The sequence below is a fragment of the Melanerpes formicivorus genome, unplaced genomic scaffold (genome assembly GCF_026170545.1).
Source record: "Melanerpes formicivorus ecotype bairdi unplaced genomic scaffold, bMelFor1.0.p_v2 SCAF_17, whole genome shotgun sequence".
In the NCBI taxonomy this organism is placed as follows: Eukaryota; Metazoa; Chordata; class Aves; order Piciformes; family Picidae; genus Melanerpes; species Melanerpes formicivorus.
The window spans coordinates 11,373,992-11,518,170 of NW_027142369.1; the positions used below are offsets into that span (position 1 = coordinate 11,373,992).

The 144,179-nt window shown below is 43.6% G+C and overlaps 1 protein-coding gene across 1 annotated transcript; it reads right to left on the minus strand.

Moving 5' to 3' along the window:
• Positions 1 to 499: 499 nt before the first annotated feature.
• Positions 500 to 112,836, minus strand: PRKCH (protein kinase C eta). The gene is made up of 14 exons (XM_068148941.1): positions 112,236 to 112,836; positions 84,945 to 85,008; positions 63,449 to 63,599; positions 62,568 to 62,602; positions 61,042 to 61,130; positions 59,241 to 59,370; positions 58,192 to 58,319; positions 56,081 to 56,224; positions 55,199 to 55,372; positions 42,211 to 42,365; positions 21,088 to 21,226; positions 19,944 to 20,132; positions 2,981 to 3,124; positions 500 to 1,639 (listed from the first exon to the last, which is right to left on the minus strand). Exons 1-14 carry the CDS (start codon positions 112,593 to 112,595, stop codon positions 1,493 to 1,495), a joined length of 2,049 nt encoding a protein of 682 aa, XP_068005042.1. The 5' UTR covers positions 112,596 to 112,836; the 3' UTR covers positions 500 to 1,492.
• Positions 112,837 to 144,179: the final 31,343 nt, after the last annotated feature.

A 144,179-nucleotide genomic window follows, 5' to 3' on the forward strand; every position in this document is an offset into this window, starting at 1 on the left:
TTTTTTCTCTTGGTCTCACAGAAGGTGGTCACATACATACTGGTGGATCTGTGCTGCAATGAAAGTTGTACCTGTGTAATTTCCTTGACAAAGGCTCATGTTCCCCAATGTCACCTCCACAGCTGCAGCAGTACAAGGTCTGTGCACAAGCGCCTCTCTCTGCTGCACTTCGCCCTTCTCTCAATCTAAAGGAAGCGACTAGCACTTTATGAGCATGATCAGTTTTGCAGGAGGTTAGAAATCCTTCTCCAGTAATTCTTATCTGCAAAGGAAGAGGCTGACATACAGCATCAAGGCTGCCAAGGAGTGCAAAGGTCTGCCAACTTCCAGAAGATCAGGGACAGCCCAGAATCATTTCTTAGAGCATCTGGTTGCTACAAATCACCCTGAAAAATTGCCTCAGTCTGTCTGGTGCAGAGACTTGAGGCTGCAACTGATAAGTGCTCTGTGAGTAACAAATTCTTAAATCCAAGCCAAAGTAAGCCACCCTCTTTCTTAGATAAGGTTTATTGTTCTCACGGGAGAAAGTTGTCCTTTCGAATTACCTGTGGGCCAACGACTCCGCTTGCAAGCAGCTGGCCAGCTCTGCAGCTCCCATCACAATAGTGCTACAAATAATTCAAGTGCTACCATTTTGGATCAAAATTTTAATGAGGCACTAAACCCACAAAAGGGGCTCTGTGTAGCATAATTAAATAGAATGGGCCTAAATAAACAGTAAGGTTTTACAAGTTACATTATAGTAGAAGCCAGCCGGGAGGCAAAGAAAGGAGCATTGAAGATGCATGATGTAAAAAGGCATTTCACAGAATGCAAACACTAAAACTTTTCATATCGCACAAACAGGAACACACTACGAGCACGTGACTTCCCCTGGGTTTGGAAGGATCTGTGTGGGGCACAGGGCATTTGGGGTTTTCCTTCTGCTAGTCAGCACGATGAAATATTTCACAGGAAAACCCAAACAGTGGCAAAGAGACATTTGTCCTTCAGAAAGAAATAAATACTGAAGAAACAGGGAAAGTCAGTAGGAACATTTGGTTCAGTCAGGCCATGGGTGCTGGATCGTGGCTCCAAAATGCCGGACAGTGCTGAGACTCCTCAAAATAGTCTTGCAAACAATCAGAATTGTGACAAGTCTGTTTGGCTCAGAGCTGCAAGACACTTGTTTCAAGCTCACGCTGACTCCTTGAATCCACTGCAAGCAGCAACATTCAGGCTGAGCCAACTAGCTCAGCATTCAACTCTCTGTCTGCATCAGCTATCTACAATATCAGCTTTGTTCCACCCCGTCAATATTTGATCCAAGAGCTGCACGAATCCTACAAACACAGGAAGGTTTCAATTTCACATTAAGGTAACGTTGACAGTGGTGCTGCTGTATTGCATAAAGTCAGTGCACTGTTACTCCTTGAGAATGAAATTTCTGGTAAACTTAGTTTTCATTTCCTTTCCCCCCAGTCCTTTCAGCAGCCCTTCCCCAGAGCTGTAGCTACTGCTGCAGTTCTGAGCTTGTGAATGAAAAGTTTCTGAATTCATCTTGGTTTATCATGGGAAGAATTCCTTCTTCAATGGGAGTCAGGATGGGCTCCTCTTTTATAAAATCAGGATCAAAGTTGCTCACGTCATCTTTGGACTTCTGTCAAATAGAAAAAAAAAACAAAGAAAAGAGATGATGTGAGTATGTATCACCTGCTCGATCTTGATTCTGCATCCTTAGGATAGTCATAAGTGCAATAACCTAGGCTGAGCTTACTGAAAGCTTTTTCTGGCATTGGACTGAGATCAGATGAGTGCCCTCACAGAACCAGTGTAAACCCTTTCAGCGCCTCTGCAGGCTTCTGACAGGCAAACCACTCTCTGATTTAACTGGCACCACCTCTGAAGAGTTGTCTGCCCAGATATGGCAGGGTATATAAGTCAGTTCCTTTCCTCAAGTGACAGCATAGACCCAGTCATTTGAAGCAGTTACTTCTTGTGTCCCCAGACAGCTGATTGTACAAAGTCCCTCCTTATCTGCCGAGTGTCCCAGATGTGTTTGGGGGTAGTGTGGGGGTGTGAGCCATTGAACTCTCACAATAACAAATTAGTGGGCTGTGGGAAGACAAATGGCTTGCCTCCAGGTACTGGATGCCTTGCTATGCACCAGAAAGTGTGTCTGTTCGCAATGCGCACACACAGAGTGCATGGCACATTCTGACAAGGCATGTGCTTGTCCCGTATCCAGAACTACGTATTTTATTGACACTGAAGTCTAGTGCCCATCTCATGAGGTACTGAGGATGTTCCCTTAGTCTTTGTTTTGGGTTAAGAAACAGCTCAAGGGTCTGATCTTGAGCTGTCACAGCTTGCCTGAGCACCTGATCCTGCACCTAGTGAGCTTCTCAGAGCAGGACTGTGTCACTGCCACTCTGAGTTTGCAGTGACCACAACATGAGACAAAGTCACCCCAAGTCACAATTTCCAAGGCAAGGAAGCCACAGAGATAGCCTTGGAAAGTCTCTACAAAGGATGTGGAAAGGCACATCCTTTGGGCTATGTGGCACCCATCAGAAAAGCAGCAACACTGTCCCTTCTGCAGCCTGTTTGCCATTTGAACCACTGAGCTAACAGTGGCATGAGCAGGAAGCACTCTGCTGGTGCTGTACAAAGAAAAAAGACAGACAGTTCAGTCGGGAAGTGGGTGGTCAAATTGAGAATTACTTACCTGCATTATGTTTGGGGTAAGGTGAAGGGTAGTTTGATGCCTAACCTGCTGCAGCTGCTTTTACAAACATGCACCTTTCAGCTGAGCAACCTTTGATTATCAAGCACAGAGGGGAAAAGTGACAAGTACAGTATAATGTGGCCAACCAGAAGAAAAGCCAAGACCAGAGCCTTCACCTCCTTTCCTATCTCACAGGAATAAACTTGCTTACAGAGCCCCAAAGAGGGAAAATCACCCCCAGGATCCCTCCCTGCCCGCCTCCTTCCCACGTACAATTCGTGGCCTGAACGGTGGCTCCATCTGACGCTGGTTCAGCAGGTCCCAGTCCAGATCTTTGAAGTAGGGGTGCCGCAGAATTGCACTCTCACCACCCAGCCCCGGGCTGCCCAGCCTCATGTTGGGGTTTTTTGTCATGAACTGCAAAAGAAAAAGGGCTGTTTGTTTCCTCCCATCCAGCAGGGACACAGGAGAAGGACTATTAGTAGTCACACAAAAGCTTGTCCTCAGCTTTCCTGTTGAACCCAGTTGCTGGCCAGACTTCTCAACTTCATTGTACAGGAACCATGCGCAAGGCACTTGACTCATTCCCTGGAGGAAGGAGTCGAGGTGTATTTTTCCTGGTCCTTCTTTTTTTTTTTTTTTGGTCAAATACTTGGTTACCACAGTATGAAAAGAAAGTTCAATTGCACCATTTGTAACAAAGATTTTGGTGTCTATTTATTTCTGCATTACTTTCTCTAGAATACAAGCTTGCTCTCAAATGCTGCTCGCCAGCCAGCCAGGCTTTGGACAGGAGTCAATCCTGAGCTGTCTCTTTTTCCTAAGCTTCAGATGGCTGAAGCACAGCCAGAAGCCTTCACTTTAATTCCTGTCATCTCAGGAAACAGGAAAATGAGTGAGGTACTGGCTTTTAGAGTCCCCTCAAACTCTGAGCAGCTGAGAGCAGACAGGCTACTGTCTTCTTGCTAAATGGAAAAAACTCTAAAAAAATGATGTGTTTAAAAATATTTTTACTCCACTACCAGTGAACAAAAATCTGAAACCTCAGCCAAAGTACCCTGATTTGCCAGGGAGCAATGAGAGAAGCCTCACGTCACACACACAGTACAAGAAGCCCGGGCAGGTGCCCTTTAAGTCCAAACAAGAATGAAGAAGTGTGAGTGTTGCAGGTATTTCTTAAGGACAAGGGAAATATTGGGGGAGAAGAAGAATCCTTTCCTCTGGCAGGAAAAGAGCTAGTTGGCTTGTTAATTTAGCATTACAGTTCTTAAAAATTCAGTGAGAACCAACCTTTCCTCTCCTCCAAAATATTTCTAATTCATTAGAGAAATCAGGTTATGTGTAAACTGAAAAAGCAGCTGCTTTTATTTGCCTTTTGAAACAGCAGCATAAAGCAAGCTCCACTCTGGTGGAGGTGTCCAGACGATTTCCTCGAAGATGAAAGAGCATTATGTTTAGCAAACAGCTGAACCAGCCAAACCAGACAATCGGTCACTGTTTCTGCAGTGACCAAGTCTGCTGCATCTCAGCAACAGGGAAACAAAAAGAAGTGGAGGTGCAAGTGAGAGACCAGCTTCACTCTGGCTGTAGGAGTTTTTCAGAAAGCACAAATTCTCCTAGGATAAGCAGATAAAAACTTTGGTCATTCCTTACCTACAGAGAAGATGGGAAAGAAAGATAACTACCAGATTTATCTTAGAAGTCACCCCAATACCCCATCCTGAGGGAGCTTCAGAGGCAAAATAGATGAGGCATCTGCAGCTGGAACTTTGTAGGACTCCAGATTCTGCTGACATTATCACATAAACCTCAGCTCCATTCTGTCTTCCTGAGACCTTCAAGAATGTGTGCTGCCACAGGATCCCCTAAAGCAGAACCACCATTCCACCCAAAATATCAGAAAAAAGAGCTGCTGAGTCCATCCAGATTTGTAAGAGCAATCACCAGGAGAGGAGCAAAGCTAGCATGGCTATATGCAGCTGGGGCCTTCCCATATTTCTCTGGGCTCTTCAGACCTCACTTATGTAGCATTTTCAGAGTTGAACCCAAGGACAAACAGACCTCTGTCTCCCCAACCCTTTCAACCTGTTCTTCTCCCTTTCTACAAGCAGAATCCAAACACAATTTGTTTCCCAAGAGACACTGCTCCAAAATTTTTGTGGGATACTGATTCCCAGACAACATCTTTGTTTCCAAATAAGAAATGGGTCAAGCCAAAATCTCTGAGACCTAGTTCAGACAAGCCTTTGCAGGTCTTGAACTAAACTTCTTTGGTTTGCAAAACAGGCCAGAATTATCCTGGCAGCCCCATCTTTCTCCAGAAATTCCCTGCCTAGCTTCTTTGTCCCCATACATGGATATCTGCACCTCAGTAGCTCTTATTTGCATTACTGGAACACCTAGAAGGCTCAAACAAGATCAGAGCTTGCTGTTGCTGGGAATGACCCACCACTGCATCATTTGCATCCGGAAGCTTCTGCTAAATGCAGAGAATAGGGGGGGGGGGAAAAAAAAAAAACACATCATGAAAACAAGTAATCTCTGCAAAGGGCTGGTAAGATGATTTGTTTGCGTTCCTAATTATGCTCAACCATATAAGACCAAAACCTAAACTGGACTGCCTGACCAGTTCCAAGTCCTGGGATATAAAAGTTTGTTTACATTCCTGTTTGCTTTCTTTATTCCACATGATGCCAAAATTGTACCAGGCAAAAGCATCCAATGCAGCTAGCTGAAAGCCAACATAAATGCATTCCTGGCTGATGAAAACATGCTTCTTATTAAGACAATGAGGATCAAGCATGGGCCATCCCTTCAGGTGGGCTGCTTGGACACTCAAAATGACTGTTCATGTTCAACTGGCCAGCTCTGATTTGAAGATTGGACCCACAAATTGAGAAACACCAGCTGGATAACCAGGCACCATCTACTCCACACTGAATGCCCAAAGGAGACTGGAAGAGAGTGAAGGCTTCAAATTTACCCACTACTGGAACACATCCTCCTGGTTGAGCTGACCTCTGGAACACCTGCTTAAACAGCACCTTCCCCAGCTGTCAGGCATGAGCTCAGTTCTGCTGCCCCTCTTGCTCTGTAAGAAGAGGGCTTTGAAGCACAAGGGTAACAAGGGCTGGAGTGACCCACACCACCATAAACCACTCTGGACAGGTTTATCTATGAATATTTCCCAGATACTGCAAGCACCTAATTGCAGGCTAGCAGGACTTTGAAAGTCAGTATAAATCATACACTCTACAACGTGAAGAGGCTTCCCCTTCATGGACAGTCAGACTCAAACTAGCCTGCTTCAGCAAAAGGGTGAGACATCAAAGGACGTTTGGTCTCTTATCAGTAACTCCCATCCCTGATAAATGTATTGTATGCAGCACTGAGGCCTCAATTGCATTGGCACAAGGGAACTGGCAGGGAAAGTGTTGCCTTTGAACAGCGCCACAAGGTAGGGTGAGATACGATTCCATATTCCAGGCAGCCGCAGCAGCCAGGTGGTTTACCCAGCCTGTGGAGGTACACACACACCTCTGCACCCAGGGGCTGTGGCACAAGACAGGAGATTTGCCGTTGCTGCTCCTCATCTATATAAAATCTCCTGGTCAGTTTTGGAGACAGCAGGTCAGTCATAGCCAGGTGAGGGTGCGGTGTTCTCTCTGGGAAGTGGCTCCAGTCTTTACCTGACGTTTGGGCTGAAAAGTAGGGAGTGCAGACAGTGACTCCAACAGATACCGGACTGACGTTTTGCACTGAAACACAGTTCCCTGCCTTACTGTAAAGAGCTATACATAAGTAAAGGACTAAATGTTTGAAGGCAGTTTCTACTAAAAAGAGTAACTAACCCTCTCAAACACTACTTGAATTCACCAGAAATTATTGCACTGACAAAAACCTGGATAAAGTTTTAGTTTGTGTTGTCCAGTACATCAGAAAAAAACAAACAGCTATAGTGACCTCCAGAAGGCTCAGAGGCCCATGAATCTCTCTCTCTCTCTTCCTTCAGCAGTACTAACATTTCTCTGCTGCAACAGGGAAGCATCTGACAACTTGTCTCATGCCACTTCTGTTGATGGCACTTCTAGAAAAGAAAACAATGAACTTAGGATTTCTGAGGAACTTAACTACAATCTCAGCCCCCATCTCTGAAATAAGTAGCTGGAGCCCATACCTATGTCTTGAACTATACAAGAGGAGGAATAAAGCCAAGTACCCACAGCACACAGACACTGCCCTCTGCACATGTGAAGGTTCCACAGGGGAAAGGTTTCTGCAGACCTTTTACCTGATCACTTCAGCTGCGTTCAGAAACAGCTGGAAATGTCTTACAAAGTGCTGGCCCTTCCTGGCATCCACAGGAAGGCCAGAGTTTGACTCTTGCTTCATAGGTTGAATAGCCCTAAATGTCCTTCCAAGTCCAACCCTCCAATGTTTTTGTGGGTGGTGAGAGATGACGTTCAGCAGAAAGTTTTGGGTTTTTGTGGGAAAATGTGACCTCCTAATGTTTACAGAGTATTTCTAATGTTGTGTGATAATCCAGAATCCAGCACAAATCTCAACCTCTGGCACACAAAGCTCAGTGAAGAAACACAGGAAATAAATTCGACAGTAACAACAACAAGGCAAACCAAAGATATTCGTGAGCAAAAAGAAACATGTAATCACCCAAATCCAAGATGCTCCCCAGCAAAACCAGCAGCAAGATTACCCAATCTTAAACCTGAACCAGGCCATCAAGCTCTTGCTCTGTGATCACAACCAACCACGGAGAATTATCCTATTCCTGGTATAGAGTCCCTTGGGAGAATCCTCAGATTGTGCCTCTCTGGGCTACAACATTTTGCCAAGCAGCAAACTTGAGCGTGGCTCTCGCTGACCTCAGCTAACCCTCTCAGCAGCTTCGCAGCCAAAAGCAGCAGCTGGAATGAGCCAAAACCATGACTTCACAAGATTCATTTGAAAACATGTGCTGAAAGAAAATGCAACAAGCCACGACAAGAAATTAAAAGCTTGAGATTAGTCCACAGAGAGCCCATGAAGTTACAAGGAAAAAATGCCGAGGTAGTAGTGCCAACTGTTGGGGAGGGGGGGAAATAAATAAAATAAAAACACTGTGTCAACCTTGGAAGCTCAGCCCACAAGCAGGTGAGGGAGAGCAGGGGACCTGCACTGGTCCTGTCTTCACCCACTACATGGCTTGGACTATGATGGGAGGGGTTCCATGTCCCCTAGCATGGTGGGCAAGGCTGTACTGGACTTCTCCAGGGCTGCTCACATGCACCATTGCCACTTCTGGTTCAGGAGGCTGAGTATGCAAACCAGTCTAATGGTCTGGAAGTTGGCCAAGTGATGTTTACACAAAATAGATGTTTCTAAGCACTAATTTCCTTGAACTTACAAGTTCCCTTAATACTGGAATCTCTAATAGGTTTTACATATGCAAACCAGAAAAACTGATTTCCAAACTAATATGACAGTGACTAGATTGCATGAAATTGGATCACATTCTAGGAGAACATAGACAAGCCCAGAGCCCTTCATAAAATTAATGCTCTGCAGGAAGAGGAATACAACTTTCTGCTCAGACATTCCCTTCATATTGTCAACCATCTGGATGAGAAGTATTATTTCTTGTATTAAAGAGTATCTTAGATGCACCAGCTCCCATGAGGATTCTGTTGCCCTGGGCTGGGCAATTCACCCTGTAAGAGAAAGGCCATGTTCCTGAGTAGCTCATCTTTCAAATGCAAGCACATAGCAGAGATGTAGGCTCTCCTCCTTCCTATAGGCAGGGACTCAGAGAAATTCATTGCTTCATTTTGCCAGGACCCCAAGGACAGCTTGTCACAGATTCAATGGCAGACCCTCAGTCTCACCTCTTCTCCCTCACATCACAAGCCTCAGAGGACCCCTATCCAGAACTGTGCCAATGCAACAGTCTAACCCAAACCACTAAAGGAAAGCAAGATTTCCCTGTTCATGCTCTTAACATTTCCTGCCTGTTGGTGTTTCTCCCAAAGCAGCAGCAGTACAGATTAGTGCCCCAAAGTCTCCCCTCTAGTAATGAGGGAGAGCAGGGAGATCAGGAGATACCAAACACACTCATCTTCATTAAGATTCATGAGCTAAACTAACAGGGCAGAAATTAACTCAAAAGGAAATAATATTTCTCAAAGATCTATTTGATCTCAGACAAAAGGGAATCGTTATATAAATAGAGCAATTACTCTAATTAAGGCTTCCCTCCGTGAATCTCTCCACTGAATGCTGAAGTTGCCGAAAACAGTTTGGCCACCTATTATGTAAGGCAGTCTGGGGTTTCATTAGCCTTCACCCTCCCCAAAGAGGGGAGAAGAAAGATGGCTCTATGGCTCCGACTGCTAATGTCTGTATTATTTTTAATGACAGGAAGCCAGGAGACATTAGCATAGCAGAGAGACTTTCTTTTTCTCCCTACTACCACCCCCCCCACCCCCCAACCCCGCCTTCTTTTTTAATACAAAGCTGCTTGTTTTGAGACAGTTTTGTCTTTTGCTCTCTTGGGCAGGGCTCCCATCACCCCCCATCACAGTCCTGCCTGGGCAGTGCTCACAGTCATGCCTCACTTCTTTGTACATTTGTGCATTCCAGGGCTCAGACACACAAATATGTTATGGGAAGCAAGGGAGTCGGGAGTCAGCCCAGCCTGCTTTCACTAAATGGTGTCACCTAAGGCTCCACTGCTCTGGGAGCAAAGTGGTCAAGAGAGATGTCCCATGGAAGCTCTATCTACAGCAGCTCAGCTAATACTTGGTAACATAAACTGCAGTGATTTGGCTGTGGGTGTGAGCCAGGCATTTGGAAGCCCAAGTCCTACTGACCTTCAGTGATGATTGTGCTGCTCAGAATAGGACTTGGAGTCATTGCAGTGCTCTCAAACTCTCCTTCTGTTTTACACTGGGGATCTTCTCTGATTGCAGCCATTAGAGGGCACGTGGCCTTCTGGCTTTATACCCTTCTCACAACAAAACTGATTGCTAAAAGCCCTGATTTGTACTAATGCAATTCATTGTGGTGCTGAGCCAGATTGTGACCCACCCATGCACAGGGTGCTACAGAAAACTGTGAGCAGGTGAAATCCTTCATTGCAGAGAAGATCCACAGAGTGCAGTGCCAGGTCTTAAAAGTTCAAGACTGTCCTGAAAAGAATTTAAGGAGGGGAGGAGGAAGAAAGAGTATACAATCTCTGTTATTTCCTTTTCCAGATAAAAAGAGAAATGGAAAGGGAGGTAAAACCCAATCTTCAGCCATGCTCCTGAAAGGCAGAAGACTGTAACAATGAGCATGAGAGCAGTCACATGTTTAAAGTGCCAGCCACAGGCAAGAGACAAAATGTCAGCACAGTGGATATTAAGCAGACAAATTTGATCTTGCTTTCCCCTAATGCAGAGATGGCTGCTCACTGCTGCCCAGTCAAAGCTTGAGGGAAGGAGAAGGATTAACTGTATTGCAAACAGTGCTAAGCAAGACAGACAAGCAAAATAAACCAAGGTAGATAGAGCAACTCACATGTCAGGGAGAGACATCTGGCTCCAAATCTCCTGCTGGTGTAAACCAAAGTAACTTTGCTGACTATCACCAGCCGAGACCTTGGTCCAAAATATGGGAATTAAATGTTGTCTAAGTGCGTCTGTTCCACACTGTGCTGAAATCTCTACCTGTTTCCCTGTCTCTCCCCACTCATCAACAAACACTAATGCAGAATGAAAAGGCCACAGGTATCAAACGCAATTATCCTCTTTGCTACTCCTGTAATAAATAATAATAAGCTGACATTAACTATAGTCATTAGATATGAAAAACATTTAACAGAAGTTTTGGTCCCAGCATCACTCCGGAAACCTGTGTTTTCAGAACTGATGAGCCTACTTCAATTCCCACCTGGTGCATGGGCTGCTCCGACAGTCTCAAACTCTGTCTGCTGTTTTTAAATGACCCCAACTGGACTAAGAGGTACAACATGGGGATATGCAGGTCAATTACTAAATCAATGCATCAATCTGAGTAACAGAAACATGGAGGAAGAATGAGCATCATGCTTATTAACAGGCTAGGGGCATGATCCCACTCTCATTCTAGGCTGTGGTAATATCTCCCTAGGGTTGCATGGGAAAACAATTAATCCTTTTCTGATAGTCATGTCAAGAGCAACCAGGGATCTATTACACAGTCGTGGGTGGTCTATTTACATAGGGTCAAGTACAAAGGGGACTAAAGAGCCCCAGACAAACATGTAAAGGCCAATTAAGGGAAAAAGGAAAAAAAAAAAAAAACCCAAGAAAATACTTCAAAGATTTTTCTTTTTTGTGGTCTTGGTTATATTTCAATTCTTTTACTTTTCAAGTTCCTGAAAAGGCACATCATGTCAGAAAGTTCGAAGCTGGAAGGACAAGTAAGACCTATAGACCTGAAGAGCTGGGATAGTTGGAGATTCATTACCCTTACCAAGGTGCTGAGACCTCCCAGTCAGGTGGACTGACCCGCATCTGCTGTGGCTTCACAGCAAGAGCTGGTCCCATCAGTCAGCAATCATTCCCTACTCCAGGTAGAACGAACCCAGGTTCTTAAGGGAACCCTTGAGCCTTCCCCCAAAACCGAAACTTCACCAAAATGCCTTTGAGGGTCTGTAATCACAGAGTTGAGCAGCGAGCCCAGGCCACAAGTCTTGGCTGAACCATGGTAATTGCTTCTGCCCAAGTACCTAGGAGCAAGCAGAAAAAGAGGGGGAATACCAAGTCGACGCAATGAATGCTCCTTGACTTTGTTCCTCAGTCCTTGGCAGAAAAGAGGGAGATGAGTCACACCTGACATTACAATAGGCTGGGTTAGGAACTTTTGTTAAAAAACTAAGTTGAACCAGCATGCTGAGGGGCTTAAACAAGAAGCTAATTTCACCCTGTTGGAAAGAGAAAGGTAAAAGACCTAATGACTACTTCAAGATTCATTTGGCCTTGGCAAGCTCTGTGGAGATGGCTTTAGTTTTCTTTCATAGTGAATTATTTAGCAGCATGAGACTATTACTGTGTGGAAGAGAAGCACTCCCGAAAGGAGTGTGATCAATCCATAGAAGAGATTAAAATCACTGGGAAAGCTGTTTGTTGTTTGAGAGTTAGGAGGCAAAGAGTATGAGACAGCATGTTACAGAGATGGATGTGCAAGCTCAGGCAAATGAGGTAAGAAGGTAATCTGGTGGAGCAGAGCACTGACACTTCACGACAGTGTGTTAATGGCAAATATGGTCTAGACAAAAGATAATTTAAAACTGCAGAACTCCTTCCCAGTTGGGAAGCGACAGGCTCCAGAATCCTGCTTCTGCTGCCGAAGCTTTCGAGCCAACCAGGAAATGAAAGATGAAAGCCTTTCTAAAACACAAAATAAAGAGAAAAAAAAATATTTACACAGATCTGGCATAGAGTTTCACAGAGAGATTCAAATACTGGCCTGACTCTGACAGCCAAAGCTTAATCAAACTGTGCAAGAGGATTTATGGAGCCTGCCAACTCTGAAGAGATGCCAAAGAGAATAATTTATTGGCATATTTGAAAGCATTTTTAATATCTGCTTTTGTTAGCAGGCTCCTCAGCTCTAAGGCTAAAGCAGTGAGCTCATCTTGTTCTCTCTTTGATTTCAGTGGGTCCAGCATTGTGTTGTTCATTTTCCTTTTAATCTTTGTCTAAAAAAATCTTCCCAGCATCTGGTTCATTCAGAAACAAGTTCATTCTGGCTATTCCAGCACTGCATGTGAAACAGATTATCTGCCTTTTCCTGTCTGTTGCAAAGAAAGAACCTGGCAGAGATCTGTAAAATGCAAGTGCAAAGGAGAGACATGAGCCTTGTGCAGAGTCATGTAAAGGAAACATAGGCAACCTTGCACCATTCACATCTGACTGCCTTGTTTCACACCTTGCAAGTGTTGAGGGGAGGCTCAGGGAATACAAACATGGGGATTTGGGCTGACTCATGCAGTGGCCAAACTGACTGCCCAGGACTTCAGGAAAAGGTGTGCTTCAGCAGGGAGCACATATTCACTGAGCTTGGATGTGCCAAGCAAAGCACAGCCCAAGTGTTTTGAGTCACGTGCTGCTTGCTTTAGCACGCAGGGAGGACACAGACACTACTGTGGTACCTGAGCAGATGACAAGGAGTTCTGACCAGTATCTAGGGGTGTTGGACCTGAGCAAGTGTAGTGCAAGAGAAAAATAAATTTCTCCAAGGAGCAGGTCAGAAGATCTCATCCTCCACACTGACGTTGGGGCTAAGAGCTGCAGCAAGTAGGCAGCTTGGACCATCTGCTTCTCTCCTGAACTTAGACATCCCTGCCAGCAGTCTGAAAAGAGCTCCTGCCCCTCCACTCCATCACTGCAGACTGTTCACTTAGATTATGTTAAAAAAAAAAGTGCCTCTAAGTCTTTCTGCATGAAAACCTTGGCCTCTGCCTTCTCTCCTCATTAATGGCCTTTTCAAGTTGCTGACAGCAGTGGAACCAGTCTGGTTCAGTATGGAGCACTCATCCATCCATTTTCAGCCTTTCTGAAAATAAGCTGCAGTGCATAGAAATGGGGTCTTCATCATGGATTCGGGCAATCATGACAGCATGCCCTTACGATGGGTAGTTCGCTCCTCCTGCAGTACAGCTAAATGTTCACTGTGCTTTCTTCCCTTCGGTTGGGCTTGGGTGGAGTGCCCGGAGGAAATTTCTGTCTTTCTCCAATCTTGTTTCTTCTCAGACTGTTAAGATAAATACATGCAGCACAGCACAAGTCTCCAAGAGCTCTGTTGGAGCTGCTACCCTGCATGCTGCCAGATTGGATTGCCTTGTGCTGTTGACCACAGGGGACATTAGAAGTTCTTGATTTTTTTTGAATGGCAAGAAATGAACAACTAAACCCTGTACTCCCCAGGGAGTCCTGGACAGATCTCACATGCACACCCACAAACATTAGGCTCTCATTAGGAGCCATCACTTAGAATTCCTACGAAATGAAGGGAAACACTGCTCAGTTTCACAAGGTGGGGTGAAGGAGGGCACCCTTCAAATTCTGTTTTTTCTTACCTGGTATCACCTGCAAATTTAGGAAAGGAGAAAACCCTAACACACACACACACACACTCTCCTGCTCCCTAGCTGCTAATTTATTTCTGTGTATGCATATGGACACACAAATCACTTCTACAATTCACCATCAGTGCTCTGTAATTTAACCTCTTGTATGAAGATAGAGTTGGGCCACATTTTTAAATAATCCCCACAGACTTCCCCCATCAACTCAAGAGAAATTGCTGGTGGAGCAATACACTATTCATTATAGTACCTTGTGGGGTGACCTCTTGTGTCTGATGGTTACCTGAGTTACTGAGGGACCTAAGGCCTCCTCATATTCACTCTTCTGGGCAGCAACGAAACGACAGACTTCTATAGAAGTTTTGGGTGGCTTTTTTAACTAACAAGATGAAAATTATCTGAGCTGTTGTGGAAGGGCCCCCATACCTCTCTCCCACTGAAGATGAAGTGGCTGGTTGCCATCTGTGCTGCAGCATTCTTGAGCTCTTTTCTGGCTCCCCTGAAAACCCATGTGTGATGCCTCCTCGCAAAGAGGGACAAGTTACGCTGCCTGATGAACCCTCGGTACTGACCACTGCTGTGTGCGCTAGCTGCACAGACGAGCCAAAAAAACCCTTATGAAGTAATTGAAAGACCTCTGTTTCTGGGTTAGTCTGTGACATGGGCTCATAGGAATGGGAGAAGAGGCTTATCCTTTCTAGATAGTGGCTTTTTTGGTCAGGCTTCAAGGCCCTTTATAAACAATGAGGTTGCATTTAAATTGTGGCCCAGTCTCCCTTATGGTGCTCCCAAGTGCTGTGCGAGCTTGCACATCTGCCTACTGGCACAAGCCAGGAAGAAAATCCCAGCTCCTTCACCTTGACCTCTGACAGCCAAAATTGAGTGCATAAAGTCATTAGAGGGGGACCTGGTTCCTGGTGACCCACAGAGCTTCATTATTGCTGAGTTTGAAGCATTAATTTCCCAAACACAACAGCCCCTGGGTGTTAACATGACAAAGCAAAGAGGACTTCAAGTCTGCAAGAGCAAAGTCTAAAGGAGAATGGGGAATTGGCGGTGGTGAGGTGTGTGCTAGACTTTAGTGGTGTTGTCAGGGTGCAGAGAGTACCAGGGTATCTGGAGAGGGGAAATAAATTCAGTGACATGAAGCAGCACAGTTCACTAAACTGGAGCCTTTTTAGTCAGCCTTTTGAGTCAACATCACTTCCAGGCTATTGTTCTCTAGAAAAACAGATCATCTTCAAGTTTTTCTTTTGCATTCTTGGCACTACATTACTGACATCATTTTCCTCTAAGACACAGGTCATGTTTGCTATGAGTTGAGCTCCCTCATCTTTCAACCCCTCTCTTTGCACTAATCCACTGCAATTTAATTTCCTCCCCCCTCCATGCCCCATGCTATTCCACCTGCACTGGACAAGAGTGCAGGCTGCTAAAACCACAGACAGTTTCCTTCGCACCTTCCTCTTTTCTTGCCTGGTATATTTTTCACAAGAAAATCACTTGGAGTGGGACATAACCATATTTGCCCAGTCACTAAACTCAAAATCATGTTTTTAACCTGCTGGAGGTAGAAGAGGCTTCATTCTCCTTTGTGTCTCCAAATCATACAGCTACAGGCAAGGCTGTCCAAGCCCTACTTTTGGAAGGATCATTTCAGCTAGGCCAGAAGGGTTTCAGAACTCACATTAAGATTAGAGGTTGGCCCACAAACACCAAGAGACACCCTGAGCTTCAGCAGACTCAGTTCAGAAATCCAGGGTGCAGAAGGCAGAGTAGAGCTAACAATTCCCTGGGGAAATGCTGCTTTCTAGCCCTTGCTATTAACTGGCTCTGAGAGTGAAAATATCTAAGCTGCAATAACTTGTACTTGAGCCTTTGGCTCAGCCATTGCTACTTCAGATCAACAGTTCATGGAGCAACTCAATAGGATTAGCCCTTCTATCCTCTTCTAAAGCTAGACCTGGAAAAGAAAATTCCTGCAGCTTTCCCTGTAAATTTGCTTTTCACCACACACCATCAACTTTTGAGACCAAATTTTCATGTGTCCCTTCATTCTTCCCTCCCTCCAAGCTTGACTGTGAGCAAGACAGTCTGAATTGCATTTGAGTCATACATGAAGGGAGTGAAACACACTGCCAAATACCACCTCACTTATGGGAAACGAGAGGGATTGCATTTCAGTTTGCAGTTCACTCAGCTGAATTTCAAAGCCTCTGGCTGTCTGGAGAGACACATCCTTTGCTCCAGCACTTTTTGCAAGTGACAATTCACAAGTACAGAGCACACACACTCTGTCACAAAGCGAACTCCAGCTGCACTCTCACCCTAAGAGATGCAGTGTGGCAGCCTCTGATCTCTACATGCTCACAAAGTTTCACAATTTCTTCAGACTCTGGTGAGTATTTTGTCGGCTGATGGTAAAGCATGAGAGAAATTCTTCCAAATACTGACACAAACCCAAGAGCTCCTCTAGCATAAACACCTTTTGACTGCATTCAGGTAGGGTAATGGAGAAAAGTTTTTTTTAACAGAATCAAAATCAAAGCAAAACTTTAGAATGAGCTGAAAGGTCTGAATCCATTCAGCAGCAATTTTCCTTTTCTGCACTTTCCATGCCCACTTCAACATGCTCACACAAGCAGGGGAGGCTTCAATTTGAGTCTTCATTGCCTGACTTGAACCAGCAATACCTAAATTCCCCACTGACATGCTCAGATGGGGCAGGGTACCTGAATGAGATTTTCCATTTCTCTCCTCTGGGAGGACTGACTGTATCAAGAACCTGCTGATTTACACCAATTTCACTGTGCCCTACTCTTTCCCCAGCTATTGAGGGAAAAATATCAAGGACAAATAAACATTAAAAAGAAATAGATAAAACTTTTTTGTAGAGCACAAATATTTACGCTTTCAATTAATTCTAAACAAGGTGTCCCAGGGCGCTGAGGCTGATTTTGTTTTCCTTGGTTCCAATGCTTAACAACAGATCAGGAACACCCAGAAACATAAATGAGGTCCTAGGACTTTTAGTTATTTTCAGGAAACTTGTAAAGATGAATAGGTGGTTGCTGATAGGAGGAAATTGGTAAAACACTATTATGGTAAAAAAAGCAAAATTAAATAACACCATCTGTGAAATGGGTCCTAAAATCTATTATCCTTTTTTACAGTGAAGCTCTTTGTGAAGGCAAATGGATAAAGTGCTTTCTAAACCTAGACATATCCATTTGTAAAGCATCTCTAAGCACAAACACCTAATTGCATCTTCCTGGTAGAAGAATTTGATTTTTGTTTCAGATCTTTGTACTATTCAAGACTAAGCAAATTCTCGTTAATTGTACCACTCAAGACTAAGTGAATTCTCACTACTCCAAGGTTAGGGCCACAACTTTTAGTGAGGGGATAATCCAGTTATTAAGGCTATTAAGGCATTAGTGTGCAATACAAGAGATGCTGGGTTTAATTCCCTGGTCTTCCATAGGTTTCCCCTGCCATGTAATTACTTATTTTCATTTATGTCACTGTAGCAGTTGAGCGCTCCAGTTTTCCAGAGTTCTTAATATCGTGGGTTACAATGCACTGACACAGCTGTAAATCAGGGAGCTCAAATTCACTTTTTCTTGGAGGTAAACACAGTAGTGATTAGAAGATGCTTGCATAATAACAATGCTGTACCTAAGAGAAATAACATTAACAGAAGTTTGTCAGAAAAAAAGGGTCTGTATTTAGTAAGTAGAAAGTACACTGTCTTCCCTCATAAAACAGCCACAAGGCAACAAAAAAAAAGCCAAACAGGTTCACCACCCTGTGTCATACTGACACCTAAAAATAGTGACCAAACATTATCACCACACTGCAAATATAGTATCTCAACAGTGATCGTATTTGTTATCATTCAAAAGAAATCAAAGTGTGTGGGTTTCTTCCATTTTCATCGAGAGCCCCAGACAATCTCATGACAGGATGTTTCCTTCCTGTTAAAGCAAACATGGTCTGATGCCTCTAAAAACTCAGCATAAAAAAAAAAGGGAGGAAGAAATGAGAAGCTCTTCTAGTGAACAGGTCTTGATCCCAAAAGCAGCCACTCTTAAGCTGCAGAAATTCAGACTGTAGCCAACAATCACCAGTGTTGTAAAATAAGATACTAAATTCACCTCCAGGTAGCAGCCACCCAGGCAACAGAAATACTGAAGAATTAAAGCTCCAGTAAAAATTTCAGTTTCGTGCAAATTCCCACTGGTTAATCACGAGGCTCCTGGTTAACCTCCTAAACTACAGCCTTTTCCCCAAAGCAGTCAGTGCAGTGCATCTCTTGAGCAATGCACGTGCATTCAGAGAGGCAGTTTTGTTTTCAGTTGGGTTTCACTAGCAACACATGACAGAGCAGACAAGTAGAGCAGCTGGAGGGGAGACCTTTTTCAAACAAGTAACCAGCAATTGCTAGGTTGTGCAGTTTTGGAGACTCCTGGATGGTCACTACTTAAATTCTTAGCTCACTCCTCCAATTCTTGGCCCTCTTTCTCCAGTGCTTCTCAACATGCTGCTTGCCAGGGACCCGCTGTTAGAAGTTGGCCTCAGAACACAGGCTAGAGGAGCCTGGGGTGACTGCAGCTTGCACTGGTTATAGGCATTCCATCAGAAGCCTAAATCATATCTGATTATACCCTGAAGTTCCTGCTAGGATGAGCATCTATCTGAGCAGATTTTATCTCCACCTCACACTTATGCAAGATACCTGCAACAAATCCACACTGCTATTACTTGTCACAGCAGAAGAGGAATTGGCTCAGGCACTCTAGTCCCAATCCAACAACATGAACGCTGCTCCAGAAGCTGCAATGAGTCTGAACATCATTTGAAAAAATAAAAGATTGAAGTATGTTGCAGGTTATTTCCAAAACCCAAGAGGGCCTTCAAACAACCACTCCCGAGCACAACTTGTGATTTCAAAGCATAGCCCTTTGCCTCCTCAAGGAGTAGATTTTATTCTCAGTTGATTTCTGTATAATTTATTAGATGCATTTTCAGCTACAGAAAGTAGTTTCTCAGTTCACATACAACAGAAACCTTTCAGCAGAAAGCTTTCAGATTCTTGCTACTAAAGACCTGAGGAAAACAAATTCTCCTCTTTCCTTCAAATGGCCCCATCTTTCATTACCTCATTTCTTTGAATCAGTGCTATCCAACTAGTTCTTAGATCCTCTATTACCACAATATTTAGCAGCATCCGGTCCCAGTCTTAAACGTATCTTTGTTCACAGTGTTTTTACAAGGAAAGGTAATACTCTTATCCTTCTCTCTCCAAGGAGTGCTTAGAGATATTGATTTGATCAGGAGCAGGAATAAGCCAGTGGCAGAACAGCCAGGTTAGGTCTCTTGGCTTGTTTAGTAACACCCTCATCACTTAATCACCTTTTGATTCATTACAGAAAAGCCAGACAGTTCCAGTGCACTAGACACTGTTTGTCCATACACAGCCTGAAACCTTAAACAGCTTTGCTCCCACAGGACAGACAAGGATTTGAGGCACATGAAAAAGAGCTCGTGGGAAAATTCAGGAATATATGGTAAAACAAGAACTAAGTGTAGTCAGCAACAGCTCTCAAACTGTTTGCTGCACAGCCCCACTTTTTCCGTCCCAAGCACACAAAAAATCAAACCTGTCTTTGTATGCAGGTAGATAGCAATCCCTGAGGCACAGCTGGCATCACCAACAGTCAAAATGAAGGATTATTGTGAACACTTCACTTACTTGCCACTCCAGCCACACAGAAATCACACAGTCACTACTGATCAAATACTGTGTATACCTGCTGCTTCTGTTCAGAAAGATGACCATATGTTGTAAACCATTAAGTCAGCAGGGAAATGTCCAGACACACAGACATGCACACTTTGCTTGCCAAGTTGGCTGCTGAACTGTATAAAGGACATGACTATGCAAACACACCTAAGTGTAGCGGGATTATATATTTTTTGTTTACCCTTCAATCCAAGATAAGGAAAGGGTCATGGTCAGGGTAACTGCAACTTCTGAGTGCCCATACCCCAGCCCTGTCTTCTCTTGATAGATTTAGGCTGAAGAAAGCCAGGACAGTGGGCACACAAATATCTGGAAGAACTCACTGCTTTGAGGATTGCCACTGCATCCTGCTGGAGCCACGTTGGGTAGACAACTTCATCATTCAGAATAGCCTCGAAGAGGTCATCCTCGTTCTCTGCCTCAAAGGGTGCATGGCCACACAGCATCTCATACAGCAGCACACCCATAGCCCACCAGTCTACATCAGGGCCATACAGCATCTCCTGCAGGATCTGAAGGAGGAGTGGGAAAGAAATATTAACACTGAAACTTCTTAATTTCAGCAGGGAGGAAGAAAGGATTTGGAAAAATTAATGCAGAAGTTTTTGCCACATCCTAGCATTGCTCTCTGCTAGGTTGGCTGTACATCCAGGAACACACAGGTAATCTCAAGCTGGGCAATCCCAGAGCAGCACAGAGGTACATCAGATGCATTAAACAAGGACTGAACTAGCTTGGCTGCTCACAGGGTCACCTGGGAAACAAGCCATTGGAAATGATGCTAGGGCTTAGCAGGAGAAGGGGCATTTCAGCAAAACTAGCTGAGCCTCAGAAGCAGCAGAGCAGTCATGTGTGCTGGTTCACATTGCCTTTTCCTTGCCCCAGGGAAGGAATTTCTTACCCAGCTCCAAAGGTAAGGCTTTCAGCTGGAGAGGAGCGTAAGCAAGGCACAAATATCTACCACAGACAAAAATGCAACTGTGTTGAAGAAGAACCTGAAACACTGTCAGAACATTTGGCAGTATCTGCAAGGCAGCTGGTCCTTAAAGAGGTGTGTGTTAATTTTGTAGTGCAATTGGGAACTGACAGAGAATGGGAGGAGGTAGCAAAAGGAATTTGTAAATGAGGGAACATTCAACCTTTCCTCAGATTGAGCCAATCTATTATCTGTATTCACCTCTATCAAGATTTTTGCAGCTGTCCCTCCATTTTTCACCTCACATTTCCTTGCGAAAATTATAGGAATTATAGGTGTATCTTAACACCTACAGTAGCCTGAAGGTTTATTCATGCTTTGCTTGTACAAGGAACTCATAATGCAAGCATACACCTAGGAGATGGCTTGTATCTGACAGTCAGATAAAGTGCAGCTAAAGACACCAGAGAGTTTGCTTGACTATTCCAATGTTAACCCGTGCTTTTGACACTCCAAACCACTTTTTCTGGTCAAAGAAATGTTTCCTATACCTCTGGAGCGATGTAGTCTGGTGTACCACAGAAGGTGGCTGTGGTAATGCCATCATGAATGCCCTCTTTGCACATTCCAAAGTCTGCCAGCTTGCAGTGACCCTCGTAGTCCAGCAGCACATTGTCCAGCTTCAAGTCCCTGCAATGAGAATTGTTCACTGAGTCACCATGTGCTCGGAGCAGCCGCAGCACAAATGGAGGCAGCGTCCCAGTCTTCAGAAGCTTAACCTGTAAACTGGACAAACCTCATCATCATCAAAAAAATATAAATAAAGAGAGGTCATGTAGGAGGGGTTTTCTTTTGCTTCATCTCTTACAAAAGAGAGGGAGGAACCAAAACCATTCTGCCGAAGTGCATTTAATACAGGCAGGTGCTGTACAAGTTCACCCACATGGCTTTCCAAACTCACCACAAGCCTGACTGGCAGAGCTCCTGCTCATTTAGCTCTGGGGCTCACTGGAGCAGAGGTTGCCAGAGCTGTCATATTGCATAAAGCTGTTATGATGCAGCAAAATGCACCACACGGGACATGCTCTGATTCAGCAAAGTGCCGTGCCGGGAGCACACAGCCAAAGGCAGCAAGGCATATGAAGCCTCTTAAGAGGAGGAGCAGACTCCCTTCTCCTCCCCGAGGCATCAGGGGTTAAGGACTTCCCTGTATTGGGGCAAGCCCAGCTGACAAACCCCACCTGAGTTTTCTTCTCCCAGCTGAAAAGAAAAGAAACTCCCTATGGACACCAAGTAGAGAGGGTCAATCTTCAGCCAGCGCAGGATGCCTCCACCACAAGGCAAAGTCTTCAAGTCCTCCCAGGTGTATCATTTCCAGCAGGACTGCACTAATGTAAGAAATGAATGTTTCCTATAATGCTCACTGGGGCAGCAGACCTCCTTGTCACTGCCACAAGAGACCTGCAGCCAAAGGCCACGCTGTACAAGCTACAGAAAGGCACATTTTCCAATATGTCACCTCTAACAGCCTGAGAGTTCCTCGTCAAAAGCAGAGCTGCCAAAATGACAAGAGCCCTAACCAAGCTTATCAGCTTGGCCGACCTTGACATTGCCTGAGGGAATAGCCTGCAGTCAGCAGCGCTATCCAGAACATGGCCAGAAAGCAGTGGGTCATCTACAGACTTTGGCAATGCTTTCCTAAAAATACACATCAGTTTGTAGCACCTCTGCATTTCAGCTGCCAGACAAGCTCTAGGCACCATCGCAGATGGGGGAAAGAAGCGTGATGCGAGTTCTGTGCAGTACAAATAGGTCACAGTTGATTTTAACTGTCTCAGATATTGGCCCAAGAGTTGCACTTAAGCCCTCACAGCAGCTCTGAGGCAGGGAAGTGCTACCATTACCATTTTACAGAGATGGAAGCCACCTTACAAGCTCAGGAAAAAAAGTTGCTTTCAAAGTTATTCCGATGTCTAGATAAGGATCAAACAAACCAAGTTACGTTTGAGGGTCGCAGGGCCCCTTCATGAAATCTGCATTGGAACTTGATTCATCTTGCCCTCTGGTTGGACATCTATTTTGCTGAGTAAGGGGAGCAACAGGGAGGGTGCTAAGATAGGTAATGGCTTATCTACATCAAAATGAAAACCTGTGGGCAAGCCAAATTCTGAATCCATCTTGGTCCTGTTCATCCTCTGTTTATGGTCTTAACTTGAGAATCAGAAGGTTGATTGCTCTGCCACACATTGTACTGCCCACATCACCACCAGAAGCCTCACGGGAGCTTGAGATAGCTCCCCCTCTGCTTCACTGTTACAGTGGAAAGATCAAAGATGCATTGTGCTAGAGAATCAGAGCCACATCCTGTCCTAAAGAGATATGAAAAAGTATTATTTGCCTCTTCTGAGCAGACAGGAAAGTGAGAGATAGAGGTAAGAAATTTGCCCATATCCCCCCAAAACCAGGACTGAACACCAGCTTCCTGAATTCCAGCTACTGATCTTAATCACAAGATAATACATCCTCTCTTTAATATGGCAATGAAACACAAGCCAGCAAAAAGCCTCTAGCAGTGATGCTGCCCTTCCCAGCAGATGACCGGCCGTTTGCTGGCCAGTGAAATGTGGATGCCAAGGACAATACCAATGCTTGTCTTACATTGCACTGTTTGCTCTGGGTGGGATGCTTAGCAAAAGACACTTATTTTCCCTCTTCTGAGAATCAGAAATGGCTGCTAAGGCATGTAGGTAAAGGCTCATCCTGGCAAGGCTTTAGGTGAGTACAGTGAGAGGTATTGTACGTGCTCGTCCACGACAGTATGCCTTCAGCAGGAGTTTACAGCCAAAGCTCCCATTGCTCTTCCCTGTGGTTCCTGGCAATGAAAGAAATCCCTCCAAGCATGAAGGCAGGCCTTGTTTCCAGGAATCTGCAATGATGTGGTTGAAACATACAGTTTATTCTTGGCTCGGTTTTAAATGCAGCAAACACCTTTTTGGTCCTAGGCAGGCCCAGCTGTTGGGGAATCCAACTGGAAGGGGTGTTCTGGTGAACTTCCTTAGAGATGCCCCTTGCAAACCATTCCCTGCTCCCCAAAACATCTGCCACATCCTACCATGTTTTGAGAATCGTGAAAACACACCTTCCTTATATCTGAACCAGCAGAAACACAGTTATGTACATTGAGTGAGCAGGTTACAGACCCTCATGGAGAATCTGATGAACAGAGGCAAGACAGCCACAGGGCAAAGCCAGCTGTGCAGACCAGATCAGCAGGCACTCTGCCTCTTCCCCACACGACATGCTGCAGAAGGCCTGAAGTCTCTGCTAGCTGTATAATACACCACCCTCATTATAGCACCAAGATGCCAGGAGCTTCTTCAGGTGCTCTGCTTGCCGCATCCTCCCAGACAGCCTTCATCTTTTATGTGCCATTAAATTTAAACTGTCTGCTTCTTGCTGAGCAACGACAGTTTTACCACACAAGGCAAACCTCCAGCCCTTTGGCTTCTCTATATTGCACGTTAAACCCATTAAGACTGCCTGTTGTCTCCTCCTGTAGTTGGGATACTGGCTTCTCTTGACTTCTTTCCAGCAGCATGAATTTCAAAACTTGCATTTTCTATTTTCACACATCCTGTAATGTGACATTACACCAAGCACTCTGGCTACGTGCAGATCATTTTAGAAGAGGAACTCCCATATCCAAAGACGACTTTTCAAAGCTCTTTCCTGGGCAAGGCCACAGAAGATGGCCCCACACATCCCTCAGAGCAGGTCTTGTGGGCCAGCACAGTAGCAGGCTGAGCCATGTGGCTTCTCTGAAGCCTGCTCGCTCCAGCTGCCATGGATGACAGTTTTCTGGGAAGGCCATGGTTTGGTCTTATGTTTAAGCATTCGTCTCAAGCAATCCCAGCAGTCGTAAGCTCTGTACTTGCTGCTCAACATTGACAGCTCTCCCCATGAGTTGTACTCCGTGAACCAGCACAGCCACATGAGAGGAAAAACACTGACAGGTTTCTGAGATTTACAAGGAGTTCTTCATTTTCACAGCAAGGATTCTGGGAAGCTGATGAAACTGGAAGTCAGCCAGCTCAGAAAGCCCAAATCTACCTCATTTCCTTAATACTTCCATTTTTCCATTCAATATTTTTAGCAGTTTGATGAAGCAATTACAGTGGAGAGGTTTTTTGAGGGCTCCATTTCTATGGTCCAGCTGAGGTTCTGCCTTTCCTTGGCAAACCTCCACTGGAAAACAGGCTTCATCCTGACTCAGAAAGGCAGCCTTTGTCCTCACAGGCAGCTATGGTGCCTTGGCTTAACGGCATTGGTTTAGTCTAGACCTAGAAGAAATGACAAAATGAGCTGCTTCTGCGTCACTCCCTGGAAGAGGTGCTCTTTACACGTCTGCTGCTTGAGTTTAACAGTCATAAACCCTCCAAAATTACAATTGCAGATGATCCAGACCTTTTCTGAAGCATCTGTCATATACAATTTCCCTGCACCAGGGAGTTTTGCCATTGAATCAGTGTTATACAAATACCTGTCACTCGCTCTACTCTGATCATCTCACTCATGATGCAGTAACTATATTTGAAAAGATGAAGTTTGAGGCTTTTTTTTTTTTCCCTCTTTAGGTTTTATCACCCTGTACTGTGAGGGCTGTACGTGCAGTAAAGGTCTTCTTCATAGGAGTAAAGGTGGCAGGAACTGGCTTCATGCCTCAGTTTTGCACCTTGGTTGAAGGTTCTCCCAGGTTTGGTAATTCCTACCGTTGAGTTTAAACCTCATAAAAGCCTAGTGTTCCCATCATGATAGAAATGATGTAGTTATGAAAGATGTGTGTACAGAGCAGCAGGAGCTAGCCACAAACATACATACAACTAATGCAAAACTCCAGACAAATGTTTGTTGGTGGTGTGTTTTTTGTTTTGTTTAAACACACAAGTAAAAGTCCCAAACCCTGAATTATTAAATGAGTGATTTTGGCATTTCTGAATGGGGAAAAAAATATGGCTTTTTTTTAAAAGCCTTTAGCATAGAAGGCCATTTAGACACTCCTTGGAAACACCTTTGGGTGAGAAAATATGCATTCAAACCTCTTTTGCAAGAGAGGAACAGATTTTTATTCTTCTCCACTTCTTCTGCTGAAGTCATTTTGCTTCATAGAAATACCAAAATCATGATGGAGAAATTTGTGTTTCTACTGCCTGCTCTGGTAGCTAAGGCAACACACATTTCCAAATCCTGCTCCAGCAAAACTGCAAATATTTTTTGCTAAGTGAAGCAACTTCAACAGAGAATGAGAGATGCAGAACTTGCTGAATAGCACAGTTGGTAAGATACTTATTGAAGGGGTAGGATTTTTCAAGTTAGAGGTCTTGTTCCAATTACATTTGACAGCAGATTTAAAACAACATTTTGATTAAATAAGGAGGAGAACAGCTGGAGGTCTCAGTTTTATGTAATGCCCTAAATACCCATGTGAAACTAATATAATTCCCCATTTTCTCTTGAATTCACTAATAACATCCAAACTAAACTATCTTATTTTACTGGAAACTAACACTGTCCTGAGTTGCTTTAAGAAAGCCCTAACAATCACTTCAGGCCAACAAAATCTGAAATGATTTTCTGTCTGTCTTTCCACCTGAAATTTTGGAAACTCAGTTAGAAAACTCCAAGCAAATTTTCACAATTCCACTCTCACCAGATTTGGACTAGGGTTATCCATGTTCTGTTCCCTAGACTTCATACCGCTTTGGGAATGAAAGCTATTTTCAATTCCATGTGCCTTGGGTTGTAGAGAACTCACTTAAAAATTCCTCCAGAGAAAATGGTTCACATCTTCCACATTTTTTCTAATAGCAACCAAACATAATTTATTTTTATGGTCAAGTAAGTTTTTATACCCTGAAACTCATATTCCCTCAGATCCCAGGGAGAGTTAAGCAAATTTCCTAGGCAGTGATAAAGCTGAATGTCAGCACGTAGCAATAAATACAGCCTAAAGAAGACTCCTGCAGTGTATTCTAGAGCTATTTTCTTAGTTACTACCACATCTTTAGGGTAGGGGGAAATGGAAAGCCAAGTTACTGGCCTCTGAAATAGAAACCCACAAAAAGCAGATGGGGGGGGGGGGGGGGGGGGGGGCGCGGAGAGAGCAAAAAAAAAAAAGAGAACCTCACAAAACCAGTGTGAACTCCTGAATTTTGCTGCCAAATGAAAGTGTGAGCTGTTGCTCCCTTCCAGTGCCAGCGGCTTCCTCTCATTCAACTCCTGTCATATTTTAAAGGGAAGAATTAGGAGCTTGCAGAGGACACACTGCTGAATGCAGAACCAAGTGAAGAACCAGAGGTAAGACTCAGCACTGCTACACAACATAAAACCAGCTTGTAGCCACTTACACCACTTGGGGCTGACATGCTGAGATGGAAAGCATTGCTTTATGTGCCTACAGATTCACAAAACAGTCCCTAAACCCTGCAGGATTTAGTCCATGTGCTCTGTCCTTCAGGGTACTGCACAACAGAATCACAGAATCGTTTAGTTTGGAAAAGACCCTTAAGATCATAGAGTCCAATGATGTCATGTCAAAACACAGCATGGGGACTGCAAAACATAACTTCAACTCCATGTTTTCTTGAAAAACATTCTGTCAGGTAAAGAAAACATTCCTTCTAGTTTCCAATCAACTTCTAAGGTGTAAACCCATTCAGATGTACTGCAACTTGCAATGAAACGTTAACAGGGGAGAAGTGAAAGAAAGCTCTCCCTAAAGTATTTGTAACTCAGCATTACCAGAAAGCAGGAATGAAACAGCAAGGTGCCCTCCTGCACTGTCCTAACAACCAGAATTTGTTTTCAAAAGCTGACCACACTTAAGTGCTCAGGGACCAACTAAACTGCTCCAGACAACTTTGGCATTTTTCAGAAACAAGGCAAAGGCAGAAATATGACATAATGATTCGAGAATCCAACTCAGACCCAAGGTAAGTGGTATGAGTGAGTGAAACTCCACTGCAAACTAACACTCATTGCTAGGCCATATAACAGGAGACAACCATCTGTCCTTGTCAGTTGTTTGTGCAGTTGTAGGGGGCAGAGGAGGCTCCCAGGGAAGGTTGATCCCACAGGCATTTCACTACTTGAACAGTTTTCCAGTCAGAAGCTCAGCACCACTCCTGGGGATTTTAAAACTTCGTTCCACCACAGCACATCCTACAGACTCCACAAAGAACTGCAGAGGGGGAACAAGGCAGAATGTAACAGAGCTTCATGGCTTTTCTCTGCATCATCTAACCCACCCACACCGGCACAGAACACAAACATTTTGAAACATTCTTTGCCTGTGTGTTAGGATAGGGCACAAAAATTATGGCCTTCAAAGCAGACTCCACCTCTCTTGCAGACACCAAGATAGTAGAGACTGATGCAACATGCCCTTGTGTTCAGGGTCAGTTATAAAGCCAGACTATGTGGCCGAACTCTGAACACTCACACCAGAGCACATGGCTAAAGACCACTCTGGAAGACAAGGTGGGTGTCTGGATTTGTGCAAGGCAGAGGGACATACTCATACCCACCTGTGTCTGTGGTGTTCAGGACATCCAAAGGCACACTATAGTAGTCTATGCACTCACAGGGGTAAGTCAGAATAAATTTAAAATACATTCTTGCTCTGTCGCTTGGGTTTTAGACTGAACTCTGATCAGCAAGCACTTGCACCAAGAAGCACTCTGCTACTATGTTTTAAAGCCAAGCAGCCTTCAAACTAAGGCAAGTTTCTGCAAGTCATCTGCCGGGGTTAAGGTAGCACCATGGTGGTTTTTTTTTTTGGAGGAGATGGGCTGGAACCCAGTGCTGCCAGCTCCTTTTCTACCTGACCCCTTCTTGCTGGAAAAGCAATTCCCCAGACCACATTAGTGCACTACTCCCTCTCCCAGTGGTTCCTGGGCTTCTGCTCCAGAGATGAAGTGGTGCCCAAGGCAAAGGAGCTGGCATTACCTTGGATCCAAGACCTCTCTAATGGTTTGAAGTGCCAGCAGCCCCACCTCCCCTCCCTCTGGGCACTTCAGAAGAGCGTTTGTGGAAGCTAGCACAATTATTGACATGATTTCATTGCTATTGAGATGAATGAGCATGATTCATCCACCAGTTAAATTTCAGTGGTAGGCTAAAGTATACAGGCATTGACTGAAAAAACCCTTGGCATACCACAATAGATAATCACAAAGCTTCCACGATGTTAGTGGGTCTGAACTTCAGTGGTACAGATGCAGTAGGACCCCATGAGTGCCCTGAATGCCTTCAAGGTCAGGCACACCTATAAGCTTCCCCCTTATTATATGAACAGCAGCTGTAGGAGAGGCTAATGATAGTCTTCAAAGGCAGCTTTACAAGGGCAGAAAGATACTGTTGTGAAATGGGGAAGCTGAGAGCTGGAGCCATTACTGCTGAAACACAGACGCGCTGGAGATTGCACCATTTTGGGGATTACTCCAATGTAGCAATCTGTATAGAGTGATACATCCACATTAGTCTGTGTACATTTTTTTATATCATGTATATATAGTATATACATTATTTGTTGCACTTTGATGTGAGCTATTCAGGAAAGAGGAGCTACACTTGAGGTATTTCTCTGAATCTCAGAGCAAATGTCCTCCCATTACTGAGGGAAGGGAAGAGGTGGACAGAAAAAGGCTTCATGTCCAGCTCTTGGTATGCATGCCATGTGCTGCCTCTCTGGATGAGCTGCCAGCCCAGTCCTGTGACATACTCCTCAGTCCCACTGGACAGCAACACCGGAATTTGCTGGCTCTGAAACTTCACTTGCCGAGTTGCTCCCAACAGAGCTCTTATTTTACCCTTGCCAGAAAGAGGGAAAGAGAAAATAGAACCCAAACCACAACGCTTCTTTCTGTTAGCCCCTTTGCCCGAAAGTGTTCAGATGAGGTGTACAACACTCAGGACCCAAATGCACGAACATGAATCGGGTGTGGACTTATGACTGACAGTACCAAGAGAGGTTAAAAAGCATAAGCCTGTTATGTCATCTTGACAAAAACAGACCAACATTGATTCAAAGCCTGATACAGAAATTCAAATGAAATTAGGCTTGTGCCCACAGTACAACATGATCTCAATGCTTCAAGATGAAGCATAAGAATTACCCAAGATTAACCATCATCAACTGTCCACAGCCCACTGTACAGCTGCTTGAAGGCCATGTCCCAGCTCCAAACTGTCCTGGCAGGATCAGAGTTGGACTACAGCACTGAAAAGGCTCCTCTTTCCACCAGCACAAAGTTACAGGTCCCCATTTCATCGAGGCACTGCTAAGCTCACCCTGGGGGAATTGCACAGTAGTTCATACCAAAGCAACTTCCCTGTAGTCTCACTACTAATCTCACAGCTGCCATGAAATCCACACTTCCCACACTTGGAGAAAAGTTTCCCTCCAGGAAATATCAAATTAAAAAAAAAATAAAATAACAAAGGTGGTCTTATCCGTTATGATCATGTGTGCAAACTGCCTCTGGCATCGACTTGGGCAGCAAACCAACCTGTGCTAGCACTGGTCATGCTAGCAGAGCCCTGTGGGGAAGATGCTCATGCGCTGAACTTGTATGTCTAGTCAGGCACACTTCTCTATATGCTTCTGGTAAGGATGAGATTACTTTGCCCAGCCTGATCTTGAATGCAGGCAAATCAGTGGAAAAAAAGACTTCTCCATCACACACTTGGCTTTGGCCTGTAGATTTCCACTGCCAAGTTTACCATTAGCTTTTAAAAGAGCAACACTAGTGCAGCATGGATGCTGTTGAATATCTCACCATCTGCACTGAATTTTTATGTGTAGAGCAAAGGATCAGTTCCCATGCTAGTGACATATTGTGGGCACAAAGCACACAGGCAGCCCAGTCCTGCACAGGAGGGGGTACTGCTTCTTCCCCCTGCTTGGAGCAAAGATTTAATATATTTCCTAGGAGATGCCATCTTGAGAGTTTCTTTTAAAAACAGTGACCATCACTGATTATCTTTTATTCTCTTTCCGCCCCCCCCCCCCCCCCCCCAAGACTCCAGAGAACCTGTGGGCAAAGGGCTTTCTTTGCTTTCTTGACTACTCTGTTCGGGACCTGCTTTTCCACAGCAATCACTTAAATAACAGCAGTGAAATCAGATGGAAGAGGAATTTGTAGGAGCTTAGCAAGTGGGCCATTAACCCAAGATTTAGATTCTCATTTCATGTGGATTACTGTTGCTATTCACTCGTTACAGGTGATTCACCCAGGGCTCTGTGAAGCCCAAGTATCCTGGATTAGCATGACAGAGTGAGGTGAAATTCTTAGTTGGGCACACCGAACTCTCAGCAATCCTGCTCCCACTTCTGGAGACTGCTCCCCAAGCTGCCTGCCTGAAGGGACCAGCAACACTGAGTTTTGTGCCAGGTCAACAGGGACAGACTGGCTCTCATGTGTCAGCCCAAATGGTGCATGGGCTACAAACAGACCCCAAACTGTCCACAAACAATGCTGGGTGATATTGTCCCCCTGTCACATCAGGTACACATCACATCACTCACAGGCCTCCCTCTAGAAAGCACAGGGAGACACCAAGGCAGTTCAGCCCTTCTGAAATTTGACTCACCAGCTGGCAAGACTACCTAAATTCCCAAATGAGGTGCCTTAGCTGGTTGCCCGATTGCAAGCAAAGCTGAGGTAACTTAGAGCAGGAGTCAATCAATGCTCAGCTAACACAGCTATCATGCACAAAAAGCTGCCACCTCCCTTTTCCTGTAATATATGAAATGAGTCAGAAAATTCAAATAAACTCTGTCTCAAATGACCCCCACCTAGTAAAAGGACAGAAATGGGACCTGAATGAGGCACTTCGCACTGCCCAGCTCTTGAGTTTTGAGCATATAGAGCTGCCAAGTACCTGCACAAGAGTCACTTCAACCCAACCAGCATCTCCCCAGTGCAGGAGGACACTTTGGCCCCTGCGGAGGACAGCCAGTGGTACTGTGTGTCTGTGTCTCTCCTGGCATGACCTGGCTTTCTGCAGCAGCACTCTAGAAGATTGCTTTTCAGACTGTTACAGTCCTTTCCCTGATAACCAAACCAGTCCCTCCATGGACATCTACAGTCACATCCTTGCAACATGAAGAAACAACACACTGCTTCTTTCATTACCCAGGAGACAGAGTATCAACTCCAGAGCAGGAAACTGGGAAGTTTCTGTAAGGAAGCACAAGGGGTATTTTCAGGACAGGACCGGGAATAATGACTAACACTGGCATGCAGCTCCAGCTAAGATGGAAATTTGGGGGTGTTACCCACAAGCAGCATGTGTCTCTCAGTTGGCTGATTCAGAGTCAATTCATGCTGTGAATCTGTGTTCACTCTTTGCCTCACTTCACCTCGCTTACACTAAGGTGCTTGTGACTATTGTTCTAACCTCAGCCTTTTCCAGGCCAACACTGCAGACTACAGGACTAGGGAGACAAGAAACAACAGGTAAACCAGACAGAAATCTTTTCTGAGGCGTGATGGCACCACACCAGATCAAAACTCAGGATTAAAGATTTTGTATAACCCCCCCGCTCCATGTTTATATAGACCAGGATTGCACAATACACATTTTCTGTCACAATACAAAAGTCAGTCAACTTGAAGGTAAGATGTTTTTTAAAAACCTCCTTGTCTGTGCTTGCTAAAGGCACACCCAGATGTCATCTAAAATGCATTGGTCTTCATGTCCTCATCAAAGTTCAGCACACTCCACCTAGAAGGCTATATTTTTATTTTGTGGCAGGAAAGCAATTTTAATAGTCTATGTGATTGGCTATTCCCTTGGGTTCAGCTATCAAGTACTTCAAACTCATCTACACAGTCAAGTGCCATTACTATCAGACTGGACTGTTTTCAGATATTCTCCCCATGAATAAATAATTGGATTGAGGACTAATGGAAGACCACAGAGGCTCGGGGAAAGCAGAATGACTCTTTACTGCCCTGACAAAAAGGAATAAAAAGTGAATTATGTTAACATGCTGAAAGGGATCACCAACAAAAGATACATTAAAGCTAATGAATTTCTGAAGCTGTTCTAGACACACTATGCAAACAAGGAGCAATAGATGACCTGTATCCTCTCTGCATTTTGAGGATGCCATACATATGTGATTAACCTGTTCCCATTTCTGTTCTCAAGCAGACTTCACAGTGCTTTAGTTTACAAATGGTCAGCAAACCTCTTCAAGACTTTGCAGGAGAAATTATTTCATGTTAAGTTTGTGAGAGCAGAGAACACTACATGGGGGTGGTGGTGCAGGTGCTGCACTGTATTTCATGGTAGACTGTAACAGGAAAGTAACCACACCATGACACAGCAGCTACTTTCACATCAAGATTACGTCCATGTGCATTAGGAATCAACTTTTAAACACAAGGTTAGTTTCACTTCCTATGTCACATTGTCCCTGTGGTGCCTTGCAAAGCACTATGGTGATACAAATGCCCAAGCCTTTTACTTTCTCTCTGACCACTTCCCGAGTTCTGTACCATTGGTTTTAGATCTTTGTATTTCTATCGTGCATGCCTGTATAGAATCACAGAATCATTTTGGTTGGAAAAAGACCTCTAAGATGATTGAGTCCAACCACCAATCCAACACCACAATGGCCACTAAACCACGTCCCAAAGTGCCACATCCATGTTTCCTGAACACCTCTAGGCACAGTGACTGCATCACCTCCCTGGGCAGCCCTGACCACTCTTTTAGGAAATAAATTTTTCCTAATAGTCTAACCTAAATCTTTCCAGCACAATTGCAGGCCATTTCCTCTCCTTCCTATCATCTGATACTAGGGAGAAGAGACTAGTCCCCCACCTTGAGCTCTCCCTCAGGGCCCACAACCCAGAGCACCACCTGCCTGCTCAATGCTGAATTGAGAGGCAAATCCAGAGGGAGGCTGCACTTCACTGCTCCTCCTCAGGTCAATCACTCTGCTACCTGGATCTCAGCCCCCAGCCCAAGTGCTTGCTGCCACTCCTGGCATCACTGGCACCCTTCACCATGGCTAGAATGACTCAAATCAGAAAAACACCTAACAAGATGACAACTCTTATCAACAGCCTTTCATTCCTTCACAGCAACAAAGCATGCTCCCAGAGCAGTTCTGCCCAGAGATGGAGCAGGTGCAGCAGACATCCACAAGGATGTTTGCATGCAGCAGGCTCTGCCCAGTGCTAATGTGAGCTTCATGTATCAGACAGAAAAACTTCATCCCCTGATGAGCCCGGATAGCAGATTTTTTTTCTGCCAACTGGCTCTCCACCCCAGCTTTCTATCTCAAGGCAAAGTGCTCCGTGGTTAATGGCTCTGGTGCCCACACGGCACCTTCATACCACAGAACATCAGAGCTCCAGCACTAGTGACACATTACTCAGACACGCAGTGACTTGCTGCTAAACCCAGCAGCTGAGCAAGCAGAGTTCCCTTTTGTCCTAGGCTGCCCTGGGCAGCTGGAGCTTTTTCTGAAACCTCACTAGCAACCTTGCGGCTTTTACCACGTGCAGAAATGAGATAGAACATGGATTCAGGCTTAGTTTCTTTCTACATCTTTCATTTAAAGTGTTTGGGTTCGACATTGGCCAGCTGCTAAGCTGCCACCAAGGGTTGCTTTTTTAGAAGCTAAAGACAGCAAGATCCCATTTTCTGGTGATTTAAGCCTTCTCCTCCATCAGCTTGGCCACATTGCTTTCCTACCTGAGTTTGCCCTTCTATGCTCTGTCCCAGCTGTGCTTTTCTGGGGAGGAAGGATGCTGTGTGCCAGGTAGACATGGTGCACTGCAGACAGATGCAGTGACAGAGGGGGAACCCAGCACTTTGCCTCATTTTATAACCAAAAACAGCAAGAGGAAGGCCCCTGTGTGTGGCACCACTGCAGCCTTTGCCCTCAGCAGAGGACAGAACTTCACATTATTTGTATTTCAAGCAGTTAGAGCAATTGAGAGATTTCCAAGGTTGCTTTGGCAGAGATGTGTCATGGCTCTCTGTGCTGCTACCACAGGACCTCAGCTGGCTCCTGTCCTCCCTGTCATAGTCCCTGATTTTTGCCAAACTCCAATGCATTTGCTCAAATCACACAGTCCCTGCTCAGGAGCACTGTCCCCTTACACAGGCTGAGCCATTCCTAGATCAGGTACCACTTAGATGAGCAAGACTGGGAAAACCTTTTCCCCCTTCTCTGTGGCAGTCCTATATTGGCTTGCTGTTGGTATAAACCACAGAGTACTTCATGACTTTCTGGCACCCACAATCTACATCATCAGCTAGTGAGTGGGAGGGGTCATAGACGCAGGAGAGCGCCTGAGCAAAACCGCAGAAGGTTAACCCTGCAGCGGGCTGAGAGAAAAATGTAACCCCACAGAGGGCTCTCAGAGGAGCCAGAGGCTGTGAGTCACCGGGAGGGGCTGCACAGAAAACAGGCTTTCAGAGAGGCCCACAGGAATTTCTTTAGAGAAATTCTTCCCCCAGAGACAGGCAAGGGAAAAAGCTTCACCTTTCCCATCATAGAATGGATCTGGTGACTGCCCTGCTAGCAGGGGAATTGCCATTGTCCAGCCAATTGTTTCCAGTCTGGCTAAAAATGGGATGGCAGCGGACTAATTGCTTCACTGAAGGGAAAAAACCCAACAAAACAGTCTGGAGTGACCGAATTATTTTGTAGATTGTTGTTGTTTGGGTTTGTTTCCATCCTGGCTTAAAGAGCATTAATGACTTCAGCTGCAGGAGGATTAGGGAGGGAAGCCATTAGAGTCAGAACATGATCCACAGAGACATCTCTCACCCAGCACACACCTCTGTCCCTGACAACCTCTGCAGTAGTGTTTGCAACAGTGTGTCGTGTCCATATATCCATCTCTCCCTCTGCTGGCCCTTTAGTATGTGGAAGGTAGCCAAGAGCAAAGGAAAACTTTAAGTTTTCCTTTCTAATCTGTTTTTGTGGAGGTGCCAGCCTTCCTGCAGCTCAGATACTTAGGCATGATAGCTATGCTTGGCAGAATCACCAGAAAAACGGTTGTCCCTTCTCAGTGGCAGAGAAACAAAGGGAAAATGTCCCAAAAGAGCAGACGCTCCAAGAAAGAGCAGCAATGCTCAAAGCCTGTAAAATTAAGTTTGTTTGTTTTATTTGCAGAAGCACACTGAAACATCTGAGACTACTTTTGGTGTCCAGAGAGACAGAACTAAACATAAAGCCAAGACATGTCATTAATGTTGAAATTCTTCCTTACATAACCGTCTCTGGCACGCAGCCACTCACTTGGCCAATGCTATGAACGGCCCTGCCAGCACCGTCCACAGAAAAGCCTGCAAGCAAGCGGTGCCTGTGTCAGACCCAGTGGCTACAGGCATCCACATATACTCAGCATGGACTTCTGGGGATTCGGGATCAGGAGTGTATGGGAATTATGTGCTCACATCCACAAGCCAACTCTGTTGAGGGACAGCCATTTCTAACTGGATGTATCCACCAAGGAACAAGAAAACAGCTTGAACCACACAGTAAGGTCTCTCAGAAGATACAAGCAGAGCAAAGACTTGGGAATATTAGAAGCTACCCTGGAGAAGAGGGGGAGAATTTCAGCTTAAGTCTGGTTGTAAGAAAGTGAAGAGAAAGTAGAGAAGGCTCTCAGTCAAACAGTGACCTCAATGAACCAATTCCAGATGTGACAGAACATGGAGGTACCCAATAGTCCATGCTACATTTAACTCATGCAGAGGTAACAGCTAGGCCACCAGACACTGCCATTTGACATCCCCTTCCCTTTCACAGGTCCCTAGTCCTACTGCTTCAAGACAATAGTTGGAATTTGCTGCCTCGCTTCCTGTCCACCAGGAAACCGGAGATGCCACCAGCTTATGCTGGGAAACAGCACTTAAACACCTCTGGCAGGACTGCTCTGGGGCTTGGGGAAAGGATCAATCCTGAAAGACCCCAAAGGCAGCTGTGACTGGAGGTGATGAGCTCCAGGAAAAGGACAAGCTGCAAAAACGGCTTTCCACTGATTTTATCACATAATACATGTCTTTCCCCCTTTCCAAAACCTCATGATTTCCAACACAAAGCACAGGTTAGTACTACCTTTCTAAAAGCAAACAGTAAACTATGATTCAAGTGGCTCAGTCACAGAAAAAATAAAATAAAAAATTATATCTATTGAATAGACATGGTACAATAAAGTCTTATTTGGGCACTTTCTCTTTGTGTAGGGGCAGGTGAAAAAATCCTGAGTTCAGGCCTGAGCTAGACTAGTCTAGTCTCACTGCAAACCTACCATCAGCAGACTGGCTGCCATTGATCTGCCATCACAACTTTGCAAATAGCTCTGCAGTTCAGAGCATGAATTGAACAAGCTGAAACTTCACTGGCTTGTTGTATCTCAAGTAGCACAAAGGAGATGGAGAGCTTTAACCCTCCCATAGTCTCTGGCCCCAGAGAGACCCCAGTGAGAGTAGCACTCTTTCTCCATGCTCTGAGCAGCGCTATGCTCTGACTTCATGGTGGGTGGGCTGTCTCTTTGGGAGCTTGGCCAGCTGGCATGAGTCAGAGCAGCTTCTTGGCTTTCTGTTTTCAGCATGTATTTTTTAATTGATTTTTGCTGAAAGAAACTTTAGTGTTATTTCAGTTAGTAAGGGTCTTTCCAGCAAAACCGGTCTCCATAAAAGGCTTATGCAAACCTTCCTTCAAGTGTCACAGGCTTGTTGTTTGAATTGGCAGATTAACCTGTTGCAAAAATCTCACTCTCTGTAAAACCAACAGTCATGAGACACAGCTACAGACCTGATGGGTCTCCTGCACTAAGGAAAGGCAATGATTTCAGAAACCTAGCTACTATCCTTCCAGATCCAAGAGGAGACAGAGCTTTTCCCCGTCATAAGAAGCACCACACACAAGAAGGTGATGCTTTCAGATAACATACAGAAGAGTAAACACTTCCTCCTAACAAGCCTATCTTATTTTCCTCAAAGCTACTGTTTAGCCCTAAGGCAAGACTTCATTCTCATCTGGATAATTGTATAACTATATTTTGCCTTCCTATTAAACATAATGAAGTCACGGGACCTACTTAATGGTGGCTAGTGTCATATCAGAGCATGGGGATTCTGTGCAAACTATTCCACATTCAGAGGCATGACAGAGCACAAGCAGAACCCAATCAGTCTCTAGAAGGACCACTTTCATTAGAAGTATCAATACAGACACAAAGGCAGTAAAATAAGGTAATTAGCATGAGCCCTCAGGATAAAATCAAGGTTCTCCAGCCAGCCAACAACTAGTCTTTTTCCCAAGCCCTCCAGCCCAGCCTTTCAGCTTCTCTGTCTTTTGGTTGGCTGTTACCTATGAGACATCTGCCACTGTGCCATGCCAAGCAATGAGCTCAGGTATACAGGTGTCTCTGCTATCCAACTCCATACCTAGGGCTGGCAAAACCAGCGCCAAAGTGGCAGCTGCAAAGGTGACACTGGCTCTGTTCCAGATATACATACAGGTATGTCACCAAGTACTGCATGCTGCATCACCTCTGCATATAGAGACATTCTGAAAAGTGACAGTCTCAGCCCATGCATCCTACCAGACAGACATTTGCAGAGAAGAGAAAGAAGGATTATCACAAAAATCAAGACCATGCCACTAGGTTGGATTGATTGCTCTGTGTTGTGTGTAAAAGGCCACTATCTTTCTGATATCAAAAGTAGTCTGCAGGACAAACCCCTAAGCCTTCCCCCCAAAAAAAGGCAAGCCAAAAGACAAAAACAAAAGCACAATCCCCCAAGCAAACAAAAACACCCCAACAAACCCCAATAAACCCAAGCCAAAAAAAAAACCCCAAACAAACCCAAACCAACAATGCACAACCACCACCAAGTTTAAGAAAATATTTGCATTTGCACCCTCAATAGGCAGGTATGTCTTGCCAAGTGGACCCATCCCTTAGCAAAGCTGCACATCACCAAGGCAGAGGTTTGAATGAGGGCAGAGAAGCTATTCTTGAAGCAATGCTACATGGAAGGCAAACTCCTGATTTTAAAAGAACCCCATATAATCATTAGGTATCTCTGCTTTTTTTGAAGACTATGAGTGGACTAGTTTACTTGCATTGAGCAAGCCACCGTGACATCTCTCGTGCTTCCCCTGCCCTGGGAACTACTGAACTGGAAAGCCAAAGCTGGGACAAGCTGCCTCAAGAGAAACAGCACAAACAATTAAATAATAAAATCACAAATCAGCCTACCTACCTACAGCAGGAACCAGCACACTGCTCTCCTTTAGAGGTAAGCTTAAAGAAAGCATCAGTGCAAGAACACTGACTTGTGAGCAAATATTTTATCTACAACAGCCTTCGTTAGCACCTAACCTTTTACCTGGCAATATCTAGCATGAGCTGATCCCAAATATGTCCTTGTCCTACTCCTCCACAGTTAGGGGATCATAATATGCTGTGATTCAACATGTATAAAAGCTTTCATGGCTGGATGCATTCTAGTCCTACCCTCTGCATGAGGGCATAAGGAATCACGTATACGTTGCTGTTTTTTTCAGGAAGCAGCTATAAATAGATGGCTATAAATACACACACATACATTTATAGGACTTCCATCTGTAGCCAGGGCTTAGTAATAAAAAGCAGAACTTCCTTGAAGTGATGAGCAAACTCACTGAAAGTTTCAGGTGCATCATAAAAACCATCCTGTGAGAGCAATGATCCATCAGTAAGCCTTCTTTGAATGTTTGAAAGTCATATATAACAAAAGTACACCATTCTCACAGGCTCACAGTAGCAACTGTAAAAATACCCCACTGGGACTATTGCAAATTGCATGTGTGTGGCCAGAAAAGCAATCAACAAACACCCAATTTGAGCTGTTACTAGCACTGTCATCCCAGGCCAAAGTGACACATTTCAGCTGCTGCTTGAATTTTCAGTACTACCTCTCTCTAGCATTCCAAGTAAGAGAAGATGCAGCTTTTGGCAGCACTTGTGGCAAAAGTAAGCCGACTTACCAAGAGAATGTTCATTGTGTTAGTAAATGCAGACTCTCTCCCAGACTGCTTAATCTTGAAAGGGACATGGAAAAATGCAATATTATTATGCTTAAATTTAGGCCAGAAGGAAAATAAATGACCAGGGTATTCTAGGCCAGCAACTATCTTAATTCCATTGACCGTGGGAATCCAGAAAGAAGAGGCACATTCAACAGCTTGTGGCAAAATGCATTCTGGTCAGGCTTTTCCTGTGATCTCCCAGCTTCCTAAGCATGCATTCACATTCTGATCATAAAATCCTTTCTGAGTATCTCCTTCCATCCTGAAGACTCCTTCCTGGAACCTGATGTTTGTGACCAGCAAAAACAACTTCAGTCCAGTACAGCCACAGCCAGCAGTTCTCTCCTCTTACATCTTCCAGAACAGAGTTACCCCAACTAATTCATAAAAAAGAAAACCATCAAACAAACAAGCCATCCCCTTGCAAATCTGCCCCATGCAGCTGAAGCTACCTGACTCCACAGCTAAATCAGATTCTCAGCAAGATCAAAGCCTGTGCAGTTGTTCAAGAGGCTTTTAAATTACTCCTCCAGTTTCTATCGTGAATTATAGCAGTACTTTAAGTGTGCCAAGCCCCAGAGGGATCGATTTCTCCTGTCCTGTCACAGGCAGCAGGCTTGCAGGGGAGACAGGACAATCTGTAAGCACAGTGACATTACATTATGCAGAGGCACAGTTTTGCTGCTGAATGATTGACAATAACTACTGGATGTCACTATTTTAAGGATAATGTCATTTGCGTAATTATCTGGCCAGGTCTTCAGCGTCTGGCATTATTCACAAGGGAAGAATTAGACAGAACTCCAGCTGTGGTGTAAGTAGATTTGCTATTCTATGCACACAGTCACTGTGCTTTGGAAGCTCCACACATATGGTGTATATCACTAATAAATTTCATAATCTTAGGACCCAGAGAATATTAAAATGACACTCCTCCTCTATTTCACTGTGCCACATATATCCCATGATTTCATACTTAAAAATAATTTAATATTCTCTGTCCTCACCTGACCAGTCTCTTACTAGAGCTCAAGTTAGTAAGAGAGACTGCAGTTGCTTTCACTCAACTTACCCTACTATCTTATCATCAGACAGGAAAATGTCCCCCACACAGCTTCTTTCCCTTTTGCCACCTTAGCCCTCAGCTATTCCAGTTTCAGTGTGTTCAAAACTGCATTTATCTGATAGACCACTACACACAGGACTGCATTTCTGAGTTCAACTATGCAGAACCACAAACCAAATGGCATTTGGGCCAACATCTGTACAGTTGTAACCAAGCAGCAAAGATGTTAACCTTTGAAGTACTGGCATGCCTTAAGTGGGACTGAGCAGGACTACAGCAGACATACCCAAGTATGCATATTTTGCTGCTGGAACCCAGATATTCCAAAGAGAACAACAGTCTGTTCCTCCTTTCCTCTGCTCTGGGTGTGAGAATGCCAGAAGCATCCTGCAAAGCATGTCAGAAAGAAACCTTTGTATATAACCAGACTTTCTCAGTGCTGACATCTCCCTGATATAGCTGTCCTGTTCCACTCAGAAGTCCTCTTGCTGTGCCCTTAAGTGTATATGGGAGGATGCTGGTCAAATGGTCATCTTAGAAAGCGAGGCAAAGAACTGCTTGTCTGATCCATACTGGCTAGTCTATGCCTTGATGCCTGAGCCAACATGTGAGCATTTTGGTAATACAGAAGGGAAAAAAATATAAGAAAATTCCTCCCCTGAGTACAGCATAATAACAAATAAAAAAGAATTGCGTATAGGAAATGGCTTCCTGAGAACAGCCTTGAGACCTGGAGGCTGATGCAGGGAAGCAATGATCCTGTTGGAAACACAAAGATGCCAGACATGGACAGGAAGGAAAACCTCCTGCTGTAGAATCACAGCAGGAATGAAAAAGTCTTTTAGTGGCTGAGCTGAGTGGCACTGGATAATCAAACAGTTAGGGTTTAAACACAGGCCTGAAGCTAACACAGTGAAACAAAAGGGTTTGGGTGTAACCAGCATGTTAGCCTTTAAATAACAAGGCATACAGTGGCAAGAGCAACAGCTCCTTACATTTACCTCACAAAATAAATCTAAGAAAGTTTCACTTAATGTCTCTCCCTTTGTCATCAGTTTGACATGTGTTCTCCAGCAGCAGGTCAGGCTCAGAGCAGCACAGTGGAAGCTTGCACCACTCAGCAGCTAATGCGCAGCAGCCACCTGTAGTGCAGACAAGAGGCAGTTCTGGGGCTGATGTAAACCAGCTTCATGAATTGATACCAGCACAGAATCTAGTCCCTGCATCTTGGAAGGAAAACCTGGCTTTCTATGTGCTTACACACGCTATAGGAAGACCCTCCCTGTAGTCAATACTGCAGCCAGAAATTTCACTTCCTGGAAGCTGGTGCACCTTGGACAATGTGCAGGAGCAAACTGAAGGTTATCCCAGCTGACAGCTTGTTCCTGGTGGGAAGCAAATGACAGTTACTTATATAGGCAGAAAACTGAAGCCATCATCTCAGCTGTAGGGTTCAGACAAAGAGAATGAATGAATGTATGCAGAGCTCACCGATAAATGATGCCTCTTTCATGGAGAAACATAAGGGCAGAAATAATTTCTGCAGCGTAGAACCGGGCCCGATCTTCATCAAAGCGACGTGACTTCTGAATGTGGAACATCAAGTCCCCACCATTTACGAACTCCATCACAAAGAACAGGCGATCCTTCACACACACAAACACAACAGACACAAACAGCATTAGTCATATCTTCTGTCACTCCTAAAAATCACCAAGCAAAACTGTTATCTCCCAAACAAGAACAGATTAAGCATCCATGAAATGCTGTGGTGGAATAAAAATGTCCCAACTTTTTCAAGAAAGATCTGTTAGTATCTCCTTATACTACACTCCCCTGCCAAATTTTGCCCCCAGTAATGAAATTAATTCCTGTTAACATGTGGAATAGGTATATCAGTAGTTGTATACTTATCACAGTCAATGATAACTGTCCTTATCCTGAATCAGCAGAAGATGATGATACCCCTGAATGAACACAAGAGACATCTTCAAGAAGTCGCTTGCTCCATACTAAACACCTCAGGTCTCTAGGGAAAGGTGCTCCAAAAACCAGACTGCTTGCAGACTGCAGCCTCACCACAACAGCACAAGGGCACAGGAACAGCAAAGACAATGTTGTCTCAAGGGTATCCCAACACTATTTCTAGGGAATGTGTGTTGTTTTCCAGAATGGGATTTCCTGCCATACAGGAAAAGGCAGCTGCCATTTGGGCCCTCAGATTTCATCTTTCTTCTGATTAACCTGCAGAAATCCCCCAGTGATGAAGGAACTGATAAGCCAAAGTTTCTGCTAGGCAGAAAAGCAACCTGTTCAATAAAGTCCAGACCATTAACCACAGTTCTCTGTCTTTGAGTTGTTTTTTTTTTTTTCAGCTTTGTTCTGGTTTTTGCAAAAGTCTACAGGTAAGGAAGCACTCAACCTGCATGCTCAGCTGTCTGGGTAGGGGTTTAATGTGTACAACAGAGGTGCTTGCTTAATTGTGAGAGGAGGGCCGCACAGTGACTTGTCACAAAAGTACACACTAGAATTGTCGCAGTCAGGTTCAAAAACTTCCCCTAGTAACTGTTTCAGGACATTCAGTATTGATTCTTTCAGTCTGAGTATCAGGAACCACCAGACTGGAAAAGAGACATACACAATTCACTTGAGACCAGTCAGCCTTTTAAGGGTACTATTTGTACTTTCCTCACAAGCCCCTTCCCAGGTCTGATGTTAATCATCTACTAGCTAGTTTTAAACCCTCTCTAAGTTTAAGAGGATAAGCACTGTTATGCTCTTCTTTCTGGCAGCCAGCCAGTTTGAAATGACCACTGATATTAACATCCTGAGATGCACACAGCAGAAGACAAAGCAGCCAGGAATCCTTTCATTCCTCTCTGGACATGAGCAGGAAAGCAAATGACTCGTGACAGATGAGTACAGCTTGCTTTTTGTCATCCTCCTGGACTCTGCTCAATGGCTCACTCTGGGCTCCTTCCAGAAGCTAAGATAGATGCGTTCCCAGCCATCTCACACTACCACATGTAGCACCAAGGCCAAGTGTTAAGTGCTATCTCCAGTCCATATAAACAAAAATATGTCATCGTTTCACTATGCTTTTATTACGGGGTAGCTGAAAGACACCCAAGCTGGCTTGTCTAGGGCAGCAGTCTAAGCCAGAGCGGTAGACGCTCTGCAAACCCACCAGTGGCCTTGGCTCTTCAGCCCACAGTAGATCTCTAATGCCACATCATTACTGCCATTGGTTAAACTGCACCTGGCTGTGCTGTGTCTACCTGTTCAACAACTCTTCCTCCAGCTGCAGCACCAGTATTGCCTCTGTCTTGCCAGTTGGGCCAGCTTTTGTATCTCCTCCTTTCCCACTCCCTTCCTTGCTGAGCTCTCCACATGCCACAAGTTTATCTAGCTCAGCTTGTCCAGGCACCTCCTCAAGCCCATACTGAAAAAAAGAAATCCCTCTTGCCAGATCTCCAACAGGAAGTAATGTAATTTACCATCAACCTGATGAGGGACGTGTCTGTATGTATTTATGTAAGCAATATAGATGCCTGTATAAACATGCATACAATTAGGTGAATGTGAATGTATTTTCTACTCTTTCTTGAAAGGTGAATTTCAGGGAAGCAAAGTCAACTCTTCCTGTTTTAAAACATACATGTTCTGCTTCTTCACTGCTGACCTACTTCAGACTTCTGGATGCATTGGTCTTAAAGGAAGATATCGTTTCTTCTTCCTCAAATGTTCGGATAAGCACAGAAACAACTGGTTTTAAAAGACACATCACTGGTGACATGAAATGAGCATCTTTTTATTACAAACAGCTCTTGCTTCAGACTAACTGCAAACCTCAGCAAGTATCATTCATGTGTTACATGGTGCTTACAAGTAAAACAGCTAAGGCCTCACCTCCAACCCAATTTCCTAATGCTTAGAAATCCCACAGGGTTGCTGAAGAAATGATCAGGACTTCTCATAAGGGTGCCTAGTGATAGCACAATAAGGAATGGTTTTAAGCTGAGGGAGAGAGTAGGTTTAAACTGCATTTTAGGATGAAGTTCTTCAGTGTGAGCATGGTGGGACTCTAGAATAGGCTGGCTAGGGAGGTTCTGGATGCCTCCACCCTAGGGGTGTTCAAGGCCAGGTTGGATGAGGCCTTGAGTAGCTGAGTCTAGTTGAGAGATGTCCCTGCCCATGGCAGGGAGGTTGGAGTAAAGAGCTCTAAGGTCCCTTCCAATCTAAGCCATTCTATGATTCTATGACTACAACTTGCCTATAATACAGCATTTCTGCATTGGCCTCCTACACACCTGGCAACAGATCATCTTTCAGAAACCAGGACCTAAAAGTCAAGCAAGGTCTTCCATTTTGACTCTTAATCAAGGACATCTCCTTGCCAAATTGCAAAGGCCAAGCACTCTCCCAGGAGAAGTGAAATGAACAGTGCTACTTTATGGAGGGGAAAAGAAAAGGGGGGGGGTGGGAGGGGGCAAACTGCAGCAGGCAGAGTAAGAGTGAACTTAAAAAGGGGCCAGAAAAAAGAAATATTCAACCAGCAGATAGTTCAGATATTTGCAGATTTGACCTGACTTAAGAGTTATATGCCTCCTTTCTTGGCAACTACCAATGGGAATCAGGAGGAGTTGAAAGCTAGAGTGTTTGGGGTTTTTCTGACAAGGCTTAACACCAAAATCCTCACTTTTCTATTTTTCTATTTTGCATTGCTCAGAAGTCTTCCTTGATCTGTTATCTCTGACTTCAGCAGAAGAAAAAGAAAGAGCATTTGAGTCAACAGGAAACTGACGCAAAAGCCTTCGCAGTAGTGGCAGCCGCATGAAGAAACCGTATTGCACCATTTCTAAACAGGGGGTGAGATGAGTAGAGCCCCAGAGCAACTGCTACTGTAAATTAAAGAAATACTTGGAGGAAACAAATTAAGTCCATGTGATCAGGTGGACTCATTTCAAGGTCAGCCTACAACTAGAGATTAGCCCTGCCAATTTCAGAGCAAGAGAACTGCTTGGGTTCTTTTTGGTTTAAATCTGAGTTTGCTATTTGAATTTGTTTTCCTACACTTATCAAGGCAGGGTCTGCTAAAAGTACATGCTGTGTCCTGAGGATGGTGTTTGACAGCAATCACACGTACCTGTTTTGTTTGTTGTCTTAGCCAGGTGATGGTGGGGCTTGAAGAGGGTCCCTGACTGCAAAAGTCACTGGATGGGACAGTCCACATACTGGTTACTGCCCCTTGCAAACAGAAGTACCCATTGGAATCCAACTCAAATACCATGTTAGCCTTCTGTCCTCACCAGGCTCTAGAAGCAAGCTGGTTTGAACTCTCACACCTTAGCCAACTTCCATCCACTTCTAGCTGAGTCACAGCTGATGTCCACGTATTAGCCACACAAGACTAAAGACTTAAGATGACAGGAGTGAGAGCCTTAATTCCAATCACAGGCTTTCATGCCAGTTAGTGCAGCACTCTCACCTCAGTTCAGGCAGCATAGAGGGAGATGAGGAAAGAAGCATTTCCTATGTTCAGGCATGGAAGATGATAATATCTGCTGCCTTGCAAGAGCTGTTGTGTCAAGGGCAGCATGGAGGCCAGAGAGGATTTGTCTCAAGAGTCATCAGTGGAGGTTCAAGAGACCTACTAGAAAACACCAAAGTGTCTTCAGCTTCAAGAGGCATCAGGAATAGGTTTGAACAAGGACTGCATATCCCTGTTGCATCAGACCCCTTCCAAATACTGCTTCTGCCCACACCAATTGCTTTGCAGGACAAAGGGGTGAGCTGCCCCACCAAGGACAGATCCCAACAGTAATTTCACAGCAGCTTGCTCTTCAGATGACAGATGCTATATAAGGCAGCATCTGGAGGATATGGATGCATGGATAAATGCAGTTTGGAGCAATGGCCAAATTCTTCTTAATGCCCCTCCCCTTCACAAAAGAAGAAAAACCTAACTGGCATGGGCTCAGGGTCTTTGTTAAACTTGCACTTCATCTTTTTGGAAATAATTCATACACATAACTCCTTAGAAAAATCAGCATTGGGCTCAATCTGAGTTCACTGAAGCCAAAGGGTTTCCCCAAGAAAACAGTCATTTTTCATTCTTTTGGCAGTTTATGCTTTGCAGAGCAGAAAGTAGGCTTTCAAAATCATCTCCATACAGAGACAGCTGTGTTACTGCTTCCCAGTGCAAGTTTATTGTTTCCAAAAAGAGTAGCAGGGCTTAGGGAGTTTGCATGCAAATTATTACAAGATAGAGCTGGCAGTCTCCCTCTGTGCTCCCAATGTTCCAGCTCACCCTTCGTGGTCCACAACCCCCACACAAAGCAATCTGCCTCAGGTCTTGCTGGGAGTACACAAATAAACCATGCTCTCTCAGTATCAGGCCTCAGAAAGTCACACATCCAACTCCCCCAGCAGTGTGAGTGGTCGTCTGTATCTGGGTCAAGTCATGCCAAAGCACAGGACCCAGAGGAGGAATAATAAACGGGTTTGTTTCTCAATATTTATCTTCACAGGAGCAATAGAACCATGAACCATGCTCAGATGCTGCTCCGTGCTTAAATGCCACTCCTCCACACCCAACCCTTTGACAAGGCAGCACTGCATCTTGGCAAGCTGCCTGCTGCTTCCAGCTAAGAGGTTCACAGGAGGACAGGCTGTCCAGGGGGGTTAACCACGGCAGCCTTTCAAAGCCAGAAAGGATTGCAGGTGTCATAAGAAAAGGCTCACCAAGAGGGAATGACCAAAACAACCTTTGCAAGCACAGAGCTGAAGCAGATGTAATAAGCTCAGCCCCAAATTTCAAGGTACTGTCAAAGCCTCACTCACCTGACTGTGATGGGGCAAGGCCTTGAATTTATGCTAGCTGAAGATGAGGACCTTGGATTTCAAATCAGAATAACCACATTGAACAGAGAAGAAGAAATGCCTCTGTGCTCAGCTGGAATTATATGCATGCGTTAGTGATGCTTCTTAAACACGGCCACAGTGATGACTGTCACAGCACCTGTCACTGCCCTGTTCGTCCCCACGGCCCAAGACTCCCAGACAGACACAGCGGTAGCACAAAGAGGGCAGGTTATTCAACCATCTGCTCACTGATTTTTGGTGCTTTGTTAGCTGTTCTACCCCCTCTGCTCCAGTCACTGCAGGAAGTACATGCCAGCCTCAGGAACCACTTCTGCTTTGGAGAAATCAAGTCACAGCAAGGGAGCATGCCACAGATGGCACACACAGCCCTGAGGCTATTGAGACGGGGAAGATCACTGTACAGAGTGCCATATCTGAAAGGCTAAGAAAGGAAAGGTCTCTTTTGTTGGTTTTGGGGTGCTTTTTAGACAGTGGGAGGTGCAGTGAAAATTTAGCAAAGTGGGGAAGGGGATAAGGCACATGCAGGTTCTCTTCTGGGCTGGGCAGCTGGTGAGCATGCTTCTGAGATTCATTCTTAGCTCCTTTAACAGGGCTCCAGTGTCATTGTCACCACTACGGGAATAGGGCAGCTATCACCCGTTATCACTGACAACTGCCCTCTGCTATCCGACACTCATGATAGCGGGTACCGTGCAGACCTCCCTGCGCCACTGTGGAGAGGCACATAAACATCACCTAGAGAATAACAAATTGGCTCTTGCCATTTGCATAAATAAACTCTGTGGGGACCCTCAGGGGACAGGCCATCTCTGGCACGCATGTGTGCACAGCATAGTATCAATGGTAAGGTCATTCCAGAGGAGCTGAACAACAACCATGGCAGCCCAGGGTGAGTTGATGGGAGTTGTGGGTTCCCACCTGCTCTGGAAATAAAATAAAACAAAATCACAAATGTAACTACAGGCTCCAAATCTCTGCTCCTATTTACCTCAAGCTTGCAAGCTGGACAATTTTTGTAACACAGGAATACAATTGTTTCTCTTAAATGATGCATCCTTTGGGATAAGTGAATGAACCATATGTGCATCCTTCCTCTTCATTCCCTCCCCTCAAGACAGTCTAATTCACAGCAGAATTACATGATTGGCTCATTTTATGACCAGAAATTTTTACTGAACACACACACAGAAGGATGACTTATACCACTTTCATTTCTATCTGGTTCCAGACCTTTTAAAATGGCACAGAAAACTACATAAACATCCCAGCCCACCTGAAAGATCAAAAACCTAGCTGAAGTTAGAGGGGAATAAATTGAGGAATAAGGAACTAGAATGTATCAAGCTATAGACATCATCTGTTAATAAACAAATTATAGGACATCTGTATCCCACAGCTGGCTGCTGGTCTCAGAAGAGAGTAGCTCCATGAAGATCATGCTCTTTCTATAGCCCTCAGTTCAGAAAAAAAAAAAAAAAAGTCTACTGGAATTACATTTTCAGTTTGGAGCAACCAACCTCTGCAATATCTCCTGGTCCCAGACTGTGCTGGGGAAGGCCAGAGACCTCTACTAAAGGTCTTCCTGAAAATTCAGAGTGCTGAAACACCCAAAGGTCTCTTGGAAATGGCTTGCTACAAGAGTTTTGTGAATCCATCCTCTCACTTTAAATATCATCTGGAAAGCAATACAGATTCAAACTGACTGCAACCTAATGCACTGCTGGGTCACATCTCAGCTAGTTACCTCTTCTCTGAGCTTCAATTGCCTGGTTTTCCTCCCCTCCTCTTCAATACTGATTGACATCTGCTTCCTCAGGCTGTGATTTGGTTCCATTTCAACCCATTTTTATGCCACAGCTTCTTTGACTTGAAGTCCAGAGAAAAATATTATTTTATTGTATTTGTGGCTAACCATAAGCAACAGCATCTCCTTCAGCCACTTCTGTACTAAGCTTGGTAATTTTGTCTAATAGTCACAATCTCCCTCACAAGCCACAGCAGATGGAGACAGGCATTTTCTCAGCTTCATATAAATGCAAGTATCCAAAGTCCCTCAACAACCAGGGGTGGGAAACAAACTCAGGGGCTGCAACACGATGATGGCAGCTAACCCTTCAGTTCACATTTTCACTTCAGCTCCTATCACCTCAATGCACAGCTGAAGTGTGGACTCCCAGTAAAGTTCACAAATAGAATCAGAAATGTCAGTCTGATCTTGCTTCAACTTCTGCAAGAGAAACCACTCTGCCTCAAAAAAAACTCTGTTCCTGCAATGATGAGACCACTGCAAGGCATTACTGTATGTGTCAGAGAAAGTTGAGCCTTTCAGACCAGGCTTTAGAGGCTTCAACACTTCTGGTTTACTGGTAACTAACCATGCAGTTTTAGTGGATATGAACGTCATAGAAACCACAGACAGACACAATTTTGTCCAGTCTACCTTTATTCAGTGCTAGACAGGACAGCAGCCAGAGAAGGGCAGAAACCAACAGCCCCTCCCATGCTAGTAAAGTCAGTGTGAAGGCATTGTGGCACACATCTGCAGAAGCCACACCAGAGAGTGAAGGTGGAGAGAGGAAATTCCCCTGTACCTCCCTGTCCAACAGCCACTCCCCTCACCTTTGCAAAACAAAAACCCAAACAAACCAACCAACCAACAACACCCTAAACTCACCATCCCAGGGCTCCAGGTAAAGCACAAGCCAAGCTCCTTCAAGCTTGACTTTAGAAGGACTCTGCATAAAAGCACAAGTAGGGTGTCTGTGTTTACAGCCAGAAGACATGTTAGTCTGTACCCAAGTTTTTTGGAAAATGCCAGGCCTAGAAACATTTGTACTTGATTTCGACTGGCAGCAACAAAACTGAAGCCTGCACTGGTCTTCCAGCGCAGTGCCTTGGGACTAGCAACAGTCTCAGTGTTCAAGAACAGAAAAAAAAGTCTCAGTGCTTGCAGAAAAGCATCCAAGAAGTGCACTTGGCTGTAGGGTGTATGGAGTCATGACTCCTCGATATGCCAGATGGGGAAGGCTGGGGGTTTAGAGCCTGGGAGATGAGCAAAGCTGTCCTCTCTGGTCCCAAAGGGCTCCCTCTCAGTGCTTTTCAAAGAGGACATCAAAGAGGTCTCATACCAGCACGCTTCAAGACCTGTGTCACGATGCCTGTTTGTCTAACCAGAGCCCCAGGAAGGCTGCTGCTGACTTTCATGACACTGGGGTGGACAATCAGATTGATGGAGATCTTCTGGAGGAACCATGACTAGGGGACTTCCCGAGGTATACAAGAGCACCTGGAGACCCACTAGTGGGTGAGCAGCCACCCAGCTGCCACTGCTAAGCCTCACCACTTCGACTGGTGGGCCATCACTTGAAAACTATGCCCCTGCCAAAGGCTCCAGGTTAACTTTAACATTTCTAGGAGATGAAACAGACTCATCTCTCTAAACACCTGGGCAATCCATGACATGATACCCAAGCTCACCCTGGGAAAACCGCCTGAGTGTCTCAAGAGCCTGCAAAACAGTGGAGAAATCCTTCTCCTTCCATGGCAAAAACATGATGTCAGCCCACAGCTCATAATGGGAACACAGACCTGCATGCTGGACAGTAGGCTGCCCTCATAAAATAGGACCAGTTCAACAATTATGCTGCCCTGGAGTGCCTGGGCCAATTCCTATTGGCTTCAATAGCATCCCTGCTAGCTATTATCTTGGAGGGACACTCATTATAGAAAATCATGTCCCTCTGCCAAATTCTCATGTCTCACTATTTTTGGAACAACACAGACAGCAACCGCCAGCAGAGCCATGCCGAAAGCAAATCCATATAATGATCAGGTTAGCAGGGACACTGCTGGAAACGGCATCTCCTGGGGGACAGTCCCCTGGAAGCACCCTGCAGTCATGAGAAGAGATAAGGGCAATAAACATAAAACCCAGGAGCTATTTGACACTATTTGCATGGGAATTTGATCTCCCCAGCCTGTTCCATTCTCATGCATGTCAGTGGGGACAAAAGGATTTAAAAGCAAGCCACCTGTGCAGGAAGGATGGCTCCTAAACCTGAAAGAAGACAGGACTGCAAACTCATTTTAATTAAAACATTCCAGGATCCACATTCCTAAGGATTAAATTATTTACTTAGCTATTTATACATACTGCCTCTTTCACTCATTCTAGGACAGTATTGCTGAGGTGTTGGATGTCACCAGTGTTAGGTAAAGAGAAACAAGCATTTTTTGATGCTTGTGACCTTCAATACGAGATTCATGATTTTCTGCAGGTCTGCCCCAGCACCTGTCAGCAACTCATAGATTACTGGAGCATGAGCATAATTCTCTCTGACACTAGAGGATGATCTTAAAGTCATTAAAAAAAAACAGCAGAGGTAAATGGCTTCAGCAAGGCAACAAGTTCCAATGCAAAGCTTTCAATTAAAAAAAAATTAAAACATTAAAATATCAGAGATGTGATGAGCAAGGAAGACCTCACATAGATGCAGCTGCAGCAGACCTTAAACTGCACCCCCTACAAAGGAGTAGCAGAACTCCTTCATTCCCTTTCACAGGAAAGGAATCTGGAGGTGCAAGTCCAAGACTGCCCAGCCCAGCACTGGGCACGCAGAGGGCCACATCCAGCCTCTGCCAGCTTGCTGTGCAGCTAGTATTTCCTCTTTAGGCTCAAAAATCTGTGCCCCATACCAGGCAGAGACAGCCCTTGGAGCTTCTACCACCTAGTGGCAGCAAGATTTCTCTGAGACAGAGCAAGGAGGTTGTTTGGAGGTCAGGCAGCCTCAGTCCACCCTGGGCAACCAAAGCAGCCTTTGCTAGAGAGCATCACTTATGCTGCATTTGAGACCAAATTATGACCATACTAAGGCAGCCCAAGAGACCAGGAAGCTTTTCTGAAAACCATCAGAGGCTAATGCAAGCACAGAAAAACCTCAGCTAGCTTTAAAAATAGGCACATAATAGTAACAGCAATATAGATTAACTCAGGTAATGCACTGCTGTTTCCTGCACTTGTGCCAGCTCAGCTAACACTAGATTACTGGCACTTCGTGACATTCCACTGTGCACTACAGGCATGCCTCAGGCTGTTTAAATTACCCCTAGGCCACTGAAGTTTGAGGAAGACTTTGCCGATTTGGGTGGGATATTATACAAGACTCCCAATTCAAATGGCTCGAGATCCAGCCAAAACCTAACACCCTTTGAGTGCTCTTACTTCAAACTGCTGCAGCATTTCAGGTGCTTCCAAGGTCCTTCCTTTCTAGTTTCCACAACTTCCTCTTGAAATGTGAGGTGGAGCCATAACTGGATGCCCCTATTCTAGGTGCAGCCTTGCCAATGCCAAGCAGAATGACCTCCCCTGATCTCCTGAAGCAGCCCAGTACATAATTTAGCTTGTATGCAGCAAGACTGCATGGCTGGCTCATACTGAACTTGGCACCTACCCTAAGCCTTCTAACTGAGATACTACCCTGTCAGTTAGTCTCAGCCTGTCTTGATGCATATTATGACAACTTTGCTTTGACAAACAGCAAGAAGCTTTAAAATGGCTAGTTCTTGAAAAATTGCTACAGACAGGCCCAAAACCAAATAGGCCATTATTTATCCAGGATCTTCATAGCAGACTGGAATCATGCTTTGTTTTTTCAAACATAAATAGTTAATATATTTTCAGTTTGAGCTGTGTGATACATGAAGCGGTTTCCATGTAACTGCGAGTGTTAACTTTTCCGGTTTTGGGCATTATTGGAAGGAAGTGATTTTCTGTTATGACAATCTCTATAATGATGCAAAGTGGGATTTACGTAAAAGAGGAACCTGGGAAAGACTGGAAATAGTAGGGTCCTGCTATGGCAATGACATCCTTCCAGACACTGACCAACTCTGTGTGCAGGGCAGCAAGGGTGGAGGGATTCTTCCCTCAGTTCCTCTGATGACAAGCTGCTCCAGAAATTCCTGTTCCAGGCTGCTCTACTGTTTATTAACCCTTTTTTACTTCCAGTCTAACTGTACCCATGGCCAGTCTAGAATTATTTACTCTTAGCCAGCATCTTGACAGGTTTTTTTCCCTTCTCAGCATTTGACATCTGTAGCTATCAATCAGATCCACTTTTTGCTTTCAATTTTTTGGTCTAAACAGGCTTTCTTCCATTTCTTTGCCCTTTGCAAGAGAGTCTGCAATTGCTTCAAAAGCCTAGAAGACCTTGCCTGCACCTAAACCAGACTGCATTTATTTTTTGAACATGTTGGACAGCACTAATCCAGTGACTTTATATCTTCCCTAAGTTCATAGGAAATATTCTGCAGATCCCAGAAACATGCTTGGTTTTACATCCACACTGCAATTCAGTAAGCAAAGCCAGAGGAAAAAGCATAGCAACAAGTGGCAAAACCCACTGCTATTGTGTATCTGACCTCAAAAAAATCAGACCTCAAGACTGGATACTGCTGGTATTTTACATGAGAACCTCAGGAAAGTCATTAAAATTTGAGTCTTGTGTCTTCATATTATGAAATAAATGAAAAGATTCCTTGGTTACTAGTAATGACAGTGAGCTTTGAGTTTCATTTCTGCTGTACAGCACAGCTGCTCTGAACCACACAAGCTGAATATATGTAAGAAAAACCCAACCAAACTACTTCATTTCTACTGCATGAGTCTACCCAAAGGCTCCACCCTAAACAAGCACAACTCAAACTCCATTAGCTGGCTGTTGCATCACCCTAGTAAGAAGAGGAACGGGTGGGTGGCAGGATGCATTTGTCTGCCTTTTTTTTCCCTTCAGTATTTTGAGTTTACGTAGGAGGAGTGAAGCAAGTTTCTCCTGCCTCTTCCAAGAGCAAAACAAGCTGTATTACCATTTAGCAGGCAGTGTGGAAGAGCTGCACTGCAAAAAGTGCTTTGGTCTTAGTAACAGCTTAGCTCAGGGACTTCCAAACTTACCTTGCTGGGACACAGCTGTGGCCACTGCCTCCATCACAGACACTGCTCCCTCCACCACTCACATCAACAACAAGCTCCCACCCACATGCACACACTAGACATGGCTCTAAGCTGGACAGGCAGCATGTACAGTCCTCCATATACACATCCAAGTGTATATGGATCTCATTCAGCATCCACCCATGTCAATAAGATCCCTTCCAGTAATCCCAGAAGGATCTTTCATTCAATTCTGAGCAGGAGGTTACTCCCACTTCCAAGCATAAATCATTACAGGTTATTCAATGCAAATAAGGTCCTGTTCAGGCAGCAAGAAAACAGAGCCTGAGTTGCCATCAACCAGAGGACACTATGGATGTGTAGACATTTGCACACATGCATTTGGAACCACATTTCCAGGGAAGACACAAAAGAAAGACTTCCCTGTTTTTACCATTTTATTAGGGAGCTTAGAACAAGCCAGGATTTTGTTTGCCAAATTCCTAGCAGATTATTAGAGGTAGATGTTAGAGGTTCACCCTTGAGCAGAGAGGTTTGTCCTGGGCCTAACGTGGACATTTATAACAGGTCAGGGGCAGAATATCTAGGAGAGTATGTCTGTTCTGAACATGCCAACCAGAGCTTATATTCCTGGGCTATACTTACAGGAGTCTGGAAGCAACAGTAGAGCTTGGTGAGGAATGGGTGGTTTCTTGCTAATGAAAGGATGCGTTTCTCAGTCATGGTGCATTCAACATCATCATCTTGGAGAATGACATCCTTCTTCAACACCTTCACTGCATAGAGCTGCCCACTCTCTTTCATCTTGGCAAGCATCACCTAAAGCACAGGGAAGGGTGAATCGCAAGGGCTGAGCTATCAGTCTCGCACCTTCTCACACTAGAAAGGTCAGTTATCTCATGACCAGGCTTGTGGAAGCAAGTGAGTCAGCCTCCTAGTATGGGCATCAATGTAGAATAAATGATGCATACACTACTGTCTGCAGCAGACTTCTCTAGATAGAAACACCCACACACGTTGTTCTAGTATCTGGCATAGGGCTGGTTGGTCAAAGCTCATCCACTGTACCAGGACAAACCCCTTGAACAGTGCTACCCATCCCACTTCCCTTCGTAGTTATCAAATTCAATTGCACCATTTCATATTGGCTTTGTGGCAATGCAGAGAAATGAAACACTCATCTCACTGCACTTTTAACCGCTGCCTTGTTTCCTTTAAAGGAGAAGTCGTTACATGCTCCAAGAAATGCTGCCCAAACGAGTGCCAGTGCACACACTTGCAATTTCTGGCATGGGCCCTAGCATGAAGCTGTTTCTTTGGTTGCTAACCTTTTTCTTTTTTACAATATCCAATCTTCACTTCACTGTAAGCTTGCCTTCTCTTCCCTTGTCTCCATGCTCTCTGTAACCAACCAAGCATACTCCACTGGACGGCCTGTGTGCTACATTATGAAATAACTTCAACTGTCTTGGAGTTTCTTAAATAAGGAGTTTGGTTTTCCCCAAAAGAGCCATGAATAACACTCACCTTTCCAAAACTGCCTTTTCCCAATACACGAAGGAAAGTTAAGTCTTTGATCCCAAGTTTGCTCGCTGAACTTTCACTAACGTTGTTGCCATCTTTCAGGCTGCCTTTTCCCTGATGTCTCAAAGTAGATCTTGAAACCAGTTTCTGTGGAGGAAACTAAGTATCAGTATACATAGAAACAGTACATTTGCCTCAGAGGTGTACACAAGTAGTCAACCTACCAAAGCTGAGCATTTAGGACCTGTTCAGATGCATTGTACGACTACTGGAGCAGGAAACACAGTGGTATCACCACCCGACATAGCTGCTATGTGCGATCAACCAACCTCAGCATTGCACAGAGCTCTGTTGAGATGTCAATACCAGCTCCTGACCCAAGTGTTTTAAGTTGTAAACTCACTGCCCCGCAGATCCAAGCCTGCCTCCCTCCATCTCCACTCTCCAGAAAAATAAGGCAATGACTGTAGAAATCCAAGTCTCCTATCTAATAGCTGAACAAGGACAGCTGCATGATTTCTGCAATATGCAAATCCTGCTGAGTTCTAGAATCCAAGCAGATTTCATCTGAATTTCTTAGGTTTCTATCTGATTTTATGACTCAAAGCCCAGTTCAGTGGGACCTAAACTTCACAGTATTTTTATTTCCCACTGCAAATTTGATGGGAGGCTGTTCATTCCCATGCCAGCAGTGAAGTGTCTGCATTTTCAGGAATTGTACCAGCATTAGCATGTTTTTAGAGTTTCTATTCTTCCAACATACAAAGATGAAGTCAACTTCCAGTGCCCCCCATTCACAGCTCTCACATGAGTACACATACAAACCATGAGAACTTTTATTAGCCTGAACAAGCTCACACAGGCTTCATGAGCTCCACCTTGTGTCTACTTTGGTGTAAAGCAAACTTTTTCCTGCACAGAAGGCTTGTCTGACCGCCACAGGAATGGCAACCCCAGCGATGGGGAAAGAATGAAGAGCCTTCAGGACAGCACCCAGCAAAACTCACAATAGATTTAAGCTTACAGCACAGTCTGAACGCTTACCTAGCACCTTTAGCTCGCAAATAATGAGAAGCATTTGTTAAGCACCAAACACAGATTTTTTTATTTCCCTGGTTCCATCTTTTTTTGATGTGCAAATTATGCAAACAAACAAACAGTAACACATGTTGGTTTTTACAGAACTGAAAAGGGAGGGTGGGACTTGTGTTTCCCTGTAACTCCCAGGATTATTGGGTTATAATATTTACTTTTTGGTCAAATAAAAATAAATATACTGATATTTTATTATGGGCTATAGTGGTATCAGGCACATTCACATTTCAAAAATACTCAAAGGAAAAACAATGAAAACTTGTTATCAAATGACAACACTGATTTCCATTATTCTTCATGGATATTTTTACTCAAATTCTTACAAGGTGTTCTATACTCTCTGCACAGGCTCAGATATAAAACAGCTAGAATTTCAGGATGCCCTAAGTACTGACAATCAGGCATTGTATGCGTATGTCCCAACTCTGGCAACAAGCTCATTGGGACCCTGTTTCAGACAGCAAGGTCCAGAGATTTTGTACTGACAGGGAGTACAGATTTTACCTGGGGAAACTGTAGTGAAAGGTTAATACCTGGGGAAACTGTAGTGAAAAGTTAAATGGTTTCCTCAGAATCACTCAGGAAAACAGCAAGGAAGAGAACCTAGGCTTCTTGCTGAATTCTTCTTATGCCCTACTCTGAGCTACATACACAGACAGTGCATTTGTGTTCACAGGAAAGGTAAAAGAAGGTATGGCATGAACTGACTATTAATTAGTTTGAGGTTTTATTCTTCTCTTTTTAATGTCAGACAGATAAGAGTCAATGCTGTCATACCCCTGTGAAGCATAAATGTAAAAGAAAGCAACACCTGTAGACTAAAGCCTCTATTAGGGTAAACTTAGATGTAAGATCCATTTTCCAGGTGAAGTCTCTGCCACAAGCCTCAGAGTAACAACCTGCCATCCAACACCCAACGCCACCTGCCGCAACCAATGCCTCCAACTTCTTCTGTACCCATATAAATAGTCAGTTGTAAAGGTTTCAAATAGAGGAGGATGGAGTGGGGGAAGACTCACCGAATTTGGGGAAATGCTCCCTGGTTGCAGCCCCATGCAGGCCAAGGTTTTAGCAAGCTCTGCGGAGTTCACCCCACAGTTTGGTGCAACGTTTGCTTGGCATCGGATGTGGACATTCATTTTGCAGACTGACAGGGGTGATGGTAGGGATGGAAAGCAAAAGCAAAGGAACAATTAAAGTAACTTAGAGGGATTTATTGCAAAAAAATAATTTAGCAATTCACCTTTAGGAAATGTACCCATCTGGACATACTCTGTCTTTAAACTAAAGAGATTTTTGCCACTGATCTCAGCAGAAATAAAATTAGGACTCTCATAAGAGTATAAACTCCTGAAAAATCAGGAATATACCCCAAACTCTCCATGTAGGATGCCACATTGCCTGAAGCTATTCATAAATATGTGCTTGTCAGGTTTATTAATGCCATTGCTGCTATACCTACAGATAAAATGAGCATTTCCAATGCTACAGAACTCCCAACTGATTTCCCCTCTGTTGGCTGGTATTGAATTTTAAAGACATGCTGCTCAATGGGAAACAAGTCTTTTGTCCTCTCACTCATGGATACACACTCCCTCTTGTGGGAGATGAAGGCAAAGGGAGAATGTTACAAAATTTTACAGTCTGGATCACTGAAACAAAAACATAACACCAGGACATGCATTGTCATCAGTTAACAGTGTGAACCAACAGGGTAGTCGGCCTAGAACAATGACCTTCCTTTCCCCTCAGATGTCTTTTCACTGCATTATCTCCTTAGGTGAGGGAAAAACTTGAGGTAAAGGGAAAACTGAATGCAGGAAGCAGTGATACCCAAGAATATTTTCAATAATGTGGATTAAAGCTGTGATGAGAGTGCAGAGTAGAATCCTTCTGGAAGTCAGGGATTAAAAATGAGAGAAGCTTTTTTTTTTTTTAACTCTTGCAAAGATGAATATTCATCACTCAGCCTTCTCTTGAAGCCTGCACAAATCAACCTTCACACAGTGCATCAGGAGTCTAAAAATACACCTGTTTTGTGAAAAGGCTAGAGTTCTCAGCTGCTCACTTTTGCACTGTAGACCCTGTCGCATGATTCCCCAGAGCAAGGAACCGCAGTGATCACAGAAAGTCGGGACTTTGTAGTTGTGGACGCTGAACTTATGAGGAATGTTGATTCCAAACCTCTGTTCAGTCACCTGAAGGCACCAAAAGAAAAGCGTATATTTAAATTCAAATACACAAGCTGATGTTCATTTCCATACAGGCATTTAAGTGCAGAACTATGAAAATAATTTAACTCAGAAAATGTCCCAACAGATCACCTCTCTGAAGTTTACTGCAAGGGAGCCCCAAGTGACCCACCACACCTGCTGCAGGCCTGCTCTGGTTTCCTTGCTGGGCAGGCTGGACTACCTGACAAAGCAGATTTTAAGAAGGGCTGCCCAGCCAATTTTAAATTCTTAAAACCCAGTTAGAATTAGAAGTGTGGATTACCTCATCACAAACCTATCACACTGAAGTGCCACATATGAGTTACATTAGCTATAGCATTTTATAACTAACCAGCTTTCAAAGTATTAACTTGCATACTATGTACAAACATCTAACTTTAAGTCAAGCTGTTTGGTTTTATTAAATTTAATATAGAACAGTTTTCCCAGCTCCTCCCAAAATTCTCATTACTCTTCTCACCCTTGCTGTTATTAACAGCTTCCATTTCAGGCCCAGATTTCACTTTGCTTTCATACCCTTTTAAACTTCATTCTTTTTGAACTGTGAATCATTCAGATCTCAAAGACACCCTAGAAATGTTAGATTAGCTGAAGAAACCCATCCCCACTGAACCTCTTCATTACTTTCTAATTTGCTTCTCAACATGCAGGTCCTGGAAGACTGAGGAGGATTTGACCACTTCACAAAGTCAGACATGCAACAAACATCAGGTTTAAAGTGAGTGGTTCCTCCTCACCTTTGTCTTCTTTTCATTTAGTTTAGAGGTGCTATAAACCCTTCACAACCCTAAATGAGGGGCAAGGAAACTCACCATTTAACTTGTACTTTAGCCTTGAGCATTTTAATTTAATTTTCACTGGGCAAGACGTCATTTTAAGAAGTCTAGCGCAGCAGTTCAGATACAAGAAGTAACGAGCACAGACAATTGCTTATCTGCCCAGGAAAGGTTTGTGCATGGCATGCCATACAGACTACCTCCCAGTTAAAAACATTTTAATCTAATTTTCCTTGAACAGTCATTAAATAATTTCCAGTTACAGAAGCAAGACATGCAAGGCACGAAGCAGTTGTAGTTGGGGATGCTACTACTGTTAGGTACAGCCAAAACTAGCAAGAAAGAAAACCTTCAGAAACAAAAGTTATGCAAGGGATTTTATTGCAACATAAATAATTTCAGAGTAAAAGTGTGGAGTAATGACTAAATGGGCACTTTAAACTACCAAGAGTGGGGAAAAAAAAAAGGGGGGGGGGGGGGAGGGGGACAGCAGAAAAGAGGCATGAAAGATCAGTGGTTGGATTTTGAAGCCAGAGAAATCCACATAAAGAACCGGGCACCAAAATTTGATGACAACACAGTTAATCATGCAAGAAAATTAACAAGCAAGACAGTGGGTTTGCTCTTGCTTGATGTCTTCCACTGAAGACCCTGCCTTCCTAAACTAAGCTAACCCAAACAATTACTGGCATTAACTGAAGAACGAGACAATATTTCAGGGCTTTTACACATCCCTATTGCTCTCACTTTTAAATCCACAAATAAAGATAACACAGAACAAATTCTGTTATAGGAATCCCCCCAGCAACCCAGAAGATTCACAAATTATGCTGAATCAAGACAATTGACATGACTTTACCTTGAGATCGGTCTTGTTAGCATTGTTTTGGCATGTGCAAGCTGTAACAATTAGATGATGGCAGCGCTTGTGTACAACACAGGTGCATACTAGGAAATAAAACAAGCATGCTGAAAAGAGCTTGTGAATGACTCTGAACACATTAGCCCACCATCTGGGCTCTTTAAGGCTCAGAAGACACAGTAAAGATATGAAAAATAATTAGCAGCTTGGAATTTTCAAAATCTTGTACCAGATCTGGAGACGTACCTCCAACCCACTGCAAGAGAAATTCTCATACAACTCAGAAAACAGCAGCCTGTATCAAATACAGGCGATGGACACAAAACCAACAGTGCAACTTATCAGATTAATTAATTGAAATAATTATCCAGAGGAGAGTATTTCACATGATATCTACAAACAATTTTAGAGAATGCAGGTCTAAGATACCCAAAGTCATCAGTACATCTCAGTGCTTCTTAATCTGGTTATCCAAGTACATCCTGCCCAGGTTAGTTTATCACTGAGGCTCAGTGCAATACTTGGGCCTGAGAAACTGGTTAACTGCAGTAGAATGGTTCTGTGTCTAGGTTAGTTAGCTAGTCCTCATCAAAATGGCTAATCAGCCCTAAAGCAGAGTTGGGCACTCTCCCCCCAGGTCTGAATGGCTGGAATGAACTTGGATTCCTCCACCCCATAACCCCATGTACACTGTAGACACCACTAAGGGCTGTAGCTACTGTCTACATAAAGAGACTTTTGTAGCGGAAAATGCAAGTTGCAGGTGTGCTGTAGGGTCCCACACTATTATGTTTGTTGCTGACCTGAGCTTGCACTCATAACAGAACATAAATAACTTCCACACAGAAATTTTATGCAGGATATTAGTTTTGTTTACATGCAGCTTCCTTTCATATGAGGACACCAGTGCCGTACTATGTTGCACAAGAAACAGGCTGCATTAGAAGGCTATGCTGAATGTCCATGCATCTGAGAAATAATTCTGTCATCTTACCACAGAGAGTGGGAAAGGCAGCAAAATAATTAAATGCAAATGAGCGCCACGTACATCTATACAGCCACTGAGCCAAAACAAGCATTCAGACAACAGCGCTGCACCCACCCACAAGGCTGCCCTTTGAAGTTACATCCCTAATTTCACTTTGTTGGACATCATATGGTGAGAAAGGAAGAGGATGGGTATTCCAGTACGGCACTTTGTGTCCCAGTACCAGCTGAACATTCTCCTGAGGGGACCCTGGATATCTCAAGCCTAGCTGGATGTTGCATGTACTCAATGGGTCCGCACAGGATGAAACAGCAATCAGACCTCTAGGTTTCTGCATGAATGTAGGTGGTTGCTCCAGTGTGCATGCGAGCTGTCAGTCTGACAGATGCTCAACTGCAGAGATTTCACTGTCTGGGGAGGAAGAGGAGCTGTGACTTCAGAAAAGTTTCAACTGCAGGATGTTCCAGCAGCACGGGAAAATGCTCCTGGAACAGCACATCCCACACACATCCCATGCAGCAGCAGAGCACCTTACCTTGGCACTGGTATCCCTGCTTCCCGAACACACCCCTGTTGAAAACAAAATAGGAACATAATTTAAACATCAGAAAGACGGTCTTACAGATCTCTTACAGAATAGAGTCAAAACGCAAGTGGATCCCAAATGGTTAGATGCCTGGGGCAAAATTTCCCTCCTGGGCAAATAATGGTGCAATTCAGCAGAGGATGTGGGAGTGTAACAAAGCACTGCAAGGGCCTTAGCATAACGGGCAGGCTGTCAACATGCACCTTATTCCCCATATTCCCCCTCACTCTGGTTTCTGAAATATATCACTTTATTACAACACACACCACACTTATTAGCCTGATCCCAGCAGCCCACACCCTGTTATTATCTCTCCCACTCCCTGCTCTTTTGAGACATTTCTAAGTTTTTCTCCCTGCTCCGCGTATTCTCCCACCTTCATCACCCCACACCTCTGATGGCTTTTCTGTTCTCAGGCATTTTCCATAGTCTTTCAAGCACCTGCTTTTTTCTGAGTGTAATCTCAAAGCTCCACTCAAGTTAATACCAGAGGTGTTTCTTCAAATTGCTTGGGATAGTTTCCCCATCCCCCCACCCCCCACCCCCGCCAAGAAATAACACCTATGCTTACAAATGAGGGACACTGCCCCATCTCCACACCATTCTAGTTTGTTTTCCACATCCAAGATACATGACTTCTCTGGTCTCCCTGCTGTCAACTCCAGCTTGCAGCACAAATACGCACAGCTAAACCTGACAGCTGAGAGGAATCACATTGGTGGCCCTTGGTAAAGTGCGGGGTGACTGATTCACGATCAAGGGTAGCGTGTTGGTCCCCAAAACATGAAGGGACGGGAAGCTCCACACCAGCACGCTTGAGCTGTCCTTACCATATGAACTCCCTGCAGTGTGAGCAGTAGGTTGGCTGCCGCAGGTAGGTGGCCATGAACTTGTGCCCGTTCACCTGGTGCACTCGCCTGCGCATCGCCCGCTGCCGCTTCCGAGTCAGGTTTTTGAAAATCCGATCCCTTGGCAGGGTCCCTGGGCAGGAGGGGAGGGGCAAAAGGTAACAAAACATCACCATGCACAGCTATTACTCCTGCTTCTGCTACTGCAAAATGTTTTCAAAAGCCACACTTACACACTTGGTTTAGAAGTTGGGGCACCATGGTCTAGAAGGAGAGTAGTATCTGGGACAGGCAAAATTATGCTTTTCATCTAGAAATAGCTGCCTCTTCCCGTCTTCTCACTCTTCTCCTATATTGAGATGTGTTCCTAACCCATTCAGTCACAAGCTGTAAACAGACCAGCAGCTCAAGGCTAACAAGTTGTAATTCACAGTTTTTGGAGCAGTGATTCCTGAAAATGACTGTGTGCAACCAACTGACCAGTGCCCTGCTTGTGGAACCCAAGCAGAGCCCTGCTTGGTGAGCAGTGTGCATTCACCTTTGGTGTTGTTAGGCTACATTTTGTTATCACCATTTGTAGCAGTTCAGTTTCCTGTACTGGATAAGTAGACATAGCCTAATCTAGTGTGGGGTGTCCCTGCCCATGGCAGGGGGGTTGGAACTAGATGATCCTTGTGGTCCCTTCCAACCCTGAATGATACTATGATACTATGATAATTTTTCAAGGAATGTTAGTTGGTTGCTATGTGCTACTCTCAGCTTCCTTTGAAGTGCTCATTTTCCAAAGAGTAAATAATACTTTAAAGTTCTGGGAAGCAAGGACTCAGGAGCTTTTTGCACTCAAATTGGAATTGTCTCAAAAGTTAATTCCCCCCCCCCCCCCACTGAGTTTAGGTAAGCCATATAACAGTTTCCTAGCAAAGCTCAATTTACACAAAGCAAGTCCGTCTTAAAAGGCAGAACTGAGCCCTACAAAGCCATTCCCATACAGCAGCAGCCATATGACCTGGAAATCACAGCCAGCTGGTCTCTGGTATCCCTGCACAGACCAGGTCAGACACAGCTGAGCTTCCTAGATCAAAGCCCCATCTGGGGCACACTTGCCTCAGAACAACAAACTGAAATTTGCAGTTTCCAAGTTGGTTGCTTTGTAAAGTAAAGGCCCTGCAACAAGTGTGCTTTAGGGACACATACTGGAGTCTGCTAGAAGTGACTGTGCCCCAATGTGTATACCCACAGGTTTGAGCATAGACTGGAACTAAGACATACACCAGCCATTGCCAAGCACTCAGCACAGATATGATGACACAGGAAGGGGCCAGTGGTCTGTAAACCTCCCACCCATCTGATGATCTTGGAGCAATGGATGAGTAGCAGTACCCAAATACAGCCGTTACCATCCCACTTCATTTACCCACAAAAAAGAGGCAGAGCATTTGCCTGCTTTCAACTAACCACTGGGGGGAAAAACAAGCAAACAAAACTAAAACAAAACCAAAATGAATAGCAACAAAAACACAAAAAAGCCCTAACACAAACAAACAAAAAAACCCCAAACAACCAAAACCAAAAATATGAAAAAGCTGTCAAGCTGATCAAGGCTGGAAATGTCAGTCCCACATCACAGACGTATTTCCTGGGTTCTCTTTGTAGGATTGGAGATAAGGGAAGCCATCCTGTCAGTACTAAACCCAGCCACTTCAAAGGGCTGAAAGCCACACAATGTATATTCCTCTCAGTACTCTTGCCACACAGGTTTAGAATAAACCCAGCCATAAAGCTAAAGCACTTTTTTTCTGCTGCGTTCTCCCAAACGTTTGTGGATGTATCCCCTCCACAGTCACTAATGGAAACCTTCTACCTCATGACATAACTGCAACACAGAGCACAGCTTGTATTTATTTTTAAAATGGAAGTGCATGCTATAAATTAGGATTTTCCTATTAAGACACAAAAGAGGATGTGGTCAGGCTGATTCCAGCACTTAACAGAAACCTGCCTTCTTCAGTGCAGAGCTTCAAGCAGCTGGGCAGAGAGATAGGCCTGCCTTTCTAGGGAAGGGCTTAAACACATGCTTCATTCTCACTGAAGTCAACAGGACTCAGAAGACAACAGGAATTACCAGACTAAATCAGAACATTGGTCCACCTAGTTCAGCATCCTGCTTCTGCCAGTGGGCAACCAGAAACACATCAGCAAGGTTCAGGAAATCTGCAGCTGGAATATAATTCACCTCTTTCCCACACATGAGATGTCATTCTGATTTGCAGAAGTGAGAGCTGGTGTACTGAGGTTTAATATCACTTCCAAACACTCAATCATTATTGCACAATTTCAACAGCTTTGTTATCCACCATGGACAAGAACAACCTCAAGAGGTCAATCAGTTCATGCCTCTTTCACATAAGAAAGATGAAGAGTCATTTGCTTTGCTAAGCCCCAGCTTCTTGCAACTTCACATGGGGATTAAAAAAAGTAAATAAATAAAATTAAAAATTCACCATAGTATCACAGAATTTGCCCACTTTTAGATTCAAGAGAACAACTCCCTGATTTAGGTATAAGCATATGTTTAAATGTTTTCTTGGGTCAGGGCCAAACACCTCAACTGGCAAACTATCCTGTTTTGGTATTCAGCACATACAGGAGAACTTCCAAAGCATGGAAAGGAAAGAGCAGAGTTTGCAAGTGGGTGGTGAGCACATAAGTAAATCACCTAAAAGAGTAATCAAGTTACCAGCTTGCTTCATACCAGCTGCTCCATTAGAAGCTCAGCAGCTGATGCCCTTTAGGCTCATGCACTCACATTTACCAGAGTTTAAGGGAACATATTCCAAATTTAGCTCATGTAGTTTCTGGTATTGCTACAGTTCCCCTCAAGGATCAGCACAGGACAATTGCCTCCCTGGTGCTCCCCTATGCAGTGAAAAGCCTGCACGTACCCGAGAGCAAATCAGCCCCTTTGCACCAGGAACAGGGGGCACTTGAAGGTGGCCTCCAAAGCCACTGAAGGTGCATTGTTGTGTCCCACTTTGATTTGCCTGGCTTCAGAGAGACTGCACTTTCAAAATGCTTCAGGAAGACCAAAGCAAATTACAAGCACTTTTTCATGGGTGAAATGTCCAAGCTGCCTGCTTTGGTGGGTCATAACCATGACTGGGCCTGAGCCCTCTCCTCTGAGCTGTGCTTGGCCTCCATCTTCAGCCACCAACATCTCACACAGCACATCTTAGAGACTACATGCTGCAATTTTTTGTCTTCCCCCCCAAAGCATAATCAATATTTAAAACATTCATCAAATTTCACATTTTCCCATATTACTTGGCTGCCAACTTTCTCCAGATGCTGCACATCTTCCAAATGACGCTCACCCATCCTTGCATTCTCCTCATGCTACATTATAACAAATCTGTTACTTTGCAGGAGTCTGACTATCAAGGCCTGGATTACTTTTCATATGCAATTAGCTCTTCTGGGCACTGCTCTTCCCATTTCCTGACACTGAGTGAAAAGGAGTGAAAGAGCAAAGCACAACTTCAGACACACCCCAGGCATAGGCAGATGATCATCCACCATGTGATCTAGTCAATCTACACATCCAAAACCACCTCACAGAATAAATCTCTTTTTCAGAAGGCTTGGGTTCTCGCCCATCCTACACAGCACGCTATGAAGCAGACAAGTTCAATCCTCCAACAAGGCACATGTGATTTTGAAATGGTGGAACATATCATTACCAAAACCACCAACCTCAAGCCTCTTCAACCACCAAAGGTGGCAGTTCCTCAGCTCACATCTGCCAAACAGTTCCCAGCACCTCTGAGCAAGAGGTTGCATACAGATACACAGAGCTGAACTGTGCTAGTAGATAGAGTGGCCAACACAGCAGCCCTTGGGTCTCTCAGTGTCAGAAGATGCAAAGCCATCACAGGCATTTTCTTTGCTCATCTTCTGCCTTCGGGCCAGCTTCCTATAGAATATACATTTCCCTCCTGCACATGGAGAGCATTTTACAGAACAAAGCAGTTCTACACTGCTTTAGGAGATCCAGACTTTTTAAAGCCTCTAATAGCTGGTAAAGCAACAACCACCATGAATGGTTCAAATGTCCAAATACTGCTATAAAAACAGGCAAGTAATTACCCAGGGAAGGGAGTTGTCCAAATCTATGGTTAAATTTGGATGTCTGTAGCTATGCGGTATTTACTGTGGCTGGCTATGTGCAAAAGTAACTACAAAGTTAAATACTAAAAAGCCCCTTTGCCTTTCCTCCTCTCCACTGATGCCTAGCACGTGTTTAAGGCAGTGGAAATTATGCACGTGGAGGGATAGGAGAATAAATAACTCACCAAGTCATCTGAGGACATCTGCCTGCATTAGCACACTGATCACCCACTCAGCAACCTCACTACACTGCCCTATCTTCCCTTTGAGCTTACCCAATCCTGCCCTTCCTAGACAGAGATCTCTCCTTTCTGCCCCCCACTCCCTGCTCCTTTTTTTCATTATAGTGGGTAATTTCAATTAAGTCCTTCCAGCAGTGGCATAACTACAGCAGTAAGAGAAGAGGAAGAGCTGCAGGACAAAATGTTGTGCATATAATGGTTTGCCTCAATGTTAAAGCCTGTGAGGTTTCATCTATTGGAAATCAATCTTGCTGCCATGCTATCAGCCACTGCTGTAACAGCACCACAGCAAAGGTCATTTGGAAATGTCCTGATATGTGACGTTTTCTGGTGTTATACTCCTGTACACACCAATAGGATTTTCCTTTGAAAGACATAAAGATAGTCAATGTAAAAAGCCTTAACACAATAACACTAACAGATTAAAACGTAATTAAACCTTCTTTTTTTTCTCTCTCTCTTTTTAATTAGTAGCAGTATACACATTATCCTATACTCCCTGGGAGCACTTCAAGCAAGATGTTGTTGCACTGAGTGATAGACAAGCATGGAACAGAGACCACCTATTGAACTTACTAGACTGTAAGAAGCAAGATAACGGACTGACTTTATCAGCCTTTCCTCAGAGGAGAGGTGTTCCAGACCTTTGATCATTTTTGTGGCCCTCCACTGGACGAATTAGACTAGAATTAGAATTAGACTAGACCAGACCAGATCAGGTGGGAAAAGACCTTTGAGATCATTGAGTCCAACTTATCACCCAACGCCATCTAATCAACTAAACCATGGCACCAAACACCCCATCCAGTCTTCCTAAATACCGCCAGTGATGGTGACTCCACCACCTCCCTGGGCAGCCCATTCCAATGGCCAATCACTCTCTCTATGAAGAACTTCTTAACATCCAGCCTAAACCTCCCCTGGTGCAGTTTGAGACTGTGTCCTCTTGTTCTGGTGCTGGTTGCCCGGGAGAAGAGATCAACCCCCACCTGGCTACAACCTCCCAGGTCCATGTCCTTGTGATGAGAACTCCAGAGCATAGACACAGTACTTCAGGTGAGGTCTCAAAGCACAACAAGCAAACCAAGTGGAGGTGGGGGGGAGGGGGTGTGCCCTGGTTTGTGTTAGAACAGAACTACTTCTGTTCAGCAGTTTTACTTTTCAGCTTAGTGTGTAAGTGACTGCATTTTCCACAGTAAACAGCATCATTTTGCAGTGCCTGCCTCTACCATCAGTAGCACTGCATGTTTCTAGTTAGTACCAAAGATTGTGTTGCAATCTTTGGTACTAAAAAGTTCCTGTTAAATTCCCTGCTAAATCCTGTGTACCACATTAGGTGTGCAAAAACTAAAAGGCTGCACCTGCAGTGGGAAGCAGACAGGGCAGGTGACCCTAAACTGACAAATGAGGAATTCTGTTCCATACACATCATACTCAGCATTTTTAAGTATTTTTAATTTTCTTTTCTAAACCACTCAGTTTCTCTTCCCCTATTACCTTTTGCTTCCCTTTGGGAAGGGAGAGGCATTAATAGAGAGCATCTGTCACTCATTCAGTGGACAGCCCAGCGTTGACCCTTCACAGAGGGGAATGAATACACACATGCACCCGGTCCAGCCCTCAGTATGGAGGTGTTCTCTCAATATCAACAGTGAGCTTCCTCATATGTACTGGGTATAAACAGAGGCTAAACCAAGACATTTATTTTCCAAGCTGAAAAACATGTATGTTATGACAAAAAAAGCCCTTACAAAGGCTTAGTACCTTTTAATCAGGAGTTTTAGCACCATAATCCCATGGATGGTCAAAACCACAGGAAGTTTTGCTAATTAAAACATTATAAACACAACACAGCATTGAAAAAGAGAGTGAAAGCCTGACTGAAAAGAAGGGAGAAGGATTTAAAGGCTACGACCCAAAGGGGTATTTCCATTGCTGATTCTTCTGCTTCCCTAGTATTAGTGCTGCAGAGTGAAAGCCTTGCCTTTCCTAATTAATGCCAAGCTTTTCTTCGGTTCCCTCTCAAATGTCACCTGGTTACACCAAATGGCCAGCTGGAAAACAGCCACATCTGCAGGGATTGTGTTAACTACATAGGGTTTATGTCCCATTTCACATCCGAAGTTTCTGTTCTTCTGCTGCTTTAGCTAGTCCATGCATGAAACCAGATTGGTTCAAATCCCAAAAGAGGCTCACTGCAAAGCAAACATGTGGCACATCAAACATGAGCTGGGACTTATGTTTGATTCACTTGCCGTTTTCCCCTCTGAAACTCAATACAGGTTTGTACGAAGACCAGAGAAAAAGCCAGCTAGTGCTGGCAGCACTCGGTTGTCTTCTAGGGCTTCACAGAAAACCCATGTTAAGAGCAACTCATCTTTTAAGATGCCAAACTGTCAATAGCCTGAAAGAATAAGGAATAACAATGCTCTTAATAAAAAAAAAACCAACAAAACAAAACAAAACAAAAAAAAAACACCCAACAGTTTTCCCCACTCATGAGCATGAAACAGCATTATCAGCAGTATTGGAGGTTTCAGTGTGACAGCAGTGAGGACAGGATCAGTGACATTTGCACACCAATACCAGTTCATGTAATGGTGCCCAGCTATTTCTGCCAAAGCCCATCAATAAGCTTATTTTTAGAAATACACAATGATACCAAAGCTCCAGTGGCTCCAGTAGGTGAGACAGCAAAGCTAAGAGGGCATGTCCATGTTCCCCAGGCTTAACAGCTACAGCTCTGCTCCATCCATTGCTACTAAACTCACCATTCACCTCCCCAGTGTGGAACTAGGGTCAAGACCTTATGCTGGGTTTTAGTTTTCCTCAGTCACAGTTTCTTACACTTGGATGTAACAGCACCAGGCCAGCTCTACAGAGCTGGAGTCACCAGTATGTGGCTGCTGGGAGCCATTCACATGAGCAGAAGTTTGCAAGGCAGCGGGCAGAGCCTAGTGCTGGGGCTGAAGGAGGACTATCTGCTTTACAGCTGTTTACATAAAGTCTGTGAGAACAGTCAGCAGCAGAACAGGAATGCAACAGCTTGAGAAACTCTTATAACAAGTACTCTGCCACTGCTTTGAGTCTAGCAACCAGTTATGAACACTATGAAGGTGATTTTGCATAGAGTTTTAATCATAATTGCCAAAAGGTTTCAGATGTGCACAAGGCAGCTCAAAAATGTTGCTCTCCACATGCATTTTTACAAGTTATTTCTGGGGATTGTTTTTTTTAGATTGCGGATGTTGACAGCTATGAAACAAAGCATTGCAGCACATTGTGCAAGGCTGAAAACTATGAATGGAAAAGGTTTTCCATTCATTTCTGTAGTGAGTAACACTGGAGTGAGCAAATGTGATGCTGAGGATTTCAGTGAACATGAGCAATCCCATTTGTGCTTCCCAGGCCACAGGCAGCAGAAACGCTGTGGGCTGCCAAGGAGGATGCATTTGACGGCAACAGCCACTTTCCCATACTTCCCTCTCCTTTCTCTTTACAGCCACACCGCTGTGAAAGAAGGAAGGCACAGCCCCATTTTTCATCCTGTGCTGTTTTCTGCCAAGAGCAAGAAAGGTTTTTACCTGTGTGGCATTTTATCATTTCATCTCTGCAAGTTTTTGCTTTCATTTGGAGATTGTAACCTCATGATACTTCTGTCTGCACAAGAGACAATGCAGAGTTGTCTCAGCCTGCACAGTGAGGAGGTGCCAGGAAAGAAGGAATTTTTTTTTTTTTTTTTTTAATTAGAAGAGGGACTTGAGAGAAACAGTAGAAACTCAAGCACCTCACTGAGCCCTTCAGAGGAGCCCCAGATTAGTGCTGTTAACTCGAAGGCCACCTCCTATCTGTCTCATATCCAGCAGGAGACAGATGATACCCATGCAGTTCGGAAAAAGTAGGATAAATTAGGCTGTATTCAAAGAGTCATTAGATACCTGCTTCCCTTTGGCTGTAGTGGAACATGCCCTTCCAGCAGCAGTGGAAGCCCAAAAAGACAACCCAGCCCCTTTGCTCCCTCCTCCTCATGGAATCCTCTCCATACTTCCATCACAGGCCTGTCAGCATGACTCCATCTGCAACTGTTTCATTACCCACTCATATCACATTGATCTGAGGTAAGAATAGGCAATAACAAAAAAAGAAACCCAATGAGAAACAGGCAGCAATAATTGCCTCTCCTCCTCAGCTACAGGCATAACAGCACATCTGCTCACAATATCAATTTTGCCATAAGATGGGGACAATTGTCCTTAAAGATGGGCAAACAACATTAGTACCTTGTACTTCTTACTGCATTGCTCATTAAGACCTTAACAGACCAATTCTTCTCCCTCTTCCCCTCACCAATTGTAATTATTATTATTTCCTTGTGCTTAAGCAAGTGAATTTCCATTGTAAAAATCTCTTGTTAGTCCTTCCCACCTATTAAACACAGGAGAAAAATGTTGAGATGTGATTTATTAGAGATGGAAACAATTTAAATACGTTATTCATTAAAAACAGGAAAATAAAACTAACAAAGCAACTTTGATCTTTTCCATGATTAATTCATGCACCAGAAGCCCTCTGCACCCTAGGTTTTAGAAGATACCAAACTACACTGCTACAGAGCAGAAGCAGCACTAACAGTGACGGTATTGATAACTCAAAGCTATCAGCACCAGTGCAAAATCCTTGAGGAAAGCAGGACTGGCAGGCTGGGCAAACAGTAGGGAGATCCTGAACTCTCCCCTGCTCCTGGTGCCTCAGGGCTTGTGTGTTGTAACCCCCAGCAGCTCACATGAGCGTAAGAGGCTCTGTAGCAGGTATCACAACATGCTATCAGCTGGCCCAACCCACGCAGGGAAGCACGAGCTCTTAGTGAAACCTATTTTTAAACAGAGGCAGTTTAAAGGTATTTTTAAGGAGATGTTCTGGGGACATCCCCCTTTTGGGCTATGTGGCCAGCTTCAAAATTAAAATTGGCCACCTCAGTATTAAAACAGGAATGTCCAACTCTCACACAACTAAATCTGCTTGAAATCCACACCTTTATGTTTAGACAGCACAATTTTCCAGAGGCACAGGTTTAACATGCCTCAAGAGAAGGAGGACCAGGAAAATACTCTGTGTGTAACATGAGACAACACACACAAAGAAACCAGGATCAACAGAAAGCCACTTGAAATGGAATTATCAAGCAGCTTGTGTCCAGAGGGACCTGAAATTTTACAGTAATTCCACAAACAGCAACCACAGAATCTTAGAATTGTTTCTATTTGTAAAGACCATGAAGACCACTGAGTCCAACCATTATCTAGATACCAAGTCTGGTGCTAAACCTTGTCCCTCAGCACCACAGCCATGTGTGCTTTAAATGCCTTCAGGGATGGTGATTCAACCACCTCCCAGGAGAGCCTATTTCAGTGTTTCAGTGAAGACATTTCTTTTAATATCCAATCTAAACCTCCCCTGGTGCAACCTGAGGCCACTTCCTCATGTCCTATCACAGATGACCAACACCCACCTCACTACAACCGCCTTCCAGGGACTTGTAGGGTCTCCCCTCAGCCTCTTCAACATGGCAGCTGTCCCTAGAACAAAAACTCAAGCCTTCACACCCAGGGCACTGCATCTCTCAGTGGGAAAGCAAACAGTCATCCAAAGCACAACTGGAATCTAGTCAGGAATAAATCAATGGGGAAAGATAATTAAGAAAGACAAGTTAAACACTTCCCTTATTCTCTGTTGAAGTCCCAGCCTTTCCCCAGTTGCTGGATGTAGACTGGCCTTGTGCTCACCTGGGAGGATGACCAAAACCTGAATCACCAGCCTGCATCACCTGGATTCTCCTGGTTGACTGGTCACTCAAGAGTTGTACAGACCCAGCCCAAGTGGTCTGGCTGCATACTCAGCTCTGATTATACAGCTGATCCCCAGTATTCTGGAGATTCCCATGTGGCAGTTTGCTAATAAGTTCTCTAATTGCAACAGCCTTAAAAAGCAGGTTGTTTACCAAGTCGCTCTCCCACACAGATTCCCACACACCATGGGATGAGCAAGACACTGCTGCAGCAAAGCATCTGTCAAAAAAAAAATTTAATACAGCCTCCTGTATTCCAAGCTTATTGCTACCATCAAAGTATCTGCCAAAAAGCAGCACCTCTTCTCATCAAGAGTCTCCATCTTGGTCATGAAGCAAGGAAATACTAAAGTCCTCAAGTGTTCAGGCTAGCAATCACACTTGGCTTCACTGCACAGCCCATCTTAGACCACTTCTGCAGATGGCACAGATTATTGCTGCTCTGCCACACACCACATCCCTCCTCATGCCAGAAGATTATTAGGATTTCCCAGAGGGATTTCCTAAGGGCTGCAGGCCAGGAGGAGCAGCATGTTCAGAAAACACAGCAGTCCCCAGCAGCTTCCCATACAGACAACACTGCTAGAACTAACCTATCTGCCTTCCCCATCTCCTCCCCCAACAGAGCTTTGCCCTCAAGATATATATTTCCCTCCATTCCTGGGATGTCAACAGCAGATGTATTTGTATGGATTTGGGACAGCTTTCAAAACATTGGGTGCCAGGTGGAGAAGGTGTTTGCCTTAGCTCAGGATTTGTTTACATATGGAGGGAAGGACTGTGTTGATTTCACTTGCTCCAGAACAGCCACCAGTGCCACCGACATATAGGTGGCCCTTTCCACCAGGTGTAAGAGCAGTTGTAATAAGTACTTATTTTGCCTCCCCATGGGCTGTCCCATCTCACTTCTCAATTAATGAACAAGCAGATGGGGGTGAGTGGAAGGAAAGTCACTTTCTCCAGAAGCTTGTGAGAAACACCTAAAACCTACACCTCTTTTCATTCCACACCCCACCACCACCACCCCACCACCCCCCAGTTTCTTAATGGAGAAGTAACACACAAGGAGGGAATTTGATAAGGCTCAAATGACAGGAGATGAAGCCAGCCTCTAGTCTGATGCTCACAATAATCCTTGCACAGATTTAAACAATTCTCCCCCAACATAGCACCCTGCCTTCCTTCTTCCACTCCCTGCCACATTGCCATGTTCCAGCCAGATCAGCTCCCAAATCTGGTTTGCCATGCACTCCACAAACTGCTGCATTGGCACAGTGAGGGGTGTGAAAGCAATCTTGGGGAGGAAAAAATAAAAAATAAATCAGCTATACTTTACTGTGCCTTCTCTGGGGTCCACATGCCTAGCATCCAGGTTCTGCACCCATCCTTACAGCTGTGTGCACTAGCAGACTCAGCTCTGCGTGCCCACCACCCGGGACACAAGGTGCCTCTCTAACTAAGGTGTGTGATGGCCCTCACAGGCAAGTTATCATCTGCCCTTTTGATGCAACACTGGAGCTTTTCTCTGAAGGACTTGTTTTTCTTGCTTTACCTTGCATTTAGAGTGAACAAGGACCAGACTGAGGCCCCAGATTCCTCACCCACCACTTAAGTACTCTGAGGTGGGCAGGCTGGAGAAGTAGTAACTTTCTGCCTTGCTGATTTGCAAGTCTGTATCATGAATATATAGTGAGGACACATTTTAGACACAAAATTCAGCAGTTCCTAGTTTTTCAGAGTTCAATTTTCTAACAGTGATGTCCTTCAAATGAAAAGGTTTCTAAGACAATGACGTAAGTTTTCTAAACAAAGAGAACTACTTATCAGAAAGAAATTCAGCCCCTGGCAGTGGAGCAGCCTTCAGTCCTGGTTCACCAGCATAGCTGTGGTCTCAGGCACACAGGTCAGGATGAGAAGGTAGCACTAAGAGGGAATACTATACAGAAAGACTCTGCTCTGCTGTGCAGAACCAGCATGAGTGACAGACACTTGCTCAGTGAGTCTGACAGCTAGACGGCAGAAAAGAGCTGAGATTCTGGGATTAAAACTTGGTTCCACATTACTGCAAGAAATGGACTTTGCTGATCACAACTCTCACTGCAGCCTTTACTCATCCTACGCAGCTCATCTACCATTCAACAGTCCACATTCTCCCATTCCCACCTTCTTTAACCCTTTCAGCTTTTTTAAGCTTCTCCCTTACAGCTTCTGCCCACACTCACCCATCATCACCCTCCAGCCCAATCTCCTACTTTGAGTGACTTTTCCCAGTGTTTCCGCTGTTCACTGTCCTTGCCCCGTGTCCTACAAGACAGCACAAGACCTTCTCCTGCTTGCCTTTCTCATGCCCTGCAGCAACAGAGCATCCAGATTTGCTCAGCTCCCTAGTACAGCCAGCCCGTGCAGAACTGGCCCCATGCAAGGTCAGTTCAAGGGAAACCCAACAGCATCTTTTCACACAGGCAGATTTACACAATTATGAAACCATCTCAGTCCCTGCAGTATCAGCATTGCCAGGAGGTACAGTCACTGGGGTGGGAACCTGCTCAGTGCAGGTGGTATCCATAGTCCTCAAAGTCACACTGATCTCATGCAGTTTCTCCCAGAAGATCACAAATGGGCAGATTTCCTCTAAGTCAGCAGAAGGTGACAGAGTTGGCAAAGGCCCTCATCCCTCCCACCCTCTCCACTGACAAGCTTGAGGTTGCCCTGGCAAAACAACATCAGGATCTCTTTGCTCAAAGCTGTATTTTGATCCAGTGTCTCATTCTGGAAAATTACTGGATCATTTCCATAAAAGAAAGGAGGTGGGGGTAAGGAAAAAAACCACCACAAGTTTTTCAGCTGACACTGAAGAGTAGAAAACTTCATCTTTCATGCTGGACACACCCAAAACAGGGATGTATAAACTGTGAGCATGAGGACTTGACAGTGAAAGCATCACTAGAAGACAAGCACAGCTTCCTACAGCTTTGCACCAGCTCATATAAGGCTGAAGACCCCTTACTGTTGGCTACCAATGAGATCTTGTCTCGCTCCAGTGAGATGCAGGAACCAACTGCTGCAGTATCCACATGTTGCAGACCAATGCTGCTAGTGCTCTGTATGCCTATAGGGCCAGAGGGAACTTTGCTCCTCGCAAGCACTGGTGACAAGTTATTACCTTCCAGGTAAACTGAGGTAATTAAGCACTGTGGCACAACATCATCTTGTTACCTCACACACTCTCATGCCCAGCAGACCCACTCATGCACTGAGTCCAGCACTGCCCTGTACAGCAGCCAAGTGACAGGGAGTTCTGGACGCCTGACAGACTAGACTGCCAGCCAGCCAGCCACAAGGAAAACCCTTGCCTTTGGTTGTACCACCTAAATTAGGAATCTCCTCTAGCATCCATTGTTGACAGATCTGGATATTAAATGGGACACAGTGTAATTTAGGTGAAGGTGATGCTATGAAAAAGACAGACAAAGACAGACAGACAAGAAAAGAAAGGTATGGGTTTTGTTTTGGGGAGCATTTTTTGTGTGTTTTTTTGGGGGGTTGTTTTGCTGTTTGTGGGTTGTTTGGGTCTTTTTCGTTGTTTGTTTGGGGGTGGTTTTTCTGGTTTTGCTGTTGTTTTTTTTTTTCCTCTCCAATTTCTGCTCCAGATTTAGAGAGCAACCTTAAGTAAACTACTGGGGCTTTAGGACAGCCATTCACTTACTTCTTCAGTCTAGTACCTTGCAAATTGTAGCTAGGGAAATTATGGTGCAGCATGAGGTGTACTGATGCACACTTCATTCCAGTGGTGTGCCCTCATCCCAGTCCATGGCATGATTCAGGAGCTCTTGACCACAATAGCTGCAAAGAGAGATGGCCAGGAAATGGCATCCCCCAACACAGGGGAGAATGCTGTTGTCCTCATCCCCACTATCAAATCACAATCTCCACCTCTAATGGATTCATGCTCTGCTCCTTCCAGCCCTCATTTGCCATCCTGCTTCACTGCAACATAAACACCCAATCCGGCACAGTGCTGTCCTCCAAGGCCAAGAAAATGTATTTTATCTCCTCTGAGAACCATCGTCACTTCTTCCAGGAATCACATTAAAGGAAAAAAAAATAAAAAAAATCTCCCTGTTCCTCATTACAGCCAGGAACACTGAAATCCCAGAGCACATTGCAAGCTTGCATATTTATATCCAGGTTTCAGAGCCCAGACAAAACACAGCCCACTAAGGAAGTAAAGTTAACCCTGATATTGCCGTTTGTTACATTCTTACAGCCTCTGGATACCTAGGTAGTTGGGAGATCTTGGCATGTTATGAATGACTGCCAGAACTCTCTCAGCATTAGACACGTTGCAATAGCTGTAGAGCTCAGATAGATCATTTTCTAAGAAATAAAGGTGGTCTTGTGAACGTGCAGGGAGCTGGGGGGGGCTGCTCACCTCCTTCCTTAACACTGAGCAAGCCACTTTATTTCCCAGAGTCTAAGTGTTCCAGCAATCAAACAGTTTTGTTTGTTTTCACTTGTTGAAATCCCTTTTTCCTGTGAATATTCAGAATTTACTTCACTTGCCTTTTCTTTGCAGTTTTGTTTTTGTGTTTTGTTTCTTTGGATTTTTTTGTGGTTTGGGTTTTGTTTGAGGGGTTTTGTTGTTGGTGGTTTGATTTTTTGTTTCCTTTTTTTGTTGTCTTTTAATGGAGGAGAGGCATATGTGAGATAGAGGAGTGTCAGGGTGCAAAAAAACACTTGGGTTCTCTCTGCAATATTTAAATATGTCTCCTGTTGCTCTTTGCCATGTAAGACTTTGGGCTAGACATTAAAGATTTCCATGTTGTCAGACTGTGAACGAAGGATAGCAAAACTAACTTTATCCTATTCTGCACCAATATTGCCTATTCGGATCAGAACGTTCTCTGGACGGTGTCTATTACATGTCCTAAAACCCTCCTGCTTGGGCTAGGAACCCAAAACAGGCAGGAAGTGTTAACGTGCCATTTTTCCTTCCTGACTTCCTAAAAACAGGCTGAAAGCAGTCATATGGAAGCTTAGAGAAGGATGGTAAATGTCACTTTCTCCCCTCTGTGTAGGAACTTAATAATGTACCTGCAGATAGAAGCTTTGTGTCTCAGGAGTTACATTACAGTACAGAACAGCCTTCTGAGCACAAAGCCTGTCTATCACTTGAGACTTCAAAGCTACAGATCTTTACTGGTGCCTGAGGAAATACTACTTTTTAAGATAAAACCCACTTCAGGTTATAAAAAAAATAAATTCTAAGAAAAATTACAACAAAAGACTAAATGTCTTCATGCATGAGAACAAACCATTCCAAACACCTAATGTGACAACAGTGGGCAACACCCACAGCAACACAGAGAAGCATTTCCTGCTCTAGAGGCAGGTTCAGGCTTCCTTGCTGCTGCAAAGCCCACCAACATTAAATATTTAGCAATGGGTGCTATATCTGCTCTACCAAGTCACTTGGCTTCTCAGTATTGTCATTATTCTATTTCTTGCCCAGAACTCAAATCTGTCTTTGTCTTTCCTAACACTGAAAGAAAAGCAGCAACTGCTATGATGAAATTAAAACTGTACTTCTAATGGGAATTGTCATTTTGAGTGACAATGTTTAAAAAAGAAGAAAAAAAAAAAAAAAGGCCACATTTCAAATTTTGAAGCACTGAAAAAGAGCACTTTTACTTTCTACAGGGCTTTCTTCATTCATTAATTCAGTCAAACAATCTGCTTTGCTCAGAATTAAAAAGAGCAAATAGCAAGAGAGATGGCAAACTGAGGGCACACACCTTGCCAGCAAAGCTGTGAGGGGGCTTGGTTTGATCAGGGACTCCAATATTGCAAGAGAGAGGATAAAGCTGTCCTTCAGGCACATATCTGAAGACTCTTGGTGTCCAGTCCGATCTTGCTGCAGCAAAACACTCTGACCTATGCATGATCACCTGCTCTTGAGAATCTCCACTAACGTCTCACAGGAGTCCAGAAGCACCAACAAAAGAAGCAGATCACTCAAACTCATTGCAAGGCTTCAAATCAATCACCCCTGCCTGAAAAGAAAGCAATCCATGCCTTGCCCTTTCACATCTGAAACTGGTATCCAGTAGCAAAGAGAGATATGTATTGGAGAACAGGTCTGAATCCAGGCCACCAACTAGGCAACACCTGATGAGGCACCCCAATAGTATCACAGTCATTTGTTATGAACAACACAAGCTCCAAAGATGGAGTTATCCTAGAGGCATCAGATTGCCTTCAGTCAGAACCAAGGAGTTACAGATGACACCCTGGGAGAGTGCAGGGAAATGATACTCAAAAACACCACACTGGAGGACTGCAACAGCCCCCAGCCAATAGTGTCCCCCTTCCAGGGTGCTCCCAGAAGTTTTCAAGAAGTGCTGGGGAAGATAACACTACTCAGAAACTCTCCACCTGGAAATGGTTATGGCCAAGGTTAGGAGCAGAGGAACAGCATTAGGGAACTTTAGCAGCACTACCTGCTTTAAAGATTAGCAAAGCAGAAATTTTCCTTGAAAGGAGGCTTAAAAGATAGCTGAGATCTTGGATTATCTCAGAGATCCTGCAACACACACAGGTCACCACAGGGAGAAAGGGAAGCAAGACAAATGATTCAACTAAACCACTGCTCCTGCTGTCCCCAGGGCTAGACAGAGCTGAGCTGTCTTCCAATAGCTAGAGCTTTGCTTGGTCGTACATGCAGCGCACTGCACAAGCTCCCATCCCCAGCTCCTCAGCTGATAGTGTGCCTCACATCCATGGATGAGGAATATCCACAGCAAAGGCAGACTTCTCAGAGAAGCCACTTCTCTTATTTTAAAAGGAGAAAGGGGCAAGGAGACAAAAAAGACAGACTAAAGGCATCATTACTGGGGGCAGGGGGGAGCAAAACACAAAAACCCCCACAAACCACCAAAACAAGAAAACTCATATCCAACATTCCTGTCCAGAGTAAAAAGAATAAGGGGAATTTAAAATAAATCATCATTTTGATGACTTGAAAAAAAAAATCCCACTGTGAGGTAAGTTAAATAAAGAAACTCAGGAAAGAAGGAATTGGGGGGGAAGGAAGAAAAAATAATACTAAAAAAAAAAAAAATCAATTCCTAAGTAATGCTCTGTGTTTGGCAGGCAGCTTGGAGTGAAGCAGGTCTTGGGTCACTGAGGGAAATGGCTGGAGAAGAGGGTACTTCCTTCCACCCCCGATGGGTGCCAGGGCCGTCAGGACCCAGCACTGCCAGCAGAGACAGGGCTGTAGGGGTAATCTCCTCCACAGGTAAGGGGATTTTCATTTTAATTTTGCACTGGTTGTTTTACACAGGAAATGGCAGCTGAATGAGAGGAGATAATATAATCATATCCAGCTTAGCACAGCAACAAATAGATCCAGCAGAGAGAACAGACAGGCAGGAATAATTTTGCTAGACTTCCCTTGCTTCCTATTGCTCCATCCTTTTCTCTTCCTGAAAAATTACACACATTTTTAACACATGAAAGAAGAGTATTTCCCTGCCTCAAACCAGCAGGTTAACACTGATGGCCAGAAGAGCCATTTGGAAACCTACAAAGGACTAACCTCTTTCAAGCTGTATGTTTCCCATCCTGTCCTGTACACAAATGCTTCTGTCAGGCACATCAGACCCTCACAAGAGTGCCACGTATGTCCCCCATCCCTGCCACAGGTGAGCAAAGCCACATGAAAGACTTTTGGTCAAAAGGACATTTGATCAAGCAAAAAACCCCAGCCACTCCCAAAAGGGAAGAAACAACAAGCTACCTATCCCCCTGGGACTCTGTTTTGTGTAAGCTTTCTAAGGCAACAAAACAACCCAGGCTCAGGTGGACCTACCATCCCAGTGTTTTGTGGTTGTTTGGATTTTGATTTATTTTTTTTTTTTCCTTTTCTTCACCCCCCCCTCTCTTTAGCCACTTTTAAGGCTTTGACTTCAATGAAATTAAATGATGGTGGCTGAGACACTGTGAAATCAGCTGTTCCCATAAAAAGAACGACTAGCTTGGAATAAATCCTCTCTGAGATGAATAATATTTGGCAGTGTGAGGACCAGCAGTAGGCACAGACCTTCTACCATTTCTCAGTGAAGCCCTCAGAAGCTTTTCAAAGGAAGATGCCTCTCACTCACCAGACTGCCTCTGTTACGTTACCCTTCTGTCCACATGGTCTACTAAAAGCAGTGAGGCAAGAGCTGCCGGACAAAGCATGTGGGTGTCTTGAGGAGCCTTTCTGCAGACACTGCCATGTTGCCCTTTTTACCTGCTGGAGCCTGGCTGTTTTTTTGCATCACCACATCACTGCTGAATCCTGTGCAGAGCAGGTGACGCACTGGAGTTACACACTTAATTATTCATGAATCACAAGAAATGATCAGACATCCTGAAAAAAATCATATTCCTTGAAACTCCACATGGGTCTACGTGCTACCCCAACCTTGTCTAATGCAAACCCAACTGTTGTTGGGTTTCCTGCATACCTGTAGACACACACAGGTTCAAGTGGTCTCTGCCACGTTAGCCGTAACTAGCAGGAAGGATGTGGAAGTGGCTGCCCTCCAGATTAGGACAAACAAGTCAGAAGTCACTTTTTGTGTGTGTGTGCTTTCAAGTTGTGAATTATTCTCAGACTTTAAAAGAAAAATAAGTTTTCAAACAATTCTAAGCCTGCATGTTTCCAGAAAAACAAACAAACAAGCAACCCAAAATGAAACAAAACAATAAAACCAAACCAACGCATAAAAGCAGAATAAAACATGATATTGTCAAACAGACCTCCCTGATGGATGCCTCCACTATTAAATGACTGGGAAAAATCAGTATCTGGAATCAGGTTTGCCCTGTCTATTCTTGGAAACTGTAAATGTGATCACATATGGAGCTAACCAGACAAACACACACACACACACACACACACACACACCCAAGATCTGTCTTTGATCCTCCTATTCAGTAAGTGCACACATTCTCAACAATAACTGAGGAAAGGGAAGTAAAATATTTCAACATTTCCCACTTTCCTCAGAAAGCAGCAGTGGTACAAACATTTAATTTATCCATCTCTCACCTTTGAGACCTTATTAGCAATGTTTTAACAGCTTAGCTACTAGCACAAGTTTGAAGAACATTCTGGATTTATGTTCAAAGCCCACTGACCCTGATCAACCAGCTTTAAACAGCCAAGCGTGATACGTTGTATGTGGATACAAACTGGGATGCAGGTCAGAAAAATTCTACTCTCTTCCCTTCATGGGCCCTATCACAGGCACCAGGCAAAGCCAATTCCTAATATCCTTTTCACCCCTAAAACACATGACCTCTGGACCCACAAAAGCGCTCCAGGCCTCCCTAGCACCCCTTTGCAGTGTCCCTGTACTCTGGTTAACTTAATTTGGGAAAAGCTTTCTATTTGTAATGTTGGGGGGGAAATTTCAACCCACCACAGACTTGAAAAAGTAATCTTCATGTTGCCCTGTCAAAGGTACAGGTGTAGCCAGTGTCTCCCTTAAATAGAAAATAGTCTCTTAATATTTTAAGCATGGATAAATGTGAGAGCAGTTCCTAGCCCCCAAAGCTGAGACAGGGCAGAGAAGAGGTGTTCCTAATTGACAAATAAAGAACTGGAAGTTGTAGTGATACTATGTAGCCTGACCAGCCTTACATGGTAAATAAGCTTCACTGGGAAAAGGAACTCTGGTGCTCCCAGCCCTGATGCAGTGCCAGGGTGTGATAATCCTCATCATCTCCATCACTTCAAGACAATTCTTAGGAGTCCAAGTCACCAAGGTTTTCTGTTCAGGTCTCCCTCCTAACATACCTTCTGGAAGTGGGGTTACACCTTGCCCACAGTCCCTAAGACTAAGAGCAGCCCCAGTTCCATACAGGGAAGGTCATTTGCAAACCCTGCCACCATGTCCATGTCTATTTCCACAGGGCTCAGGGCACTGCTATGGAAGACACTGTCTCCCAGAAAACCTTTGCTGGGCCCTGAGGTGTGACTCAGCTGATCACTTCTGTAATCAGCTCAAATGCTTTAAAGGCTACATCCATCCCAAGCAGAGTACTCCTGAGGTGTAAAGCAAAAGCTTCATCAGCTCCGCTGATACAGCAGCTCCCTAGGATCCAGCATGCACCAGGCCACTAGCTCAGCACAAGCAAGGCAGCTCCCCAAATGGGTCCAAGTAAAGCACAAGCTTGTCTGCCAACATGCACTTGAAAAACAAAGGCAGGGACACTGACAGGCCTGGGCACAAAATGTGAGCTAGGGGAACTGCTAGGCTTCCTCAGAAGCCTTGAATCAAGCACCCCTCCAGCCCATGTCCCACTCACATTCAAGATAGACCACAGCAGGGTGGGCTGCCCATGCTGCTGCCCTCAGCACAGCCTTCATGCTGAGCAAATAGTTTCTGGGGCAGAGAAAGAAAAAGCATTAGAAGTCCAGCTCCCCCATGCTGCAGGTAAGAGACAGTAGAGCAGATCCTGCCTCAATTCTTGGTTTCTGTACAGAAAACACTCCCCAACAAATGCAGCTAAAACAAGTAAGAACTATGACAAAGAAAATAATCTTTTCCTGAGCCCCAGCCCAAATTTTCTGGGTTCCTTCAGCGCAACTCATATCTACGCTCATAGATGGTATCCCAATAAGCAACACGGAAATTAAAAGCAACACACTATAAAAGGTAGTTACAAACAACAAGAATTACAGCTGCCTGGATAGTCTTTTTTCAGGGCATGTGTCACACTAAAAACTTGTAAATTTCCTGTGCAAAGTGAACTTGGGAAACTGAAAAGCACATGAAGTAGATGGGAATCATTATGGAATCAAAATCATCCAGATATTTCAAACATATTCTGTTTTAGACATGCTCTACATGCTCCTTAGTTTGCCTTTCAAGAGGCACCCAGGTGAAAAGTACAAGTGACAAAAACAATTTGTTTGAAGGACAACTTCAGATAAATAAACCAGAGCAAGCACGAATCTGCTTCCTGGATCCAAGATCAGTGCAGCAGCAAGCATACACAGCATGAGCTGATACAAACAGCCCTTTCCAGATTTCCCGTCACTCGAGAAATCTCCAGCAACAGCACATGGCCTGGGTGAAGAATGTCATTCACTTACACACCACTGATGGCAAGAATATACACCAGAGTCCAGCTCCTAATAGAAACAAAACAGAATAGAAAATAATTCCCTTACCTTCTGTGAAGCTGCCTGTAAGAGTTATGACGACAAACACTTTGCCTTCTGGCTCCAAATCCACCTGAAAAAAAATACAGAAACATTAGAAGATTCTTTTTCAAGGCAGGACTTTGCATGATAAATGCTACCAACATCTGATAATGTATGGAGATCTATATATATTTCTTGTACACACCCTTAATTCTACACAAAGCAATCAAGCATTCATGGCTCAAATTGTTCAGCACTTCTAGGAAAAATAAGGAATCAAGTTCCTTATTTTTTTTAATGGAGCCCTGAATGTGGAACAATTGCCATCCTGCTAGAGGAAATAAAGATTCAAAGGGGAAAAACGAGAAAAGGAGTAACATCAAACACATTCAATTCTCTGAACAGATCCATGGGCAACTGTTTGGTGAATTATATGCACATTTTCTCCTTGTTATTTCTTAACTCATTGAAATTAAGTCTCAAAATATAATCAGTGCTGGGATAAACTTTAATTTCTTACATAAATCACCTTTTGGCTTTAGCCATAGGAAATAAAAAACTGCTAGTGCTGTTACCTAAGGATCTATTCTCATTTAATCTACATTAGATAGAGATATAGAACTCAATTTCAGGGATCAGAGATTCATTCCAGTGTCGGTCAATCCGTCCTTGGAAGAAGGTATTTGTATTTTGATAAGTGGATTTTTCAATTTTTGTTATGCTTTGGGGTTTGTTTGAGGGGTTTTGTTCACCAGTTTTTAGCAAAACACATAGCTAAGGATCCCTGAAGTTTGAGTCAGGCTGTCACATAAATTTCCCCACAAAAACTAAAACAACAAACAAAGGCAGCACCCCGACACACACCCCTAACTGCAAGGTTAAAAATCAGTGAAGAGGAGCTTAACACCTCATGGGTATCAGTAATTTGTGCTGAACAGAAATTCTGAAGATAGGGCATTCTGGAGGAATGACTCAACATGACTGTTCAAGCCCTCTCTATTCCTGTACAGCCACCTTTGCTTGCTCTGGCAGAAATAGAAGCATGTCTTTTACATCAGCAACACTGAGTTTCATCACAGAGGTGCTTGGAATTTATTACACTTGGGTATGCACTGGCTGCAAAGTACAAAACTATTTCCCAGTCCTGAAAGAAAGGACGACGATCCCAGGTTCCATCTTCCAACACACAATGTATGCTGCCAACACTTTGATTCCTCCCCAGTGTTAATACATAACACATCACTCAGATCTCTAACCCTAAGCCTAAACTCCCAGAGCAGCAGCGCAGGGCCCACCACTAACCAACCCGACATCTGCCTGTGGTTTGCAAAACCCAGCCAAGCACCAACTGCCTTTTAAGAGAATAGCATTAAGAAAAAAGAAAACTGAACTCTCTATATATCTAAGGAAGGAGCCAAATAGCCATGCTACAAATGGACAGAAAGTATCTGCATGGATGAAAATGGGGGAAGTCAACACTGACTTTCATATTTCCTTGGGCTGCTCTCTACACTGTCTTTAAGAAGCTGTGCTTGAATAGCCCTCTCTCTCCATTAATGTATTAGACATTCCAAAAACCCCACTTCAACACTAGTGATATCATGCATCATTTTTGCCTAAATTTCAATTCACTGGACAGATACACAGCTTTGTACACAGCTATGCTTTGAAGCATAGTCTTTAACAACAACAATACATATAACCCCACATATAATATTTTAAATATCTATATATATAAATAGTCACTCAACTTAATTAATGGGATATCACTAGTTCTGATTTCATGGTAAAATCCTTACTTAAGTTTTCCAAATCATTCCTCAGTCCTAATCATTTCTCTGTCAATCTCCATACATTAGACTCCTGCCTTCACATTCACAAAGAGGATCCTTCCTCCCTTCTTCTGACGTAGTCTCCAATGGGATACAGAGCATATCCTGCATTAGTTCTAATAGCAAAGGCTTCTCAAGACACAAGCGCTTTGACCAAGAACAGGAAATGCAAGAAAAACTTCATCCATCTTCTACATAGCACAAACCAAAACTGGTCCAGACTCTGTGACACACCTTGCTCTCCACCACTGCAAATGGGATTCCTCTGCCCAAGGGAGCAGTGTCTCACAAAACAGACACAAAATAAACCTGAAAATAATATCAGAAGATTTATGAGAGTTATAAAACAACATCTCACCCCTCCAGGCTCCAAAATTAAAGACCAGTCAAATCCTCTGCACCAACTTAGCAGCTGTGCTCACATCATACCACAGCTCAAGAATACCCAATAATGAGAATCTAGCTACACTCAAAATCTTCTTACAGCACATGTATGCAGGACATAATGAAAAATTAGAGCTGAAAGGCTCTAAAACCAGAACTGAAGACCCAGCACGGCAGGAGCTGCTGAAATTTTAGCACACCAGCACACCACTGGATACAAACCGATAGTGAAATCATACCCTATACAAGGTGAGGTCAGACAGGCTCAAGTGTTTCTCTGATAATTTTAATTCCACTGTATCTTAACAGACCACTGGTAAAAGTCTCGTTTTCAGACCTGCTGTGGCCTCCTTTAAAGGTGAAATTTCACCAGCTAAACATCAGCCAACACAATATCTGAGATCAACTCCCAGATATGTGGAACACATCTGAAACAGAAAATAATCTCTGACCTAGAAAGCTAAAGGGAAAATCTTTGCCCATAGACCTGCCCTCTTATGAGCTTGCCCTCAAACAACTGAGCAGCTCACAGACAGCAACACCCACCTGACTGGATGTGCTTCCTCTCATCATTGCACAGATCACCATCCCCCAGCCACACATCATGGAGAGGCCTTGTGCTGGTGGCTGTTAACTCCTGTGAGCTGCTCACACTTTCTGGGCAACAACCCATGACACAGCAGATTAATGCTCACATGCTGAAGTGGCATGCACACCAAGCAACTTGCTAAGCACAGTCCCCAGGGGTAACCTCAGCCGTCCTTGCGGCTTAGCTCCCCACGTTTCTGCTCCTGCGTTACACCTTCATAACTGCCTTCACACTTCGCAGTGCAGCTATGGCACATGATTTGCAAACAACTGCAGCTACATTTGGCATGTAGAAATACACCCACAACCATCTGAAACCAGACATCCACAAATGAGAAGTGTGGCACTCTACTTCTCCCTCAAAAGAACACATTCCTAATATAAGCCCGTCTTCAATCTCTTCAGCCACTAAAGAACTTTTGTCACTAGCACCTCCTTTCACAGACCAAGAGGACTTATCACCGTGCTCTGTTATTTAAGAAGATTTGAACACTTCAAAAGCAAGCAGGAGCCAAAAGACTGGTCTTCCATCCATGGAAGGGATAACCCTATCTAGCAACAGCTGCCTGGTGGCCCAGGCCTCTACTGCTCCCTGGCAAGGCTACAGTGATGTTAGTATCTCCCAGCCTCAGTGAGCACCCTCAGGATCCATCCTCAGAACACTGAGGGTGTAACACAGGTACCATGCACGTGCCAAGTTTCTTTCTCACTTTCCTTCCCAGCATTAACTGTGGCTGCTTAAAGGCAAAACCCACTGCTTTTACAGAGAAGCAGGGCCCACATTCTTCTTGACAGAATTATTACAATCCAACTGCGATCAATTTGGCCAGCAACACAACCGATCTTGATCTTCTTTCTCTGAGAAATCAGGAGAGGCTCAGAAACTCCACAGCCTGAAGGCAGCGCATATGATACTAAGGGGGAGCTCCTATATAGTAATGCAGGAGATAAGCAATACAGGAATGTAAACATCTGTACATATTAATATTCAAAAAGTAACAAGTACAGAGAAAAGCTTCCAAACGCCAAGATCTATTAGACACAGGGTAACATCTTTTAGGAAACTGCAGAATTCTGCCTGGAAGGTTTTGTATCGGAGCAAGAGATGTGCCACAGTGGGAAAAGTGTTGCTGTATTGAGAGAAGCAAAGTAGTAGTCTGAATTTATACACATACATGATATTGCAAGTGCTATGAGGTCCACTGACCCCTGAATAAATCAACTAAACTAGGGGTGTGCAGTACCATACCATTGGTGCACATAGCTGTAAACAGCAATCACCCTCCCCTTTCTCCAGCACTTTCATCCTCAGCCTGGTTCCCATGAGAACAATCGGGAGGAAGAACATTGGCTTTCTGGCTGTTTTAGAGGCAACTTGGCCAAGTTTTAGCTAACTGGGAGAGGGAAGTGTGCTTATCAGTGCTATAAAGCTTTTAATCGCTGCCCTCCTCTAGTTCAAGGAAGTAGAAGACAGCACGTGCCTTCATAGCACAAAGGGTGGGCAATATTAACAGTTGGAGCTCAGGAACCTCCTTTGTATCTGTAAAAGCAACACAGGATTTTGGCCCAGAGCAAAGTATACACTTCAATTTCTGTTGAACTTTGCAGACATACCTAAGAGAAAACAAACATTGGAGGATTTTGGCAAGCAAGCTGGAAACGAGCAGGTAAGGACTGATGAGGTTCAGTCACAGTTTCATTACACTTCTATTGTGAGACGCACCACTTCAGCAGCAAGGCTGCACACAGGACTGAGGAGGACTTCACTCATAATTCAAATCACTCACATGGTGCCCCATGCCTGAACTTGCTGAGATCGAGCAGCTCTGCGTGACTTCAAAGGCAGCTGCAAGGGATTGGTTTCCCACAAGGAGGGGCCCCAGTCAACCACCTCGCACACCTTCTCCAGAAAAGGACTGTGCTAACAGTGCGCCTGACAGCTAGGCAGAGTTTATTTACTCACCCTCTCTGCACTACAAAAAATTGACAAAACCAAAAAGAACAATATATATAGTTTGGGAGAACACAAGGGAATAGATGCAGGGAGAACAATACAGGGCTCCTTAATCATATGCAGTTGCACTATAATAAAAACTGGTTGCACATGATTCATCAATGGAAGAGGGCTGGAAAACAAATTCATAAGGAGGGTAATCTCTCAGGCAACATATCAACACCCAGCTGAAGCATCCAGTGAACTTGAAGAGCAGGTATAGTCAGTCAGCTTCTGAGAGAGCCTGAAAAACTCACTGCGGATGAGAAGAGGCAGAGCCATAAGGTGGCTGCCTGACCATGAGTCGTTCACTCTCCAAAATGGAGACAAGGTGAACTAGGTTGAGTTCCAGCATGAAGAAGTCCCTTCAACACTGCATTGGGCATGAACGGTAATGTTCACAAACACGAGCTTACCAGATTTCTTCCTCCCTTCCCCACAACAGATAAATCCAGTCTGGCCAGCTTGATCTGAAGTACACTGAAATCAGTGGGAATCTTTTTATTGTCTTTGGATCAGACACAAAAGACAACTGCACTTACCCTGGAGCCCAGAAGATCCTTTCTCCCATTGCTGCTCTGTCCTTTTCTTCCCTGCAGGCACAATTAATAAGTATCCTAGAAGTACAACCTTTTTCAATGCTGACATGGCTTCAAAAACAGAACAAGCCAGACACTTGCAGTGAATAAAGCAAATATAAAAGCTACCTGGGGAGTTAATTAGCTTAAACAAGTAGCTGTATCTTTTGACTTCCTACACAATTTTTAAATTTAATTAAGAAAACTGCATGTGTAATCAGTCACTTGCAGAGGCAATTCCCAAGGCCCTGTTCAGTATTAAGCCTGGACCAGGGTAAAGCTTGTTTTTTTCACATGCCTCTAGTTATTTCTTTTTTTGTTGTTTTGTTTTTGTTTAAGCTCCTAACAGATCGTACTTATGGAAGGTCAGATCTTTCTGCATTTTATTAAGGTGGGACCTCCACCTGAGCATGCCTTTGCTGGACAGGTCAAGCAGCAATTTCTTCAACTAAATACATGGCGTTTGGATTAATCAGACTATCATGTACATTTTGAGGCTGATAGTCACCTGTCTATCAAGTCACGCACCTTTGAAAAATCCTTAGGGTTCTCTAGTACAAAGGGGAGTTTGCATTTCCAGACCAACAGATTAATTTTTCCTACAACTGCACAGCATGCAGTTTTTAAGATTCAAATCACTGTGCCTTAAAAGTGAAAAGTGACATCTCCTTCCTGAAAAGTAATCTGTACCTCAGGTGCCAAAACCAGATGCAGGCAGTTTCTCAACAGCCTGTGGCAAGGTCCATGCATTGGACACCATAGGAGATGCTATATGGTGAACGGCAATGACCCCATCCCTTGTCCCATCTAAGCTTTGAACCTGGTGCTGCCAAAGAGAAGCATTTCCATCTTCACTCCAAGCTTTAGTTTGGATGCCAGGTCTCAAACACAGAGTAAGCACAGGGTGGCACAACACTGTGGAAGGGCTGCCAATACCACCTCCAGGTCCAGGCACAGAGTGAAATTCACAGAGGAAAGGCCTTGCAGCACACTGATTCCAGCTGTAGATGCATAGTTAGACCAAGAAATAATACCTGCTTCCCTGGAGGTCAGCCTGGCCATCTCCGGAGAGGGAACAAAGGCCCAAAACTCCCCCCTGCAAGTGACAATAACTGTCAAAGTTTCAGGGGGAAAAAGAAACCTTTCCAACAACAATTACTGCTGTGAGTTTACCCTCTGGAGGTAAATGCACAAATGGGTGGAAAGTAAGTCTCTTCTGTAACTCCTACAACCAGTTATTCCAGCTATTACTGCAATATTGTCATTCTAATTTTTTGTTCCAAGACATCTGTTTAAAATATTACTTTTGTTTTCAGTCAAGCTGCATAATTATAAGCTGTGTACCAGCCATGAACAGTCATGCGTAACTAATGACTCTTGGCCAATCCTGCACTCTTTAATCAATTTTAGTCTGGTTTCATCCAAGACATTACCACCTCAACAGGAGATTTGCTCAGATAGAAAGATCAAGGGCTGCAACAAGATTTATCTATCCTGTGAAAATTCCTGCCACAAAAACCCACCAGAAGTGTCACAAATAAAATATAGATAAAAAAGAAGGTTTCAAATCTTCCAACTCATGAATTTTTCAAAAGCGTGAACCAAAGCCTGCTCCTACTGAGTTACACCAACTCATATTGCTTTTGAGAAATTCCACCCCTAAAACAGTGAACAATTTATGAGTAATAGTTGCAGGTGGCTGCTCTAGAGCATATTAAAAAAAAATAAAAAATTAGGGTTATAAAATTTAAAAAAAGAAGAGAGAGACACAATTGGTTCAGGGTCTATTATATTTTTGTTTTCCTTATAGTTTTTTAAAGAAAAAACAACTACTCTCTAGAGAGATTTCTGAACTCCTTTTTTTCCTGAGTTAAGTGGCAGGGGGAAGGAATTCAGCTGCTCATTTATCAGCTTGTCTGTACTGAAGTTTCTCAAAGACCAGGCATTCACCCCAAAAGTACCGACACTGAGCAAGAACCTGTTCCTTCAGAAATTTAAATGAAACTCAAAATGAAACAGGGCAGAAGAGAGCGTCCAAGAATCTCAAGCACACACTGGAGTCTGAAACAGAAAAGGGCTTCCATCCACAACTCCAAAACAAGCATGAGGCTAGAAATAACTAGGGTGGTAAACATGAAAGATGACCAGACCCTAGCAGCAAGAGTGTCATTTCTGAGGGCAAAGAATATGCCACACATGGGACAAGTCTGCAAACCAGCCACAAACAGCAAAGCTGGTGCTGAAACTCCCACCTCACAGCCTTCCCCTCTCAATTCAATGTCAGCCATGCTGCGGTGTGTGGCTTCCTGCCCCACACAGCTCCTGCAGCAATCTGCTGTGGCCAAAAAACTCCTGTGCAGTGAGGCAAGATATGCTGGTGGAACAGCACTACCGTGATAGAGACCCCTGGAAGGCCAAGGTTTTCCCTTTTGGGCAAAGCCTTGGGGAACAGATAGGAGAAATGCAGCAAAAATCCTTCTCTGAACCAACTTCGCAACCAGGAGACATCAAGTCACAGTCATGTCTGCTTTGTTTTCCCACCTGGTTGACAAATGTGATCTCATTTGCTCAAGTTACTGTGCATGGTGACCAGGCGAGATGTCAGGCAGCGAGCAAAGGCTGCTCTGACTGCAGAGAGCAGGGGCAGGACACCACATCCTGGAGGGCCTCTCAACACCTCCATGCTACCTCCCGCCACCACCTTCCCACAGCCTGTACATAGACCATCTGAAACCAAAATTGCACATGCAGGACGCATTCTGCTTTTCCCTACCACACACACATAAAAGCAGAGCTAAGCTGTGCTGCACGCAAATTATAAAACACACCTCTTGCTTTATAACACCGTGCCAAATACCACCATGTCCAGTTCATCACTGGATTTTCCTCCTAACCTTTATCATATGGTGGTTGTTGGTTTTTTTTCCACAGACTACTTTCATTTCCTACCAGGCAGATAGTGACATCAGTGCAGGAACACTAAATTAAACAATGAGAAATGCAGGTCTTAATTTTCTGCTGTTTGACTATTTGATTACAGCAAATAAGCCCATCCACCCATTCAGTAGTTGGTATCAGGCTATTGGCTTTGCATATGCAAGGTATGGAAATCTGCCTACAAAACACCTATATATTTGGTGCAGGTAAGAAGGGTTCAGACTGGGACAGAGTCTCTGCTTTTGAGAGGACTTAGGAGCTTCCACAAACAGTAACAAAAGGCCAATAAACCTCAGCAACCAGTTGTTACCTACAAAACAAAAATGTTTCAACAGCGATAGAGCCCTGTTGCTTTTTGCACTCTGGACAGCTCCCATTTCAGGTCTCTCACCAAGTGCACAATATGCAGTAAATGCCACTTTCTAAGATGTTTGAGTTCTGAAGATGATCAACAAACATATTTTTCATCACACATTAACTCAATATAACTTGGCAGAAAAACCAGGAAGTTATGCCAGTTTTGCTGTTTACAGCAGTAAAGAAATAAATCACTGAGGGATGCAAAGCAGGCAAGTTGGTAGCACTTCCCGTTTGGAATCTCTCCAAGGGCCATGGCAATGAGTAAACCACTAACTAGCTGAGTAAAGCAGTAGCTCATCTTCACATTGATGCAATGTTCCTCAAAAAGGAAAGAGCAGGGGAATGCTAGCAAGTGCTAGCAAGGGAGCTGATGCACCAGTCAATGCATACCAGAGACCTAACCTTTACCCGGAGAGAAACCGAATGTGCACAAATGGAAATACAGAAGAAGAAACAATGAGATTGGGCAGAAAAGTAATAACAATGGTCTCCATCTTGAGAACTCTTCCAAGGCACAGCACTCACCTGCAGTTTTAATTAAGCTTATTAACAAATGAAGCACGCTTATGAATCATTCACTGTATCATGGTTTAAGGTTCTGTGTTGGGAGAACACAGAACTCGGTGGTGGTCCATCATCACTGCACAGTTACAGCACAAGAACACTGGGTGACTTTGGGGGAAAATCACTGGGTTGTACAACATCAGACACGGCCCCCAATATCCTGTTCATGGATCCAAAGCAAGGAATTGTGGACCCCTATACCAGAAGCACTAGCCTGCAGAGGAGACACTGCAGATATTTCCCCAGCACTTTGCTCATTTACTTGTATTGTTCTCCAGCATTTGGTGCTGGAAAATATTTTCCTGTTATTCATAGGTTTTATTGCATAATCTTGAACTTCTGTGAAATTCATATTCAAGTCTCCATTAGGTGTGCCACTATTTCTAAAATATCCTCCTACTGCATATAATTAATTTGGTGTACTGCTTCTTTTCCATTTTTGTCTGATAGCATGCTCTTTCTTTCTAAAACTGGGCCACAGCTGATGAGATCATGAACCATTAAAGCCCATTAGTTCTCCAGATCAAGAAATTTGATGCATTCTACAATCCAGTCAGAACGGAGAAAGGTCATAACTTTCCGCTACCTCAACCATTTCTATCAGATACTCATCTTTGAAGAACCAAATCTCATCTTTTTAATACCAGTTAAAAAGCTAAGTCCCAGAGGTACAGAAAAAGCAAGCTGACAGAGAAGTCCAGCTACCAATTGTGCTTGATCACTACTAATAAGTGCTGTAAAATAAACAAGGATCCCAGAGTGAGATGTGAGGAACATCTTGATGCCTGCAGCTTGACAGTAAAAAACTGGGGTTCTGCAATATAAATATTCACATGCAAACCAAACACCACACAGAGAGCCTGATTTGCAGGCACTTAGAGTGTTCTTCCCTGAATGTTTGAGTGTTGAAAATGTCTGTACTTAGTAGAGGGCCTTGCAATACCCAACACTACTCTACTTGGTTGTGCTGCACAAGGTGCCAACAACTATCTGTCTTGATCATTGCTCACCTATCTCAGCCTGATTTCCAGAGCTGCTGCAGCACTATACCAAAGATAGATGGAACCTCACAACATGGATAGTAGGACTAAGGGAACCTTCATGCCAGGTAGGCCCACAGTTCTTGCTTTTACTTCGGGAAGCTTCCTACACAGGCTACCATCTCTTTGTTACAACCTGGTATCACAGCTCTACCTGTCCAAAAGGCAACATAATGCATGAAAGGAACTGTACATGAGAGATCACAGACATGTCCTTTCCAACCAAGGACTGTAAAGCCCCCTGGCTTTATAGACAAGGAAAGCAACATGTGGGGATGACAGGAGCACAGCTAGAAACTGCTTATGGTCTTCAAAAGCCTGACTTAGTGCACCGCACAGCAGGGACATCACCTTGAAAAGGCATGAGCAACACTCTGCAGTACCCAAGAAAGAAAGGTGTGCCAGGACCGTACAGCAGCCTAGACATCAAAATGAGTCAATTGCTCTACAGCGCCAGAACCCAGCACTCTTTTCAGTGACTAAAAAGCTTTGCATTAAGTGCATGGGGCAGGCCGCACAAATTAATCTGGGAGTGGTGGTGGTATGTACAAAATCAAATTATCAGAAATATTTCTGGCAAAACATAAGATTTCATAGAACACATCTCACTGGCATGCCAGTCTGTAGAACTGCATCTCCCACCATGGATATCTCCATTTAAAGCCTTAACTGCATTACTCATTTTTAGTGAGGATACAAAAAGGAGGGATTAATCCCAGCAACTTTCAAAACACAAATCATGGCATGGTCTGTACCACCATGGAGAAACCTAGGCATCTATGCTCTGACCATTCTTTCCAATTCCTGAATTAATCACAGCGACTTCTTTCTTCCTCCTCTCAGTTCCTCACCTGGCAGTTTCTTAACACTGAAACTATTAAGGACTAACATTTACACCCAACTAGTATCAACCCACCAGATCTGCTCTCACACTCTGTGCTGCAAGATGATCTGTCGAATGATTTGAGACGGAAGGATGAAAAACAAACTATCAAATATGGGTGGTGTCTCATAGGAGAGAATCTGCTGTGACACAGGGAAAGATGGCAAGGAAAGTTAAAAGTACTTCATCTCTCACACTAACCCCTCTCCCATTCCCCACCAACACCTATGGGATTGTTTAACACCCCTGGTACACACACACCAGAGCGTCATGTAAAAGCAGTAGCAGTTTCTGGCTGCATTGCCAATTAGATATTTCTAAAGGTACAAAAAAAAGGAGTGCCAAGGCATGCACTCCTCCAGCATTCCTGAAAGTATGATGCTTGCTCCTGGTGTCCAGATGTTACTGCTCATGTCTCCACTGTAATCCTATGAGGTCCAGCATTGGGATTCACAGTCAAGTCTTCATGAAGCAAAAAGAATGTAGGTTGGGATCCACTATGCAGCTGGCAACACCCAGAAATGACACACCACTGCCAACATTAGCTCTGCCAAGTCAGATCATATCCTGGTCGTACAGTGGGTTTTGTTTATGGGTTTGGGATTTGAGGTTTTTTTGTTGGTTTGGGGTTTTTTGTGTTGGTGGGGTTTTGTTTTGGTTTGTTGTTTGTTTGGGTTTTTTTTTTTAGTAGGGGTGGGAGGTTCTTCATTAACATGGGTTATGTATTTGCACAGAAAGGATTAGGAAAAAAAATCAAAATCTCCAGATGCTGAAGCCAAGCACTGTAATAAGAGACAGACTGTCCAAGTCCAAGAAATTTTTAGTCTCATTAAGTCTGTGATTACAGTTTTCCTCATCTACCTCATGAGAGAGATGATCTCATGACCCACTTGTGACCATAAAGTCATAGCTGTGACTCTAGCCATTTTGCTGAGACAGGAAGAGGATGAAAAGCATCAGCCTCCAGCCTTCTCCAGGCCACCGGATGGGTGACAAGGTGCCATGTCACCAAGATATGCTGCTCATCTGACCCAGCTATCTGCCTCACTCTGAAGAAGGCCCTTCTGAGGTTTGTGTGCAACTGCAAGCTAACAGGCAGCTTGCTGGCATCTGCCAACAGCATGTTATCACACATTTCCCCTTCTTAATATTTCTTTTTCCCTTTCCAAAGAGTGGTTTCAAGATGAGGACACACTTCTCAATCGATATGACCAAGATGTAGCTTGGATTTAAAAAAAAAAAAAGGATGTGGGGGGAAGCCAGAAAGGATTTGCAGAGGAACAAAGGGTCAGAGTGGTTTTGCTCACGTCAGTCCAGAGTGTAACCTGATACTGACCACATTTCCCATCCAAAGCTCAGCATCACTTGCAAAGCTGCAGATAAATGTTCTGCTCTTCAAACAGAGCTTTTGCTGAGGATCATTTCAAGTCCAAGCACACAGCAATGCCTGGCAAGCCAAGAGCAGGACAGGCTCTATTACAAGGCCATCATATTTAGGACAACCACTGTCACACCCCCTTCTTGATAAATATGTAATTTCTTTGTGAATGGAAGGCCTGACATTATTACAAACATACAAGTTTTTACCTCCAGCCCACTAAGTAATATACTTAAAAGCATAAATTCCCTCCTGAAGACAAGTACTTCCCTGCCTGGGTGGCACTGGTTATGTTTACCTGATGGTCCCCTTCCCATTGACAGCCCTTGCTGAGAGGGAGCACACTACCTTAAATCTCAAAGTAAAATTTTGTTCACTCCATAAACAGTCACATCCATTTTTGTCTTATAATTTCAAACTCAGATCTTTCACCAGCTGAGGACAGAAATCCCTTGGACAGCATTTATTCTTCGAGAATAAAATCAAATAACTTCCCTTTAAGGTTAACCAAACCCTGTAATATAAATCCGAGAAGCCAGTCAAACCGCTCCTCTGTATACTACCAGGAGGCTCAGTAACACCTTGAGGGGAAGAAAATGAAAGAGCCATAGTCCCTCTAATAACTGCCACACATCCAATGAAGGGAACCATTACAAATGCATTCCCCTAAGAAAGTGAAACACCGAAAACTCCTAATGCTGTTCTACTCTTAATATGCATGATATTGAAAAAAAATCCCAGATAAGTTGATAGAAATGAAGAGCTAGATTCTAAACTAGCTGGCACTGGAACTGCTGACTAGACCCTTACCACCACTGCATCACAAGTTTCAGCTTCCTATGAATCTAAAAGATTTCTCTTGCAGCCCAGCAGCACTTGAAAGGCTTCTCAGACATCACCACAGTAAAACGAAGCACCAGGGTGGTTTTGGGTACTGAGACAGAAATTTTGAACAAGTAAATAATGACCCACTGGAAAATTCATAGCAAGAGATGGAAAGATCTGGTACCCTTCAAACACCTACATGTTCCGACTGAGGCTTTGAAGCAAGCCACAACACTGTCTGTTGTAAAGAGTACCATTCCTGTGGAAACAATTGCTTAATATTGTTAGAGGTGGAGTAAGAGCAAATACTCTAGGTGTACAGAATTTTGCATTTACTGATTAAGAATACACTTATGTTAAAAAAAAAAAAAAAACTCTTGCTGACACGGAGAAAGAATACTCTTGTGCAGTTGAAGTCATTAAAAAACAAAACCCACTTTTCTCTGCAAATAACACTTCATATACCCAGGACTATTACCATAAGCAGGCCCTTTAGTCAACCTAGAAATTAGCCACAAAACTTACACTGATAAAATGTTGATATGCTTTTTTAACATCAGGGAGATTATTCCAGAAGACAAGTACAGGGGCACCAAAGATTGTTTAAAATCAGCAAGCCTCAGTTACTCTTTTCTCACCTAATGTTTGTTTTCAAAACAGGAACAGGAACTTCCAAAATGTTACTAAAATAAGAAGTGTTGTTGCTTAAAAACAATGACTATTGCATGTCTATTGCTGAGGCAAGTCTCTTTGCAGTAAACTTTTTTATATAAAGAGATAAAACCACTGACCTTATATCAATCACAAATACTCCTTTCTCTGTGACAGAGGGAAATGACAAACTTGCAAGGACACAACAGAAACCTTCTGAGATAGCATCCCTCATAAACTAAAACATGTGGAGACTTGAACAATCAGTGCTTCCCCTCAATAAATTCACACAGACCATACAATTCCATTCTTGACAAAATCAGAAGGGTACAATTCTAAAATGAACCACCCTATGATTTTGGATGTAGCTTCACTTCTCTATTCTAAGGTTCTTCCAAAAACCTGGAGTTCTAAAGTTCTTTATTTTAAGAGTTTTACCCAACAAAGTGGTAACCAGTGTGAACACAACCAAAGGGATTTCTCCTCACAACACACAGTGCTAAGGAAGAACTGAGCATGTGATGTGCTCTGCTTGCCCCACCACATGCACACCTTCACAGGCATTTCTACACCGCAAGCACTGATGTGGAGCCACACGCAGCAACTGCTCACCCAAGACAAGCTAGAAGATACTGTCTTTTACATGCCTTCAGTGGAGCTTCAGAGCGGGGTTTTGTACATGCTCACCAGTGGCTGTCATCAGCTGCTAGGAAGAGCATAAGGTTGATCATGAACTGATCAGACACGCTGGAGGGAAGGGAGGCCATCCTTGACAGGCTGGAGAGGTGGGCACAAGCCAACCTCATGAAGTTCAATAAGAGCAAGTGCAGGGTCCTGCATCTGGGTCAAGGCAATCCCAGGCACAAATACAGGCTGGGCAGTGACTGGCTGGGAAGTAGCCCTGAGGAGAGAGACTTGGGGGTGCTGGTGGACAAAAAGCTCAACAGGAGCTCTCAATATGCACTTGCAGCCCACAAAGTCAATCAGATCCTGGGCTGCATCAGGAGAAGTGTGGCTAGCAGGTCGAGGGAGGTGATCCTCCCCCTCTACTCAGCTCTGGTGAGACCCCACCTGGAGTACTGTGTCCAGTTCTGGAGCCCCTATTACAAGAGGGATGTGGAGGTGCTGGAACGTGTCCAGAGAAGGGCCACAAGGATGATCAGAGGGCTGGAGCACCTCTCCTATGAGGACAGACTGAAGGAGTTGGGGTTGTTCAGTCTGCAGAAGAGAAGGCTCCAAGGTGACCTAATTGTCGCCTTCCAGTATCTGAAGGGGGCCTACAGGAAGGCTGGGGAAGGACTTCTCAGGATCTCAGGTAGTGATAGGACTAGGGGGAATGGAATGAAGCTGGAGGTGGGGAGATTCAGGCTGGATGTGAGGAGGAGGTTCTTCACCATGAGAGTGGTGAAACCCTGGAATGTGTTGTCAAGGGAGGTGGTCGAGGCCCCGTCCCTGGAGGTGTTTAAGAGCAGGCTGGATGAGGCTCTGTCCAGCCTGATCTAGTGTGGGGTGTCCCTGCCCATGGCAGGGGGGTTGGAACTAGATGATCCTTGTGGTCCCTTCCAACCCTGAATGAAACTATGAAAAATCATTAACCAAGTTCTTCAGTAGATACAAAATACAGGGAAAAGTTATCTTGGTGTCAAGCTTTGATCAAAAGAAGACTGTCCCCAAACCCCTAAATTTTCCACTGCCTCTTCTTCCAGACATCACCACTGCCCTGCAAAGGCAGCAGAATGGGCACTGCTTCACACAGTTCCAAAACCACAACTGACAGTCCACCACATTAACTCATATGGCCTCTGACTGATGTTTTGACAGCTCAGCTGTGAAATGGGGTAGGCAAGCAGCAGGGACATGAGCAGGATATGTTTCACTTCTGTTGCACAGTGACTGCCTGTGAGGCAGAGCAGGACAAAGACCTGTTGCGTATCCTCTAGATAAACCCTGTACAAGTTGCCAGAGCTCACCAGTCACAAGCCTGCCAAAGAAGTGATTCATCATAACTAATCACAAACTCCATTTTTAGTTTGGACATTCTTGCTAAGCATTCACTCAAATGAAAGTTACACTGCCAGCTTTGCACCAGACTAATTGAGAGAAGATTTGAACATGTTTCTTTCCCCTTCGTTACATGCAACAAGGGTTCATCTTTAACTAGCACATCAATAAATTTTCACTACAAGGGACTAAAAAATTTTGAGAGGATGTGTAGCACAGCCTTATTTTTGATGCTTTATTGTTGACTAACAACACAGTCACTCCAGGCAATGACAAGCCCTAAAGACTTGGGTTGAGTGAGTCCTGATCTGTAGACACCCCATTGTTACAGTAAATGCAGGGGTCTCACTGTCCTTCAGCTAGAGATCTTAGCCTCAATTTACACTGGTCTTGAACACACAAGAGAAAGCATATATGCTTCTGTAACATCATTGCCTATTTCTATTGTCTGCATCATACCCCTCTTGTCATTCAAAGAGAAACAATAGAGCCTTACCATCTGGGCTAACTAGCACAGCACTAGAACTCACTCCTTTCCTGGGCATGAGCACAATAAACTTGATGCTCTTCTAGGCTCAAGCCAAACATCATTCAGCAAGTTTTTGCAAAGCAAAAGTGAAATATGTTCCTCCCTAATATCAGGGAGATGGGAAAAACCTTAGCATTTTATTAGCAAGACAGGCTGAATGTTGCTTGAGCTATTTATTTGGAAGTGTTGTCAAAATAGGGTTATTGTAATAGGGGCTACTTTTTGAGGGGAAGATGGCCTCACGCAAAGCCTCAAACAGTTGTTTCTACCGATTTACCTGACATCAAGCCAAGAACAGCTTAGTTGTTAGTATAGTAGCTATCAAACCCCACAGTTATGTCCCACTACATTAAGGAGGACTTTAACCAGCACTTTTTCTTAGCATAGGCCTGGAAGCAACTACATCATGAGTCCACCGCACAAACCCAAGGCTAAAACTTTGAAGAAAGGAAACTGACTGTAGGGTCATTCAACAAACTCCAATAAGCCACCCTCTCTCACCAGCCAGTCCCAAGAGCAATTCTTGTGGAGTACCCAAAGCTCCCACATTGGACTTTTTACTGTTACTAAGTAAAAAGATGAAGTGACAGATGCGGAGCTCTGTCTTGCAAACTGATTATCAACAACAATAGTCCCACAAAGCCCCATTAGGAGGTAGAGGGACAGCCTACACATTTGACACCTCTATAGCTTTTCTATTAAGTAGGGTGTTCCAACTGAGTAGCTTTGACACGAAATCCCACCACGGATTTAGCCTCACGGGAACATTTCCTCACATGGTTATATTTTCCTCCAGGCTCAGGAGCAAAGTGCCTTACAGAATAAATTTTCATTGAATTCATTAATGTTAGATGTTTCAGTCTGTGAATGACCCAGATAATAAACTCATTGCATAGAAACCAGTTCCTGCCTCTTTCTCAGAGCTTCATGAGCACTCACTGTGCTCAATAAATAATGTACAACCCAGTCATCATTATAAACCCTTGTTGCATGTAACAAGGAGGAGAGAAACATGTCCAAATCTTCTCCCAATTAGTCTGGTGCAAAGCTGGTAGTGTAACTCCACTGATGCCATTGGGAATCCACCAATGTAAACCTGGCAAACAAAAAGAGGCAAATACTGGGCTCCCGTTGTGCTGAAATCTCACAGAAGACATAGGAAAGCTTTTTGCAGAGTGATATTTTACAACAAGTAAGGAAGGAGAAAGAAGACTTCCACACTGATGTTGTTATAGATAGATGCCAGAAAGATGTAAGGTATGGAGAACAGCCTCTCATGAAGCGTGACAGTCTACTTGTGAGGGAAGGATAAGGATTTGGCCCAACTGAATGAAAGGTTTCTCCCTCTCTTCAGATTCAAAGCATTTAAATTTTAGATAACTTCAAAGACGCAAGGTAGAAAACACTCAGGAAATTAATCCTCAGATTTCAACACTTCAAAAAACATGGTTTTGCTCTGCTCCTCAATCCTGGAAGAAAAAAAAAAAAAACAAACAAATACCAAATCCAAACAAACAATAAAACCCCCACAGCTATATGGCCTTGTTTACCAAGGGAAATAAATGCAGGACAAAGTAGGAATTCAAACAGGATAAGCCAGTCTTTTACTAGTAGTTCTTGGTCTAGAAAACCTTTGTTATTCTGAAATAACCAATCCAAAATTGAATACATGAGCATACAGCGAGCACGCTGACCAGTCTAGGTGGAGATAATCACTCTAGAAACAAACTCACATGTAAACAAGCCAGCTCCAATGCTATCAGAGACAGCATTTATTTGCAATTCTTTTGTCAGATAAAAGCCCTTAGGAATACAGACATCTCACACTCATTTTTACTGTCATAGTAAAACTGTCACCCTCTTTCCTATACAGACTGTAAAGCCAGACAGCTTCAGAGAACTGACATAACCCTAAATGATCTTTCTGACAGTGCAGGTCTCTCTGACTCATACCTAAAGCACTCAGCCTAGTTATGACCGGTCCCTGCTTCAGCATCTGTAAAACTATGAATTACAGCAAATATGTTCTATCCAAAAGCAATAAAGATATTCCAAAACTAGGACCCCATTGCTACTATAGCAGACTTAAGATACTAAAGTAAATGAAGATGTATATGAAGACTTTAATTTACAAGTAATGTATTGCTTACATGACAGAGTAAAATTACATTTATTAAAAACAGAAAGGACAGTAGTTTGCTAAAATGGAGACTAATGACAAAAACTTGGGGGGGAGGGAGGAAAAAAAAAACAAAACCACAGAGAAACAAGCAAAGAAAGAACAGAAACCACAGAGTAGGCCAGAAGAGGGGGTTACAAATTGAGAGGGTTACAAATCGAAAGTGCCACAGGATGGTACAAGCTGCTTTTTCAGACCAAATCAGACTGGCTGACAAGTGAAACTCATGCCCCTGAAGATGGCTGATACTAAAAATCAGACAAAAAAATAATTCAGTGTTCAGATATGGAACTACCATCTCACTCTTCTCCTCAACCCCCAGATGTACGTGGTATGTCAGTGTAATTCTCACTACTAGGTGTAATGTGCTGGGACAGTACAGATACACAGCCTGTTTCCCACATCCTCTCCTTAACTTGCCTCCATTTGAGAGGTGACAGGGTTCTGTTGATCTGTCAAAGTGATTTCAGATGGCAAATGATTTTACCAATTTGTTTAAAAAACAAAACCAGCACACCAAAAAAAACCAACACCACAGCAGACATGTAATACCCATACACCAAATCGTACATTTAGACATTTATGTCATAGAGGTATTTTCCTCCTGCTTTTGACAGAAATATCTATATTGCAATAAGAAGTGGGGGGTTTGAAATTACTAAAAATTCCACTAAGACCTACAGAGCATTATAATGCTAGTTAAAAGAAAAAAATAGAATAAATACTCTATTGCACATCTCACAAACTGAAGTCAGCTACCAAAACCGCCCAACTTTTGTTTCTGCAGCAGTGCTTCACCTCCTGACTGTTCAACAGCAAGGAGACCTCTCCTGGATGGAGTCTGGAGAGCTGCCACCATATCACCAATACAAATACAAATCAATTCACTCATGAAACTCAATACTTATGAAACTTGGCAGGGGAATAATATCATCTACAGGTTCACAATCTCCTCCCTCCTGCCCTGCCAACGTTTTTTTGGTATTGGCAAAGTCCATACATAACTGCAGTCACAGAAGCATGCTCTGACTCCAATGCAAGCTGTGTCAACCTGAACAGAAAACCTACACCATATAATGGAGCACAGGAATTCCCAGTGGCAAGAAAAGCTAATGGACAAACTGAAATCTTATCCTAGACCTGAAGTCCCAAATGCCCTAGGACTGTGCAGGTCAAGGCTGCCATTCTTCCCAGGCTGGGCTTCCCTGGTTTGCAAGTTAGCTCTCAGAGGAGACAGCTCCAGATGTGACATTGATCTGTCACACAAGACACATGCATCCCCAGTCTGCAGTGGATGCACTTCTCCACCCTGGAGGCTGCACTGCTCCATCAGGACACAGATCAGCGGGCTAAAGAGCACAATGCCTTCTGGAGATGCAGTGGTCCCACAAGGAAGACAGTGTCTGAAAACAAGCTGGCAGCAGCCAGAGCAGCTATTCCACCTGCAACCTGTCCCCTGTCCCACATCTGAGAAGCCCCAGGGAAATGCAAAGCAGGGAGCAGGCTATCAGCTGGTAAAACTGCTCTGGCAGGCCTGTGGGATAAATGTGGTCATTGATTAGATGCCTCTGGTCTAGCACAACATGGGTACATGGGCACACAAGGGCACACAAGGCCTCACAAGGGCAGTGAAAAAGCAATTTTTTCCATTACCTTGGGCCAAGCACAGAGGCTCAGATTTTAGCGCTGAACATCAGTAGCACCAGAATTGCTGAAGAACTCTTGCACAGCATTGTGCTAACACAACAGAACTTGGCTTTCAAAATAAATCAGATGGTTTTCTCAGCAACTGACTTTCCTGAGCAATGGGAACATCTCATGATGCTGAAGAATAAAAAAAAGTCATTGGCATTGAGAAATTTAAGTTGTCTGGCCTGCCTTAAGTAGCTTAGCAACATTATTTGGATGCTTCAGGATGCACTTTGTTTTAGACATACATTTGCTATCTTTGATATAATTATAAAGCAAGTCTTTCCATCACAACCAGCCAGGGCTTCTTGTACCAACAAAAACAAGGGCATGGCTGAGGAGAGGAACAACCATCTGGTGAGCTGCACCAGGACATGACACCACATTAGTTACCCAGGACTCCAGCATCGTTCACTGCACAGCCCCACAAAGAAAGCAGGGGTGGAATAAGTAATCACAATAAAGATTATGCACTGTGTCCAAAAGAACATCTGCAGCATGGTTTGATGTGTATTAACTGTCTCCCTCAACAGGCTGAGATTTGGGAAGCAAGAAGGCATTATCCAGAGGCCTTTCCAAAAGCTGCCAGCTACTTGTTTCACTTGATAACTTTTCAATTCATCCTTTTCTCCATGGTTACAAAAAAGATCCCTGATTTCTTGGCTGTATTAGCAATGAACAATAGCTACAATCAAGCCTAAAGCACCAAAGAAGCTTTAACGGTTTGAAAAAGAAATGGTTGGAGTCTTACTTCAGTAAGAGATATGCGTCCATACTGAATTACACTGTAAATCAGTGGACTTTCTAACAGCATTTCAATAGCTTCAACACCCCTCTGACAAGCTTTTGTGCAGGGTTTATTGCCTATAAGCTCAAAATGGCCAGATACCAAATCATTACTCAGAAAATACTCCAAACAGAAAGCCTCAGACAGCATGGATCAAATGCATCTTTACAGAAAGACCTTCAGTAAAAGCTAAACAAAAAACAGCGTGAGGCAAGGCCTGCAGTGGTGTAAAGGGCTGAGGACCTGAGGACAGAGCTTCCTGGGTGTCTGGGCTCACTTGTGCTGCTGTAACCCCACTGGCCCCTTCCTCCTCTGCACACAGCCTCTCTAGAAAGAGCAACCCCAGGGCTGGAGGTGTAGGTTTGCAGACACCCTCAGAAGCTTCTTCTGCTGTGACTAATGCTGCTGAAGGAGATGTTGGAATCAGCCCTCTCCCTCTAACCAGAGCTTGCAGATAATTCACTGGCAACACCATCAGCAGAGGGCAGAAATAGAAAGCTAATCCTAGCATCAAAGTCAACCCCACACCCTCTCAAACATATTAGGAAGAGCTTTGAGAAATAACTCCAGCAAACCCTTTGTGACTATGTAAGCTCTGGCTTCTCCCAGTCGATCACTCCACACCATACTGAGAAGCTGCCACCAAGCTGGAGAACCAAAGCACCAGTTGTGGGACCTTGTCAGCAGAATGGGCTGACAAGCCAAGGGTGTAGGAAGTGGAACAAGTTCTGGATTGAAATTTAGATGCCCACCAGGTTGTGGAGCCAGAGAACCTGGCTACCTTCCAGTGGTGTTTGAGTTGAGCTTTCAGCTCAATAGCTGCTTCCCACCAACAAAAGCAATACAGTGATACTTGCACAGCATATCCCAGTCAGATTACACTGGGTGGGAAAGCATGTTCCTCTTCTACACAACTCTCCAGCATCCCTAGAGCCCTTCCCAACCTCAACAGCATCAAAGCAACAGTTCAAGACATTACCGTGGAAAAAGCAGATCAAGGAACACACTGGAAATCCACTACTGCAGCAGGACCAGGCACTCAGCTGCAAAGGACAGCCAAACTCAAAAGCTGCTGCATGCAGTTCAGAGCCAGGGCATGAACTCCAGTTCCACAGACTTGTACTGGCATCCCAGTGGCTTCAACCACTGGAAGCTAGTTCTTCTCATGCTCTGCCCAAATCTTTCCAGCCTAACATGCTCTCAAACAAAATGTCCGTGTTCTTTAAGGAAGCTCAGTTACCAGACAGGCCGTTTACTGGGGAGGAGCTCATGGAGGAGTGAGAAATAGGACTCCTTACTAGCTCAACTTCCAATGCTGAGAGAGGGCCATAACTGTGCAGCTCTTCATGACAGTGCAGTCTAGTTTTTCCCACCTGCTTTGATCAATAAAACTGTTATTAGCATCACATGCCCCCAGATTATTTAATACCTGACAAACAGCAACAGTTTCTCCTTTATTTATGTATTACAGCCTTTGGATTAGAGTGCAGGGCACTCTCAAGTAGCCTTGGTGCACGGGACTCTACTGGCATTTTGATGCATTTCTTCATAGGGCCAAAAGAAAGATGTATGTTAAATGAAAGAAACAGAATCCAAAGTTCCAGTAGCTTTCAAAACCAATCTTGCCTTCTGCAGTGGGTGTTTCTCTCCACTATTCCCATTTCTATGTATCGGTAGCAATATTTACAGAAATAACTTAAAACTCATCAAGAAATAGGGAAGGAGCTTAGTTTTTTCAAGCCTGGTTTGAGATTAATGTGCAGCATGACTTTCACACAGATCAGAGATCTGCACTATGCACATGGTTGTCACGTGCATGGAAACAGAAATCATGTGGACAGATTGCTATCACTCTGTCTCAGCTTGCCACTGACCTATGGAAGGAGACACCATTTTACTCCCACCTAACAAGCTGCAGTCCATCTCCACAGGTGGGCACAGGCTGACAGAAAGTACTGCACTGCAAAATCCTCTGTCAACTGCTATAAAGTGGTTTTGGCTTCTTGATGAAAGTTTTGCCCACCTGGAGAACACTCTGCAGTGAAGTGGGAGTCAAAATAAGAAGCAACCACATTGAAGCAAGAAGCAACCTTAGCAATACCGTGATACTGTATTCGACCTGCAGCACCCTGCTCTCTGCGAAGGTCATGATGTTCTGGGGAAAAAGTTGCATTCTCCTTTCATCCTTAAATCTAACATTCAAATACTATAATAGCATAGAAACATGAGTAAAACAATTCTTTTTGCTTTAATAGAAGAAAAAACATCATAGGAAACAATACAGGCAAAACAACTCAAGGATCGCATGAGAATTACTTGTCTCAATCTCTTGCTGCACACAGTAACAAATTCGTCAGGAAGTTGCAACTGGCTCATTAATCTTATAGTCATCTGTTATCTAATTTCCTTCAGTATACACTGATAATTTGCTATTTCAAGATCAAGGTTTAATTTTAACTCCTTGTTAAGGTCCTAGAAATTATGATATCTCTGCCCAAGGACTAACAATTTTTACAGTCATAATTAAATAATTCCCTAGAAACAACACAATTCAATACCTGTAAACAATGTCTCCCCAAGCTTGAAGATTATTTCAGCTACTACATAAATATTATAGGAATGATCCTATGCATTATAAACATCTCCCTTCTCAGTTACAATTCAGTAATTCATTTCACTGACATACAACTTCTTCCTTTCCTGCATTCAGAGACTTGTAAAGAAGAGAAACTACCTTTTAAAGATGCATATGCTGGGTAAAAAGACTGTAGCACATGCTAGTACAAAATTAAATGTTTTACAAGACAAGTTTCAATCATAAGCTAACAGCTTTCGGACAGCAGCCAGCTGAATTCTCTCTGCTGTGTTGCACCCGGCGGGTCATGCATGCCTGTCTGAAATGCTGCCATTCAGGTTTGCACAATTTCACACCCACAGAGGAAAATGCCAACCAGAAGGAACATGGTACTGGCGCCATCCCTCCCAGTTTTAACTGCATTAAAGTACACTGAAGGCAAGATGGCACTTAATTGACAGTATTAATGAAAACTACATCTCTGCAACTTGACAAATAAATACAATGAAATAGGAAAGAGAGAGAAGAATCTTGAAGTTAATAAGCTCTTACAGATTTGATCTGTGTAAAACTAGTCAAATGTGTTTGCCAACTAATACACAAATTAAAAAATATCCAGACTGTGCTAATGTATTTACTAGAAAGACTTCAAAAGATAATCCAATTGGTTAGAAGAAAAGGTTACTTTTGAAGAGACTCTGGAACATGGATTTTAATCCAAACCATGAACAGAGAACTCTGTTCCAGAGCTCAGCAGGATGACTCAGGTGTATAAGTGCTACTGATGAGACAGTTCATGTCCATACACTTACTCATCTGCATAAGTGTTTGGGGTCATAATTGCAGTGAGGTATCTGCAAGTCATCTGGGAAGCACCAATGCTTACACTCCAGCTGCTCCTACTTGCCTCTCATTAACATTTCCTACAGTTCTCACAAGAGATGGTGACCAATGCTACAACTAATCTTTTTTATTTTTTCAGCAGGAGAAAATGCACTTTTATAAATAGAGCAGCAGAGGAGCCTGAGAGCTCACACTGCAAGTTTCAGGCCAGCACCTGAGCAGAGGACTGTCTTAGGTAATCCCCAGCAGCTCAGCTCTCAGGGAGCAGAGGCAGCCAACTGCCCTGTACTGCTTTGTCCATTACCAGTTCAAGGAGCATTTGAAGTTTGCCAATATCTTTCTGTGTCTCTGCAAAGTGAATGAAAAATTCTATTTCAAACAAAAATTAAAAGCTATGCACAGCCAAGTAAGTGTAATCTGGGTTAAACTTTGAGCATTCACCAGTTTTCCATTCACTCCTTCTTCGCCTATATGACCTTTAGCTTTGGGGATGGAAAAAAGGGTAGCATGAAGGATTTCAGAGTGGAGATGTTGCAAACCATCTACAAATTACTTGCGGTGTCTTATCGTGCCAGCAATTCACGGACCTTGGGTTGGTACAAACCAGCATTTCCTACCATTCTGATTACACAAAACCTTGTGACAGGCATATTAAATTATCAGGGAAAGATGCTGTTCCCTGTCATCATGTGATTCCAGCTGCACGCTATGCAGGATGCTAACAAAGCACATCAAAAGGGAGGGGAGAAAAGAAAGAGAACAGATGATGAACACTTGCTCACTCCCCACTAGATCCACCTCAGCTGTCATTTTTAGACATTAACTGGAAAGCAGAGCAGCAGCTCTTAGCTTGTGTCTATATGACCAGACATAAGACCAGTTTAGTTAAAAAAACTCACTGCTTTCCCATCCTGTTACAGACATTAACTCACAGGTATAACAGCTCATAAAACACATGTCTATCCAGCAGGGATAGGAAACTTTCCCTCACCAAGGACCAAACAAGCATCTCAGGCTACAGACTACATCTCTCCTAAAAAAATCAGTACTGCAGGATGGATGAAATTAAACAGTGGTCCCCTGGACACTGGAAGCAATATTATTACAGCTATTTTAGTAATGTAAATAAGGCCACCATGTTTGTAACAGAGCAGTCCAATCCCACATGTAGCCAGACCCAGTGTAACTGGAATTCCAGCCTCCCGAGAGGACAGGGCCTCTCTCAGCAGTGAAAAGGTAACACCCTCAGTAAATGAAACATAAAGAAAACCCTCAGAACCACAGCTCTCTGTCCTGAGCTCACTCCTTTGCCCTTGCCCATAGGGGTCCATTTTGTATTTAAAGCTGTTCTAGCACAAGCCTCAGGAGTTTTTCTCCAGTGGCACAACTAGCCTGGGAAGCTGGGTATGTAACCACTGAGCAGCCCCAATTCTGCTCTAGCTGTGGTGTCAGGAGCAATACCTGAGCTTGCTCAATTGAGGCTAGCTTGGATGCCACTGTCCAGCACTAAATCACATCAGTGATTGCTTGAGAGAGACCATCTTTAGTGCATGAACCTCAAGCTTATCCTTTGGGTACCTAAGCACACTGTAAACACAGCAATACCAATATACACCCATTAATCAATTCTGGGACTGGTACTTCCCTGTAATCACCCCAGAGGTGATTAGACCTCAGGCACAGGCACTGGCTGAGAACAGAAAGCACAAGCATACTCCCCTTTGATACAATCGAGATGCTTATCTGTTCTATACACTGTCAGCTCTCTTTGCTCCACATCTGATTTTATTGTAGTGGTTACCTGAACACGTGTGCTGCACTTCCTGGCCTCAAAAAGTTAATATCTACCTTAACCTCAGAAAGTCTCTGCTCTCCTGCGCCTTCACTACCCTAAAGAAATGTTTGGGGTTTTTTCTTCTCTGTTTTAATCTAACACTTAGAAGCAAACTACTTACAGCCACTTTCTCCTCCTTTACAGCACTGAAGGCAAAGACACAACTTTAGAGCCTGTACTATTCTTTTCACTTACCATTAGCACTAACACATAAATGAGGTTTCTCTGGGCCAGACACAAGTGACATCTACTTGGAAATAACCTAGAATTAGCTGTAAGTGAAACTGTGTTGAACCAGTGCAGCAGTGTACATAATAGACAAGACTAGTCCTGCCATTCTGTTATGAAGTCAAGGAAATTCACACACACACATCAAACAATTGTGCAAGCATGTGTAGATTTGCACAGAAAAAGCATCCAAACCCACGTTTCCACACTTCCAAGTATGTCTCTGTGTGCTAAGCAAAAGAAGGAAGGTACACGACCACATGAGCCTGCAGGTTTACTCCGCTTGTTATGTACTACAAGTCTTCTCTCTGCTAGTCTGCAAAAAGGAGGCATTTCACAGCCTTCAGCGACAGGGTCTTGATCCTCAAACTATGACAGCTGAGACTTTCATGTTCTTAGGGTCCCAAAAGGCATAAGTTGAAAGGTCAAGTCTAAACAGCAGTCTAAGGAAATCTAAAGCACAGGGGCCAGAAGGGTGCACGAAGGTACACCTGTGTGAGCACAGACACATACTCCAGGCTGAATGCATCTGCAGTACAGGCATGCAAGGACAAGCCCCAGCTCTGCAAGTACCCTGCGAGTGCCTTCATTCATTCAGAAAGGAGCCCGGCTCCAGATTCTCCTTGAGACGACTACTCACCCAGCCTTCGAAACTGTCGTTAGGGCCTGCGGTGCGCAAGAGGTCCTGGAAGTGCAAGGTGCAGTTGGCCACAAAGTCATCGTAGCCTATGGGGGTGTCGTGGAAGACGGACAGCTCGATTTGATGACCGTCAGTAACCGTGGCGGAGAATTCCTCGTTGTAGGTGGGTTTATTGGTTTTCTGCTTGGTGCTCGTCTGCCCTACGCGAACCTGGTCCACGCTGACGGTGACATAAGGGTCCAAGAGCTGGTAGCCCTTGCGGAAGAGCGAGTGCCGGAGGGACCAACGGGTGGGCTGCAGACCCACTGCCTCCCCAATCCGCACCTTCAGGTACCCGTTGAACTTCATGGCTCCGGACATGGCTGGCCCCCCAGGGCGCCTGGGAGCGCGGAGGAGAGCCAGACCCCTCTCACGCGGAGCCCGGCCGGCAGCCAGCTCTGCCGTGACTCTTCAGGGGGCCGGGCGCCGGCGGCGCGCCCGCCTTCGGGCCATGCTGGGGCCCCGGAACCGCCGCGCACCGCCTACCTCCCGCGGTAGCGGGCAACCGCTCCGCCGCCGCGACCTGTCCGGGCTTCTGCTGCCGAGGGGGAGCGGCACGGCTCAGTACAGCCCAGCGGGGAACACCTGGGGCGTGGGAAGGCGCCGGGCAGGGAGGAGCAGCGAACCCGCAGCAAGAGGGCGGAACCAGGGTGGGGAGCGGGCGGGACAGGCGCTCGCTCGGCCCCGTCTAGGCACGGCCCGCCCCGGCGTTAGCACAGGTGCGGCCGGCAGCAGCCCGCAGCCTCTCCGCGGGGAAAGGCGATAGGAGCAGTCAGCCCAGCCGCGTTGCAGGGCGATCAGCCTGAAGAGGGGAGCTCCAGCATCTGGACAGCCTTCCCAGGTCTCCCAAACAGCTCAGCCGCCTGCCGCAGCCCCTCCCCGGTTCACATCTCCTGGGGAAGGGCTGGGGCTGCACCTAGTCACCCCCGCAGGTATCGACGGGACAAGCTGCATGGGGAGGAGAGTTACGAGCGCTGCGTTACCTCAGCTGCTTGTACTGTTCAGCACCGCGGTGCGGGAGCCTCGCAGTTAGCTAGGAGAAGGTGTACGCGGGACGTAAGGACATGTTCATGCTGTTGGAAAGTTACCTTGTTGCCACTCTGCTGTTTGGGATTCGTTACATACAATTAGCATACGTGGCACTCCGCGTGCAGGGCTTGTTTTGGGATGGATTTCTTTCGACTTTTCATTGCACTTAATAAAGTCAGAATTGTAATACTTTTAATGACTTTCCAAAGTTCACAGCAAAATAGTGTGAACTGGGTAACAGGGCAGTGAAATCCTGAAATCACCAGGAAAGGTGATACCCTTTGGCTGACGTTGAATTAGGCTGTAATCCACAGAATGGAAGATGATGTCTAATGAAAGTCCCCACTGCTGCTAGACGGTGCCAAGGCTGGCTGGCTGAGATTGTGCAGGCAGCCACTTTCTGTGTGTGTTTCTTTAATTTTCTCCTTCCTTGATTTTACTTTTCCAGCCTATCCCTCTCCCCTCAATCATCCATTTTTCACATTCTGCCCATTCCCAAACAGAGTGCTTCTGTTTTCCTACTTGCTTCCCTCTTGCTTTCCTTCCCACATCGTTTTCTCTGCATTCTTCAGGAGCACCAAGCCAAGGCTCCTTTGAGCCTTAGACAGAGCCCAGCTCTTAACTGCCTTCTCAGGAGACAGCAGGTGGAACAGGTTCAGTAATATGATCATTCCTCACAAGGAAGCAACAGTTCTGCCAGAAAATATTACAGACCTTTAAATCAGACTTCTGACAGGCCTCCTTGTGAGGCTTTTAAGTTCCTTGATCTGTCATTATTAGCTGGAGAAAAGAAATATTTAAGAATTTTTGAGCTAGGTTTAGGGCAGTTCATCCCAGGGAGAAATGTGGACTTAGTCTTCAAAAAATCCAGCCACTACATGGTCTGGGATCTTGTCTCCAGGAATGACTACCTCCACATAGTTTAACAGAAGCAGACACAGAGTAGTCTGTTCCCATACTAAACTTCAAGATTTAAGGATTTTTCTTGTTGTTGTCCAGTTGATGTTCCTTCTGAAAAGCAGCTTAGCATTAGCTTTGATCATTCGGGGTAGTTTTCCCTAGTGATACCCTGGGTTCAATCTTCATAGCTTCTTGAATTCCTCCATCCTACAGCAGTGAGCTGGTCAGAAACATTTCTTTGTCAGCTGTATATTTGCTCTCACTCTTATGTCTTGATTCATCACAGTTTTTCTCTCATGACACCATAAAATTAAAAATAAATTTTAAAAAAGCCCCTCATTATTTGTCATTTTGCACTTCAGTCACCTCTACCCATCCTAGTCCTGAACTGGTTCTTGAAGTCCATATGAGCCAGGATAGACTCCATAATGACCATTATGAGCAGCCCACAGCTTTCACAAGACTTCACCAGAACTCTCTGTAATAGCTGCAGACAAGACTTAAAGACTTGAACTTTACAGCACAACATGAGTGTCCACAGGATCAGTCTGACGGCTGAAGTACTCACTCTCTAAACTCCAAATCATCAAACACATTTTACTTTGCTTAGAGGTCTTCAAAGAGCTTAGCACAATAACAATGAAGGATGTTGATTTAAAAAGAAGAAATTTTTACTTAGCCAACCATGTCTGGTTTGCCTCTATTTCTTGTGCTAGAGGCCTTATGGAAGCTTAAATGTCTGTAGGTTCCCCCAACAGTGCAGATAAACCCTGTTTAGAAGTCTGAATATCAACTTAGATTCACAAGAGCTCTTGGAGGTTGGAGACTGTAGTTATTAGATAAACATGAGTTACAATCATGAACTGCTGTAATACTGTCAAATTTGTTCTCTTTACCTTTTCTTCATCTTTGAGAGAAAGCAGAGATGAAAGCCTTCCCAAGAAATTTGTTGGAAGCAATGACTGATTTACTTATTTTCTGTCATGAACAGGGAGAAGACCAAAATCTGCCAGAAGGTTCAGACAGTGTCACTTGTCAGTGTAATCATATAGGGTCTTTTGCTGCGCTGGAGTTTTGTATATAATAGCAATAGAACAACTTTTCTGTACAGTGGTTCATTGGAGTCACACATGATAACACAATTCCTGTATCTGGGCCTTAAAAAACAAAACAAAACAAAAAAAAAGTACAGTAAAACTTAAAGCAAAACACACATACATGACCTATAAGTGATAAATTTCTGATGAGCAGCCTACTCCTGACCAGTTTTCCATTGCAGGGGGCAGGGGGGGAGGGGAATAAAAAAGAAATCCTGTGGGCTCATATGATGTGAATCTAATTAATTTTGTTTATCCACTTGAATCATCCTGGAACAGATCATCTCAAACAGCATCTGAACACACCCTGATTCTGAACTCCCAGCCAAAGTCCTAATGTCTTGTTCTCAAAGACAACTGCATAGTGACATGAAGTCAGAACATACCCTGCCTACTCTCCAGATATCCAAACAGTGGAAAAACATCCCGAGTTCAGTATTTCCTTCCAAGAATCATAACATCCCTGCACAGATTGACCTTGTGAGGCTGAATGCAGCAGCACCACCTGGTGATGGCTGCATTGAACCTCCTTGAACAGCTCTAGGAGCCAGCAGGAGCATGGCTTCTCATCGCCAGCAGGAGCTCAGAGGCCAGGCTCGAGAGGTGGCAAATTGATTCCTTTTGTGCCTTCAAGTGTTCAGGGGAGCTGACCTCTTCCTAGTGCACCCTGCCAAGCTGCACGGCTTCCTGAGCAGTCAACTGATGACACACAAGTGCTGAAGAAACTAAGAATGAACTGCTGTTGTCCCTCAGCAGCAGCATGGTGGACATCACCTAATGGCGACACATACTAAAGCACATGAGGCAGTACAGTCCAAGTTATAGGTGCAATACAGGATAAAGAAAGACAACTTACCAACTTTCTACCACTCTGGAAGACTTTAGTGTAATGGTGGAGAACTCCCTGGAAAAAGAAGCTTAGTGTTGGCTGACCATCAAAAAAACTTGAATAGACTATTAGTAATCATTAGAAACAGAACAGTGAGCAAAGCCAAAAGTGTCACTATATAAGTGATCCATCCATAATCTTTATATTGTGTGCAAGTCTGCTGCTCCCTCCTTCTCAAAAAAGCCACAATAGACCTAGTCAAGGCAGAGAAAAACATGAAAAAAATGTGGTCAAAGGCATGAAACAGGAATGTGGAAGGAGAGAGGCTGCCTTAGCTAAAGATTTTGAGTCTGAGAAAGAATGAGTGAAGGGGAAAATCCAAGGGACATCTGTACAGTCTTAAGCCATGTGAGCTGGATGAATAGGAAAGGATTTTTCATTCTTTCTCAGACCTAAGGGGCACTTGCTGAAATTACAAGGTAACAGGTTTAAAGCATACAGAAGCAGATGCCTTTTCACACAGGGCACAGCTACAATCTAGTATCCCTAGCCAAAAATGGAGGCAAAACCTACAAACAGCTGCATAAAGGGGCTAGACATTTATGGACTTACTAGTAGCTACTAACCATGAGATAAAACCCTGTCTCAGGAACTTCTTAAACCACAAACTGCCATCAGGGAGGACTGAATGGAGGCAGGACCACTCAATCCTTCCCTTATTTCCTATCATTTGCTGCTTAGGCATTCAAGTTCTTATTCTGAAGCCTGTTACTGGCCACTCTCTGGAACAGCATCGCTGAGGTATCATCAATTTCGGAGTCACCCAATATACTTATTCTGTTCCTCTGGACTGTAATTTTCATATTTAAGAGAGAAAACTCAGGAACTCTGGCTTAGCCACAGTTCCCTGTAGAGGGGTGAATGGCCAAAGACGTGAGTTTACTCTGAGTTTACTCTAGCATTCTTCCTTCAGGTCACAGTAACCTTAAAGATAAGTTTATGCAAGATCTCTCATACTTTTGATGTGGAAAACTTACAATTCCTCTTCACAAACAAAGCCAAAGAGCTTGGATAAGCCCCATTGTAAGTTTATTATTTAAGCCTGGCCTCATTTCACACTACAGCTGTACACAAATTAGAGCCCATTCATGCACCATTTAAAACCCCCACTTCTTTTTCCAGCCAAAGTGTACATTATTCCCTTTACCAGTAACCTGTAATGCTGTAATATTTTAGTATTGTCCCCATCTGGAAAAATTTTGTCTTCCGCAACTACTACTGCAAAAATGCTACTGACATTTCTTGTATATGGAACTGCAGTTAAATACACTTCAAAAATACAGAAATTTAAAGAGCTGTAGAGGCTAGTGTAGCAGGAACCAACTCTATTTGGTTCCTCTATTAATTTTAGTCTATTTATACAACTTCCTTTTTATAGTTCTTTCTGTAAGACTGCTAGTTAAATCTCTAAATAGTGACAGCTGATAAAAACTGAATATCCCATGTGTGGAATCATTTGTGGCCTGGGAAGGAAAAACAAAAATCAAATTCCTCTTTAATGATAATAATTATGGGATCAATCCAAAACTCACTGAAGTCCAAAGCAAAGCTGCTGCTGATCTAAGCTATATGAGATTCAGCCCTGGTTTGTATGTCTGCTGTTGGTCCTGATTTATTCCAGTGCAAACTAGAAAAAGATATTTAAAGTAATATCAGCTATCCTTAGTTAGTATGCATACTTATTTTCCACTCCTCAACTTGAACTCACCTGATCCTTATTATTTTTTATTTTTTTGAAAACACCAGGTCATTTTATAAAGTGCTGGTATTATAAACTGCAGAATATAGTTTATAAGAGCACTAACTCCTACAAGCCAACCATTAATACAACTAATGGCCTGTTTGTTGTATTAAACTGCTCTCATTTGTCTGGGTCCATTAACAAATGCAGTGGTCATTAACTGTTAACAGCAACTCAGTTATTAGATTTTATTACTTGTACAGGAAACACTGGAGAACAAACTGATTGTTTTGGTTTATTGGGGTTTATTTCTTTCCCAGCAGTCTTGCCCTATTATTTATAATTTAGCTCCTCAATTATTCCCAGACATGACTGACACACTCACAAATGGGTTCAAGCCATCTATGTCGACAGTCGGGTCAGCCCCACCTAGGCCAACAAATCTCTCCTTTAAAAAAATGAGAGCTCCAAGGTACCAGACATCTGAAGTGGCCTCTACTTTTCTGACTTTCATGGATTTATTTTTGGACAGCAGCTTTCATCCACATACATAATAATGGGATGAAGATATATTAATATGTACCTGAGAGGCTGTAAACCCTTCTGCTTCATTCATGGTTCTCTATCTGTAATTCACTGAAATCCAACAATCAAGTTTAAAATTATCTTTTACTTCCTCTTCGTTGGGACTGACACATCAAGTAAGGGTGATGTCATTCTGCCTTGTTCAGACACCTAGTCCAAAAAACTGTAGAAGTCTCTTCTGGCCTTCTGGTTTACAAATGAGCTTAGATCAACATTCTTGCAAACCCTTTTATGTGAGGAATATTACCCAATGTTATGAAGACCTGAAAGACCTTCCATAGTCTGAATGCTGAAGACCCCTAATGCACACCTCACTTGCCCTGTTTTCTTCACCCCAATTCACTTCAAAGTAATAGAAAAACAACAACAACCCCCAAACCAAACCCCATATCAGTGTCAAATTGTCATGATGAACCAGCAACATCTTGTCATGAAAGTGGCTTTCATCAAGCTGTCTGAGCAGCTGTCTTTAACCAGCAATGTCCTGATAGACACAGGTGAGGAAGGAGACACCCAGAAATGTGTTGTTACTACTCACTGGAAACAGGATCTTCCAGACTCACTCCAATCAGTGTTGGACCTCACTGATGTTGTAGGACAACTGTCAGTACTTTGGAGGTAGAGATAAGTGAAGTGACTGTGGTTTAGCCTCTGTGGGGATGGGTATACTTAATGAGATTGAAATAACTCAGTTGTCTTTTTCTAGTACTTCTCTATGCTTAATTCATATCCAGGGCAAAACTATAGCAGTTTCTCTGTCACCTTATAACCCCTCGTCAGTAGAGAAGGGAAATTGGGAAAAGGAGAGAAGACCCATGAACTGAAATGAAAAGAGATTTAATGAAACACCCTAACTGATGCCAATATAAAGTATATAAAGTTATACTCGGCCCAGCAAATGCATAGCAGTCACAATAAACAGGAAAGCAGTCCTCAGAGTCAGGAGAAGCCCAAGCAGGAGGCCCACTTATCTTCAGCAGACTTCCTACTTTATACTTGTGGTGGGTTGGACCCAAAAACTACCACAATACTGAGCATGATTTTCATGGTCTGGGATACACCTGTGAGCCAACTCCAGTTAGCAGTCTTGGCTGACTGCAGCCCATAGCTGGCCTAGGATTCTGTCCCATCCAAAACAGGATAATTAAAAGTTCTTTTCTCCTACAGAGGCACGAGGGTACGCCTAGTACAAATAATCCTACTTGTTTATTAAAAGCTTGGGTTAATCAGAAAGATGGGGCCGCAACCAGCACAGTGGCCCAGTGCATCAATAACACACATGGTGCTTAACACTGTGAAGAAGAAAAGCCACTCTCCTCCAAATAAAATTATTCACAATGTAGTATCTGAACACGTTGCCTTTGAGATGCCTCACCAATCCTCTTCTCATTCGGCTTGTAAAATAGAGTCTTATCACTATTTGGTTACACATAGAGTGGTCAGAAGGCAGTCAGAGAGTGCAAATTTAGCCAGATTACCTCATCCCAAATTACATCAGTTTGCCAACTGCAAACCCATGTATATTCTCTGCCAGCCAAGGCAGGATTGAGAGGAAAAGGGTGAGAGATTTTGCTAAGAACAGGCTCAAACACTGCTAGTTTGTATGACTAGGTGATTAGAAAGTGCATTGATTATCCCAGGGGCAGAGGTTAAAGCCTCTTCTGTGCCTCACATGTGGTATCTGCATGAGGATGTGTAGTGTTGTGGTGCTGGGGACTTAAAGGTTTGAGTCAGCTTAATTGCTCCTGCCTATAAACAAGGCACTTGTGATACAACTTCCCTCCTATTGGCTTATGATAACAACTTCCTTCCTACACTCTTTCCCAGGCAAGCACGTGCTGATGTATTGTGCAAGAAAACCAGTCAGACAAGAAATTGTAAAGTACTTAAGAAGCCCGAGGATGTGCACATTATGCCATTAAGAAGCTGACATCAGCAGAGATTTGCTAGGAATGGCCCCATATCAAGTGTATGTGCATTCTCTTTACCCTGCAGTAACAGAGTAGAATTAAAAGGGCATCTCTGCCTCTTTTAGCCCCTGCTACACCTCAGAACATAACAAATCTCAGGATTTTCTGTGAACAATAGGATTGTTAAAACGCAGAGGAGACCCTCCTTGTCCTTGTTTTGCACAGAGAAAGTAGGCCCCATAGCTGTGGTTGAGACCCTAGTTACAAACAGGCTGAGCGCCCCAGTCCCTGCTCTTACATTTAACACTGGGGCATTGTACCAACCTCCCTCTCCTGCTTCCTCTCTTTTTCCCTCAAGCTCCTCTTGCAGAAATGGGTATTCCTAACAAAGTTGCTGTGCATGTCATGCAGCATGTTATTCCTGCTTTTTGCTCCCAACAGGATCATTTTTATTCATCCAAGTATCTGGGTGTTAGCTCAGCAAAAGAAGAGATCCTGAAGGACGCTTTATGATTGCGGTGTGGTTGGCACACCTGAGGGATTGAAATACATCCAGAGGGACCTGGACAAGCTTGAGAAGAGGGCCCACGAAGTTCATGAGGTTCAACAAGGCCAAGTGCAAAATCCTGTGCCTGGGTCAAGGTGCTTAAGGTCATGGTTAAGTGATGGACTTGGCAGTGTTGGTTAATGGTTGGACTCCATTTTGGAGGTCTTTTCCAACCTGAATGATTCTGTGATTCTATAATGGTAATGAATAATGCTTAAGAGGAGAAAGGAACAATTACCTGAACTAGATGACTAGAAAGAGGAGAAGAAACACATAGGAGTGGGCTCTATTAACCTGTAAATTCTATATTAGGAATGCAGATTTTTATTCTTCAGTCCATTCCAAAGAACTCTCCTCTTGGTTCAGAACCAAACCACAAAATATCCCCCAGCATATAATTACAAGTCTGTGTGTGCACTGTTACTGAGATCTTTAAAATCACAAATACTCATTGTGACAAACTCTTAGATTCCTAATTACTTAAAATAATGCCTCTTTCAGACCCCTATAAATAAAGGTTATCTGCATATCCCCATCCCCACTCCATGGTAAGTACCACAGTGATGCTCTTCCCTTCTTTTGAGTCAGTGTAGGAGCAGCCACTAAGTACTGTTGCTGGCGAAGCATGGTCCTCTCTCACATAGCACACTGAGAAATCTTGAGTCGATCATGGAGAAACAAGAAACAATGGTCAAGGTCTCCTTGCCCATCCTGTTTCTGCCCCAAACTCTGCATGCAGGCAGCAAGCTATACAAGTATTTATTGTCTTGGTGAGCTGCAATTCACTCTGAACAATAAGCAGGTGAAAAAAGGAAATATCTCAGGATTGCCCTAAAACTTCAAAGCCCTGCTCCAAAATCTCAAACTTTTGAAATAAGAAGGTATAGCCACACAGCACAAGAGAAAGCACCCCTACGTACACAGTGCTGCATCAGACAGTAGCTTAAGTGCAGAGCTATGAAGAACAGGGTTTCTCCTCTTACCAAAGACCTCTAGATGGAGCTACCTGTTCTGTTTTCAAACCAAGCAGCTGCTAGTAAAGTCCTGCCGGCCATCAGGCAAGGCAAGAGAGGTACAATGCCATGGAAGGGAAACATAGGCACTTGCAGCACTGTACGTGGTACATCATTTTGCATTCATGTTGTGCTGTATTAGATAGTCTAAGCGTTCCCACAAACCTTTGTGAAACCAACTGTTTTGCCAATGCCCTGGTATTTCTTTAAAAAGTCACCCTTTCCACAAGAGTGAGAAGAGACAAACAGGACTGCAGACTGCTGAGATCTGAATGTACACGACATATCAGATCCTTAGCTGGACAGATTAGCCAAACTAATTCATCTTGGTGGTGTGGCACTGATATACAGACACCTGGGAGATGGGCTCAGTGACAGACTAGGTCCCTATGAAGATGGGAAAAACTGCAAAAACTTGGGATACCCAAGCCCTCTTTTTCCTCCCATGATGTGGGGCTTCATTTCTGGAAGACCTATCTCTTCCATGGACAGCAGTAGTGATTTTCCCAGCAGGATCAGGCAGTGTGAAGAGAACTGCTATGTGTGCGTCACCCTCAGCCTGTGTGATCCCATAACCCTGGAGAACAAGCGTTAAGGGTACTACCATGCCCACATCATGCACAGGAGGAAGTATTGATGTGTACTTTTTTGCACTGCACTACTCCCATCATGACTGAGAACCACAAAGACCTGATTTTGGAAGGACAAAGTTACCACACATCTCCATTTATAAGCAACCTCAAGACCCAACAGCATCCTGTCACCCTTGCACAGGGTGAAGATCACAGAATAGCATTTTGTTTCTCCTAATTTCTCATCGGCCCTAAGAAAGCCCTTGGGAAGACAAGGCTACCCTGCCCTCCCTTGACAGCCCCTGCATTTCCCTGCTGCTGGTGCCTATTCCACCAGAGGGTCCCTGTATCCCACAGTGGTGCAACACAAGCTGCTGTGCCCAGTGCTGCTCCTAATGAAATCTGAAGGCCAGGCCCAGAAAAGTAAAAATCAAACTTTACAGAAAAGCATGCTGTAATTTTATGATGCGCTTCAATCTGATTCTGTTTAGTTGGAGCAGCCCTCTGGGCAGGCCAGGACCGCCCCATGCAGTGTATGGCTGTGTTTTCAACTAGCACTTCCAGCCTCTTCCAAGGACATAAATGTTAAAGCCTCCTGTGCAATCAAAGCTGAAAATTACTCTGAGGAGAAAATGAAAAAAACCAGAAGGCCTGCAGGAGCTCACATTTAAAATACATATTTAATCCTATTAAAGGGATAAGAGCAAAAATATTCAGATCTCCAATATTATTTGCATTAGAGGGGAATCAGATGAGTGCAGAAATGCCCTGTGCTTCAACCTGGACAAATAGCTAGTAAGGAGCATAGTTTGTTGCACAGAAGCTGGAATCAAAATAGGCAAGGCATAAGGGAAGAAGGAAAACAGACCAAAGAGGGGAAGAGTGGTGGCTTGAGACTACCCTGCAGTTGGGACAGAGCCAGGAGTAGGACCTAGGTCGCCCAGTTCCCCTCCCAGGGTCCTCCTCTTTGACTCACACTATCTCAAATGCTATGTGTCACAGCATGCCCTGGTTTCACTGGGGTTTGTTTTTTCCAGCTGGGTTACAAGCATGGTCACACAGCTCCTGAAAGCCAGGTCCCCTGCAGCCCAGTTTCAGATGAACTAAAGCAGGTTACAGAAAGATCCAGCATGACTGAAAATTAGCCTGAACTACAGCCTAGCGAAAAGAACCAAATATTTGGAGTTGCCACCTATTTTTGTGTTGATGGAAAATACACTTAGGACTTCAAGCTCTGCTTGTTCCAGTACCTCCCATATTCCTGGAGACTGGTGGTTAAATCTGCATCTGCTGTGTTCAAAGGGAAGCTCAGAAGGACTCAGTGAGCAGTTTGGCTCACAAAAATGGTTATGCTAGCAGTCAGTTTTTCATCCAGATTAGCGACATTTTCCTGGAATTTGTGCAACTCCTCACTTCTATGGGAAGTGGCAACTCTTGGCTGCAGAGAGCAAACTCCTTGTCCCATTGTACCCCATACTGGTGCAAGATCTGGACTGCTTTCTGCTAGACAGGGAACTTTCAACAGCCTTAAACCCATGAAAATGGCTGTTTACATGACTATTTGGAGTTTCTGCAGGACTGTCACTAATGTAACAGGATCAAACTATAAAGGAAATGTTAAGATGTGTAACAGCTTGAGGTCTCTCACAGCAAACACATCAGAAGAATTATTCACTGGTAGGGCAGAAGAGAATTTTTGAGCAAAATGGAAATGTTCAACCAAAACCAAGCCTCTCATGGGAGCTGTGGTGGTTTCCACCAAGCTTCTAGAGGGAAAGTTGGCCCAGCCCAGGATGGGATCTTGGTTGACATTAGAGATGGGTCAGCAGACACATCTCATGGGATGTGGCACACTAAGGTGTAAATCCTAGGTTTGCAAACCAACTTGAACTTGGGTCCTCGACATCTTTAGGGATTGCCCTAACCACAGTGCTGTTTGCTATTTTGGCACCAGCTTTTTTAGGCATGTAGCGCTTTTGTAGTAAAAAGAGAAAAGGAAAGAGTCCTGAGTTAGCAACAGAAAAAAAGCTGTCTTCAGGGCTGAAAAGATTTGTTTGCATCCCCAAACTAATTACTTAGCATCTACCTTACATGCCTGAAACTGTCCATAAGCAGCAAGTTGTGTTGAAGAGATTTTTGTGAGCTGAACACTCCTGGACTTGATTTGAAAGCCAGGAAATCCTGTGTGCAGGTACTTACATCAGTCCTTGCTGCAGAAATTATTGAAACCCCATTGATATTGCTGGAGATTTTTCTTGTCTAAAAGACAGACATAAGGATCTGTCCTGCAACATTAAATGTGACTGTTATAAAACTTGTCCAGATAGAGTTGGTAGTTCATTCTTCATTCAAACTTTCTTTAGTCTTTTTTTTTTTCCCTTTATCTTTTTTTTTTTTTTTTTTTTTTTTTTGGGGGGGGAGGGGAAAGGGAATAAACCATGACAGATTTCTCACATAAAATTATATGATGTGGTTTTGACCAATATGAACATTTCTGATGTATGTGTCTATACAGCTCTGCCTGTAAAACATTTTAGGAGCCTTGTGCACAAGACATGTTCTGATATAGGTGAATTATACACGAACAAGCAGTGCAATGAATGCAAACTCACAGGCTCCCCAAACCCCCTGTGGGTTGGTCGATATCAAAACCAGAACCTGAAATTCCGCTTTGGAAACTGCACATACGTGCTTGGAGCTTTCTCCTTGCATTCTATCAACTGAGCACAAAATGAATAGCAGATGAATGGCTGTCATTTCCCTGCTGATTTTGACTGTGGCTGCACCCTCATGGCAATTAATATTTTGTGTTGTTGGGTTTTGTTTTGTTTACCATTTATTTCAACAGGATTGCTTAGCTGTATTTTGGCATTTTGTTTATGACAAAAAATTGCTTGTTACTGAATCCTTAATGGTCCATAGAGCCAACTTCATTCTAATTACCAAATAATATTTTTTTCCCATTTACAGATATTTGTAGGACTACAACCAGAAAGCAAACAATGAGCGACCAGGCCAGTAAACAGTGCAGTTTGCTGACTAGTGTTTTATTTATAAACTTTGGCACATTTTGATATGTACATAATAATAGCTCTTAACCCGTAAATAATATTTTACAGAGGTCACGCTATAGTTATTTAAGTTCAGAGGTTTATTTCCCAGAACACTAAGTAGCTGTGAATGAATTATGTTTAGTCTGATCTGCCACAGAAGGGTCATAAACTTATAAGTTGTAGCAAACCATGCAATATTACTCCTGTATGTCAGGCAAACTGTAAATGTAAAAGAATAATGCTTGATAAGGGGAAAGTATTTTTATTTTGTTAATATGTGTTCCTAGGGAAAGACTATAAAAATTCATTGTAACTTAAGTGTCAATTTGGGCAATGTCTCCTCATACTGCTTGCTACAGGGGACTCTCTGCACATCTGAGAGGCTACAAAATCCACTCTGAGCAAGCAATCTTTTTGTTTCTTGGCTCCCTTTGGTGAACAGTGTCCCCAAATCCACAGGAGGGGATGCAAGACACATTTGTGTCTCTGCACATGGCTAATAAAAAAAGGAATTATTAAACATTGCTCTTAGCCTTTTCGACTGCAACAGCCTTTGACAAAGTGAAGGCTGTTACCTTAAGTCTGATGAATGCATAAGGGACAGGGAGTGAAGAGAATTAAGATGCTGATCATAGGGTAGGGATTTTGATCACTTTGGAGGCTTATGAAGTCACCTGACAAGGAAAGGTACATCAGAAAGCAGTGGTGGTGACTTGGAAATTAAGAAGCCACAGAGACTGTATGTTCTGGGAGAGATGCCGCAAGAAGGAAACAGGAGGCGGGGGTATGCTTTTATAGCAGAAGGATACTTGTTAATTTCAAGACCACCTGAGAAATCTGGACAAAGAGGAGTGTAAGAGGCTCCAAAGTCTTGAAGAGAAGGCACAGAGAGTAAAGGTGAAAAAGAGTCAGACCTGCAAGAAGCTTGGAATGGCCTTGATCTCAAAGAACGCACAAAAATGAGGAAAGCTGAGAAGCACATCTAAGTCCATATACATTTTGATGTTATGACTTCAAACTCATAACTGAATTTAGAACCTGCTGCTAAACTTGAGTGTCTGTGTGTTTCCACCATCCCTTGTCTCCAGCACAATGAATTGCAAGATTGGAGCCCTGGGCAGCAGTGGTTTTAGGCAAGGAGGAAGAAAACCACTGGTCCTGAGTCTGTTGAGCTGCTGTACTAATAATGTCTGTTTCAGGGAAGAGGTGTTGACTTCTGTGCTGCAGTTACGCTCAGGACAGAGCCCCACTGACAGCAGGAGAGCCAGCTCACTGCGTGTGGGCTCACAGTTATGGCCCCAGCAGCTGCTGGCACGTTCAAGTCCTTGTCATACATCCCTTCCTAGGGCCTCCCATCTCACCTGTGGTGTGCCAGGTTGCAGGCAGATCCTCCCTTGCCTCCCACTGGGGCAGAAAAATGATGAGACTCAGACAAACAGATTGCAGAAGTGATGGAAAATTTAAATGGAAAAGCAGTAAGGTGTTTTACAGAGCACTTCAAGCATAGTGACAAAAAGGATCCCAAAGCATACAGAGTCCCTCACAGCATACCCAGAAGCCTCCCAGTATTTCCCTTCTCCCTACCTGAGGGTACACCCAAAACCCTCAGGGCTCTTTCTTCCCCCCTCCACTGTCAGGCCGATCTCAGCTGGCCAGATCTGAAATTGCCCTTCCCCCTTCTCTTGGCATTAAGCCTAGCCAGGCCTAAGAGGCCTTGAGGTAACTCCCCTTCCATTACCAGATAGGGAGCATCTCCCACAGGAGCAAGAAGGAAAGAAAGAGGAAGTGTGAGACCATGCTGATAGATTTATAGGGAGCAGGACATTATGGTATGAAATACGTAGCTTCCTGTGTCCACCCACTGGGCTAGACACTCAGGGCACCAGAGATGCACCCCGTGTGGCAGCAGCAGGAGGCACACAGCCCAAACTGCCACATGTGGCAAGTACAGCACTGCGCTACCCTCAGCTTTGTGTTACCAGATGACCTGGAAAAAGCCAAAAGCTCTTAAAAATCTGAAAAAAATCATGTGTGCTGTACTGAGGTGGTGATAACTCCCCACCTTCTCAGCATGAACTGAAAGGATCAGTAATGAAGACCAGATAATTCTGTTTTTCCAAAATTTTCCAACTCCAAGCAACTGCTTTACTCCCACTGTCTGCAGGGGGCCTTGCTGTGAAATTCTAGCTGTCCTGAAGACCTTTAAGAAAAGGAGATAAACAAAAATAAGCCACAAACGTCTCCAGCTCCATTTTTCAAGTTTGCACTCCCAGTGCTAACTGCCTAAACCCAGGATTAGCAGTTGTGGAAGTACTATGGCATGGTGAGACAGGATCTAGTTCACCACCCAGATAAGCTGCCTGTTATCTGCAAGTTGTGTTAATGTTCTGGCGCTTCCCTCTGTACAAACTCAGTCCTGCCTAAATGAATACTTGTATATCAGTGGGAAAAACTTTTAAAGCAATATATGTAAAGTAATATGACAGTGAATTGTTGAGTTCCCACTGAAAGCCAGCAGGACATGCATACCTGACTGGGTCATTTGCCTTGAAAAACACCAGTGAATATTATTTTTAAATTCACCAACTGTTTAAAAAAAAAAATACTAAAAGGGTGATTTTTTTAAAAGAAACTTAAGAACAAATAATTTCTTCTGTGTATAACCTTTGAGGGAACTTTGTGGAATTCACAAGAACAAGATTTTAAACAAAATAAAAGTGCTCTGAAGTGTCCTGACTATACTGCAAGTGTTACAGTTCACAGATGCTTTCTCGTGAATACCAGCTAAATTGTATTTTCTAGGGGAGGGGGGGGTCTTAAAGCAAGAGGTTCTGTGAACAGAGTAACTTGTGAAACCTGATTTCCTGTGGCTCAGTCTCATGCTTGGATCGCCCTGTGTCTAATAGAACATGAACTCCAACAGAAGCTTTTCTTCTTCTTGGGGTCTTCACCATGACTGTTTCTCATGCCTTCTCCATTTCTATTATACAGGAGAGGCTGTGCCTTTCTCTAAGGTGGGATTCATTTGCAACTTTCCCTTACATACCTGTTCCACAATACTTGTAGGAATCAGCTGTGAATCCTTACTGTGAATATTCCTTCTGCTTGCCTGACTTGGTTGACATCCCCTAAAAATGTCAAAACTGAATGGAAGACACAAACACAGTAGTGTGATGTATTTGGTAATTTTACAGAATACAGAATTAACCAGGTTGGAAAAGAAATTTTAGTTTCCCTATCCATAACCAGAAGGATCATTTTAGTTATATTTTACCACTGAGCTTATTCATTCTGACATTTCAGTTCAAAACAATGGGGAAATAAAACAAATTGACTAACCATAATATCTATGCCCAAAGAAATGTAAAGAACAGAGGTCTGGGGCTCTCTGGGTATCCAAACAAGTGATGTGTCACCTGGTTGTGCTCTGTGATTATCAATTTCAGACACACTAGCATTAGGTCATGTTGTATTCCTTACTATATATCTTTTAATTCAAGTATTTGAGGTTACAGCTAGTAACATCACTGTTATATAAAGCATAATTATTGCTCAGTCCTTTGCTTGCCAATCTCAACCACCAGACAAGAATGAGACATGAAAACACTCATAGATATCTCCTAGGTAGCAAAACCTCATGAAACAGTGTAGTATAAGGACGACTGGTTTTCAAGGCCACTTTATACATATGGGCCATTGTCCTCATCTGGATAGGTGTATATAGTGACATTCCTATAATGCTAGGGCTTATGCAGTGAATAGGGCTGTGATTTTCATGCATGAAGGCTTTACACTTGATCTCCAAGTGCAATACATCTTGTTTCATTCTGGTAAAGAGGACATTTACAAACCAAAGTGGTTTAAAACTTAGGTTGTCTGATCAGAGAAAACATCACCTTATTTCTTACTCAACAACTTGTATTAATTCCATGCTTTAAATAAAGAGATAATGCCCTCAGGGATGTTATTGTAACAAGAAGGAAGAATGGCTGTTTTCACCCAAGAAGTCTCATGCCCGTGTTCTGTTAAATATATGGGAAGTTTGGCATCTGTGCCCACATGCACATTTGTGCTCTTTGCTGCCTACACCTACCTGTTATAAACCCAGTAGCTCTGTGTTGTTCACAGAATACATCACTTTAAGTTGCAGTTTTCTGTGACTGCACTTTTTGATGAACTGAAAACCAGCACTGGTGTCACTGGGATTTCTAAGGGAAGCTCAGTCAAGCCAAGTCAATAGCTGTTGGCCACCTAAATAAAACTGGAAGCATCTTTTTGAAAATCCTAGCCCTGTATTTTTAGGTGCACCAGAAATAAAAAATGAGACTGACTCTGCCACTATTACTAAATACAAAATAGGATAATTAATTTAAGACTGCATTTATCCTTTCTAGACATGAATCATCTCCTACCACCACAAAGCATCGCTCAAGCACCATTCTTTGCTCCATATAATTTACAGTGTAGTCAAACTTGACTAATCATCTTAATTATGTCTGGTACTTAGGACTGCCTCAGCCCTCCTCCCCTCAAAGACACACATACAAAGATTAGCAATACTTTGAAGATACAATGTTTTCTCTCCAGCTTTCAAAAGTGACATTCCTAAATTAGCATGGGGTTGGTATTTGTTAATTACATGAGTGCCTAAAAAACTCAAATACTGCTTTCGAAACAGAACACAGGCAGAGAGAGAAGTAAAAGCCCTGCAGATGAAAAGCCCAGAGACACAATCAAGTTATGGCAGATTAAATTACCACAGGTCAACAAAACTGTAGTTACTGGGCATGTGCATATTCTTAACCTGTTAGATAAGACATAAAACGCACTAACTCAAACCTCTCTGACAGATAGATGTATGTGAATGCATTTCACCTCACTCATGATGTTTTATCCCAGTGAAAAAGTACTGCTTATATGTGGTGTTAGGCCAGGGGCACCTCAGCCTTATGGCACTCACCCCGGCAAGTGTGTAGACAAAAGCCCATTTATAACTTAGACTGGCCACTGCTGTGAAGGACAATAAGAAATGCTTTCATAGATATATTAATGGCAAAAGGAGGGGAAAGGATGACCTCCACTACTTATTAGACATGGAGGGTAATATAGTAACAAAAGACAAGGAAAAGGCAGAGCTACTTAACACCTTCTTTGCCTCAGTTTTCAATAGCAGGATAGCTTGTCTTCTGGAAAACTGGCTTCCTGAGCTGGCAGATGGAAACAGGGAGCAAACAGTTCCATTGTAATCCAGGAGGAAGAAGTGGATGGAGAGCAGCCAGGCAGAAAGGGACCTGGGGGTGCTGGTTGATAGTAGGCTGAACATGAGCCAGCAGTGTGACCAGGTGGCCAAGAAGGCCAATGAGCATCCTAGCCTGTGTCAGGAAGAGAGTGGCCAGCAGGAGCAGGGAGGTCATTATGCCCCTGTACTCAGCACTGGTTAGGTCACACCTTGAGTCCTGTGTCCAGTTCTGGGGCCCTCAGTTTAGAAAAGATGTTGAGTTGCTGGAATGTGTCCAGAGAAGGGCATCAAAGCTGGTGAGGGATTTGGAGCACAAGTCCTATGAGGAGAGGCTGAAGGAGCTGGGGTTGTTAAGCCTGGAGAAGAGGAGGCTCAGGGGAGACCTTATTGCTGTCTACAACTACCTGAAGGGAGATTGTAACCAGGTGGGGGTTGGTCTCTACTGCCAGGCAACCAGCACCAGAACAAGAGGACAGAGTCTCCAGCTGCACCAGGGGAGGTTTAGGCTGGATGTTAGGAAGAAATTCTTTACAGAAAGAGTGATTGCCCATTGGAATGTGCTGCCAGAGAAGCAGTGGAGTCACTGTCCCCAGAAGTGTTTAAAATAAGACTGGATGAGGAACTTAGTGCCATGGTTTAGTTGATGAGATGGTGTTGGATGATAGGTTGGACTTGATGATCTCAAAGGTCTTTCCCAACTTGGTTAATTCTGTGATTCTATTCCTGGGACCCTGGGTATATGGGGTACTACCAAGCACAGACCAAACGTGTGTATCCCACTACCATCTGCAAAAGGGACTTATTAATAGATAATTAACATGTACTGAGTTGTCTTGTGGTGCTATAAAATGTGTTTTGCATTATGTTTTTGTAACAGTTGGCTAAGCAAGGCTTGACCTGCAAGGGTTAGGATGCATACCTGCACAGCTGGAGCCTTTGGTGGCCAATCATAGCCCCACTCTCCTAATTTTCTGGTTTTATAAGTGTAAATATTAGAGGTTTTGTTTAAACCTTCAGAACCTAAACATGTCATCACTATTAATAACATATGTTATAAGACACCACATGCTGGCAAAATAACCTGTAGTAAATGACACCAAAAATATTGGAAAGCTTAGCATAAAATTGAAACTCGTTAATGGTACACTATGCAGTTTGGCATACAACTTGGGACAAGAATTCCACACAATGGGACTGTGTGAGTGCTAACAGCAGGCTTCCAGAAGATAAAATAAACTTGTTTTATGGACATGAGGGATTGATTTTTAATGAGATTCTGCTTGGCCATAACATCATCCTGGGAGGGTGAGCCTTGCCTCTGGTGCAAAATTATAGTTTGCAGAATAAAAATGCATTTAAATTAGGCCTATGGATTTGCACTCTCATCATATTAAGTGAGAAGTAGGTGTTATCCTAGGGCTGAGTATAAAACAGTTGTTAAAATGCCTACGAAAAAGATCTCCTCTTCCCCCCAATACCTATCCGTGTGTTGTGGGACCGGGAGGTCAGCCTACAAACAGAATATACACTCCTTGAGTTCTTTAGGAAATAAACTAACTGGCAAGATTATTTCTTGAGGACAGCAGATTAGTTTAAAAAGGAATACTATAGGCATTTGAATTTATCTTTTCATGTTCAGGTCTCAACTGCCTGTTAAGAAAACGTTAAAATGCAAAAAGGTTATCAAACTTACAAGTTTGATGTCAAATCGCAGACACATTCAGTCACAGCAAGACAAGACTTTGCTGTCTATTCAAATTTTATCATCTTTCTTATCCATTCCATCAATTAAAACCAACACTAAATCTCTTCTTTGAACCCCAGAGAGAAAATCAAACAGATGGAAAGTGTCTTGTAACCAGGCAGCAGTTGGGGAAAAGCAAAGAACAAAAGCAAGAACAGCTATTAAGCCTCTACAGCTTTAAACTCCAAACATTTTCTTTACCAAGAAATCACATTTTAGCTTCCCAAATCAGTGTCACTTGGCACTAAACAGGCTGAGCTGCACAGTGTTGTTGCTTTTCTTTCCTCTCTGCTGTTATGGTTTGCACTGTTTGTGTGCAATCATTGGCTTTTAATTGCCTTCTATTGCCTATTTCATTTGTCAATAAATAGAAAGTGCAGACCTATCACCAAAGGCCTTACATCTGTTTCTCATACATCTTAGCCACCCATGGTGCCTTAAGCTAAAGCCATCCCCTACTGCTAACCAGGCTACCAGTTTATTAGGGTTTTTTCCTTGCCCTTTTAAAAAGATGAAAGTTCCTAAAAGTTTTTTTTTTTTTTTTTCCTTTGTTTGCCTTTTTTTTTTCTTTTCTTTTTTTTTTTTTTTTTTTTTGGCAAGTGATGGTTGAAGTTAATGAAGTAAGCATCTGCGAGGTGAGAGAAGGTCACCCTGGGGTTGGGCACCTCCCAGTGGTGGAACTGGCATTAACCCAGCGATTAGTATGTGATGACAACACCTTAAAGATAATTAGTTGACAATGAGTTGAGAGCCTGTTAACCCCTTTAACACCTTATAGTTTATGATTATAATGAAACACTTTGGGACAAAACAAAATAGATCTAGTTTTCCTTGAGTGATTTACCAGGTTTTTTGGTGCTCTGTCCTCCCTTTGGTGACCTTCTTCCAAAAAAAGAAACAGCTGCCAGAAGCCCAAAGCATGTTTTTTCATCTTCATCAACCGGGGCTGAAATACAGCACCATCTTTCTGTCTGGTTTTCTCCACTAGCTATGAGATTAAAGACTTTTTGGCCTGGGTTAGAAGCCGTTGCTGAGGTAGACACATGAGAGAAGATAGTTGTGAATTAGTGCCATTTCTCAGGTGACAGAAGGCTGAAATGTCCAGCTAAATTTTTTCCAGTGTTTTTTCACACCACTGTGGACATACTCCTACAATTGTAATGGAAATCATTAGATTGACTCACCTGAGTGTCACAGCTGGGGTCACTCAATCTTTCCCCAGAAACAAGAGCTACTTGGCAGAACAAGAGGGAGGCTTTTATAAACTGAGTAATAAGAAAGGCAGGATCAGGCCACAGCTCTATTTAAATGAAGCAAACAGGAAACAGCATTGATTATGTGTGTGGGAAGGGCAAGATGAGGAGGAGGAGGAAGCAAATGGAGAACAACTGGCAGTCTGCAGTGATTTATATACACTGGTGTTTCCCATCTTCATTCATTCACTCAACATATTTATCACAACAGGAGAGCTCAAGTGAATTATGACTGGCAATAGCTCAAAAATTTTTATAACAGCAAAGTAAAATAAATCTATGCATAGCATTCAAGAAATGCTTGTCTTGACATTGAAAATAAAATTCCATTTAATTTAAAAAGAAAAAGTTTCTTGCTTCACTCTTGCTTTGCCCTTTCTAGCTTAATGTTATAAAGGTGGTCCTGGTGAGCAAATTTTATGAGAAAATGTCCTCACACCATTTTTTGACACAGACCCACAACAAGGACTGGTCTTGCTTTCATTAGGTTTAGCATAGGACTTCTATTGATGTTAGCAGGCACAGGCACTGGTATGTACCCAAATATCTATCTGAGCTACTCTGTAAACTTTCTGAAATGTGCCCATCATTAATAGTTTCCAGGGCACCAGGACACACAATAGTTTCACACAATTCTCAGTTCTCCTGTGCCTCTCACTCCAGTCCTTTACAGTGCTTTAAAAGCATCAGTAAATTAAGTTCCATAATGGCAAACCTTCCCTGGAGAGACTTTTATTCCCAGGTGACAGGCAAGGCAAGGCTTGCAAAGGATCCTCACAGGAGTTACAACCCAGACCTCCTGGCTCCCAGCCTTGTGCTTTACTTCTAATTAAATACATCTAGATTTGTGCAGAAAATGTAGAGAACTTTGTTATGTTTTTTAGATTTAAAGGCAATATATAGATTCAGCACTGTATCAAATGTCCATAAACTCAAAATAAAGTATTTCCATCAATTTCTAAGTTACTTATTCACCAGTTTGCAATACCGAGCTTAAGGAAAACCTGTTGTCATTTATCTTAGTAGAAGTCTAGGAATAGAAAGATTGTCCTCCAAAGGGCAAGAGTATTATCCAAAACTGATTCACCTCTCTGATGTTATGACCAACAAGTCTAGTAATGAAAAGGACTCATAATAACTTTACCTTAAACACAGTTAGCAAACATAATTTGCTATTGTAGGCGGGTGGGTCATAAAATCAGAATTCCTGGAATTCATAATTGATTGATTCTTCATTATTAAACATGATTCAGGGTTAATTAATCAATCCCCTCCACGATACAGCAGAAAAATGTGCTGAAAATGCCACACACAATCAGATTCTCTTGCTTGAGGAATAGGGCTTTCCTAGTGGTCTTTAGAATTATTGTTCCCTCTTCCTGCAACCCTCAAATGCACAATCAGTCACAATGCTAAGTACAGAATCATTTGTCTGACTATGAATTTGAAAAGCACTGCTCATAATTGATGATGGAATTTAAAGGACAACTTTATGGGCTGAAACACCAGCTACCAGAAAAAGGTCTGGCCCCACTGGCTTCAGCAGAGCTACAGAAATGTGTGCCAAGTGAGATATATTCTCATCTCAACAAAATCCTTTTTTAGCCACTTATTTCCTTTATCCATTTTTAAACTACTTTAGAACACAGCTCTGGGGTACCTATGCAAAATATCTGTTCATCGTGGGACTCTATGCCAAGCTGCACAGTCCTGTTGAATTCAGCTCTCACCTGCCTTTCTTATTATCTCATCAAAACCAGCTAAACCTCCTGCTGATGTCAATGTACCTGAATACAGAAAACATGCAACTGGGACAGAGGTGTTGGAACCTGGAGCTATGCAGAAGTATTAAGAATAGCTGGATGTGAAGTAAGTGAAATAATCAAGGACATCAAAGAAATCTGCCCTTTTGTTTGTACAATTCACAGTTTCTTTCAGAGATGCTCAGAGCACTGTTGCCACCATCTCATCCTGTTGTGGGCTGCTGTCTCCTCAGAGCGGGGTCAATCCAGCTCACTTTCTAGCCGGATTTGCATTACCCCAGCAAAATGGGAACAGCTGGTTTGGTTTTGTGGATCATAAAGAATTTCCTTAAGAATTTTCAAGCCTTGTAGTCAGGTATCCAGGCATTTTCAGCTCTCCCTAATTAAAATTTGTCTGTATACAAGGATTTGTATATTAGGTATTTCCCTCCATCATCTAATCTCATAAATAGGCCAAGACAAAGCACTTAACAAAACTGACGTAGAGAACAAGTCCTGTAAAGAGCAGTTAAGGAACTGGGGTTGTTCAGTCTGGAGAAAGGGAGGCTGAGGGGACATCTTGCTCTCTCTCTCTCCAACTACCTGAAAAGAGGTTATAGCGAGGTGGGAGCTGCTCTGCTATTCCAAGTAGCAAGTGACAGGACAAGAAGAAACAGCCTCAGGTTGTGCCAGGGGAGGTTTAGGTTGGACATTAGTAAAAGTTTCTTCAATGAAAGGTTTGTCAAGCCCTGGAACAGGCTGCTCAGGGGAGTGGACAGCATCATCCCTGGAGGTATTTGAAAGATGTGTAGATGAGGTGCTGAGGGAAATGGTTTAGCAGCAGACTTTGGTGCTGGTAATGACTGGACTTGATGATGTTAAAGGTCTTTTCCAGTTTAAATCATTTCTTGATTCCATGTAAGGTATATAGGTTAGGTATTCTGATGGAGCAGGAGTATCTTACCCATGTTTTACAGCCAGGAAGGAACAGTATGAGCTGGCCATTTTGGTAGATAATATATTTTACTGTTTAGTTCCACTGCTTAGTTTTTTTACAGAGGTGTGACCATAGCCAAAATTAAAAGCCATGCCATGGCTAATCTCAGCAGCAGCTTCTCTGACAGCATTCTTACTAACCAGCAGAACCCTCCCAGATTGGAAAGAAGCTGAAACAGGACAAACAGGCACATCCATGTCCTGGGTTGTATGAAAAGAAGTGTGACCAGTGAAATGAGGGAGGTGATGCTGTCCTTCTACTCTGCTCTTGTGAGACCCCATTTGAACCATTGCATGCCATTTCGGTGCCCCCAGCATAAAAGGGACATCAAACTGCTGGAGTGGATCCAAAAGAGGGCCACAAAGATGATCAGAGGGCTGAAGCACCTTCCCTGTGTGGGCAGGCTGAGCTCTCCAGGTTCAGATTGGAGAGAAGGCAGCTCTGGGGAGGACATATAGCAGCTTTCCAGCACCTGAAGGGGGCTGGGAAGATACTTTTTACAAGGGCTTGTAGTGATAGGACAAGAGGGAATTACTTTAATCTTGAGGAGGGTATATTTAGACTGGATATTAGGAAGAAATTCCTTACAGGGAGGGTGGTGAGACACTGGTACAGGTTGCCCAGGGAGGTTGTGAATGCCCCCTTCTTAGAGGTGTTCCAGGGCAGGCTGGGTGAGGCCTTAAGTGACCTGGCCTAGTGGAAGGTGTCCCCACCCATGGCAGGGGAACTGGGACTAGACGATCTTTAAGGTTGCTTTCAACCTAAACCAGTCTATGAAACTGTTCTTTTAATCCTGTTGGTCAGTCATGAAACCCACTCAGCTGCTCACCAAAATGGTCACTGCTTAAGCAAATGTCATCAATTGAAGTGGGTACCTGCATTAAATAAATTGAAGAAAGATCACTGATGAGCAGTGCTGTAGATGGAGAAAATTTTCATTGCTATAGAAGGAAATAAATATTCCTCTCTTAATGTCAGCAAAATGCCTCTGCCAGCACAGCCAAGAAAAAGAAGGAAACCAGTGTGGAAGCTAGCACATAACCCTGTTTGGGACTGCTTGAGACAGTAGTAGAGCCTGATATGTTGCCATTTTCCATACACTGCCCATCACAGAAAAAATATAGTGACAGAAACAAACTTTGTGGGACTTCCAAAAAGATGAACAAAACTTTCCAGACTCCTTCATGATTTTACAGTGTTAAAAGATATTGCTAAATGAACCAACAAATTTGTGCTTTTCCTGAAGCTGACAGAACTCCTACGTACGGAGCGTGACCAAACCTAAATCCCCTAAAACCTACGGAAATACTAAAGAGCACGTGACAACCTTTTCAGTAACAGATACTAGGAAAATGCCAGGAGAATTGCCACAGTTTACTTTGTCACCTTTATGTTTAGAGAAGTTTAACATAGGTTGCAAGTATGTGTCATTGACTTTTGCCTTCAGATAATGCTAAAGATTTAATCAAGCTTCCTTCTGGAAGGGTAATCACATGCTCCCAAAAGTCATTTGTTCTTATGTTTATTTAATAGAAGCCTGTGTTTGTCATGTGCCATACCACATAGTTATCTGTGGCTGTTTTTCAGGCCATCAGTGTCACTGCAGCTCCACCATGTCTTGATAGTACTGCTGCTGGTCTGCTCATGAACGCCAGTTTTAAGAGATTTCACTATTTATACAGCAGCAGATCTCTGTTCTGAAGGCTCATCAGTATTCACGGCTCACAGGCACACTCCATAGCAAGTAACAGCAATCCTGTTGTTTTCTGTGAACTGAGTTATCTAATTTATTCTAAATTATAAAAGTAAGTGACTTAAGACCCACAACAGCATATTTTATTAATGTTTATAACTATTTGAATGGTGGGTGCCAAGAAGGTGCTAGTCTCTTTTCAATGGTGTCCTGTGATAGGACAAGGGACAACAGATACAAATTAGAACACAGAAAGTTCCATCTCAACATAAAAAAACCCACCTTCTTTACTCTAAGGGTGACAGAGCACTGCAACAGGCTGCCCAGAGAGGTTGCGGATCGTCTTTCTCTAGAGACTTTCAAGACCCATCTGGATGAGTTCCTGTGTGACCCACCCTATGTGATCCTGCTTTGACAGGGGAGCTGGAACTTGATGATCTCCAGAGGTCCCTTCCAGTCCCTACCACTGTATGATTCTATACATAAAGAGGCATCAGACCTGAACAATCCTATTTTCATATGGAAGTTTCCACAGATAAAGAATCAACTTCTGCCCAGGTCAGTCTAACATTTTATGGTTTAAACTTAAGGGCAGGAAGGGACTAAAAGAGTGTGTTGTTTCATGAGGGACCTTGGCCATGTGACAGACCTGTACAAGGGCCAACAGGCATGGGAGGCTGGAAGTTGTAAACATAATCTTCTATTGGGGAAAGACAGATACTAACTTCATATTCTGGAGAAGACAAGGGAATTTATCATAGAGTTAGAAGTCTCTGAACTAAGAGTATATAAGAGAAGTGAGGTTACCTTACAAAGAAAATATGATTGGCATATTTCTCTCAGAAGCTGATGGAGGTTGTTACCATTATTAATTAACAAATGAGAAAAAATTATTCTTCAGTTGTGTGCATTTCATCTATTATGTACTTCTGAAAACATGACCTCTAAGACTAGAGTTCTGAACTCTACAGAGGATTTTCAGACTTGCTGGAGTAGTTTTGAGGCTTTGTGGAGGTTTCAAGTGGGCGATAAAATCCATTTTCAGAAAATAGAGAAAAGACACCTCAAGAAGCATGCCAGATAGAGAAGAACCGAGGTCATGTCATGCCAAATCCATACCAAGGGAAAGTTAAGGGTAAGCAGGCCTCATGTGGTAAGACCCACACATAGGAGCCAGTTCTGTGTCCAGCTGGAGAAATTCTGCCAGGGCCATGTGACACACAATGTTCAGGTTTTGTTAACATCTGTGTGGTCTAATTTTCTATTACTGTCAGCAAGTTATTTCTAGTGCTAGGTTATTTTGTCCATAAACATTGTGCCCATCACACATTTCTAATTTTAACCCTATTTGTCTCCAGTTGATTTACATTTGGCCAGAAGCAAATCGCCTATTGGAAGCATTTATTGAAAATTAATTAGGTGGCTAAAATACCTCCAGCAGATTCTGTTAACAGTGTCTGTTCCTTGTGGCTCTCCAGAATTCGACATTTTCCAGTTAAAACACCTAACAATTAAAAAAAATCCATAAAGTAAATGATATAATTAGTTCCAGAATGGAACTTAGTCTCTTTGAAATCAGATGCTTTTTTCTAAGGCTACAGTGCCATACAATAGCCAGGGGTTTATAGTGCCAGGGGATTTTTGACAGAGGAGAAAGTAAGGGCTTGTAATAGCTAAGTCACTGCACGAGGCAAAAGGGTCCTTCCTAGCTTAAAATCAGCCAGATACACAGGATAACTGTGCACATACCAAAGTGGGCAACAGGAGAGAAGACAAACTGTATGAAGCAAGATTAAAAGGAAAAATATGGGATTAAACCAGAGATGATCACAGCACCCAAGAACACGGAAAAAACACACTGCAACCCTCTAAAGAAAAGCCAGGATGTTAACATGATTTACTGCAAATAGTTCCACAACATTAAAATGAGTTTTTATTTTCTATGTGTGCTGCTTCAAAGAACAACTCTGTGGGCTCATAAAAATGCAGAGAACAAATAGGGGCCTCTAAGACCAATTTATATGCCATGCCCACTGTGCACTGAGACACATATAATCTGTAAAATGTCAGCTTCAAAGTTCCACAGAGATTGGTGTTAACCCTGACCCCCGACCTTGCCGACTCTAGCTGGGCCCTCATGCTCTCTTAAGCAGCTGTTTTAGATAAATGTGCTCCATTTTTAAAGAGATTGTCTCAGAGTTTTACGTGAATAGTAGTAATATTATTAACTCTCGCCGAAAAAACCACCTTAACTGAGAGTCTTTACAGATGGGCCAATCAAAAGCCTTACCCCATGCAGAGAGTGGTGGGTTAATAAATATGTCATTGGACTGAAAATATTTAAACAACACCGGGAGAAAAGAGCAAGGCATACGACAAAAGGAAAGCATATTAGTACTGTTTCCTGTCAAAATACACAGAGGAAGCACTTTACTTTGACCATTTTCCTCATAAAGAGACACGGTAGGCCAAAACAAACAAAGCTAAGGAATCTGGTTTATCCCACTGTTGGATACCGAGGACTATCAACTTAAATGAAGTAAGGTTGAGTGACCAAAACCGGAGTCTCCTTGACAAAACTGTTAATTGAACATATCAGCAAAGGCAATCACACAAACTGCGACCCTGTCGATCAATACTTCCCTTTTATAAGGCTCACTATATGTTTTTCTTATTTTACTTTGTGTATCTTTCCAAAGGTAGGTGGGGGATTAGCCACTTATGGTCTGTTGGAAGTCCAAAAGTATGATGTAGCCTGCTGGTTTGGCAAACCACGGGCAAAGTCTAAATCATCCTCTTAGAAGGAAAATGTCAAAGTTCAAGGGCAGACAGTATATTTTAGACAACAAAGAAGCAGCTGGTGTCCACTCATAATAAATAAAAATAAGTTGGGGTCAGAAATATAAGTCAGCTGGCTCCCCATTCACTGAACGTGAGCCAAAGACAACTGGAGTCAAAGGGAAAGCTCAGAATGATTTCATGAGGTTTTGACTGGGACCCACTGTGAATACAGGCCTACTTTTCATATAGGTCGGGTGGGAATACGTATCCACAGATTTCCACAGGACTTGGGTCTGGCTGCACAGTATTGTAGTCAGAAACCATCCACCCTTCTGTTTTTGCTACTGATATACTTAAAAAAAAAAAAAAAAAAAAAAAAAAAAGGAATAAAACATAACTCCTTAGAAGCTAGAACAACACAAAAAAACTGTATTAGAAATATTCTTGCTCTTTAATAAATAAAAAGGCACTGTTTAAAGCCACCAATTAAAATATTGAGCCAAATTGTTTTCACTGCTTACTTTCAGGGACCACACTACAAACCAACCTTCTCACTGTGATTCCAAACACTCATTACAGTCTTTCTGATTTAGTAGATAACTGTAATGGTGAGAGGCCAAACACACAACTGTCAGAACATGAACAGTAGGATCTGAAAGCTCAGCTTCTGCTCTTCCCTTCAGTACCTCATGACTCAAAAAAGAAAACCTACTTATCATTAGCAGTTGTTTGGTGGTTATACCGTAGGACAAACAAGAATCTTATTCACCTGCTTTCTCAGTACCCTGCCTGCAAAATGTACTCAATTTAATGCATCAAAACGAGACAACAAGAAAGGGGATTTTGAAGAATAACAATCACCCAAGCTTTGGCTTTCAGCATTTGCTTTCTCATGCATCTTTATCCTGAAGTTTGAATTTTTCCATATTCTTTGATAACATCAATCAATTAGGTTTGAAAGTTATTTTCCATGTTTTTGGATTCATGTTTTCTAAACAGAAAGTACAAAACATAGACAGGTGTTGGTGTGAGAAGTTGACTCAGACACAACAAATGAAAAGGGGGAGAAACAAACAAAGGCTTTAGAAGATATAATAAATATAAGCAAGGCCCACAAATAAATATAAAAAATAAATATTACAAACCTATAATTATTCATTATTTAATACAACAAAAGAAATCCAAAATACTTTTCAAGAGAGTTAAATTTAGGAAGTCTGAGGGCAGGACATACAGAAATCCTTTACATAGGGCTGATCTGTGCCTGCTTTGCTTTTGTTGGCCACCTTTAATACAGAAATTGACTCCCTAGAATGTCTGTTTGTTTTTAAATCTCCTCAAATGGCATCGGAGAGAAAATGAGTTTAAATTACAGTTAAAACAAGTTTGCAAAGGTAAACATTTTGTTTTCTAAATCCCTAAAATAGGTTAATAGTTTTGAGTTCTGAACTTCAGGAACATTGCCTTTCTCCACACAAAATATTTACTTCCTGTTACCACTTGTGTCAACAGAAATTCTGTTGACTAACAGGAAAACAAAAAAAAGAACACAAACACATGAACCAGCTTAAATAAGAAACACATTTCTTAATGCCTGTTTATGGTAAAAAGCCAATTATGGTTCCTCAGGATGACTGAACTGTATGACAAAGCCCTTAGGAAGTAGTAGATCATCTTGATTTCAATTGCAGCTTTTTCAAGGAATAAGAAGCCGTTCACCCTTGAAGAGGATCCATTTTTGTAAACCAAATGTTTCTACTAGAACCATGAGTCCATCTTTGCTTCTCTTCCAGATACTATGAACTCTTATGTGGAAATCCAACAGGAAGCATGTTATGGACCAGCAGTAACATTCTTTGCTTTTGACCCCTCCATTGATTTGTAAATCTAACGTTACATTTCTTTCTGCACTTCACACAGCCAATGAAGGGCCCTGTGTGTGTCCCCTGCCTCTTCCCCCTTGGCATGCCTTGCTTGGCAGCACTTGCATGTTACCAATTGCCTTTTAAAACTCTGTGGGGAATAAAAACTTCTTTTGTTCTCCCCTAATCTGGCCACTGCCTCTCTTTTGTTAATAGAGACATCACAGCCCTTTGGTTAAGATACTCATGCTTGGCACGCTTGCGCTTACATCCCTTCCCAACCAAGGACCTCCTGATTAAGCCTTGAAAGGCTTAATCATAAAGCATATTTTGGTGCTCAGCTCACATGCACAGATCTTCGCTCTAGATACAACACTACTTGATCCTATACATATAGATTACCACCCTCACAGTCTCTTGTTGCTGGATATGTGCACAGCCACTCCAACAATGAGCACATGTATAACTCCAACAGTTCAGCCACAAGGAAACATTTACCAGATCCCACACAGCACAAAACATCAAGAAGAAAGATGTGTGGAAAGGTGGTGCTTTCATATACCCAGTACAGAGGTGGGAACTTTACCCACAGATGTGCTAAGCTTCACATTTTCTTCCTGCCAATTCAAGCCTCTCACCTTCCTAGAGATTTTCCTAATTAGTGCACTATAAGATATTCAGAGGTAGGACTTTATCTGTCTCTCCTGTTTGTACAAAATAATAAATGCTTATTGGAGCAGCTGCTAGTGCCTGAGTGATTGTGAGGCTAGAATAATTAACCCTCTGACCCTTCATGCATCTAAGTGTTGAAAAAAATTACCCCTCATAACATTACGGAGCTGTGGTTTTCAACAGTTTTCAATTTACAAGCCCTCTATTTTATTTCCCCCTCCCCAAAAAAAGATGTGTGTATCATTGTACAGAGAATTTAAACCAACTGATAATAGGCTTGCTCCTCTTAGTTGTATTTCATGGACCTCCTGGGGTAGTCTACAGCCTCCCAGAGGTACAGACACCACAGGCTGAAAAACACTGTTGCAAAGGAGTGAAAACACAGGATTAATAACATTCTCCTAAAACCTTATGTCTGCTGCCTTCATAAAGCATGTCCTGCAGACCTTGGCTCTGAGAAGATGGAATATGAGACACAATCTACATGTTCACCTGCCAAGAGAGGAAAATCCTTTCCTTTCCCAACGAGACATAAGTATTGGCACAGGAGGTCACTAAACCTGAGTGTTTGCTGTTGTGGTGATGTGTGTTTGAAAAGACAGATGTGTGAGAAACAAGAGCCCCTGTTCCATAAGATCCTGCTGTA

Excerpts from the sequence above, each read along its gene's own strand:
- PRKCH (XM_068148941.1), bottom strand. The coding sequence starts at position 112,595 with ATGTCCGGAGCCATGAAGTTCAACGGGTACCTGAAGGTGCGGATTGGG. Across the intron at positions 21,227-42,210 it reads GAAAGAGGCATCATTTATCG|GGACTTGAAGCTGGACAATG; the intron begins GTGAGCTCTGCA and ends TTCTCATTGCAG. Across the intron at positions 1,640-2,980 it reads CACCGTTCAGGCCACGAATT|AAGTCCAAAGATGACGTGAG; the intron begins GTACGTGGGAAG and ends TCTATTTGACAG.